Source organism: Panthera leo, chromosome D1 (genome assembly GCF_018350215.1).
Source record: "Panthera leo isolate Ple1 chromosome D1, P.leo_Ple1_pat1.1, whole genome shotgun sequence".
NCBI lineage: Eukaryota > Metazoa > Chordata > Mammalia > Carnivora > Felidae > Panthera > Panthera leo.
In genome coordinates, this window is record NC_056688.1 from 102,220,173 (window position 1) to 102,358,212 (window position 138,040).

A 138,040-nucleotide genomic window follows, 5' to 3' on the forward strand; every position below is an offset into this window, starting at 1 on the left:
TGATTAAAACTCCTGAGCCTGCACCCGGAACCCCCCTTCTCTGTGACTGCCCGTAACCAGCTGTGCATGGTTTAGTGCTGAGTCCTGAGGTCACAGACCAAGGTCTGAATTCCAGCTCTGCCATTTGCAAGCCGTGTGACCCCGGGCAGCTTGCTTCACTTCCGCACGTCAGAGTTTTCTCATCCATAACATGAAGACAGTAACATCATCCCTGTGACGGGGTCATCTGCAGATTAATAAGGCGTGGAATGCATTTAGCACCGGGACTGGCACATAGGAAGTACTCAACAGTTTGGTTTTCATTGATGAAACTAAGGCACAGACACGTGCAAAATGGTCATACGTGCCTACGTCTAAGATTTCCAGAAATTATGAAAATAAAAGTGTCAAGGCTAGAACCCAGATTCTAGCTTCTGACAAGACCGATAGGGGTCAGGAATTCACAAGTGCCCGTTGGGATTTTGCTTTCATGTCGTGGGAGAGGGGAAAGGCTGAGACTGGAAGGCCATCTGTGAAAATGCCAGAGCTAGGGTCTCCCTTCCAAATACAGTACGGAAAGGGGATTGAGTAACTTTACAGCAGAGACTAACACTGCCTCGGCCAACGGACAAGGATACAATGAACAAACACTAGGTCATGATGAGAGCGTGTATCTTCAAAAGGATGAGAATGATACTTTACCTCAACGTCCCAAAAACCTTAATCCCTGTCGAATCACAGGAAAAACATCAGACCCTCTCAAAACGAAGGACACGCTACAAGTTACCAGACCAGGACTCCTGGACACCATCAAGGTCACAAAAACAAGGAAAGTCTGAGAAACTGACAGTCTAGAGGAGTCTAAGGAGACATGACAACTAAATGTAAGGTGGTGTCCTAGATGGGATCCCGGAACAGAAAGGGGGACATTAGGCAAAAACAAAGGAATGTGAATAAAGTGTGGCTTTTCATAAACAATAATGTATACTATTGCTTTCATTGTTTGTAACAAATGGACCATACAAAGGTAAGCTATTAAAATTAGGATAAACTGGATGTGGATTTAGAGGAACTCTCTGTACCATTTTTGCAACTTGCCTGTAAATACAAATCTAAAATAGAAAGTATTCTTTTAAAAAAATGTCAGCAGTATATCTGGGTGGTGACATTCTAGGAAAATTTCTGAATTTTACATCTCTGTGTTTTCTAGGTGATCTACCATGAATGTTTTGCTTTTTTCCATCAGAAGAAGATTCGATAAACTTTGTTTAAAAAAAAAAATGAATGGGGGCCACTTGGGTGGTTCAGTCAGTTGAGTGTCCGACTTCGGTTCAGGTCACAATCTCACAGTTCATGAGTTCGAGCCCCATGTCGGGCTCTGTGCTGACAGCAGGGAGCCTGCTTCAGATCCTCTGTCTCCTCTCCCTCTGCTTCTCCCCAGCTTGCACACTCTCTCTCTCAAAAATAAATAAACATTAAAAATAAATAAATAAATGAATGGGGAGCCCTCTTGCACTACTGGTGGGAATGCAAACTGGTGTAGCCACTCTGGAAAACGGTATGAAGCCTCCTCAAAAAGTTAAAAATAGAACTACCCTATGATCCAGCAATTGTACTACTAGGTATTTACCCGAAGGATACAAAAATACAGATTCGTGCCCCGATAGCACAATCAAAGATAGCCAAACTATGGAAAGAAACCAAATGTCCATCAACTGATGAAGGGATAAAGATGTGGTGTGTGTACACACACTGGAATATTACTCAACCATCAGAAAGAATGAAATCCTGCCATTTGCAATGACATGGATGGAGCTAGAGTGTATTATGCTAAGCAAGTCAGTCAGAGAAAGACAAATATCATATGATTTCACTCATATGCGGAATTTAAGAAATAAAACAGATGAACATATGGGAGGGTGAGATAAGGGGGGGGAACAACCATAAGAGACTCTTAACGATAGAGAACTGAGTGTTGATGGAGGGAGGTGGGCAGGGAATGGGCTAGATGGGTGATGGGTACTTGTTATGATGAGCACCGGGTGTTTTAAGTGATGAATCACTGAATTCTACTCCTGAAACCAATATTGCACTGTATGTTAACCGACTAGAATTTAAATAAAAATTTGAAAAGAAAAAAAAAATGCACTACCCTAGGGTCGAGAAGTAACAACACCCCTGTGACCAGCACAGCTAGCACCCAGACCTTGGTTTCTAATACCCTTCACCAATACAAAGAACCAAGACTACTTAGAAAATGGTTGATTCTTTAACTGGAGCTGGAAATACACAGGAGGAGCCTGGAGCGTTTTACAGTGCCAACAAGTAAGGAAGTACTCAAAAAAAAACCATGATGATGAATGCACATCAAAGAAACACAGGGGCCAGGGCGCCTGGGTCGCTCAGTCAGCTAAGCATCCAACTCTTGACTTCAGCTCGGGTCATGTTCTCACGGTTCTCATGTGATGGAGCCCCACATCCGACTCTGTGCAGATAGCACAGAGCCTGCCAGGGATTCTCTCTCTCTTCCTTTCTTTCTGCCCTTCCCCTGCTCACACTCTTTCTCTTTCTCTCTCTCTCTCAAAATAAATAAACATTAAAAAAAAAAATTTAAAGGGCCGACTAAAACATCTCCCAATGGCCAAAGCTAGGATATTTGCACAATAAAATAAATACGTTGAATTATAATCCAAAGTATAAAATAAATATCCATGAAGAGGTGGAAAATAACTCCCTACCACTGAAGTGTGGGCTGCTCATAGGGAAAAAGAGTAACTATTACATGGGAGAAACCCAACAAACACTACCAGGTGATCAAGACTAACTTCAACAGGATTGTCAGGCTGATAATATACACATATTCTTGGCATGATGAGAATGGCACTTCGCCTCTGTAGCCTTCTCAAAAAACCATAACCTCAATCTAATCATGAGAAAAACATCACACACATCCTGACTGACATCCCACAGGACAGCTAACCAATATTCTTCAAAATGCCCAAGTCCTCAAAAAGAAGGAAAGTCTGAGAAACTGTTACTGCTGAAGGAGTACAAGGAGAGCTAACAACTCATTGCAGTGTGGTATCTTGATGGAGTCCTGGAACAGAAAGAAAGAGTATTAGGCAGGGGCGCCTGAGTGGCTCAGTCGGTTAAGTGTCTAACTCTTGATTTGGGCTCAGGTCATGATCTCAGTTTGTAGGTTCATGGTCGCGTCGGGCTCTGCACTGGTAGTTCAGAGCCTGCTTGGGATTCTCTCTCACTCTCTCTCTGCCCCTCCTCTGTTCTCACTCTCTCTCACAACAACAACAACAACAAACCTTAAAGAAAAAAATAGAGGACTCTCATTTTAAGAAAAGAAAGAAAAAGGGGCACCTGGGTGGCTCAGTCGGTTAAGCATCTGACTTTGACTTGGGTCATGATCTCAGTTTGTGAGTTCGAGCCCCGCATTGGGCTCTGTATTGACAGCTCAGAGCCTGGAACCTGCTTCGGATCCTGTGTCTCCCTCTCTCTCTCTGCCCCTCCCCCGCTCATACTCTGTCTCTCTCTCTCTCAAAAATAAACACTACAAATAATAAAAGAAAAAGAGGAAGAATATTAGACAAAAACTAAGAAAATATGAATAAAGTATGGAGTCAGTCCAGAGTGTCTAATGTCTAAATAGGAGTATTCCATAAAGAGAAAAGCGGGAAAATAAAAGGGAAGATATTATCAATAATTCAACAAAATTTCCCAGAAATGAAGGGCATGAATTCCCAAAACGAAAGTGGTCTCCAAAGTCCTGGCACAGTGAATGAAAATAGACTCGTACTTTAATTAATAATAATAATAATGTATCAATATTGATTCAGTCTTTGTGATGAATGCACCATATACTGTAAGATCTTACTATTAGAAGAAGCTGGGTGTGGGGGTATACATGGGAACTCCCCGTACTATCTTGACAACTTTTCTGTAAGACTAAAACTACTCTAAAATAAAAAGTTCACTGCAAAGTTCTTAAAAACTAAAATAAAACAGCTTTAAAATAAATAAATAAAAAGGAATGAATGGGTGTTTGGCCCTTTGGAGGCAGAGTGCGATATAAATAAAAGTATAATTAGAGCCGTTTCTTGGGCAGCGATTAAGACCCACTTTATCACTCTGCGCCCAGGAGGCTCTAGCCGCAAGGGCCTGGCGCTCTCCCCAGGGCAGGGTGTTGTGCCTCTGAAACCTGCCAGCACTTTTCCTGTCTGTGATCAATCAGCACTTTCTGGCAGAGGAAGGGAGGGAGCCAGAGCGGCTGCTGCAGAGGCCAAAGGGCTTGTCCCAGGTGAACCTATGCTTCTGGGCGAATCAGCCCCCAGGAAGTCCTGTCCACCAGCTTCAGCCTTCTCTGAGCCATCGGCAAGGGAGTTACTGCTCCATCAGAACTGGCCTGTCTCCAACCCTCTCAGGACAGGCAGTGACCTCGGCAGAGGGCTGGACCACATTTGGAAGGAGGAAGAGCTAAGTGGGCAGCAAAACCCTTCAGAAGACCACCGCCCAATACCCACCGCTATCACCCAGATCCCAAGGGCACTATGGGCAAAGGCCAGCTTGTTCTCAGGCTCAGTCCCATCCCAAACGCCAATTCCAGCTTCTGGATCATAGGGAAATGTGGGACACCTCCCTGGGCTCGGCTCCTGTTCAGTTTCCAAAGGCTTCCCCCCGTCATCTGGTATCCAATTCCATCCATCCATCTGGATGGGCTCTTGGTGAGGGTCCCGGAACCAAGGAAGAGGGGAGAGACGGTATTGAGACATTTCTACTTGTAATGGGATTGAGACAAGGTTCTCTGAGAAGGGACACCTCAGCTTTCTGTTATGTAGGAATAGGGTTGAAAAAGGTTTGAGTCCTTGGTAAACACACTGAGCTGTTGCCTTCAGCCTGAAAGGCTGTACACAGATTCTAGTAACTCTTCCAGAGCTTATTCAACTCTTCAGAAAATGCCTTCAGAGCCACCTTTGATCAAAATTGATCAGCTCTCTTGATTGCCCAAAGTATTCCCCAATCCAAGCCTCCAAGTGACTTTCAGCTGTTTCCAAAAGCCAAACCCAGGTTCAAAGACCTGTCCCCCTGAGGCCACTCCCAAAGAACCCCAGGCACAGTCTGGAAACTGGCAGCATCTCAAGAATGTTACTGCCCCTGTTGTGGTGTTTATCAGACACCTGCCCTTACGGTCAAAGCTTGCGTGGGCTGCCCTCTCTCCTGGCCTCCCAACAAAGGCCCTGAACTGTCCCCCGGACAGAGAGAGAGCGTGGGACACCCGCACCCACACACCAGATCTGGCTTGGCTTCCCTGGGAGCGGGCCCATCTCTTCTCCCGCCCAGCAGAGCCCGGGCACTGGGACAGCCCAGGCTCCATTTGTCCCACTAATGAGTCTTAAGTGTTTGGCTTGGGCTCCTGCCAGTCCTACTCCTACAGGGAAAAGAGAATGGGAGAGAACAAGACAAAGCTCATGCCAGCTCGGCTCTGCTGGGCCCTGGGAGGGCTGGCGCAGGGATTGTCCGGCATAGACCCACCCAGGGGTGCAGCCGGGCACCAATGTGAGGCCCCCTGCCTTTCTGTTCTTGTCTACTTCAGGGGTTTCTCGAAATGCAGATTCCTGGGCACAACCACTGGATTGGCAGCCTGGAGGTGGGCCCAGGAATGTGCATTTTAATAAGCACCCCAAGGAGATTGCGATGCGTGGTCAAGGTTAAGAACCACTGCTCTGGGAGGTCTACGATGGGAATTCCGGGCTGGTGTGTGAAACTGTGTACCCATGCATTTTTCTAGACAGTCCACAGCTTTGGTCAAATTCTCAAATTGGGTCAACAGCCCCCAGACACCTTAAAATAAAATAAAACAAAAAACTAAGGCGGTGAGTGGGATGATTTCTAAATTCAGGTGTAGCTCTGACCTCAGTGACTCAGTCCAGGCCCCATCAAGGCAAGCCTCTCCTCTCACCAAGCCACAGAGAAAGAGGCTGGCAAGTCTGGGGAACCCAGGATGACAGAGAACTAGGCCGAGGGACAGTAGGATGCCGGTGGCCAGGGCCCAGTGGACATTCTAGAATGCATGGTCTGAAAGGGCCCTTAGGGATCACAGAAGTCAAAGCCCTGGCAAGAAGGCCGAATCTCCACCAACGTCCAGTCCTCTCTGGCCACACAGCTGAACTACACTTCCCAGTATCCCCTGCAGTTAGCGGAGGCCGTGAGCTGAATTCTGGCCATTGGTCCTGTGGTCCTGTGGGAAGGGTCTCCCACAAGACCCTCCCCGCTCCACTGTGTGCCTCAGGGAACGCCGAGCCCCTATAGATAGCTGAGCCACAACAGCGAAGCAGCCTGGGCTCTAAATGACTATGGTGGCCCCCCGACCACCAGCCCACCCCAGGCTGTGCCATGAATGGAAAAGAACCCTTTGAGGGTTGAGTTACTGAGATTTGGGGGTTGCCTGAATCAGCAGTCAGCCTACTTGAAAGCAACCCGCCCTCCTCAGGGACACTGAGCCTACGAGCCAAGGGAAGCAAGCACCAGTATCATGGTGAGCTCCCGGTACAGGGCCGGGACCAGAACTTCCCAACTATGGCCTTGGATGGGGGACAGGGCACCATAACCACACACCACAAGCTGGGCAGCACCAATTCCCAAAAAACTTTATTGTTTCAAGTGGCAAAATGTTATTGGTCTCTGTGGGGCACCTGGCAGGACGGAGGGAGACCTGGGGTGGGGCTGGGGCAGGGCTCCGCCCATTACAAAAATCAAAGGCTTTTATAAAAAATGCTATAAATTGGTATCAAAAGAAAACCCAAGGGAGGCTGGAGGAGGAAGCAGAGAGGGAGGTGTGACGAGAGCAAGGCGGGAAGGGGGGACCAAAACCTTCAACCACTAATGCCTGAATCTGGTCAGTTGGGGAGGGGGGGGCGGTGTCAGGAAGGGGATACAAAGTGCATAAATGTGCCTCCCCAGACGCTCCTCAGAGGTGGAGGGGGACAGAGGCTGCAGCCTGGGGCATGGTGGGGCTCCAGTCATCTCCTCGCCGGGGACCCCACAGGAATGGGCACTGCCTGAGACTGCCAGATGGGAAGGACCTGCAAAGGGGGAGGGGGGAGAGGTCAGAGCGGGAGGGACGCAAGGGGCGGGCAGAGGGGCCTCTTCAGCCCTGGCTTCCTCTCCCCGCATCCATCCTGGCTCTCCCAGCTAATAGGCCCAGTTGTGAGGAGGGTCCCAGCTGGGGACTTTAAGCCTGGTGAGTGCCCCCAGGAGTCCCAGACCAGAAGGGTCCCAGACCAGAAGGGCTGGCTGACCCCACTCGGGCCAGCCGCTGGGAGGAGGAAAGACTGTCCTTGGGCCCAGGGAGGAAGGCAGGATGGGCACCCTCCTCCCAGTCCCTCCCAGGCCAGACAACACCCTGCTCTGTGGGCAAGATCTAGGGGAAGCCAAGAGGCCCACCAGGTCCTGGAGCTTGGCTCCAGCTGCCTGCTGCCAGCCTCACAGAGAAAGCCCTAGAACAAGGTACAGGGCCTCCTGAGCCATCCAGGGCAAGCCCTACTCACCCCCAGGTCCCAGACAGGCCCCAAGCCTAGGAACCCGCCCTCACCTCGATGACTTCTCAGACCTTCTTCTTCTTCAGCTTCAGGGCTTGTAACCAGTTGGGCGATGATCCTTCGGACCTAGATGTACAGGGCAAAGGTCACAGGCAAACCTCAGGAAAGGTGAGCAGAGGGAGGAGTGGTAGGGAGAGCAATCCTCCGGAAGAGGCAGGCTGAGGCCTCGCCGAGGAACCGGAACTCTCGTGCCAACTTAACAGTGAATTTAGGGCTTATCGACCCCTTCTAGAGCCTCAGCTTTCCTCTTCCATAAAGCAGGGTTTCCCTTTTCAGGCCAACCCAGTGAGGCCAGTCGAGGTCACCTACCCTGAGGATTTCTCTGGCTTGGGAGGTAACGCAAGGGGCTTCCCCAGCCCTGGGACCTTGCAGGACTTGGATCGCTGCACTGCGGACTCCTTCTGGCTCGGCTTGCTCTCCACAGGCTCCCCCTCTTCAGCTGAGCGGTTCCGGGGGCGCAGCTTGGCCTATGAGTTGAGCCCGAATGCAGAGACATCAGAGGAACAAGCAGGGGGATTCACGGAGGACAAGGCCTGCTCCCAAGCGGACGCAGTCCCCAGAAACGGGCACAGACCCCTCTGCAGTGCTTTCACCCAGATCGATGGGAAATCGTTTAAAGACAAGTTTCCAAGAAGGGAGCCGTGCCTTGCGCCGAGTAGGTCCTCGAGAAGATACTGCTACACTCGATTCAGACTCACTGGGCTGGACAAAGCCAGTGGTGATTTCTCACCCCTGTGCCTTTGCTCATTCTGTTCCCTCTGCCTAGAATACCTCCCCATCACCCCACCCTCCACAACCAGCTCCTATACATGCCTCAAAGCTCAAACACTTATGTGAGGCCTTCCCCAACATACCCTCTCATCCCACACAGTGTGGCCGCATGAAGTAACTCCTCTGTCTCTGAACAGGCCCAGCCCCTTATCTGTGCCTCCCCAGTCACACGTCTCCCTCTCCCTCTCCCTTCACCAGAGCTAATCAGAGCCAAGGCTTGTGTCTCCCACACCCCGGGAAGTTCTGGAACACGAATGCCCTGTGCTTCCTTCCACCACACTCAGCCCGCAGCACAGGGGCCAGCAGGGAGAGCAGGATGGCAGGAGGAACGGGAAGAAGGGGCCAGGGGAGGGATGGACGGACGGATGAACGACGGACAGAAGACAGGCTGGACGCAAGGTGGCTAGCTGGGCTGGACGTGCCGGCTGAATGATCAGATGGTACCTTCAGGGCTGACGGACTCAGGCCAGGAAAGAGGTTGACTTTCAGCCCTTTGGTGCCCAAGGACATGCGTGTCCGGCGGTTCTGTGGCTCCTCTGCCACCTCCTCGTCTGAAGACGGCACCCGAGAAGCTCGTGGCTCTACGAGGGCCCAGAGGGGGGACTCAGCACAGACAGCAAGCCCACAACACCCCTCCCTCGCACGGCTCCCGGACAGCGACACGGGCATCAGGAAACAAGACAAGGACCTACCCGTGGAGTCCTGGAACAGGCGTGCCTCCGAGTCTGCCGCCTCTGACAGGCCCAGGGTGCCCCCAGGCCGGATGGCCGGGGCCCGGTGCCCACGCTTACGCCCCAGGTTGGCACGGCTCCGGTACATGGCGCTGTCTAGGACCTCGGTGTCCTGCTCGGGACAAGGGCAACACCACTGGCACCGCTGTCCCATCCCCAAGACACCTCAGCAACAGCTGCCTATGAGCTGCTCCCCCCAGCGGCCTAGAGCCCCTGTTCACTTGATTCACCTGCTGCCCCCTTCCTGCCTCCCAGGCTGACAGCACTCAGGGCTCTGCTCGGCTCAGGCTCCAGGGACGAGGCTCCGGCTGCGTCACCCACCTGCCCCCCAACAGCCCAACCACTGCCCTGGGCTCAGCCTACACTGACCTCAATGAAGGAGAAGTCCTGACTGGGAGAACGGGGAGGAGGGCCTGGGGGGGGCCGCCGAGGGGGCCGCGTCGGGCCCTGCTCGCCCTGCCCGACCCCTGAAGGGCTCCAGGTGCCGTCCACCTCTTCTGTCTGGCTGGCTTCACCGTCAGGCTGCGGCCTCCAGGAAGGCAGAGGGTCCCCACCAGGCTCCAGGGGCTCCCCTTGGTCGGCACCTGCTGTGGCTCCTTCCTCCTCCCATGGGTCCCTGGGGCCTGAGGCTGCCGACTCCCTACGGGCTGCCGCCCTGGAGCTGCTGGCAGTCAGCATCCCCTCCAGCAGGCCCTGGGAGCCAGAGGGTGGGGAGCGGGCCGGGCACCTGCCAGGACTGCAAAAGAGACAGACCAGAGGCCAAGGTCACCCATGAGGTCACACCTCTCTCCCCCAAAGCTCACTTCACAGTATCTGTGCCCCCTACCCGCACCTCTCTTTCTCCCTCCTTTCCATGCTTTCCCAGCCTCCTCCCAGAAGGACACGGTCAGAGCCTTGTACAGCACAGCACAGAGGGGACAAGCTGGGCAGCCTGGCAGGGTCAAATCCCGGGTCTGCCACTTACTAAGGCTTTCTTTCTTTCTTTCCACCATTTTATTTTTTGAGAGTCGGAAAGAAACAGAGCACGTGCAGGGGAGGGGCAGAGAGAGAGGGAGACACAGGATCCGAAGCAGGCTCCAGGCTCTGAGCCGTCAGCACAGAGCCCGACGCGGGGCCGGAACCCAGGAACACAAGCCGAAGTTCACGACCCGAAGCCCGAATGAGCCACCCAGGTGCCCCACTGAGGCTTCAGATGAGTCCCTCCACCTACAAAAGTCTCGGGGTCCTCTACCTCTGTAGTCGCTGGGGCGTGAAATGGGAACCACAGCACAAAGTGCAGCACCTGGCACTTGGGTGGCAGCGTGCACCCATCAAACAAAGGCAGCCGTCGTTACTGCTGCCGCAGCTACTGTTCATGCTGTCAACGTGCCCCTCCTGGGGGCGCCTGCCTGGACAGCCAACTCTCCCTGGGATGAGCCAGGCACTGGCTGGTCTGGCTGTGCAACATCTTCAGCCCTCAGCCCCCACTTCCTCCCTTCCTGTGCCCCAGTCTCAAGGAACAGCCAGGGACTCCCAGAACACGCCGGGCCTTCCTGGACCGCTGTGTGTGTGCGTGGACAAGCCGTTCCTCTGCCCGGAGAGCTCCCCCACTGCCTCTCCACTCAGTCTCCCTGCAGTTCCTCTTCTGAAGCTGGCTCGCTCCCCTCCCCCACGCCTCTACCTTTCCTCAGCCCTGTGAGCCCCCCAAGCTCCCACCAGGTCTGTGACCAACTAGAGGACAAGAAGGGCCCCTCGTGGGCCCGGGGCTGGCCAGGAGGAGCAGGACAAGGCAGATGTTTGCCCAGTGATGAAGAGGCTGGGCCACCTTGCCTCTCAACTCGGCCTGTGCATCTTCTGCCTGCCACTCCTTCAAAACACAGCAGCACCAACACACGGGCACATCACACACGCTCACCGACTCGAGGAGCTGGTGTGTGGGCCAGCCGCCACCCCCTAAAATATGGACACACCCCACGCACACAATGCCCCTCCCTCAAGGTACATCTAGGGCCCAGCCCCCATAAGCACAGCCAAGCCACTCCCCAACATACACACACACACACACACACACACACACACACTGACACCACACACACACAGGGCGGGGGGCGGGCGTGGGAAAGGCTGGCAGGGGCAGTGCCTGGAAGCCAGGCCTCGGAGAGTTCCCCAAGGGGAGGGGAGTGGGGCAGGTGAGTCAGAAATGAGCCGGAAGAGGGGAGGGCAGGAGAGAGAACGTGTGTCAGTCTGTCTTTCCACAAGCTGCTGACAGATGGAAATTAAAGCGGTCTGGGCAGGAGGGAGGAGGCGGGGGTGGTGGCAGAACGGAGCAGCCCTGGACGGGGGCCAAAGCCAGCTCACCCTGCAGCTCCGAATCAGGGAGGCTGGAAGGGAGGGGGCAGCGGCGGCACCCCACCCAGCCTGAGGAGGCCCTGCCCAGAGCCCCTCCCTGGGGTGAGGCCGAGACAAGGCTGAGGGCAGGCCCTGAGTGAAGGGGATGTGAAACAGCGGATGGGTGGATGGAAAGATCCACATCCAGAGCAAGATCTGGCCCTAAGTCCCGTGGGCAGAGGGCAGGGGATGAGCTCAGTGGGTTCTGGGGGTGGCCACGAGGAGGGGAGGGTGGGAAGAGCACTGGGGAATGTGGTATGCCTCATCCCTGTGTAAACCCCCATCTCAGGAGAAGCTTTCCTGCCTCTGAGCACCCGGAACACCTATAACCTCAGCTCCTCCCTGGCAGGGAATCAGGAGAGAACGGTCAGGAGCCTGTGCTGAGCGCTTACACTGGCACATATCCGGGCTCATCCCCCACTACGCCCGCGGTTACCTGTCCACTCTGAGCCTCGGCATCTTCATCTGCAAAATGGGAAGATTAAAAGTGGCTACACAGGGACACCTGGCGGGGACTCAGTCCATTAAGCATCCGACTCTCGATCCTGGCTCAAGTCGTGATCTCTCAGTTTGCGAATTCGAGCCCTGAGTAGGGCTCTGCCCTGATAGCACAGAGCCTGCTTGGGATTCTCTCTCTCCCTCTCCCTCTGCCCCTCCCCTGCTCCTACTCTCTTTCCACCCCACCCCCACCCCCCATCTCTCAAAATAAATAAACTTAAAAAAAAAAACGTAGCTATACTTCACTGGGTCTGCAGGCAGTATGTTGGAAATGTGTGCTCAATTTTTTTTTTTTTTTATTTTTTTTCAACGTTTTTTATTTATTTTTGGGACAGAGAAAGACAGAGCATGAACGGGGGAGGGGCAGAGAGAGAGGGAGACACAGAATCGGAAACAGGCTCCAGGCTCCGAGCCATCAGCCCAGAGCCTGACGCGGGGCTCGAACTCACAGACCGCGAGATCGTGACCTGGCTGAAGTCGGACGCTTAACCGACTGCGCCACCCAGGCGCCCCGTGTGCTCAATTTTGACGAATTTTTACGATAATCATCCTTCTCAACACAGGCTCCTGGCCTGAGGACTTATCTCATTTTGCACCATCTATAACCCTCACCCCATCTGGACTTAGGGTCTCCTGACTGTTGCTCCAGGTGCAAACCCAGGGAATGGCATGTGGTAGATGTGCACAAAATCAGCTTTCCAGGGAGCGCGTGGGGAGCGAGGTCAGTTAAGCCTCTGACTTCGGCTCAGGTCATGATCTCTTGGTTCACGGGTTCCAGCCCCGCATCAGGCTCTGTGCTGACAGCTCAGAGCGTAGAGCCCGTTTTGGATTCTGTGTCTCCCTCTCTCTCTGTGTCCCTCCCCCTCTTGCTCTGTCTCTCTCTCCAAAATAAATAAAACATTAGGAAATTTATTTAAAAAATAATAAAAATAAATAAAAATTTAAAAAAAAATCAGCTTCCCAGTATTCAAGGCTCTAAGGCCCAAAATGAGGGAGGCTTAAGCCTGGAGCTAGAATGATGTGTCTAAATGGGCAGAAGCTGGCTTGGACCCGCGAGAGACAGGAAAAGTGCCCAGAGAGGACGACAAGGCTGGGGCCCGAGGGAATACAAGGGGGCCATAATCACCAGCTGTGAACCTTGTACGTGTCATGCTGCCTCCCTGGGCCTCAGTTTCCCCACCCATGAAGTGAGGGGGCTGGCCTCAATGATCTCTCAGGATCATCTCAGATTCTATGAAGACCCCAAAATGACAAAGAGGTCTCTGTACCACTTGGGGCCCCAGGGAGAGACAGCAGATGACCAGGAGGCCACAGAGAGGAGAGGACAGTGCATGAGCTCTTGGGGGACCTAAGAGAGCCACTCCCACCAGGAAATGGTGGCCCTACACACAGAGGAGAGGCCTGGGAGCTCCCCATGACCTCTCACCCCCATGCTGGTCTTGTCACAGCTGTGCTGGACAGGACCACCTGCCATCAGGGGTACCTTTTCCCCCCACAGAGATGATGACAAAAATGTCCCCAAGGGCCTCACTTTATGGACAGCTCAAATTTACAATCCAAATTTGCACATCAGATACAATTACAAGTAGCAAGCATTTTTTTTTTCAGTGTTCACCCACGTGTCAGGCAGGTTTCTATCACTTTACATGTGTCTTCAACTCTTAACCCTGAGAGTCTGCGGAGAAAAGCACTCCCAACGTACAGACAAGAAATGGGAGGCCCTGAGGAAGAGAAGGAACGTGTCCAAGGTCACAGAGGTGGTGGCAGAATCAGTACCCAAGCCTGGCACATGGTGCCAAACCCAGACTACTCGGAACTGTCCTCAAGGACTTCCCAGGGGAACCTCCAAAATTGCCTTCCAAGAGCAATTTTCCAGGGTGGAGAATTTCCCTAAGTCAGATGCCCGGAACACAAGTTCTTTGGATATTAGTCAAATAAGCTTGGGAAACCTTGCACTAGAGAAAGGCGAACAGGTTTCCTTGTGGCTGTGTTTTCATGTGCTACCACATGCCCATACACAAACACTCGAGGTCTCCGACAGGGCCACAGAGTGCACAGCATTCCCCAAACGTACAACACAGACAGAAAACCAGAGCGTCTTAAAGGTGTGATAGAGGCTAGGCTACCTGAGTGTTAAGGACTCCCTTCCTCCTCGGCTCCTACCTTCCTCTTCCCCAACCCAGATATTCCCGCTGTCCCCTTCTCAACAGCCACCCAACCGGAGGGGAAAGGTGGAGGGCTGTGGGTCCTGCTCCTTGGTAATCTGAGAGTCTTGAACATAACCACACCTGACAGCATTTACAATGTGCAAATCAGAAGGAAGCCCTGCTGTGCGGCCGTAAGCAGGTCACACCCAGTTGGAGATGATAAAAATCCCTTTCCACGTCTTAGGGCAGCTGTGAAGGTCAACGAAGTAAGATGTGCAGTTGATACTAAGCCCTGTAGAGTGGAGTCTCGGGAAAAGAAACCAGGAGCAACCACAGGGCGTAGGAATGGTAAGGTTTCCCGAAGCTAACCTTCGAAAGCCAGGCTCAGAGACGTCCAGGAACTCATCCTGGATCCCAGGGGCCTCCACACTCCCCACCCTGTACACCCACCCCTTCCTGCAGCCTTCATCACCAACCCATGCTCTGCCCACCTTTCTCTCTCTCTCTCTCCCTTCTCCTTAGCCACAACTAAACCTGTCCACACCCCATGATTCCCTCTGGACCCTTCCCTGTCCCCTCCACTACCACCAGCCCCTTCCACTTACAACACAGCCCCCACCTGACTGCCCAGTGAGAAGATCCAGCTTCTTCCGAAATGTAGAACTTTCTACTCGGTCAAGAGAATAAAACCAAATCTCAATAAACAGAAATGTTAAGGAAATAGACGCGATGGCTTTTTAGTACCCTTTCTAGGGGTGAAATCACCTCCACTGGTTTCAGAACGTAAAAATCCCTGAGACAGACTGCAGCTGGCTCGTCAACAACTACCAGTCTGTTCCTCTGGAAAGCTCCCTTTCAGGAACTCCATGCATGGAGGCCAAGATCATGGGGTCAGGAACCAGGTCCCTACGACCTTCAGGTTCTTAAATTGTCTGCTCTTCTGGGCCTTAAGACAGGGCAGGCAAGATGCCCCTAATCTCTGCAAGAAACAAGCGCCACTGTGCACTCCAGTCCTGCCCTGCAGTGGCCCAGGCCACGGGGACACGCAGAATCCTCCTTCCGACACCCATAAAAGCATCCGTATCCCCCGGCCTGGGAAAACCCGCGGCTTTGGGCCAAGAGGCCTGGGGAATAGGTGCTGTGCACAACCTGGGCACCAGAAGACAAGACACACCCCCTGTCTTCCAGGATAGTCGCGATACGAAGCACCGAGGAAGCCTAAAGCATGGGCAGCAAATGAACACCACCTCAGACATCACAATCATCATCAAAAAAAAAAAAAGAGAGAGAGAGAGAGAGAGAGAGAGAACTCACCTGTAGGTGTGTCACATTTCAATTCTTAAAAAATTTAAAACTTCACAGTCCAGACCATCTCCATTTTCCAAACCCTAAATGTCCTCAGGGGAAAGCGGTTTTTTCCCTCCTCAAAAAAACTTGCAGGGTTTCATACAGCGGCTGCACCTTCCCTCCCACACAGGGATGGGGCTCCCTTACCTGGTTCCAAAGCCAGGGGTTTCTCCCATCTCCATCCCGGGTTCTTCAGGGCAGTTCTCCAGGGAAAGGAGGGAGTGGTCTTCACCCTGGGTCTCTGGCCCACTGGTCCCGCCAGGTCCCAGCTCTCTGGCCTCCAGGCCCGGGGACGAGACACCATTGTCCCTCAGCCCCAGCTCTAGGCACTGGCTGACCTCTCCTACCCCGTGCTCCCTGGCTTCGCTTGGGGCCCCCGAGAGCTCTGCGTTCCGGAGTCCCAAGTCCTGGGTCCAGTCCATCCGGCCCACTCCGCACCCCCGTGAGTCCTGAGAACCTCCAGACTCTAGGTCACATGGCACCTCCAAATTCTTCAGGCCCAGACTGCTGCCCCAGTCTACCTGGCCCGCCCCAAGCTCTCTGGGGCTGCAGCCTGCCCCCGGGGCCATGCTCCTCAGCCCAAGGTCTGGGGTCCAGTCTGCCTGTCCCACCCCACGCTCCCTAGATTTAAGGAACTCTCCGGCCTCCACACCTGACCAGTCAGTCTGCCCCACGCCACTCTCTCTGGCCTGGCTGGGGCCCCCTACATCCCCGACACCAGCCAGATCCCTGCTCCTCAGGCTGACATCGGAAGTCCAGTCCTTCTCCCCAACCCCAATGCCCCTGGGCTCCTCGGATCCCCCAGCCTCCAAACGGCTGGCCAGGTCCACGTCTCTCAAGCCCAGCTCATCTGACCAGCCCATGTGTCCCACGGCTTCCTCCCTGGCCTCACTTGCGCCCCCAGAAACCACACAGCCGGACACCTCCAAGTTCCTGAGGCCCAGCTGGTCGGTCCAGTCCACAGGCCCGGTCGGGGTCTTCTCTGGAGGCACAAAGGGGCCACCTGCCATCTGGCCAGAAGGGCTCAGGCCAACACCTCCCGCCCGATCGTCACCGATGATGCCAAACTGATGGCCCCTCTCGGCAGCCTCCACGCAGAAGTCGCCTCGCCAGTCTCGCTGCCCCGGGCTGAAGGTAGCCTCCGGCTGGGGTACGACACCAAGGCTGAAGTCGCCCGCCCAGCCTCGCAGGCCCACCTCCCTGTCACTCCGGCCAGCATCGCTCGGGCTCTGGCCCCCTGCCTGCTGCGCCCCCTGCAGCCCTCCAGCATCCTGGCCAGCCCCGCCACCGTGCCAGCTGCCCTGGTCTCTCTGTCCCAGTGGCCCGTCCTGGGACTGAGGGGTGCTGGGGCTGAACAAGCCCCCTGATTCTCTCTCTTCGGGCAGGCTTGCATCCCTGCTGGTCTGGCCCGGGCCGTCCCTGCCACTCGGAACCTTCTTTTCAAACTCCTCATCCTGCTGTTGGGCTTCCTCAGGGCTGAAGCCAGCGCTCAGGGCTCTCATTCCGAAGCCTCTATCCTGGGGGCCAGGGGCTGTGGAGCTGCCGCAGCCACTATAGTCCCTCATCCAGGCGCTCTTCCCGAAATCCTGATCTGGCTGCTCTGCAGAATCTCTCTTCCCAAACTCCTCGTCCTGCCCGTCTGCCAGGTGGTCCTTCTTCCCCAATTTCTGGTTCTGCTCGTCTATATCCCGGCTGGCATAAGCACCCAGTGAATCTCTCTTCCCAAATTCCCAGTCTTGAAGGCTTACATCCCGACCGCAGTAAGTACCCAGCGAATCTCTCTTCCCAAACTCCTGGTCTTGGAGTTCTGCATCCCGGCTGGAGTAGGTGCCCTGGGAATCCCTCTTCCTGAACTCCCAGTCCTGAACATCTGCCTCCTGGCTCTGCTGAGTGCCAAGCTGGGCTGGCTTTCCAATCACCCAGTCCTGGGCCCCGGGCCCCCCTGGGGCAGACACTCCACTCCCATCCTGGCTGGAAGCCTCGATCTCCTCCTGGCCGATGCCACACCTGCTGGCCCAATCCCTGGAACTCGCTTCCCCAGCTCCTTGCCCACGCTTGCTGGTCCAGTCCCCCTCTCCAAGGCCTGCGTCCCCTCTAGGGCTTGCACCACCAAGGCCATAGTCCTGAGAAGTGTCTTGAGACCAGTGGGAAGGACTAAAACTGCTGGGAGAGGGGTCTGCTGTAATTCCAAATTCACTCTGCAGATCTTTCTGGGCCCAGCCAAGGAGTCCCTAGGAATCAGAAAAAGAGAGAGACACAAAGAAACAATGCTTAGAGTCAATCAGGGTGGGAGTCCAGAATGAGAATCAGCATTGCCTAGTCCAGAGAGCCCCACGTTAGCAAGAGAAACCCTGGGTTTAGATCCCAGCTGTGTGACCTTGACCAAATCACTTAACCACTCTGGGCCCCAGGGTCCTCACCCTTAAATGGGAAGAATTCCTACTGCCTGGGGTGGTTTGGGAGAATTAAGCAAGATCATTTTAAGCCAAATCTCAGCACAGTGGCTGGCATGCAAGGGGCACTCAATATGGACACTCAATCAATGATCCCATGGTCATGTTTACAGGCCCTTGGGTAACACTTGGCCAAGCGCCAAGAGAAAGGCTGCCAGCAGAGTGGTCTTCACAGGGGTGTGGAAGGAGTGACGTTTCCATGAAGGGTGGTCAAGACTCAAAGCCCCTCCACAACCTGCTTTCCAGGTGGAGAGTCTGACCCTGCCCCTGCCCCTACTCGCCCCTGTAAGTTCCCAGGCCTTTCTTCCCTAAGGAAAGCGCCCTTCTGCCTGGCTCCTCCCAGGAAGACCTCACAGCCCTCGCCTTGTCCCTGGAGGAGACAGGAGGGACAGGAGCTGCCACAGGCGGAAAAAGCTGGTCCAGGGCCCCCTGCACCACCCCCCCCCTCAACCCCATACTCCCTGACTCACTCCTTCAGGCGGGTCAGCCCTGGGCTCAGGGCTGCGGAGCCGGCCCGCCTCGTCCCGCAGCGCCGCGTTGGCTAAAAGCCTCTCCAAGATAGACATGCTGGGCTCCTGGTCCCCGAGCCGGGCCATGGCCCCTGCCCCCAGCCCGCCCTGGGCTGCTGGGTGCGGCTGAGCTGAGTGCAGGGACGGGACTGGGCCGCTCCCCTCGCCTGGACCTGTCCAACGACTCTGGCTCCCGCTTGCCCTGGCCCGGCTCCCTCCACAGCAGCTGCAGCTCTGGCAGCCCCGCCCAGAAGCCAGTTGAGTCACCCAGCGCTGGACAGACACACCTACCAGGAGCTAGCCCGGTCTTAACTCCTTCCTGCTCCTCCTTCTCTACCCCTCCACCCCCTGCCCCCAGAGGCCTCCCGGCTCCTCCTTCCTTCTAGCCCCGCCCCTACCAGCCCAGGCTGGCCTTGAAAACTACATTTCAAAAGCCACCTGGACCCCAGCCCTTAAATTCAGAGGCAGCCCGGTAGGAGAAAGGCCACTGGCCAGGGAGCTGGCGCTCTGATCAAGGCCCAGCCACCAACTTGCTGGGCAACCCTGCACAAGGCTCTGCCCTCTCTGGGCCCCGAGCTTCCTATCTGCAAGGCAAGTCTTGAGCTCAAGGGTAACAACGGTCATAAAGCCAACACTCAGTAAACACTCTCGATGAGCCAGGTGCTATTCTTAGTACTTTACAGGTATTACAACTTATTTAATCTTTGCCATCACACCGTGAGGGAGAGTTCATCATTGTTACCCCCATTTTACAGAGGCAGAATCCAAGGCACAGAAAAGTAACTTGTTCAAGGTCACATCTGGGCCAACCACAGAGAACGCAGGCAGTCTGGTTCCGGAGCCCAAGCTCTAAACAGCTGCACTGCGTTGCCTTCCTCGATACCGTTTGTAAGGAGGCACTTTGAACGCTCAGTATATGTCAAGCATTGCGCTCAGCACACTTCATATTCCCTGCGGTACCACCCTAAGAGGCAAATGTTCTTATGGCGAAAGGTTTCTGCAGCTTAGAGGTTAGGGTTAGCAAGACGACTCAGCCGGCGGAAGCTCGACTTGGATACGAACTCACTCTAAAGCCGAAGCATCAATCCCATACCCTCTGCTCTGTCAGCTCTGCCAGACTGCCCAGCCATGAGGAGCACATCCACAGGTGCCTTGCTCACGGCGGCATCCCGGGCTCTGGACACCGAAGCCCTTGCTTCCATCCCCTGAGGCCCCCACCCTCCCTGCGGCCCTGTCCTCACCTCGGAGCAGGCACTTGGGGCCTGCGTATCCTTCAGCTCAGACCCGGCTCCCCGCCTTGCACTGCCGGCACTAGGTGGTGGCGAGGCCAGGAGGTCATCCAGCCAGCGGGAGCTGCTTTCAGGGCCTGCGGGCTCGGGGGACGCACTACAGGGATCTTGAGCTTCTGTCCTGGGTTGGGTGGCCTCAGCCTGGGCCAAGGTCATGGCCTCCTCCTCAGCAGGCAACGCCTGCTGGGGGTCAGGGATGCCAGCAAAGAGGACGCAGGGCTGGTCGGGGGGTGCTGGCTGCTGCTGCCCCAGGACCGGCTCCAGGATGGGCAGAGCAGCCTCCCTGGTGGCCAGAGGGAGCAGGGACTCCTGTCCAGCCACGGGCTCCCGCTCCTCATATCTCTCCTCTGCCTGCAGCAAGGCCACTCCAGGTGGGCCCCCTGGTGTCAGTAAGGGCTTGAGGGGAACAACTGGGGACTGAGGTTGACTCTCGCCATCACCCTTCTGGGCTGGGGAGATGCCTGGATCATCCACCTGCACCCAGGAACCAGGAATTCCTGGCCCCTCTGGAGCCGACTGGGTCTCTCGCCCCTGCTGGGACACTCCTTTCTCTCTGCTGGATGCAGCCCAGTCACCAGCCTCAGCAGCCTCGGCGGCCTCGGTGGCTTCGGTGATGGGGGAGGGAGGTGGGGAGTCCAGCCGCCACACCCCAAGACCCGAAGGCCGAGTGGGGAAGGTCCATTCAAAGGACTGTGACAAGCTCCAGTTGGACTCTGTCCCACTCCCGAAGGGACGATCCAAGGCAGACTGGCTCCCCTGGGTTTGGGGCAGGGCAGCCAGCGAGCCCCCCAGCTTCTCCTGGTCTTGGCCAGGCGGCCGGAGCACACCCTCAGAAAATCGGCGCTGAGCCAGGCTGATGGGACGGAGATCTATGTCACCCTTGGCCGCCACATCCCCAGATGGAAACGTCCGAGGAAGATCCGGCAACTCACCCCCCTCAGTCAGGGGCTGGGCAGAGGTAGCCGGGGGCTGCCCCAGGCTGTGGTGCCCTGAGACCTTCTCAAGGGCCAGGCTGCCGGCTGCAGGGGGCTCTGCGGCTTCCACAGCAGGGAGCCCTAAGCTCGGGGTGCAGTCGGAGCTCTGACCCTCATCGGGCAGGGCTACAGTTGCGGCTGCTGGGGTCACAGGGGGGCAGGGAGAGGGCCCAGAAACTGCAGGACTCTGGGCTTCTGGAAGCTGAGAGTGGCGGGGAGAGCTCTCATCAAGTGAGTGATGTCTGGGAGACCCCTCAGCAGGTGAGTGAAGTCGGGAAGACTCTGGGGCTAGGCCTGAGACTTCAGTGGGGAGGCTTGGGCTGGCGGAGCCTCCATTCTCTGAGGCGGAGCCTGGACTCGAGGGGCCCCAGGGCTTGGAGACCTGCAAGAGAAAGGTCAAGAGCCATTACTCCCCTCCCACAGAGACCCCAGGTCAGCTGCTTCCTCACACTCTCAACTCCACAGACCAGAGGAGGAAACAGGAACTCAGAAGGCGGGCCTCTCAGGGCAGCTAAGGGAAGCCCCAAGAATTATTTTGGGGCATCTTATGCTTCTTAGGGTCTGCAGACCCCACCCCCAGGCCCTCTCCCCAGAAAATGCACACAGCCTCACTCATAGCATCTCCAGTGGTTCAGATCTTCCCTCCCCGCCAACTCCCAGAGCTCACCTAAGGATGTAAGAATCTGTGGTGCATCGGTCAAGAACCCCGGCTTGACAAACAGAGAAGGAAAATGGGGAATCTGCCATCTGGGCAGGCGGGGTGTTGCCTCGGAACAGGTCTGTAAGCCCAGGGTGGAGCCAGACCACCCACAGGAGCAGCTACAGGGGGCGCTGTGGCGCTCCCCACCCCGTTCTGTGTATGCACACGTCCCAGCGCTACCCAAGGAAGCAGGCAGGTCCTGCCTCGGGATCCAGGCAAAAGGCACCAAGGGACATGAAAGCACATGGCTTGGAGTCATCGGCACTGCCTCCTATGAGCCGTATGCCCTCCCATATGGTGGTGAGGTGGTATCTCCGAGCCTCCGCTTTCCCATCTGTACACTGGGGCTAATGGCAACAACATCCATCTCAAATAAATAAGATCTGTGCACAGGGCCTCTCGGGATAGGACTTATGGAAAAAATAGATGCTATGGGATAGGGGTCTGGGAGAGGAGGAAGGGGTAGAGCGCCTGGCATCCTGGCATTCCACTGCAACACTTGGCCTGTCCCCAGACAATGAAGGAAGCCTTGCTCCTTTTGACCTGTGCCCTCCCCAGGGGTCACGCTTCCCCTGCCACCCCCTCCAACGGGGCGGTTTCTCCCGCATCATCGCCCACTGGGTCTGGGAGAGAGAAGGTCCCACTTGCTTCTCAAGTCCCTTTCCTTTGCCCCCATCCTCCCTCCTCTCCATACAACTCCAGTGTTCAACCGCACGCCCTAAACTACACCACCCACCACCCCTCCTGTCTGAGCCCCTACAGAGCCCTCCAGCATCCTGGTTCTCCGTTCCTTGATCCCTTCTTGCATGGTCACTTTGTGAGCCACCTCTCCCAGGTCATACTCTACTCCTTGTCCTCACTGGTAACTGCAGCCCCTCTATAATCTCCACTCCAAGTGTCTGCTCCCCGCTCCCACCTCCTATGGGTCCCGCTACCTCTTTCCACCTCGCTGATCCTTCAAACGCCTCTGCCTCCAGGAAGCAGAGCCTACTAACCCTCCTCCTTCTCATGGTCCCTGTTCCCCTCCTGCCCTCACTTCTCGGTGGTGTTTAAGTCACTTCTTTCCACAATTCCCCCACCAACCTCCATGCAATGTTTCTACCCAGCTCTCCACCTCCCGGCAGCTGTACCTGGGGCTGGACGTGGCTGCAGATCAGGAAACAAGCCAGATGCCCGATCTCCCTACCGCCTGATCAGCTCTCAAACCTCCAGGACCTCAAACGAGCCCCGAGCCCCCGGCCGTCCCCTAATGCTTCCCCTCGCGTGCCCACATTCCCAGGGGATGCTTCTGCGTCTGGTGTTCTCAAACCCTAACACCACCTGCCGCCCTCATCAGCCACCAGCCCTCACACCCTACTGCCTGCGTGTGAGCCCAAGCACCATGCTCCCATCCTATGCTTGTGAGCGGTCCTGGCTCAGAGCTCTCTCTCTCTCCCCTGCATCATTGATTTTTCCTTCTCTACTGGCTCATTTCCACCAGCACACAAACTGCTCTTATGTCTTCTGTCTTAAAAAAAAAAAAAAAACACTCTTGACCTCACCTCTCTCTAAAGCTTACCACCAGGTTTCTTGAATGCGTTGCCTACATTCACTCTCTATCCATGGAGTTCCTCTTGTCTCGCTCTCTCCTGAACCCCCTCCAGACAGGCTTCTCCCTTCACCCGGCCAGCTAATGCTACCGTCAAGGTCACCAATGACCTCCCTGTAGCTGAATCCCATTCCCAGGGCTCATCTGCCTTGACCTGATAGCAGCATCTGACCGTGGGTCATGCCCTCCTCAAGCCCCAAAGGTGGCTGCTAGCTCTGTGTGGCCTCTAGCACCCCAACCTCCCCAGTCTCCTCCTGGTCTCCCCTGCTACACATGGGGCCTGGGCCCCCTGCCCTCCTGTGCCTCCCCAGCTCCTCTGGTGACCTTAATCCCCAGCTCCTCTGGTGACCTTAACCCCCCTGTTGACCTGCCCTTCTTAACTGCCACGTTGTACGCTGACAACTGTCCAGCTGTCCCCTCAATATTTCCACTGGGGTATTGAAGAGGCATCTCAAACTCAGCAAATCTAGAAACAAACTCCTCATATCCCCCCGATCCTGCTTTACCCTTCCAGGTGCCCACCTGAATGAACGGTAACCTCGCCACCCTTCCACTGCACAGGCCAAAGGCCCTGCCGTCATCTGTGACTCTGCACTGGCTCGCTCTCCTATCAAGCCACCTGCAAACCCTGCCTGCCTCACCTTTAAACCCTATCCAGAGTCGACCTCCAGGGTCCAGCCACCAGGCTTATGCCCCCACTGGTCCCCGCTGCCGCTCTTGGCTCCTTGCAACCAAGATGACGCTTCGCGACCAGGCCAACACCAGGTCGTTGGTCTCCTCCAAACCCCTCAGTGGCTTCTTCCCCTCACTCAAGGCCAAGTGTTTCCAGTGGCCTGTGAGGCTCCACACCATCCAACCCTGCACCCGACCCACCAGCTGTCAGACCTTGCTGGCAGGCAACTCCTCCTCTCTCACTGCAATCCAGGCATCCTGGCTTCCTTGCCAGGAAGGTACTAAGTCTCCTGTACTTAGTTCTTTCAGCCCAAAATGCTGTTCCCCAAACGCCCATGCAGCTCACTCCCTCACCTTCGCAGCAAGGCCTCTCTCATTGCCTTGGGCCCAGAGCTCCCTGCCTTGATGGGACTCCCGCACTTGTGACACACTGCAGTCTGCGGGTTCAAGGGATGCCTGTGCTTGTGTCTGCCTCCCTGCACTGGGTGAGCTCCCTGGGAGCAGGAGGCCGTGCTCTTTGCTCTCTGCTGTGTCCCTGGCACTCGACTCACGGTAAGTGCTCAGTAAGTATCTGTCGGATGGACGAGGGAATGTGGTCGGGTCTCCATCGAGGGGGAGACAGGACAACCCTTGGCCAGAAGGGCCCTATGAGCTAGAAGGGGTATCAGTTACTTGGGAGAGCAGGCTGACCATCCTCTGAGCACGCTGTGGGGAGCAGTGAGGAGGAAATAGGGAACACCCGCTTCTGACCCCCTTGTCCTCTAGGCTGCCTCCAGCCGCTCACCTCTCCTCAGGGGTCTTGCTCTGCTCTTCCTGGCACTCGTTGGGAGACACTGCTGGCCCCTCCTGGGACCATCCCCTAGAGAGGGTCCCACTGTCCTCATCTGAACCCCGAGAAGACAGCCCAACCAGGGAGAACACTGGAATCAGGCACTTCAGATCCTGCGTCAGCCCCTGGGTGCCAAACCTTCGTGAGCCGTGGCGTCCCCACACCTCACACGGGACCAGGAGGGCCCAGCAGCCAGAGTTCTCATAAGGACTAAGTTAGTCACCGCTCCTGGGACGTGCCTAACACGCCGCAGATACCTGATCAGGGCTGGTTGTTATAAATACTATAATTACTGCTTGTAACGAGTAGTTTCACAGCTTGAACCACACTTAACCACCTCGAGGACTGAAAACAGTGGCCTGGGAGTCAAGAAATCAGAGTCTCGGGGCCAGACCTGGGTGGGGCACGCCACCTCCTCCACAGGCCTCAGTTTCCCCATCTACACCACAAGGAGGTCACACAAATGATCTCAGAGATGACCCCTCCAGCTCTAAAATACTACGATTCTGATTCATAACAGGAGGCTAACTCACATCGGCAGGTGGGTCCAAGCTGGCTGGCTGAGCCAGGTCCCCGTTGAAGGCCAGGTCCAAAGGGGCATTCCTGTAAGGGAACAAGAAATGGAGGCAGAGAATAGAGCAGTCTGCCACTGATGACCAGGGGGAGACTGGATGGAGAGTCTGCCGAAGTGACTTCAATAGCCCCCAAAGTCAAACCCCCCAGGCATCTACTACTGAGCCCCACCTGGAATCACTGAGGACAGAGAAAGTGTCTCTCGTTTCCAGAGAGAAAGTGCCCCGGGAGACAGTGCCCATTCCCTACCTGCACATCAAGGGTTAAATGCCCCCCCACCCACTCCTCTAGGAGAAGCACCCTGCATGCCCAGGCCCCTCAGTGGTTCCCAAAAAGCTAACTTCTCCTTCCCCTAGCCCATAAGGGGTTAACGTTCTCCTCCAGCCAGGAAGAGTGCAGCTGGTCCCGGCTGCCCTGCCAATGCTTCTTGAAGGATTGCAGGGGGAGGAAGAGGGGGAAGAGTGATTTTCCAAAGTTGAAGTTGCTCCTCTTGAGTTCTGCTTAGAGCAAGGAAGGGGAGGAAGTCTGAGAGCAGACGGGCCTGGGCAGCGTGTGACCTCCTGGACGCCTGGGACGAAGAAGGATGAACTAGGGCCCCTGCCCTCCAGGCAAGTTCAGGTGAGAATGGGGCCAGGCTGGGGGGCAGGGTAGGGCAGGGGCCTTCAGCTTGGGACTCAGCCCAGACCACAGGAGCCCTGCCCTTCACAGCAGTAGGAAGGGGAGGGGAGCCTGTGCCCACCACTCCCAGGGGCACCTCCTGGCCAGCCCTCCTTGACACTGGCACCAACCCCAGACAACTGTAGCACGTCCCACAGTCTCCAACCTGGCCGTGACCTCTGTGCACGGACGCTGGCCGGCCTGGCATCGAGGCGTGCTCGTGTCATAGCTGTTCTATCAGACTCCTCCTTGTGGGCAGACTGCACCCTGCTGATCCTATCCTCGCCCTCTGCCCCCCCCCCCCAACACACACCAGCACCTGCACGCTGTCCCAACCTCAGTAGGAGCTAGCACTAAAGAGAACAAGCTTTGGAATCAAATAGACCTGAATTCAAATCCTAGCTCTGTCCCTTATTTGCTGAGGAACCACGGAAAGTCGTTTAGAACCTCAGTTTCTGCATCTCTAAAACAGGCCTAATATTCTCTCCATCAAATAGCGGTCAATCACATGAGGCAAATTCAACTCTCCGGATAAAAAGACCCAAAAATAAACTTCCATACAGTGCATTGAATTCCACCGTTAACATACATCAGCTCTGTAAAAGAACACAGCACTGACACCATCTACCAGGGGAGTGTTTTGTGACTTAGACCAGGGTCCGCCTGCACTCATAGCACACTGACCCCAAACTAACCTAACCGTGAAGGTCACAGTCCCAGATAAAGCCACCCCCTTGTCCTCCAGGATGCCTCCCTCCGCTCACCTCTCCTCAAGGGTCTTGCTCTGCTCTTCCTGGCACTCGCTGGGAGACTTTGCTGGCACCTCCTGGGAGCATCCCCTGGAGAGGGTCCAGCTGTCCTCATCCCTGGGACCGGTGGCCACACCATACGTCCTGGGGCCATATCTTGAGCTGCCATCATGGTTAAAGGTGAGGCGGGAGCCCCAGAGGCGATCAGGGCTGGCAGGGACCTCCTTCCGAGGCTGCTCCATCTTGGCCAGGATCTCTTCCACTGTGGTGGCTGCAAAGCGCTCTGAGGCCGGACGGAAGGGGGCAGGGGCCTTCCGCACGCCTCCTGGGGCAGCACATCGAGCTGGGGGTGTCAAAGGTGGCATCTCTTCTTTCCCGGCCTCCTCTTTCCCAGTCTCTCGAGTGGCTTCTCCTCCAGTAGAGGTCTCAGGCGTAGGCCTTGGTGCAAAGGGAAGGGGACGCTTGCTGCCACCATAGGGCTGGGGTCCTGCGAGCATGTTCATCTTCCGGGCAGAAGGCAGCTCAGCCAGGGGGCCCCGGGGGGGCCGAGGCCCAACAGGCACCAGCAGGCTGGGCTTGGCAGGCAGGGCTGGCTTGGCAGGCAGGGCCCGAGGTTTGGGCTTGACGGGGGGTTTGGCCCGAGGGTCACCTACCGAAAGGAAAGGATTGGTTGGGGGTCTGTCAGAAGATCCAGGAAGCAGAACTTCATCTCCCACCCTGTACAAACTCCGAAAGTTCACATCTTTCTAGGTACAGGGTAAATGTCACCTCTTCCATGAAGCCTTCCTTGATCATCCATACACATCTCAGAAGCACCTTCACCCATCTCCAAATTTCAAAAACATTACTCAATCTCCCTTACAAACTAAAGCTACTTAAGGGCCCAGCTGGCATGTAATTTCTCCTTATAGCCCCCTTTGCACCCTAGCACATGTTCTTATCAAACGAACACACTAATGAATGAACAAAAGAGCCAATAAATGGATGCCTGCCTGCCCACATCAAGCAGTCAGGCCACCATGTCCCCAGTCCTGTCCCTTCCTCTTACATGACACTGTACTGCTCCACCACCCATAGTAAACCTAGCTCAGCTTCTCCACTCTGGCTCCCTACTCCACCCCCCTCCCAGAGTACACGCCCAGGCCACCTTCCCACTGTCATCCGGTGTGTGATCAGGAATGAAACTTACTATTGACCTAAGCCAAACAGAAGTAAACCTGCTACAGGAAAAAAACAAGACCAGAAACCTACCTTCTACATAAGGCATTCCACTGCCAAATAAAAGACTTGGAATTACTCATGGCCATGGCCCTGCTAATAGAATCCTGTATCACCCACTCATTGGACCCAGCCCAAGAAAGGAGTCTAGACACAGAGCCAGGAGGTCTGGGTTCAAACCCCCCTAGGTGCACACCATTTCTCCTCTAGGCCTCAGTTTCCTCCTCTGCAGAACACATGGTTTAATCCGCACCACACCTCGAAGGGCAGTCTGCTCTCATGTGCTGGGGACCTAGGTTCTCAAACCTGGTCTGAAAGGGCTCGACGGGAGCGAACGACCTCGCAAACTCATCCTGCGTAGCCTCAGTGTGCCTCCCACTCTCGCTCCCCCGCCCCCTCCAAGACAGAGCAGGGGTTCCGCTGCTGCGCCCCCACCCTCCTCCGGGCCACCCTCCTCCGCCCAGCACCCATGGGTACCTGGCTCCGAGCCAGCAGACACCGGCTCCTCCTGCATTTCCCGGGGCGGTGGGGAAGCCATGGCTGCGCCTTCCCGGAGAGCCGACACTTTCATCACATGCGGCAGAACCTGCGTGAGAATTGGGGAGCCGAGGGGTGTGAGCGGGGTGGCCGGAGACCCAGGAAATGAGAGCAAGAGACTGAGAAGGCACAGGGGCTGCGAGCTGGCAGCAGGCTTGGCTGAGGGAAGCGTCCTTCCAGCAGGGGCAGAGTGTGGGACCGGAAGCGGGAACTTCAGAGGGGGCTGGGGGAGGTCAAGGGAGGTCCCCCGCAGGCAGCCGTATCCTCCACTCGTCCCAGACGGCTCTCTCAACTCCGGTCTCCTAACCCCGGAGTCCTGGAGCTTCAGGGACCCGCCCACTGCTCCCTCTGGCAAGCTCCCCAAGACACCCCACTTACCGTTGCCAAGGCACCCCTTGGGTCCGGCAGCCCTGCCTGAGGTATCCACTCAGGGCCGGAGCAAGAGGGCCGCGAAGTCTGAGGTCTCTCCGTGAATCACCTCATGGGAGACGGGAAAAACCCGCTCCTCCCCAACCTGGGGCTCCGCCCCACCGCCTGCCTCCCCCCCTTCCCGCTCACCCTGCCCCCCCCCCTCCTGCAGCTGGGAGTGGTTCCCTCTCCCCCCTCTTTCCCCTCCTCCTTCCACATCCCTGCCCCACGCCCGCCCGCCTGCCTCGGAGCTGTCTCATCCAAACACGGAAAAATAAGGAATAAAAAGTAAACATCTGGAATACATTTTTTTTTCTTTAATTTCTCAATCGCTTTGGCTTCAGCTTGGAATTTGATGAGGTAAAGCCAGGGCCTAGTCCTGTTGCCATAGCAATGGCCTCCCACTGGATTTCCAGAGCCTCGCCAAGAGGAAGGAGGAGCCGGCCCAGGCCTGGGCTGGGAGAATGGGACAGGACTTGAGAACATCCGGGGGGTGGGGTGGCTTGGGGGAGAAACTCCCTGGGGTTCCCCTCTGGGCAGTCAGGGCGGGATAACCAAGGCAGATGAAAAGGGGATATTGGGCATCACTCACCAGCCCAGGGTTGGCCTGAGGGGTATTGAGGGGGACAGAAGAAGAATTTTTAAACCAAGAGACACAGCCCTATGGCAGGGGCCAAATGATGCCCTTCCTCTAAGCCGGTAGCAGGAGCTTGGGGGTCTGATATACCAGGATTCAGACGCTGGGTGGGTCTACCACTCTCCAGCTGTGTGACCTGGGGCACACTGCTTCCTTCTCTAAGCCTGTTTCCCTCTGTAAAAACAGGAGTTAACGAGACAGGTGGGAAGCCCAGGTGAGAAGGTACATGCAAACTTAGCACAATGCCTAACCCGGAAAAAGTATCCAATAAAGGTCGGCCACTATCAGCATGATTCCATTGGGTATCACCAAGGAGGGAAGATCCTTGGTAACTACCTCCTCCTTTCCCCAGGCCACAAGCTGCCAGCATTCCAGACCATTCTTTCACTCCCTAGGGCCCCAGTCTGGTCACCTGCTCCTCAGACACTCCACTACCTCCTCAGTTCCCATTCTGACTCCTGGAGCACCATCCCACCCACAAGAACCCACCGCCACCACCACCGGGCTCCAGAGCCCCCTGCCTGTCTCATTCCAAAGGAAGGAAGAGGTTTCCTATCACCTGGTATGCACACAGCCCTGAGGACCACCCAACACTCTCCCACCTGCAAGGGGCACTGCCTTCCTCAGCACCCACTCCAGCTGGCCTGGGAAGGCAGCGCCAGATGCCAAGAAGGGACCTCTGTGGCCCAGCCTTTGCACAATTCACCCACCCCTCACATGTGACCCTGCCCCGGCTTGTTTCTAAGACAGGAGAGAACACGAAGAGCATAAAGAGAAACCCAGTACCATCCATCCTCGGTCAGCCAACTACAAGGGAGGGTTGCACACCAGGGGTGGATGAGAACCGTGCAGAGCCAGTCCCAATGTGCATGGGGGAGGGGCACACGGCAAGGAAAAAAAAAATTAAAAAAACACAAGATTGTTTCCTTGTCCTTGAACACTATTACAAGGGACATGGTGTGGGTGGTTAGAAATAGGGGCAAACTGACCAAGAAATGTAAAACCCTTTTACCTGGGGCCCTGATGGGCACCTCTACAGTATGAGGGGCTGCAGCAATGAAGTGGGGCCTTCGGCTTCCCCAAATGCGAGGGCCAGAGAAGCTCAGAGGCCCCGGCCAGGAAACCCAGGTGACCAAGGCCATAGCCAAAAGCTGAAGAATCACAGCGGCACTGAGCACTCCCGCCCCCAGCAGTCAGGGGATACTAGCTGACCCCCAGGAGCAAAGGCCGCCAGAGGGGCTAGAGAGAGAGGCTGGGCAGCTCCAGCCGGATGACAAGGGCCCAGACAGCCACCGGCGCAAGCGGGGTCGCCTCTAAAGACCCTGGGATCTCCGGCCGGATCCGGGACAGAGAGGTCGACAGGGACAGCACGTAAACTGCTGGAGGAGGGAGGGCCAACGAGAAGACGGAACAGCCCGGGGCGAGGGGCCGTCTGGAGGGGCCCAGTGGGGAGCTCTGGACACAGAGGGGACGCCGGCAGCCGAAGAGGAGGAGAAGCGGGTGGAGGAGGAGGAGGAGGAGAAGGAGGGGGCGGCGGCGGCAGAAGCGGAGGACCTGTGCGCTGGATATGAAGCAGCCGGCGAACAGACGAGGGACTGGGGACGCGGACCGGGTGGGGGCGGAATGGGGTGGCTGGGGGCGTGCCGAGGGAGCCGGGAGAGGGGGCGAGCACAGGCCCGGGGAGGGAGAGGCGGGGGTCCCTCCAGCAGCTCCGCCCGCCCCCGGCCCCGCCTCAAGCCCTCGCCCCCTCCCCCCTTTCTTCTAGCTCGGGCAGCACGAGCTCGAGACCGTGCACCCTCCGCCCCCGCGCACACGCGCCAGCTCCCCAGTGACCCCCGCTTCCCCTGCACCCCCGGCCCCTGCAAACTTTCCTGATGACCCCCCCCCCTTTACCTCAAACCCGAGGTCCCGGCAGGAAAGCGCCCACTCCTTCCATGCCTCTCCCCCGCCCCTATCCCGGACCCCGCCCCCTCCTTCGCCCTCCTGCCCGCCCCCGCGCACTCACGCGCTCCCCCGGGATCCGGCTCCGCTCGGCTCGGGCTCGACGCCCCGACGCCAGTCCCCGCCGCCGCCGCCGCCGCCGCCGCTGCCGCCGTCACCGCGGGACCAAGCCAGAGCGAGCCCCGGCGGGGCCCCGCCCCTAGCTCCGCCCAGGCCCACGCCCCCAGAGCGCCTCATGAATATCCATGAGCCGGTGGAAACCGGGAGTGGGAAGCCCGGGCAGAAAGCACCGGGCCGTAAGCACCGGGCCGTATGCAAATAGGCGCAGCCCCGGTACCCAATTATTTATGAGTCTTGCAAATAAGGGGCCTGCCCCAGGCTCAGACCCCGGAGAAACTGACGCAACTAGGCTGCTAGGAACACTCAGGCAAAATGCAACCGAGACGGCTGCCTAGAGAGGCTGCCTGGGGACGAACCACTGGGGCCCGGCGGCCGGCACTGATTGCAGCACCATAGAGTCACGGCGAGACAGAAGGGAACCGTTGGCGGACTGGAGAGGCTTCCTGTGGCAAACACCTGAGAACGTACCAACGTGGCCGCTCCACGTGTATCAGTTCGGAGGTAGAGCCGCGGTGAGGACGACTGCAAGCTCTATTTTCCTAGCGGGTCCTCGTTTATCTTCTGATTTGCCCCCTTCGAGGATGGAAGTTCCTCTCGACCTCAAAATCTGGTATACCCCTTGCCTCCCATAAGAACAAAAGCTTCACACATACTGCACAGCTTTCCTGCACCCCTACCCACACCCCCCTCAACACACACACACACACACACGCACACACACTCACGCACGCACCACTCTCCAGGCTCAGGTTTCCATTCTCCCCGCTGCAAGGGGGCCAGTCACTCCTGATTCCATTATCTAAAGCCCTGGAAGACCGTTGACTCCTAGGTGATTGAGGACTGCGCCAGAAGCTGCCTCCCCTCAGCTTGGCTAATGGAGTGAACTGTGAAAGTGACTTCCTAATCAGATCAGCTCTCATTTCTAGACTCTCAGGTGGCCCATCCCGGCAGAAGAGAGTGAAAACCAATGCTTGTCCAACCGGGAACAGAACAGGATGTACCTGGAGACTTGCTTCCCGGCTGGCCAGCAGAGCCCTGCCCAGTCACAACAGCACGGTAAACACCACCAAAAACAATGGGGACAATACAACAGGGCTAGAGAGGAGGCATAAGGACATGGTTTCCAAAGTCAGTTCCCTTTATTAAATGTTGAATTTTCACAGACCAGAAATACAAAATAAAAGTAGAAATAGACCCCAGTTAGGAGCTACAGGCCTGATCGCACATGACCCCTGCCGCAGCAACTTGAACAGGAGAAGCAGCGGCTACATCCCTAAGGTCGGGAGAGCAGGCCAAGTGTTTCACCCTGCACTGCCCTGCCCCCCACCCAGTCTCTCCCCAAATTATAAAGAGCCATCCTCGGAAAGCAGTAGAGGGAAAACACCTCCCCTGCTGCCCCAGTTGAAGTGCACATCCCACCAGAAGAGCTTGTCCAGATGGCACAAAATCCAAGGACTACATTTCATAGGAGGAACTGGTACCAAAACACGGGTGGAGAGACTGCAGGTGTGACAGGGCAACCTCCAGAAGAGAGAATTTCCCCCTGCTCTACTCATCAGATCCTGATGCTGAGTCTTCTGAGCTAGGGGGAGTACTGGCCAGCTCCTCCTCTTCAGAGTCCTGAAAATCAAAGGTCTCTTAAGGAGAAACGTTGCGTCCTGGTTGCCCTCCCGGGGAGCCACTTTTCAGTGATGGAAGGACCCCTAATTCCCTACTCCCTCTCCCTGAGCTGCAGCACTGGCCTTCGGACCTCCAATCTGCACTCCCTTCCCCCCTCATTACTCTCACAGACCTACCACAGCCCCTGGCCCCCAGCCAACCACCCCTCAGGGGCCCCTCATCCCAAACTCCTGCCTCACCTCGCTCCGCCTTCTCTTCTTTTTGCTCTTGTTCTCTCCAGAAGAGCTCTCATCACTGGACACAAACTCTTTGCTCTTAAAGCTCTCACTCAGCTGCCTTGACGACGACTTGGATGATGAACCCCTCGAGGGCGTTGATTTCTTTTCCACCTTCACCTTTACTTTCTTCTTCTTCTTTGACTTGTCCCTATAACAGCAAGAGGGAGAAGGGTCTGGGCCTTCAGGCTCACCCACCAAAGCCAATCCACCCTAACTTTTAACAGAACTTTTCTCACTCACGGCTGCACTGCTATCTCACTATGAACGCAAACAGCCAGCCAGGTCAGCCCCAAGAGCCCCAAGGGAGGGTGTCCTAAGCAAATAACCAGAAAAATCACAGGCCGGAGCCTGAAGCAGTTGCACTCACAGACTTATCTGGCATCTCTTGCTTTGTCTTTAAAAGTTCATGTGAATGATGTTCCGTTGTAATTTTTTGTTAATTCCCCCATACCTTTGAATAAAACTGACCCTCATGAAAAGGGCCCCCTTTATCCTGTGACTTCAGCAATTCCCTAGCAAACTGCCCATACTTGGGTAATTGCCTACCCAGACTTGAGGAGCACTGCCCTATTGCGGTCAGAGCATACCTATTATCTTCAGCACCCTGATTCTCAACCTAGACCTGCAAAAATAGATGTCAAAAAAGCAATCACTGGGCCATTTTGTTCCCAACACTCACCTCTTAGAAGACTCACCCCGGCCCCCTTCATATTCTTTCATGGCTTTTTCATATTCCCTCCTGGCATCCTCAGCCTTGCGATCCCACTCCTGTCTCTCACGCACACACACACACACACACACACACATACACACACACGAAGAAAAAAAAAAAAGAGAGAGAGAAGAATGAGGCCTCTTCCCTGACAAAGGCAAAATCTATACAGAAAAGTCTCACCAAAGGCCCATCCCTGCCCCCTCTATCTCTGCTACCGCTCACCTCTTTCTTCTCTTTGGACATTCCCTTCCAGATCTCGCCTGCCTTCTTGGAAAGATCTGTGATACTGATGCCGGGATGGTCTGACTTGATCTTCTCTCGGCTGGCGTTGAGCCACAGCATGTAGGCAGACATTGGCCTCTTGGGGGCATTGGGGTCTTTGCCCTTCTTCACCTACATAAGAACCCAAATGCCTTCAACCATCTTTTTCTCACAGACACCCCCATGTTCTCCGAAAGAAATTACTGACAACACCGACTTGGAGGAAAAACGGGGAGAAGGACTAAATAGGCATAGAGCTAAACTAAGGGCTCCCAATGACAGGAACCCTGTTTTCCTCCCCCCAGTACCCAGTGCCTAGCTCACCAGGGGCCCCTTGTCTGGGGCTGCTGGGACAGAAGAAGCCAGTCTCCTAATTCAGATCTCCCAGAAGCTAATTATCTCAAAGGCCAGAGAGAAAACTTTCCAAGAAGATACTCCTCAAGGCCATATTCATTGGCCACAAAAAGCAGCCCCAGGCCCACCTGACAGGCCCCACTGGTGGTGGACGGAAGGCAAAGGGAACGGCTTCCCCAACACCCTCCCAACCCAAGCGTGTACCTCCACAGGCTTCTTGCGGCTCTTGCGGTCCTTGGCCATCTTGGCCTTTTTAAGCTGCTTCCGTTTCTTCTCGTCCCGGTCACTGTCACCCTCATTACTGGAGGAGCTGGCAGAGGCGTTGCTGTCAAACCTGCCAGGGGGAGGGGGGGCTTAGACCCAGGAGTGAGGACAGCACCCCACAGCCTCAGGGCAAGAGGGAAATGAGTCTAAAGCTCCCTGCCCAGAAAAGGGGAGGCGGGACCACAGGACAGCCTCCACCATTGGTCTCCACCCTGCTTCCTCCTCTCCACTGAGGTGGCTTTGGGTCCCCTCCCCACACCGGCCCTGCCTCTTCACACCCAGCATGGCATCAGTCAACCAGTGAGACACCAAGTAACAAAGGCTTCAGCTGCTCTCCTTGGTCAAGGCCTAACCCACGACCTCCTCCACCCCCATACTCTTGGGGACAGACACTTGGTCTCATCTTGCCCAGAACATGCCCCAAGGCCTCTTCACTACCTCCTTTGAGCTACTTGTCTTAATCCACCCTAGAGTCTTTTGTGATGAAGGGACAATCATTATAGAAAAGGGAAAATTTTTTGTAAGTAAATATAATAAAATAAAATCTAGGGCCGCCCGGTGGGCTCAGTCGGGAGAGCATACGATTCTTGATTTCAGGGTTGTGAGTTCAAGCCCCACACTGGATGCAGAGATTACTTTAAAAGAAAAAGAAAAAAAACAGGAAAACTAACTTCAGTCCAAGTCCATCCATACCCATATAATTAGGTTCTTTAAAATACACAGGGAGGAGCACCTGGGTGGCTCAGTTGGTTAAGCTTCCAACTTCAGCTTGGGTCATGATCTCACAGTTCATGAGTTCAAGCCCGGTGTTGGGCTCTGTGCTGACAGCTCAGAGCCTGGAGCCTGCTTCAGATTCTGTGTCTCCCTCTCTCTCTGCCCCTCCCCTGCTCATGCCCTCTCTCTCAAAAATAAATAAAACATTTTAAGAAATAAAATAAAATACACAGATTCAGCAACCGACCCCAACACTCCCAGCTAGTGAGTGGGCAAGCACTGGCTCTCAGTGCCATTTTCTCCCCACTGCTTTTTTGGCTTTCCGACGTGCCTTGCACTTGCAAAGCCCTGGACGATTTTGAAAGCATTTCCGGGTGTTACCTCATTGGAGGTCACGTTCCCACCCTGGGTCAGTAGCTAATGCTGGGACACGAGAAATGTCCAGATATCTTCTGGTCCCTCAAGCTTACAGGCCTCCACCTCACCCCCGTGAATGGAACCAAAACTCACTCCTCTGCTACGTCTTCCTCCTCTTCACCTGGGTTGAATGACTCATCTGAAGAAGAACACGGGATGCATCAGCATCACCCCATACGGAGACCCCAGCCCCTACCCAGACACCCAGCTCTGGCCCCAGGCAAGAGTCTGACCGCCCCCAGCCCCAGCACCGCCGAGGCTAGCCCACTGGTACCCCCAGCCCCAGCACCGCCGAGGCTAGCCCACCGGTTTCTTCTCCTGAGTCATCACTGCTGTCGTTGGCATTCTCTTCCCGGATCTTGCCCTCCTCCTTCATCCGCTCCAAGTACGCATCATGCTGGTCCTCATCAGAGTCGGCATACTCGTCGTAGCTTGGGTTCATACCCTAGCCAGAGAAGAGAGGGGAGTGAGGGCCGGCTCACCCTGGTGCAGAAGCCCTGTACACTCAAAAGCACACCCCCATGCCTGTGAGTAAGACCAGCTCCCAGAAGACCCTGGGGCCGGACTGTCCACACACAGCCAACATGCAGGGCCGATGCCCGAGGACTTCCTGCCAACTGGGTTAGTCCCAGCCCCTCCCACTCCCGGCCCCGCTGGGGGCTCCTGAGGGGCTGCAGAGGCTGCTCTAAGGTCATGCTGAGGAAACCTGCACCAGGAGGGGGGAAGGGTCACACGCACCTCTTTTTTCTATAAGGGTAAGAAGAAAAGAGAGAGTGAAGAAGAAGCCAGGAGAATCCATCCCTGCCCACCCCCGACAGGAGAAGAGGGTCATCCTTTCCACACACACAGATACCTCTTTTAATCCTCGGTTCTTGATGTTGAGTTTTTTTGCGTTGACAAAATCAAACAGTTTCCCATACTCCTCCCTGTGTGGGGAGAGGCACCGTGTTACTAGATGGAGGGGCTGACGCAGGGGTGTACCATGTGCTGGTCTGACACCCATCGGCCAGGGCGGACTGTGGGGCCTGCAGCTGGCGAGCACGCTGCCCAACCTAATAGCCCACAGACCCCTGGGGGCAGCGGTGAGGGAGAGTCAGACACTAGTCTTCGAAGGAACCTGCAGTCTCAAGCATCTGGGAAAGAAAGGATGAGGAAGGGTGTGTACCTAGGCACCAGATATGCCCAGGGCAGGGGTAGAACGTCAGGGAAAGGGACGTTCTCATCTTTGTACTAGTCTGAATTTCGTACTTCACAGGGTTGTTATGAAGACTCAGCCTGAAGATGTTTGTAAGACGCTCAGCCCACAGTGAGCACTCAATAAACATTAGCTACTCTCTTCCCGGGCACAAAACTCATTCCGGGAAAGGGAGAGATAGCATTTCCATCATAGGGGGAGTGGAGAAGAAGGGCTAGTACCGGACACCTAATATGGGAAACAATCTAAGTACAGAAAGTGATAGGCTTTCCTCCAAGGAGGACCAAATCCCAGGGACGCAAAAGAAAAATTCTGCTCAAGGCTTGAAAAGTTGGGGAAGAGTCACAGGCCCAGAATGCCTAGGAAGTGACTGGCGGAAGCCCTCACCTCTCAATGCTACTGAAGGTGTACTGGGTGCCCTGCTTGGTCTCAATTTCAAAGTCAAAGGAGCGAGTGGTGGTGGTGCCGCGGGCGAAGTTGACAAAGGAGATCTCATCGAAGCGGATGTGCACGGGGGGCTTGTGGACGTAGATGAAGCCCCGCTCCAGGGGGTACAGCAGTCCTGAGCTCGCCTTGTAGGAGCAGGTGATGCACTGGGCCCCTGAATGCCTGGCGGAGGATGTGGGGAGCCCAGTCAGTGCCTACCTCAGCAGCAGGTGGCACAGAACCAAAGGCACCTCTCTCAGCAGCGACATGAGTATCCTCAGGCCCTCGCGTGAGGAAACCTCACTAGGCTGACCCCTAAGCAGACAGCTGACACCCATCATGGTCAGACCCAACCTGACCTCCAAGAGATTAGGTTCCCAGCACGGTGCCCCCTAGGCGGGCCAGAGCCCAGACCAGCACTCTCACCCTTGGAAGTTGCCTGGGACTGTAATCTTGCGGTTGACCAGGGCTTTCATGACCCGGCTGACCATCTCGTACAGGGATCCTGACATGTTCTTAGTGAGCCGCCCCTCAAAGCGCTTCTCCACCTCTTCCCTGCAAACAGAGGAATGCGAGGTCACAAGCACTGCTGCCTTCTAACAGCACGCCGGTCTCCTGCCAGGACAGCGGGGGACAAGAGTTCGGGGACACACTCACTCGTTCATGTTGAGAGTCAAGGAGATGTCCTCATCCTTGGAGAAGAGGAGGATCAGGAAGTGGTAACGGGTTTGGCCCTGCTTGATGGGGGGATCTAGGCTGATCTGGTAAGGAAGAGCCGACAAGGTTTAGCACCACGAGAACTGCTGACGAACCGAACACCGGCAAGATCCATCTACTAAAGACTCGGGCACAAACCAGGCCGATCCACCCCCAGGGGCTTCTGCTTACCACAAAGAACATCTGGCGCTGGTCCTTGTGGGGCAGCAGAAAGAGACGCAGCACGGTGGTATAGGGGATCTTGTAGTCGAAGGTCTTGCCGTGCAGGTGCAGAAAGGTGGGGTAGATCCGAATGTCATAACGGCCTCGGGGAGTCAGACACTGCAGCTCCCGGAAGATGCAGATGGCGTCTCCAGTGGCCTGGATCACATCCGCCTTGGACAGCACGTTCTGGGCAAAGGCCTGCAGAAGTGCACCCTGGTAGTCAGGCAGCGGCGACCTGCTCCCAGGCCGGCCAGGGCCTGCTCAGCACCATATGCTCCCAAGGCGAAGAGGGGAGGCCTCACCTCAACAGGGTCCACGCCATCCTCCTGGGTGGGAGGCACATAGAAGCGCACCTCCATGAGAGAGACCTCTGCGTCGTCGTTCTGGTGGAATTCTAGTGTCACCTCATTCTTGCCTGTGGTACACTGGGACACGTTGCTCAGGGGGATCTCGAAGACCGGCTGGTCGCCGATGTCAAAGGAAAGCAGCTGCCCTGAGGGGTAAGGGCTTATCAGCCACAAGCTCCTTCCCTCAAGGTGTGCAGAAACAGCCTTCCCACCAGACTGCTGACCTCCTGAGGGTAGGACCTGGGGCTGTTCTGTTCACACTGTCCCCCCAAGACGAGGCACAGTGCCTCATACCCCCTTCGTCCTTGATAAATATATGATGACCTATAGGGGCACCTGGGTGGCTCAGTCGGTTAAACGTCCAGCTCTTGACTTTGGCTCAGGTCATGATCTCACGGTTCGTGAGTTCGAGCCCTGAGTCGGGCTCTGTGCTGGCAGCACGGAGCCTGATGGGGATTCTTTCTCTCTCTGCCTCTGTCTCTGCCCCTCCCCTGCTCGCGCGCTCTTTGCCTCTCTCTCAAAATAATTAACAAACATTAAAAAAAATTTTTTTGAATATATGATTAATTACAAACTGACAAGAAACCATAAATAGTAGCAGAAAGGAGTAAAACAAGGTAAAGGCTGACATCCTTCATCGGACCTTCTCTTCCAAACCTTAGTCTTCCCAGGACTCACCACCAAACTTCACCGTTCCCCAGTTCCAGCCCTTCACACAGAGGTCCTTCTCCATAAGCTCAAGACGATAGTGAGTTTTGAAGAAATCTGAGAGTTTCTCAAACTCCTGTGGGTAGAGGGGAGAGAGCAATCCCTGTAAACCCCGGTGGCCTTAACACAAACTTAAGCATGCTGGGATTATCTGTGAGAAACTGCTTCAGTATCCTTTCTATCAGAAACCCAGGCTGTTGAAAGAAGTTGTTGCTGAGGACCAGACCCTCAGACTAGGGGAGGAGGAAAGTATATGAATAACATTTCTGGTTATAGGCCTCACAGTGCCCTCTGACTTTATAGAAGTACTGCTTTAACGAGAGAGAAAATAAAAAACGGAGTAAGACCTTTGACTCGAGCAGTTCAAAACGGAAAAAGAAAACTCAAACTAAAGCACTAAGACTCTGAATCTGGATAAAGGCAATGAGCAGAAACCACCAAAAATTTATAACGGTAGAAAAGCTTCTGGAGTCAAAGCACAAGACACCCAAAGCTGAACACTGCTTAACGGCCTCGAAGGCCCTGCTCAAAGAAGCCCCAACTCTTTCTAGATCAAAAACAAACAAGACGGCATAGTAAAAAGGGTTTATGGCCACAGAACATCTCACCGATTCTCGGAAGCCGTCATACTTGTAGACATGGCCGTTCTTTGTAAGCAGTTTCAGTCCGTGGCCCAGGGCAACACGGCGCCAGATGCCTTCTGTCAACTCCCCAGCCTGGATGTTGTCCACTTTGCCCGTCTTACTATTCTTGAAGATGATACCCTGGCGGCTCAACCTCAGCCGACCATCATTCTGTTGGAAAAACAGGCCCAAATGGAAGGGTACAACGCACAGGTGTACCAGGCTCAGACAGTCCCACCCAACACCTATCCTGGGCTGGCCAGGTACAGATGTGGGACCAATAGCTGCAGGGGCGAGAGTCAGAAAGAAGAGACAAATAACCAGGAAATCTGGATGCTAACACCAAACGCCGGCATCCAAAACCCTTGCGAGTCCTCGGTTTCAGCGCTCGGGACTGAGCGGGACAAGCGGTCCCTCTCAAGCTCAGATCCTGGGATTCCTATACAGTCGGTCTTTGAATTACGATGGCTCTGCTTAACAATTTTTCAACTTGATGGCAGTGTGAAAATGATACATGTCCAACAGAAACCGTTATGTGAATTTTGAATTTGTGTCTTCTCCCAAGCGAGCAGCATGTGGTACACGCTCTCATGATGCGGGGCAGTGGCAGCGAGGCATGGCTCCCCAGTCAGCCCCCACGATCACCAGCGTCCACAACCAACACACGCGCTCTGACTGACCGTGCTCTACCCATTGTTTCACTTTCACGACAGTATGCAATAAACCACGTGGGGTGTTCAAACTTTATTATAAGGTAGGCTCTATGTCTGAGGATTCTGTACAGCTGTACGCCCATGTAAACATTCTGAAACCCTGCGTAAGGTAGGTTAGACTAACCTAGGATGTTCATCAGGTTACACGTATTAAGTGTATTTTTGACTTAAAGGGTATTTTCACTTTACAGTGGGTTTGGAGGGACATAAGGGAAGTCGAGAAAGATCTATACACACTGCTTTCTGTTGGCAAAACACCGACTACGTTATATTCGGACTCCTTTTCCAAAGTAGCAACGTCAGCAAAGCAAGCTCTTGCAAATGGACAAAAAGTCTACTGTCCTTCCCTCTGTTGGCCTGTACTAAAAACCCAAGCTCTTCTTACCATGGAGCCTTTCACCTCCTGATAGATGTCGTTGAACTCCAGTGTTTCCGCCATACTGATGTGCCCCTGGTGGCCTCCACTGGGAGCTGGGCCCCAACTCCCGGCTGAGTGTGCAGATACTCAGCAGGCTGGGAATCTGAATTCAAGAGGGAGACGGAGAAACATCAAAGACGACACCTCACTCGACCCATGGACGGAGCCAGGTGGCAACCCCTGGCTGAGCCTGGGATGTCTCAGGATCTCCTCTGCCTGGGAACCCACAGGCAGGCCCTGCAGACTTCTCAAGGAGTCAGGCCCCGCAGGGGCTGGAGAACCCGGCCTGGAGGAGCGCTCACACCCGGGCCACAACCCGCTCCGGGCGCTCCGCCGGGAGCCATGGCAACGAGTAGTAGAACCCGGATCCTGCCCGGAGCTTGCACTTGGCCCGCGCCCGGACCCAGCTGCGAGCACAAGGTTTCTCTCCCAGCGCTCCCACCGCGCCACGGCCCGGGACCCACGGTTCCCCCTCCCCCTAAAATGGATTCGCCCGCTGCCCGTGGATTCGAACGCGGAACGGTCCATCTTGAGCGTCCCGCGGGGGAGCGGGGCCCGCGCCCTCCGGGGACACAGGGCCGGAGACCACCCACCTTCTCAAGATGCAGCCTCGCTACGGCCCAGGTGCGGGCGGTGGGCGCGCTGGGGGACGCGGGAGGGGGGGGCGGGGACAAGGGGGACTTGGGGGGGACGCTGGGGAAGCTTTTCCCGCGTGCGCGGCCCCGCGTCCCGCCACCGGAAGCCGTGCACGGACCATAGAGAGGACGAGCTGGCTAGAGAGACGTGAGTCCGGCCCGCCTACGAGGGTGTCGTATAGAGCGTCGGCCGCCCTGGAGGACCTGAGAGAAGGGGATCCGCGAGGAAGCAGCGCGGCGCGAACCTGACAAAAAGATGGGAGCGCTCGGGGCTCTTTCTTTAAAAATTACATCTCTCCAGTGGAGGACTAAGTTCTGGAGGGAAATTGCGTAGTTTTATCTTGTTAGACTTGCCACAGATTGCGTATGCCTGTCTGTCCCTCTGTCTTGCACAGGAGCAGTTTCTGTGGAGTAGAAAGGAGTCTCTGGGTACAAGAAGAAAAATATTTCGAGTTGCGGAGAGAGGTGACCCGCCCGGCTCCTGGTTGGCTCCTGGGTGTCGGTGTCACGGTGACTTGTACCGCTCTCCCCTGACGTCGGGGACTGGATGCTCTGAAAGGAGTTCACGGCGCCCAAAAATTTCACACCCCAGACTGCAGTATAGGGGTCGCCTGGAAGAGACTGGCACGTGGCAGTATCAAGTTCAAGTGCTCGTGTTAGATTCCCCTGAGAGGCGGCGCTGATTCGAAACCCTAGCAGCGTGGGATCTCGGAAGTCGCGTCCCCCCCCCCCCCCCAACCAATATAGTCGTAGGGCTCATCTGGTAAAATCAGAGGAGGCCTGGCCTCCTGGCAGAGATGTTTGAGTTTGACCACTACGACTTCCCTTTGCAGATGGGAAAACTGAGGCCCAAAGAGGATTTGCCCAGGGTCCCAAATCTCCTTACCCCGGTCCACTTCCCTTCTCTCTTAATCACGGTGACTCTACATCCGGAATGATTGGTAATATGTGTCCTGCACGAAGACGTTAGGACAGAATATTTAAATTCAAGACTTCCCCGCTAATCTGACTTAGTTATGCCAGTTTGCTAACTCAATCCTGGGATAAAAGACAGAATGCACTGTTGCTCCCTGAATTCATGACTTTAACCTCTGAGTAAAGGCCATTCCAGCACTATCTAGCGACATACATTCAGTAAATATATATTGAGCTCCAACTCAGTTCTAGGATTTGAGGAGACTAGGAAGCAAGATAGAAACAGCCCCAGCCTTCCAGGAGCATAATATGAAACAAAAGGTTCAGACAAATAAACTCACTGTAAAACAATGCAAAACAAAACACCCCAAGGTGATAAGGTCAGGCTGCAGATAGACTGTAGGCCACTGCCAGCTTGAGTTAGGAACGTGAACCATGTAACTCTTTACTCACTCCTCCCAGAAGGTCAAGAGGAATATTCAAGAGACCCTTCCCCCCTGACCCATGCTATTGGAGGCAACTCAAGAAAGGAGTAGATGGCTGCAAAACCGAGCGACTTTAGGAGGACACTCAAAAATGAAGGGGGCACTCAGCCCAGGAAAGGCTGCTGGATGCCTGGGGGATGGGATGTTTCAAGGGGCTTTAAGAAGAGCATGAAGCAGCTGGTGAGCTGGAATAAAGATGCGGCATAAGAGAACGGAACAGAAAGGGTAGACAGTGCAGATAAAACACGAGTCCCAGAGGGCCCTAGCCGGCTGCATCCCAGGCAATCAGGAGCCTGGGACTGGAGACCCCACCCCTGCCGTGACATCACAGGGGAGTGGGGTGGAGACGAACTAAAAGGGGGTCCCCCCTCCCTGGCCTTGGACTCTTGGCAGCCCAGAGTATCAAGAGCAGAGAGAGCCTGGGCACTGAGCTAGGGTTGCCTGACTTAAAGGAACAGGCTCCCCACCCGTTCCTCAAGCCCCCCCAAGCTGTCCCCTCCAGGCTTTGATCTCTGTCTCCCTGTCCTGAGGACCCCTCCCTCCTGAGGCCACCATTGGGTCCCTTCTCAGTGGCCCCTGAGTGCTCTCTCAGCATGAACTGCGTGTCTGATTTCTTCACCTACGAGACCACCAAGTCAGTGGTTGTGAAAAGCTGGACCATTGGGGTCATCAACCGAGCAGTCCAGCTTTTGATCATCTCCTACTTCGTGGGGTGAGTCCTGTGGGCCTTCGGGTCCTGGCAGGGGAGGGCTGCCTGGTGTCCCCTCGGTGTTGTTGCTGTCCAGCGGCCTGGGCTTCTCTGTTGGAGGAAGCAGTCTCTTCTATGGAGCCGTGTCCCATGGACTGGACTCGGCCACTCCCATCAGGAATCTGGTCCCCAGATGAGTTCTTTTCCCCAGTAAATCCTCGGGAATCAGAGGGTGGTTTCTAGGCACACACCCCAAGGAGTGAGTTCTTGCCTTGGTACCACGCCCTCCACCAGGAGAAGTCCCAGGTGACCATCTCGCTTCTCCCTTGTATCCTGCCCCCACCAGAGAACAGACCCCCCCACACACACATCTTCCCGTTCTCCTCAACCAGTGCTTTGGGGTCCTAAAAAGATGAGGGAGCACAGGAAAGGGGAAGGGAAGGTACTGAAATAGGGGAGACGTGCTGGTTTGATCCGGTTGATGGTGGGGTGGGAAGGAGGGAACTGAACCACTTTGGAATGAGGGATTCCCTTCCTGGCTTTGGGGAGATGGTGAAAAAATGGGGCAAGGGGAGAAGCCCTTGCTCCTAGAGGGTAGGACAAAGCAGGGGGTCTGCTCTTTGGTGAGGAGGAGAGACACAGGCACAAATAACACTCAAGGGAAGAGTTGCTCAGGGGAAAGGTGGCCATTTGAATATGATACAGGGGCCCTCCTCATGAATCCAGAAACACTCCCCTTTGTCAGAAAGCGAATGTTCTCTACTGCTACCTGACTTTGTACCATATAACCCATCCTGGGGGCTGCTTAAGAGCCAGTGGTCAGAAGACTCCCTCCCAGTGCCCACCTTTAAAGGCATGCGCTCCCCCCCCCCCGACACACACACACGCACACACATATATACACAAAGGGCCATGAAACAGACAATGGCTGGGGAGAAAACAGGTTCTGTCTTTCTTGTGGTCATTTGCGCACACCGATGGGGCACCAGAAATGACAGGCAGAAACCTCTCAAGTTTTCTTTCCTGGTGTGCCGGTCTCTAGTCTCATGGTGTTCCTTGAGACAATGCTGTTCCTTGAGACAATGGCTCTGCGTGTGAGAGACAGCTAGCCAGTGACACCTGTCATGAGTGAATTCAAGCAAGTGAAAGGGGACGTCCGGTGCATGTGTGAGCTGCAGCTGTGCGTGCATGGGCCTCCTTGCCTGAAAGGTCAGAGCAGGGTGTGAGTGTGTGCTCAGAAAAGCGGGCAGACGTGGCTTAAGGGATTTTTTTTGCTTTGCGTGCTTTGTGGGAGCCAGTAGGCTTCACTTATGTGCCTGTTTGGACCAGGCTATGCATCCAGTGCTCCTCTCCGGGATATGACAGAAGGGGTAGGATAAGCAGTGTTGAAGTTTACTTACAACTGGGAGGTTTTGTGAGATACAATGTTTGCCAACGTTCCATGTCCGCATCTCCAGAGTCTGGCTGGAAGTTGGTTCTTAACTGTTCCATGTTGACATGTATATACGATGCTGTGACTGTTTATAGCCACGAGACGAGACGGTATGGTGGTCCAGGTGGATCCCAAAGCTGCCTCAGCACATTCCTGGCTCTGTTGGCTCTGGCAGAAGGTCGATGGAGGGTAGACAGCGCCTCCTGGGCCAGTCTGCTCTGCTCTCCCCCTGCCCCTGTCTCTTCCTCATCGTGATACGATCTGATGCTCTGATCCTCAGTGCTGGAGCTCAGCCCGCAGGAACAAGCAGGAGAGGCTCTTCGGCATCTTGATATCCAGCCCCATCCATCTCCCAGCCTGACAGCTCCCCATGGAGCAGCTCTTTCCAGTTACATCCGTGCAGTCTGCAGCCCAGCCCCCTGGCCTGAGCCCCATCTCTGTGCACGTGAGCCCATGCACCATTAGGACTTCATGATCCATTGTCATTAATTTAGCAGAAATTTACTGAGCATTTCTTCATGCCAGGCATTGTGCACCAAGGACAGAAAAGTGGGCAAAAGCAGACAGGGCCCTCACCCTCATGGAGCTTACAGTGCAAGAGATGGGCATTAATCAAACTATCTCCAAGAACAAATGTAAAATTTCAACCAAGGCCCATGATTTGAAGAAGAGGCACACGGTGCTAAGAGAGCTGCCAGCATGGAGGTATTTGACCTGGTTGGGGAGCTAAGACAAGGTTTTCTGGAGGTGTGGTGCCCAAGGCAAGGTCTGAAGGACAAGTAAGAACAACCCAGGGTGGGGGAAAGGGAAGGAAGAGGATTCAAGGCAGAGAAACCCAGCTCTGCAAAGGGAAAGGGCCTGGCAAATGGGGAGAAGAAAAGAAGGTCTCTATGGCTGGAGCAGAAGGAGCAAAGGTGAGTGTGGCGTGAGATAGGGGTGGGATCACAGACCCAGCCAGACCTCAGACACCCTCAGAGCTTTCATTTGTACAGAAGGACAATGGATGGGAAGTGTGTGTGTGTGTGTGTGTGTGTGTGTGTGTGTGTGTGTGAGAGAGAGAGAGAGAGAGAGAGAGAGAGACAGACAGAGAGACAGAGAGACAGAGACGGAGGGAGGGAGGGAGGGAGGGAGAGGGGGAGAGAGAGAGGAGACAGACAAATGAGATCTGAATTGGGAAGATCATTCTGGCTCATATGCCAAGGGATTGGAGTGGGTAGGAATGGACACAGGATAATCCGTTAAGGGTAGTGCAGTCATACGGAGAGAGAGGAGGATGGCTTGGACACAGTAGAATTTGGAAGGATTTTTAATGCTGTGATAGTAACGTGTAACTAACACTTGAATCTCTGCCATATCATCCCTGCGAGGTAGACCAGATGCACAACCTTACTAGGACACGTGTAACATGAGCCAACCATTCCTCTTATGCATTTGCAGTAACACACCAGCTCATCGTCTGCACGTATGCTCTCACCCCTGCTCCAACCTCGGCTGCCTGTCTGGGGTTCACACCACTTCATCTCTGGTTTCTTTTACCCAGCCAGGTGCACAGAGAGGCCAAGACTTTCCTGGTGTTTCTCATGTGGCCTTCCTGGGCCCCGGTGGCAATCCCCTGTCTCCTCTGTGGGGTGGGACTTCCTAAGAGCCAGTCTCTCTTTGGGATCCTCTGGGGAGCTGAGGAGGAAATAGGAGATCCCTGGGGACTGAGTTTACAGAAGTGCTGGTGGTTCCATGTCTGGTTTGCAGGACCTCCTTGAAGGAAGTGCCTTCCTGCAAACTGACAGAGGGGCACCCCCCCCCTGCCCTTTGGTGCTTCATCATCAGAAGGACCTGTGGTGGCTGATGGTGCCTTGGACCCCTCACAGCCCTGCTCTCCCCGTCCCTCCCTCCCCCTGAGCAGCCCAATCCGTAGACTCACTATTTGCACAGCTGCCCCATTTGGTTCATAATATCCAGCCTCATTTTGAATCTTCTAAAGAAGCTCAATACATACAGCAGTTAAAAGGGGAGCTGCTCTCATTTAGAGAGAAGGGCCTGAAATTCCACCTTCTTGGCCCACCACCCCATCCTCCCCCCTGGATGCACCCTAGGCACCCCATGGGACACTAGGTGGCAAGTATGTGGGAAGACCTTCTGGAACCTCCCACGTTACAGGTGCAGAGAGAGGAGTGGTTTTCACTCTGGTCTCCCTCTCCCCTCTCCACACCCCATGAAGGGGAGGCCATGGAAGGAAGAGCCTCTGGTTAGAAGCCTCGCTCTGACACAACTATGAGTGGGGCTTGGACGGGTCACCTTATGTCTCTAAGTCTCAGGCCTCATATCTGGAAAATGGGTTTAGGAATGTCCGCCCCAGGGAGGTATGGCGAGGCGAGCTGCCATGTCAAGTGCCTTGCCTGAAATGGGAGAGTCAGTGATAGATGGCAGCTATGATCATTTCATGGACTCCCCAGCACACCTCCCCCTTCCCCCCCTCCGGCTCACACCTTCCTTAGAGACCCCTCTCCTCCTGACACACACACACCCCACGCCCACTCCCCGGCCTCCTCCCTGACTCCTTGGGGGTGGACAGAAGGGGCTGGGATGCTGCTCTGGCCTCCTTCCCACACATCCCACCTGCCAAGGAGCTGACACCCGCTTTCCGCTCTATAAATAATAAACCAGGAACACAAGAAAAAAATAAGTCAGAGTAGCAGAGTAAATGCCAAGAATCGAAGGCCCAGTCCTGCCCTATCTCCTCAGCCCTGGCCTCTGGAGACAGACTCAGTCCCTCTGTTCTGGAAATGAAGCATCCCCTTATTTTGAGCTGCCCTGATGACGTCCTTGGGCCCCAAGGGGCCACTGAAATTCTCCCACTTATTATTTAACTCAGAGAGAATTCTGATGTGGAGTCTCCTACCCACTGGGCACAAGAAGGAGCTTTAGAGGAGAAGGAGGAGGAAAGAAATTGGTTAATTACTCTTCCCAGCCCTAGGGGCCCTTCCTCCTGCGACTGTGCCAAGCCTAGAGTTGTTGCCCCGGTGACCGGGAGCCAGCAGCCCCAAGACCAGCCGTGCAGGGTGTGAGGTGTGAGGGTGTTCCGAGCAGTCTGTCCGGGTTGGAGCCCACCTCTCAGCTTGGCAAGTCAGTACACCTCTGTGCCTCTGGTTCCTTATGTGTGACCTAAGGGCCGCCTGGGTGGCTCAGTCGGTTGGGCTTCTGACTACGGCCCAGGTCGTGATCTCATGGTTCATGAGTTCGAGCCCCATATCGGGCTCTCTGCTGTCAGCACGGAGCCCGCTTCTGATCCTCTGTCCCCTTCTCTCTCAGCCCCTCCCCCACTCTTTCTCTCCCCCGAAAATAAACAAGCATAAAAAAATAATAATAATGACAAAAATGTCTCTCTGGGTTGTGGTAAGGACTCAGTGAACCCTTACCGCACGGAGCACTTAGTGGGCTGTGTTGGTTAGGTGATAATGATCTGAACCCCGCTTCTCATCAGCAGATGTTCCTGGGCTTTATGGACAGGGCAAGGGGTCTTAGGAAACCATGTCATTAGATCACCACTCAGAGATGTGGCTATTCCGTGGCCAGGCACACTGAGGTTCCAGAGGGCGTATTGTGACTGTGGCTTCTACTTGGGGCAGTGGTGAGCTCAGCTGGGAGCAGGGAGACCTGGGCCCTTGGCCTCACTCCCTCCGCTGGGCAGGGCCCCAGCCGTGAGCTGACAATACTCATTTGGATGTCAGATGGTGGATGAGATTTGTGTGTGAGATTTCCTTACGAGACCTTGATGAAACCCCTCCCCTTGCAAAAAAAAAAAAAAAAAAAAGAAAGTAAAGCATACAACACCACGGATGTCCATACAGGCAGGGTGTTCGTTCGAGCCCTGTACAAGCATATGAACAACTCCTAAGGCTGCATTAATCAGGATGTTGCCTGCTATAAGGCGGCAACAATAAAGCAGGTGACAGGTTGGGAGCCACCCGCCAGTGCTGGCTGTGACCCCACCCCCTCTGTCCCACTCAGGAGAGCATTTGGAATTCAGACCCGTGAGGGAAGCCCCATTATGGGGCTAACTCCCAGCCCTCTCACTGAAAACTGCACAAAGAGTCTCTTGCAAACGTCAGCCTGTGTTCACATAAACAGGACGGGTAGGTGCCCATCCTACAAGTGACTGTGACCCCCAGCATGACCCCGGAGCTGTTCCCCGCCATGGGGAATGCACAGGTCATCCAGTCCAATACCCCCTCTCAACTGAAAACATCTCCTTGAGTCTTCCCAGGCACGTGGAGCTCACCACCTCCCATAGCAGCCCATTCTTAGACAACCTTCTGGGGTTGGAAAACTCCCAGGCCTGAAATCCTAACTCCCTGCTTATAAAGTCCTCAGGTCAGCTTCCCAGCCTGACCCTTCCCCAGCTTTGTGCTTTCCACACTACACAGCCTCCAGTTCCTTCCTTCTGCTCATCCTCATCTGATGGGCCACCCCAACCTTGTGCCGTCCTCGGTTAGCATGAGAAAGTGACCCTAATCCAGCAATTCCCAAAGTGCATTCCCGGATTCCACGAGATGTCACCAGTATTTCTCCAAAACTAGGAGTGTGCAGCATTTTCCAAATGCGTGTGATGACCCTTCCTCATCTGTGTAATGGGGACAGTGACGGCATCTGCCTCCCCGTGTGCTGTCCGGAGCTAATAGGACTGGCTACAGGCTGGGAGTTTGCTATTGAGGCCAAGAGTGGCTCGCGCCTTGAGGGCTCTCGCAGGAGTGCAGAGGGAAGAGTGGCCTGCAGGCCCTTCTTGCTGCTGGGGAAGGCTGCGAGGGTCCAGGAGTCCGGGGAGAGAGGCGGAGGTGGAAGAGTGGGAGCCCGCCCTGATCCTGGCCCAAGTAATGGCTTGAAGCGGCAAGAAGAAGGCAGTACAGGTAAACTTCCACTGGGTGGCAGCACAGTCCAAGGAATGAGGTCAGCGGCCGCCGCCTGCTAACCCAACTCCTACCTGCCGGGTAGTGAGCTGCTCCTCCCCTCCTCCTCTAGCCTCATCTGGCGCTTGCACAGGTGGAGACTCTACCAAGTGTCCAGCTCCCAGATGCCTTCACTGACTTGTTTACCGCACACCTACTATGTGCCGGCACTTAGGCTCACCCATGAGCAAAGCCTGGGGTGCTCAGGGTCAGAGGTGTAGGATCCCCTGCCCCTCCCCTTTCCAGTCGCCTGCCAAAGAGGTGGCCTCTGAGTCAGCGGGAATGACGATGCGTTGGCAAAGGGACGATGTCGCCCTCAAGGGGGCGATGCTGCCCCCAAGGGGGTGAAAACCTATCCTTGAAATTTTTATGTGTAAAATACAAATATACATACTGTACATAAGCTGATATCTGTAGTATTAAAATTTCACGATGGGGGGGCGGGGGAGGGGAAAAAGTCTAAAAGTGGTCCTGAAGCAGTAAACAGGAAAGATGGAAAAACTCTAAGCCAACACAGGGTGAGGTCTCCCCTCCAGCACAGGCCTTCCCCCTGCCACAGGGCCAGACCCTGTGCTGTCTAATGTTGGGGAAGGAAGCCTCTCCTGGCCTCTGTCTGATGGGCCTAGACTCTCTTCTCTTGCTCTCCATCCCTGCTCTTCTGCCCAGGTGGGTGTTCTTACACGAGAAGGCTTACCAGGTGCGGGACACAGCCATTGAGTCCTCCGTCGTAACCAAGGTCAAGGGCTTTGGACGCTATGCCAACAGAGTCATGGACGTGTCTGATTATGTGACCCCACCCCAGGTACAGTCCCACTACCCCCAGGGCGCTATGTGGATGCCCAGATGCTGGGGCAAGGTAGGGAGAGTGCCGACGGGATCCCCCAACCAGGGTTTGTGGCATCGGTGATCAGAGAAGCCCTTCTCCTGCAGCTGGAGGATGAAGGGGTGGGGTGGGGTGCTTGGGCCTGCCCTCCAGAGTGCAGCACTAGGCATCAGGGAAGCAGGGTCCCCCTCAGGCTCTGCCACACTCATCCTGTGATCAGCACAACACGCAGAGGGAGGCAAGAGAGGACGGGTGGATGGTTAGACCTGACTTGGACCCACCTCTGCCCTCTATTAGCCCTGTGACCTTGGCTGAATCTCTTACCCCAAGTATGAGTTTCCTCATCTGTAGAGTGGGGATAACAGTGATACCCAGCTCCTGGATTGTCATTGGTGCATTTTTTTTTCTCTCCCTTCTCCTACCAAGGGTACCTCTGTCTTTGTCATCATCACCAAGATGATAGTTACTGAAAACCAGATGCAAGGATTCTGCCCAGAGGTGAGGGGAGGAAGAGAGGTTGGACGAAGCAGGTCAAGCAAGAAAACTTTGCGGGTGGGGAGCGGTGGCAGGGAGGGGCATGGGTGTGAGCAGAGGTCCGAATTCCGGCCTTGGAGCTGCGTCCTGGGACCTCCACCTCCAAAGGCCCCCAGTTATGGGGAAGCATTGGGAGCCAAGAGGCTCATCCAGGCCCAGCGCAGGGTCCTACACCCACCTGCAGCCCTGTCTCCCCACAGAGCGAGGAGAAGTACCGCTGTGTATCAGACAGCCAGTGTGGGCCTGAGCGCTTCCCGAGTGGGGGTGAGTGCACCCCTTCCCCTTGCCGCCCCCCCCACAACCCCAGAGTGTTAGTGGGACCCTGGAGGGCAGCACATCCCCCATGGGGGAGAGTCCACCCTAGGAGAGAGCATGGGAATTGGCCTGTTTCTTGGAATTCTGCCAGCATTTATAGATGCTCACGTGAGCCAGAGCCAGTGGGGGCTGCCCCCAGAGGAGTCCACAGCCCGGGGATGGTGGTGACAGAGAGGTGTGCCATGAGGGGGCAAGTGCCGTCAAGGAGGAACAGTGGGAGCTGGGGAAGGGAGAGAGATTGGCTCCAGGTAGGTGGCCCTACATGGCTTCCTAGAGGCGGTGACATTTTAGATGGGCCCTGAAGGATGGGAAGGAGTTGGCAGCATAGAAGGGTTTTGAGAAGAACATTCTAGACAGAAGGAACAACTGCAGCAAAGCCTCAGAGGCAAGGAAGAGCACACCGTGACCGGGGAGCAAGGAGACTCATCTCCCTCTGGCTTGGTCTAGGGCTCAGGAGGAGAGGAGGGAGAGAGCTCGGCAGGGCTCCTGTGCCATTGGTCCACCTCCCTGGCCCTCCCTGTGTCTCCCCTCCACCTGTGGGATCCCTGAGTGTGGGGGCGGGGGTCCCCTGATGAAAGGTGGGGTGGGGGTGAGGGAGTGGCAAAGACCCCCAGCACTCGTGGCTCCCCTTACAGGGATCCTCACCGGCCGCTGCGTGAACTATAGCTCTGTGCTCCGGACCTGTGAGATCCAGGGCTGGTGCCCCACCGAGGTGGACACGGTGGAAATGTGAGGACCCCACCCCAGCTCTCGGTTGACAAAGTGGGGAGCTCTGTCTGCACCCCTGCGCCTGCAGAGGGTGTCACAGGCACCCCCAGTGGTGTCCAGTCCAGGGCCGCGAAGTGGTCTCAGGATGGCACCTTCCCCCTGCCTCACCTGCCACCCTCCTCTCCCTCTGGCCCTCAGCCCCAGAGAGGCCAAGGCCAGGTGCCCGGTGGGAAACATCCAGCAGTAAAGGTGGTCCCTGGGCGAAAGCACCTTGTTTCCCCTGTCTCTTCCCAAGAAGCTAAGGCCCCCTTGTTCTCACCCACAGGCCTGTCATGATGGAAGCCGAGAACTTCACTATTTTCATCAAGAACAGCATCCGTTTCCCCCTCTTCAACTTTGAGAAGTGAGTCCCAACTCCCTCCCTAAAGCAGGAAGCAGTGCACCCCCCGCCCCAGCTCATTTTCAGAGGGGTGGAGAAGCCCATTGCGCGTGGTTCTCTCCATGGTGTCTCCCCATCTCCCTGGGGCTCCTGTTCCCAATCTCCCAGCTGGTTTTGACCACCAAGTAGTAGGGAGGCCTCTGGGGCCAGTCTCTGTGCCAGCCTCCCGCCTCGGGGCTCAGAACCCAGATGGGAGTTCTGCTCCAGGCAGGTGAGGGACAAGGTCAGCCTGGGCCTGGAACCCAGATCCCACCAACCTTCGGGGCCTGAGGGGCCCGTTCCCACCTCTTTCCTCCCACATCAAGCCCAAGTGGGTGTGTCCCTTCCCGCTAGCTAGTTAGGAGTTGGTTGACTCCTTCACTCGGCCGGTGCTCCGCGGGCATCGGGCGTGTGCAGCACGATGCCAGTTACCACGGAGGTGCCGAGAGAAATCAGGCGTGACTCCTGGCCCCTGGGAGCCCCAGCCTGGGTGCTGGGGGATGTTAGACATGGGCACACTCAACTCTGATGCAGAGAGAGGGGAGTCGGAGTTGCAGGGAGGATGCAGGAACAGAGGTGATGGAGCCTGCGAGTGTCCAAGATGTCAGGTCCCCGTCCCCCCTGCCTGGGCCGGGAGGGTCTCTGAGAAGGCTGTGTATGCCCATCTTCGTGTGAACCCTGGCCCTTGCTTCTCATCTCTCCTCCTCCCTCCCCAGGGGAAACCTCCTTCCCAACCTCACAGCCGCCGACATGAAGACGTGCCGTTTCCACCCTGAAAAGGCCCCCTTCTGCCCCATCTTGCGGGTGGGGGACGTGGTCAAGTTTGCAGGGCAGGATTTTGCCAAACTGGCCAGCACGGTGAGCGCCTAGAGGAGGACCCGGGGCCCTTTGGCAGGCGGAGGAGGGTGGAGGTCCCGGGAACCCGGGGCCGTGGCCAGGCAGCGCCACCTGGTGGAGGCATGCCAGGTCTGCAACTGGCTTCGTGCCTCAACGGGGTCTCCCACCCCTGTCCCGGGGGCCTTGCCTCCCTCACCCTTCCTGCCAAGCCTCAGTCTGCCATCCTCGCCTTCACACTCCACGTTAGAGCTCTGAAAAAGCCCACGTGGAGCCTTCCTGCTGCCAAAGGGACGGAAGACAAAAACGGGATTTATGGGCTCAAAGGTCCTCACCCCTGAGTGCAGCACTTTGTTTAGGAAGCAGCACGGGCGAACCACTTTCCCTCCACCTGGAGAATGGGAAGAATCACGTGTCTGTCTGTCATGACCCCCTGTCCCCAGGCCGTGGAGACAGCCCTGCCTCCTCACACCTGGCCCCCTTCCACAGGGCGGAGTCCTCGGCATTAAGATCGGCTGGGTGTGTGACCTTGACAGGGCCTGGGACCAGTGCATCCCCAAATACTCCTTCACCAGGCTCGACAGCGTTTCCGAGAAGAGCAGTGTCTCCCCAGGCTACAACTTCAGGTAATTTCGGGGCTCCTGGGACATCAGGAGGAGGAGGCAGGGGCCGTTCTAGAGTTCCGCCTCCAGCAGCAACGCATGTGGAGAAGAAAGGGGGCCACGTGGTTCCCCCCCCCACCCCCCCACCCCGGGCTTCAGCTCAACATCAGAGAAGGCTTTCTAAGTGCCGCCACCTGGCGATGGCACGGCCAGGTCAGCAGTGAGACCGCACGACCAAGGCCTCCCAGAGGGTGTGGTCTGTGATTCTGACCCCTTCTGAGCTCGGGCTCTGAAGCTGGAGTGTGCTTCAGGAACGCCCGGGCAGCCCTTGTCGGGCACCTGAGTTTTCTCAGGTTTCTCAATCCACAGAGCAAGGGCAACAGTGGTGCCAGGTTACAAGATGGAAAGAAGGTATTTCCGTTCTGTCCATCTTCATCTCGGTCCCAAAGAACAACCACGGTGGCCATTGGTTCTTTCTTGCCTTTCCAACCAAGGGCTCAAACCAGCCTTTAAGCACCATCTGGTCCATACTCCCAATGTCCTTGAGACATAAGGAACCTCTCCCTGACACCCACCACCACCACCATCACCTCCATTTTGAAGAGGGGGAAAGAGAAGAACCCAGAATTAACTATTTGGAACCAGCTGAAAGCCCCTGACGAAGCCCTTGACCTTCTCCCTACCTGATTTCCCCATCTGTGAAATGGCCGTAGTGCCATTATCTTGAGGATCCTAGTAAGCAAGGTGTGAAAAGTTTCAGCTCTCTGTTTTGTTTTTCCCTTAACTTTTGAAGATCCTGAGGTCTCTGGTAGGGCCTTGATTGCACACAACAGTGTCATACACTAAACGGGTTGACTAGGCAACGATCAGGGAAAATGGTACACGTAAGAATAGGTTTCAGTTACACGTCCGAAGAATGGTTACTCGAACTTTCTTTGTTATAGTGGTGTTTTCCAACATAATGGCATAGATAAGCAAAAAAGTAATCATTTCACCTTTTTCTTAACCTTTATTTGTAGTTTTAAAACTACGTCTAAAACTACATCCCATTACCCTTTATATTTAATAGTTTAAAATATATATGTATATTCTCTGGAAAGAAGAATTTTTTAAAATTGAAAGTGCTTTCATAATCAACTCCAAACTTTAAAAAACCATAGGAAACAACACATATTTTAAAGTAGGTTAAAAATACTGTTCGGCTCCCTGGCAGAAATTGGCATATTTATTCAGTGGGTACATCACACAGAAATCAATACAAAGGATATTTGTATGGTGGCTTAAAATAGCAACGTAATTAATAAAATTCTCAGGATCTAAAATGCAAAGTTTTCATCTTCATAACTTCCCCCTGGCCAGTGGGAACACTTCAGTTTTCCTAATAACTTACATGGCAGATGAGCCGGTGAAGGATGTGTGTATTATGAAGCCCCCAACTACTGGTGCCCTCCCCCCCCCCCCAGTTTTAGAACAAGTTGTTTCATTTAAAGAAGAAATGGTCTGGCATTCTGGATCTCCAGTTTATTGTGCTATGGCCGCCCTGCCACCCGCACCCCCTTCCCGCCAGGCACAGCAGGACACGAGGTAGAACTGGTCCTGAATCAGCTTAGATTGTATTTGGGCAGACAGATCCAGGATCTCCAAGAACCCTGTGAGCCTAACCTCTGCAGGGGCCTTCGGGGAGCTGTGTGAGAGGTGTGGACCCCAGGTAACTAACCGCCTCACCGAAGGCTCCTAGGCCAGAGTATGAAGGGGCAAAGCTGCTCAATTCAACCCCTGTAGTTTAGAAGAGTTTCCAAGGGGGCCCAAAGAATAGCTCTGGCGTGGGGGAATATCTGGGGACTGTGACAGACACAGGGCTCCGCCCAAGATCCCCCAAACCCCTCCCCCTGGGTGCCCACCCACTGCCCTCATGTTCCCTTCAAGCTACTGGCACCACATGGACCCCCAAGGCTAAGCTAAGCAAGCGCCCACATCGGGGGAGGCCACAGACCGCCCTCTGATAAGAGGCTAAGGGTCACAGCCCAATTCGGCACAGGCCACACTTGGGTGTCTGACACGGGAAAACTAAGAACCCACAAAGCTCCTCATTCCCCAGCACGATACGTTGTTTGGCACAATGCTCTGTGATGTAGGTGCCACCGTATCCCCACTTCACAGGTGAGAAAACAAAGGCTTGCAGCCTGAAATAAGTTTCCCAAGGCCACACAACCAGGAAGGGTGGGAGCCTGGACACAACCCTATTTTCTCAGCTGATTTCCATGCATCCACGAGAGCTACGGACATTCCTATGTGTTAACCCTCCGGAAAACATGCTTGTGTGCTTGACATTTTCATCCTCACTTAAACAAAGAATCTGAGGTCCACAGAGGCTAAAGGGACTAGGGGCTGCTGGAGGCACAATTCAGGGTCTGGCCTTTTGTCCCCCAAACAAATTCACCTGCTGCTCCGTCTCTAACACAGGCCAGATTTTTTTTTCAACGTCCTACAGTTGCCATTCGCTCTGGAGGGAATGGAATCATTCAGCCAAGAGTCAGCCTTGTTTTAATCTGCAAACTCAGACGAGAGGCAGCTAGAGATTCGCATTTCCATCACTAATTACTTCTGCAGCTCCTTTCCAAATTCCCTCCCCCTCCTTCTTGCCGCTCTTCTCCTGTAGGATCAGAGATTTAGAGAATGTATAGCCAATGAGGACCCCTGGGAGACCCCTAGACTGAGGTGGCCTTTTTACAGATGAGGCAGTGGAAATTTCAGAGGGGAAGTGACTTGCCCAAGGTTACAGGAACACCTTAAGGAGCCTGAGAGGTCATTTGTCCCATTTCCACTATCAGTCTCGCTGTAACACGGCCCCAGACGTGGGGCTGCCTCACAAGATGGCCTGTCCCTCATTGACAGCTCCAGTTATTGGAAAGGTGACCTCGTATTGAGCCAGAGTGTGTCTCCCTTCGACTTCTACCCCAAGTACGTGGTGCCGTCCATCTAAATTAATCTTTGTTTGTGTGATCTCCTGAGGTTGCCATCTGTCCCTACCTGAAACTTGGTGGAACGATTTTATTTTTACTCCTCTGTCTATTCTGTATGGCTGAACACTCCAGGAGCTTCTTTAATGTGGTATTTTTATGAAGCCTCTTTCCAAGTACATTGAGAGTTGCCATCGGTGGGTCCATCCGGATTCGTAGTGGACGAAGTACAGCATTTCCAAAAATAAGAACTGGCGAGAGTCACCGGTGTAGTGGTGTGCAGGTGACAGGCACCCCAGTGGCAGCGGTGTAGACAAGGGCCAGGTCCCTGCATCCCAGGTGGACCCTCGGTGCACCAGAGCAGGATTTTAACCAGAGTACTGGGAGCAGGCAGACCGTGTCGCATGTGAATGTGAGTATTGTGTAAGGTTTTGAGGGAGTGGGTGTGTTTGTTAGGGGATGAGTGTGAGTCTGCGGGTGAGTGTGCAAGTGCACTGTGTGCCTGAGTGTGCCCGTGAGAGTGTGTGTGTGTGTGTGTGTGTGTGTGTGTGAACACGCTGTCAGTGAATGTACATGAGTGCGCATGAGTATATGGGCAGAGATGGTTACAAAGACGGATTAAAAATACTATAGCAGTCAGGGTCCCAGCAGGAAACAGATGGCACATGCAAACTGGGTAATTTGAGGAGAGTTTAATAAAGGGACTGTTTCAAAGGTGTGGGCAGGGTGTAGGAAAACCGCAAAGGATAGCGCAGAGCCTGGGGCCAGTACCCGGACGCCGGTGACTGCCCGGGTCTGAAGGGGCGAGGGCAGGAAGCAGTGACTGACACCTGGGGACACCGCTGTCAGGACAGGAGTTGTGACCCCGCCAGGCTCCACCCGAAGCCAGAACCCAAACCACGGACTGAGGATGTCCGAGGCAGGAGTGTGGATCAGGGGTGTCCTTCATGGACACAGGGAGGTCTCTAACCCTCATACGCCCCTGAGGAGCCCATGGAGCAAATGCCCCATAAGATGCACGTGTTCATAGACAGGCATTTTCTTTAAAAAAAAAAAAAAAAAAGGAACACCTTATTTCCACAAATAAGATAGAAATGCATCCTCAGAGTAATACATCCAAGCGATATGTAGACACTCCCTTTCACTCCTCCAGTTTTGCTCCCCTTACAGGAAGTTAATGTGCTGGACAGTTTGCTGAGCTTCCCTCCAGTGCTTTTTCTCTGCGTTTCTGTGCAGAGAGATTCCAGGACTTTGAAGATCTTTAAAAAGCCCATCTCCAGACCTCAGAAGAAGAGCCCCCCAGAGTTAAGTTTGCAAAGCCTTTTCACACCTATTTTGTCAGGATTCACAGCTCACGCCCACCCCCCCCCACAGTAGACACTTGCCCCAGGTCACACAGCTTAAAGAAGAGGTGCATCAGGGCCCAAACCCAGGGACCTGATCTACAGCCAGTGCCCCTAGCACACCTGCCACCTTCAAATCGTTTGCAACAAGAAAGCAACCAGAAGAGAGACACCCAGCAGCGATGGCAGGGATGATGGGAGAGAAGCAAGGACATGCATTCAGCAGCGTCTGATTCGCGTTTCTCCCCCCACCCCCCCCCCCCCCCCCCCCCCGAGCGCTGCTAAGACAGCTTTGCGACTAAAAGGCAAGGCGGTTTTGGATTTCCTCTCTTGGTGTCTGGGACAAAAAACACTTGTTCAGCTGCGAGATGTTCCTCATGCGGTAGGTGTTTCTAGTGATCGCTTCGTGTTGGAAATGTACCCACGAAGCTCGGAAATCTGGCACCTGCTCTGTTTCCACGCCGAAACGTGCGGATCAGCAAGATCTTAGGCCAATCGACAGAGACAGAATCGAAAGTGTGCCCTTGGCTTTGATCATTCTTTCTGCAATCTGGATTTTTCTCCTTCCAAAAGCCATGTGTTAAAAGCAGCCATTTCCGTCATCTCCCCAGAGACACTCGAAGGCCCCTTCGACGGGGGTGTATTTTGCTTGAATTCTCCATGATCCATTTTCCTCTTCCCTTTGTTTAGCTGGAAGTGGAAGAGAGGCCACTGGAGCGATCCTGAATTTTTACAGCCTTGTATAACGTTCCTGTCTAGCCTGTCCACACAACAACCAACTTTATTGTAGAATATAATGGCTAACCCTCACTGAGTGCTTACCCAGTGAGCCAGGGACTTAGCAAGTGCTCTTTGTGGATTATCTCATCAACTCTGAAGAATTTTATAGCTGGAAACTGAATGCTCAGAGGTTTCATTATCTGCCCAAGGCCACACAGCAAATACTGCTGGACTGGATTTCAAATTCTGACAGCCTCCAGAGCCTGTGCTGGTAACCACAAGTATCCCGGTAGGACCGTATGGTTACCCCCATTTTACAGATGAGGAAACTGAGGCTACAAAGATTACTCCCGGAACAGACGGCTAGCCACCTGGCTCTCGGGTAGGTACTTCTTCCAACTGTGTGTCCGTTGATCTTTCCCTGCCTCATCAAAGATGAATTAATAGTAATATGTAAAAAGATCAAAACAAACCATTGTTTAAATGTCCGTCCCTGAAGCTGATTAGGCTCCGAGAATATGAGTAAGTAAGTATGGCTTGGGGTCTTCGCTAAGGGAAGGTGTCCCAGCTCCAAGGATGTTGCCCCCCCTCCCCATGCAGTGAGTCTGCCAGGAGATATTTTCCTATCAGTATAAAATCAACTGTAAAAGTGTATTTCAGCTGGCAAAACTGCTTCTCACCAGGCAAAAGCTTTGCTGGGAACACCACTTCCTTCACTTGGAAACTCACATTCCGGGCCCTAGTTTTCCCTTACAAGTCCAACCCGGATCCCGCAAGTTTGCTGCTATTTTTTCTGCGGCTGTGACAGTTACGTGTCCCTGCTTTAGGAAGGAATCTCCATCACTCCATGGGATCGTTTCTAAACAGATGTCTGAGAGCTTCCAAGGGATTTGTACATTGTGATAAAACCCTTCTCCATTCAGCAGACGGTTATTGACTGCCGACTGGTGCAAATGTCAGCCCAGCGTGGAGAAGCGTTTCTAAGAGCTGGAGCCACCCGAGGCTGGAACTGGGCTGCTTCTGAAGGCAGCGAGTTTCGCCTCTCTGGGGGGATCCCGGGAGCGGGCAGCGGTGGCCAGCCTCTTGTGGCTAACGAGGGGAGGGCTCTGAAAATCTCTTCCAATTCCAGATTATATCAGGCTTTGTGGCTCATACAAACGTGAACGAGACCAGTTCCTATGGTCAAGTGGAAATGATACAAACCTGAACCCAAATAACAAAATGTTTTATACGACAAATCTTTTGTGCCGGAGCGAGCCGAGAATAATGAAGGTGAAGCAGAGAGAGCCCCGGGGGGGGGGGGGTGGTTGAGGCAGGAGGCCTGCAGGCTGTGGTTGAGGCTCCCCCCCCCAGATGCTCAGTGTGATCTTCAGCAAGTCTCAGCCCCTCCGGGGGCCTCAGTTTCTTCTTCTGTGAAATGGGCTGTTCAAAGGTGATAAGGCTCTAGAAGTCTGAACCAGTGCCTGTGGGTGTCTGGGGAGAGGCTTTGGAAGGTCGGGCTGCTGAAGCGTGCACTATTATTTATGGACCTGTCTCATCGGAACGTACTTTCAACCCTGCCCAGCAGAAGCACATCTGACAAATGATTTATTACGGTAATTGATGTTTGTACTTACTCATTCTTTATCTATTGCTGCTCGCAGCATGAGGGATCACGTGCGCGCGCACACACACCCTCCCGACCCCGACAGCTGCAGCCCTGCCTGGCCACCCCCCAGGCTCCCTGCCCCTTCCGGGCGCAGTGGCCTCAGGCGTCCAGCTCCATTCTCTCCTTGCCGCCCCGGCTGCGCTCTCTCTCCCCAGCAGCTGTTTTCACAGGGCACCAGCTTAGCAAGTCCTTGCGCCACCCCGAGGCCACCACGAAGTCTCCTTTCTGGGCCCTGTCCCGGGGGGAGCGGCAAGGGGGGGGCATTCGAGCTCAGATCCCGTCTGTGCCCCCGGCAGGCCCAGGAGCAGGAACAGAGCGGCCGTTCTTCTCTCCAGCCCGATGATCACGGGATGATGTTCCCCGAAAGCCCTGTGCCTCACGCCCAGCAGCTCACAGAATCCTCCGTAACAAGCCCATAGCACCTGCCGGCAGCTCTGTTTCACATCTGGGGAGACTGAGACGCCCCCAGGTGAGGGGCTTCACCTCAGCTGATGAGGGCTAATTGGGAGCCGCGGTGCCAGCCCAGGACGGTGTCGTTTCAAAGCCCTTCCACCGACGGCCAGAGGACCGGGCGGCCGTGAGGTGTCGGGGAGGCAGGAAGTGTGGAAGCCTCGGGCCCAGCGCTCAGCAGGACGAAGCACTCCGCACATATGACGTCTCTGCTGTTGTCCCCGCTTCTCCTCCACAGGGGCTGGTTCCCACCGACAGCGCCTACTCTCCCACCCAGCCACCTGCCACATCTAAATGTTTTCTATTTGGGAGACAAACAGCCCGATGCTGCCACCTTCTAGCAGCTCCACCTAGAGAACGGGAGCTTTCCGAGAGGCCGAGTCAGGAGGGGGAAACCGGAGGCCGACGTGGCTAAACTGAGTCTGTGGGATGTCAGGAATCTGGGGAACCAGCGACAACTGCACTTGGTAGGCCCTTGGGCAACGGCGGAGCGTGGGGTCTGCCTCCGAGTCCTAACTGTCAACCACAGTCTGGGGCAGCAGGTGCTGAGGCAGAGACCCCGGGGCCGGGCGGAGGCAAGACAGGTAGCTCGTTACGGTTACAGCCTCCGCCCCACGCTGGCAAAGCAGCTCTGGAGAAAAGGGAGACACCGGATTCCCCGTGTCTGCCCATCTCTGCGGTGTAAATACGCCTCCCTTGTCAACTCGAAGCTACAAGCGTGAGGTCGCCGAGTGTGGACTTGGGAAGAGACGCACGCACGGGCCCACCCGTCTCTGTCCTCCAGTCCACCGAGCTCTGCGGCTTCTTCAGAGACACCGTGTCCTTTCCCGCGAGAGGGCTTGCGGTTCCCTCAGCTAGGACAGCTGCCTCCGCCTCTGGCCTGCTCACGTCTCACCTCTCCTTCCGGGTCGCAGCTTTAATGTCACTTCGCACAGAGCCTTCCTTGACTCTCCAGCCTAGCTCTTCACTCGATGAGCTCTTCGAATGGTGCTCTCTCCTTTTCAGCCCCGACGTCGGGCTTTAGCTACTTATGGGAATGTGTGGCTGTTAGTATTTCTCTCCCTGTGAGGAGAGCAGAGCTGGCCAAGGTATCAGCAGTGCCTAGCACAGTGTGCCAGTGCCTGGCAAAGGGTAGGTGTGCTCTAAATATCTGCTGGGCCCTAGTGGATGAATAGGAGTTTGCAAGGTGGGAAGGGAGGGGAGGGGAACAGCATGGGCAGAGGCAAGAAGTCCGTGTCTATGAGGTGTGCTCAGGAAGGCAGGCAGGTGGTGTGGCTGTTACTTCTGGTGCCTGGCACCGAGGGAGCATCTGCCAGTAGGTGAGGAAGGCGGACTGGGCCCGGCGGGGTGTTGGTGGCGTCGCTCTCGCCAGCCGCATTTCCCAGCCGAGAAAACCAAAGCTGGAGAGGTAGGAATCGGAGGATTTGGGAGAAATCAGGGCCGGGCACGGTGTAGCTCAGCCCATCCCCTTTACAGACAAGGAAGCTGGGCATCCCTCTCCCAACACTGCATGGCCGGCGTGTGCTTCCTGTTCTGCTCCCAGCCAGTGACTCTGGGTCATTGGCTCCGGGTCATTGGCTCTGGGTCGAGAGACCCACCTTCCCAACACAGAAGGTCCCCCGCTGGAGAACTGAAAGCAATTGGCCAGGATCTCACAGAAGTCAGGCAGCAAAAAGAACAGTCTAGAACGCTGGCTACGAGTGTGGGCTGTGGCACTGGACTGCCTGAGTTTGAATCCCAGGTTCGCTCACCGACTGGTGGTTTGGGGACCTTACACAAATTGCTCAACCTGTGTGATCCTGGTTCCTCATCTGTAAAATGGGAAGAGCAGCAGTGCACGATTCCACGGGGTTGAGTATTCAATGCGCTAGTAAGTGCCATTCACTTGGCACAGTGCCGGGCACGTAGTAAGCACTCAGCACATGCTGGCCGTTCTTCCCACTGGTAGGACTCTCTCCAGGATAGATATTGTTTCATGTATCATGATCCTAGGATATGAAAGGAAAGGGACAAGCTTTAGGTACTTTTCCGTCCTCCCCGTGGCTCTTTCTGTTCTCACCGCTCGGTTGAGGAAGAAAGCTCAGAGAGGTTTCCACTTGTCCAGGGTGGAAAAATTAGTCAAAGACCACAGAACCACGCCCAGACCTCCAAGACTCTTGGAGGGGAAAATCCTAGCCATGTGGCATCATTGGAATTTGCTCTCTCCCTGGCTACTCTTGAAAACCTCCCTAATTTTTTTTAATGTTTATTTATTTGGGGGTGGGGAGGGAGACGGGATCTGAAGCAGACTCAGCCCTGAGAGCAGAGAGCCCCATGTGGGGCTCGAACTCACCAACTGTGAGATCATGACCCGAGTCGAAGTCAGATGCTTAACTGACTGAGCCACCCAGGCGCCCCCAAAACTCCCCAATTTTAACTCACTCTCCGTTCTTTGGTAGGTAACTTCTCCTCCCTGAACCCCAGGTCTCTCAGCTGGAAAATTATGGATGTTTGTAACAGTCAGGGTAAATATTGCTAACTGCTGTAACAAACACCCCCTCAGCTCAGAGGCTTCACACAAATGTTTGTTTACTGCCCATGGCACAGTTCACACTGGGTCAGCGCAGTCGTTCGGGGAGCTGGGCTCCTGTCACCTCTTGAATCAGTCTCTCCTAGGGCCTGAGTTCACCCCTAGCTCCCCAGTGGCCGGCCATGAGGAAAGAGAGGATAAACAAGGTACGATGTTCCAACACACCTCAGCCCACATTTGGCAGACTTCACTTCCATTCACGTTCCATTGGCAAGAAGTAGCCAAGGCCCCCACCTTAGTTCAGTGCAAGAGGGCGGGCAATATGGTCCAGCCACGTGCCAAGAGAGAAGACACCCCAGACCCTGGTGCCACAGGGCTGGGCCAGATGCCGTGACGCTCACCGGCCACACTCGAGAGCAGAAGTCAGGACTCCTGGGCCCTTCCCTGCTTTTAGCCTGGGCCCTCCCTCCCTGAGCACCGTGCTTCCTCCCTCCTACCCAGGAAGAGAACCAGTCCCTGCCAACCCGCCTCCGAGGGTGGGTGGTTGGTGAGATAATGATCTTATCATACGTATTGCCTCTTGGAAGGCAGGTGCTGGAGAAAAACCAAGTCCGCTTTGGTTTTTCTCCCTGTTCCTTCACATTCCTTCCCCAGATAAATTTAGCCAGCCCTCGCTTTGAACGCAGTGCCCGGGATGCTGACTTTTTGTTCTCCGAGTCAATGTGAGAGCATTTTTCATGACGGTAGCCTCAGGCCGGGAATGCAGACTTCGGGAGCGCAGTGCCAGCCTCTGCCCTGCCCCAAACACCTGTGACCCACAGTCCCACCCCGGCCCGGTCCCCGTGGACAGCAGGTGCCTGAGCTCTCCAGGGATGTGAGCAGAACACAGAATACAGATGGGCTTTGAGATCTGGCTCCAGGTCTGCTTCTGTCCTTACTGGCCACCTAGAGCTCGGAGGCAGCACATTCAGGATTCAGGGCAGAGACTGGAATCCCGGCTCAGGCAGGTCACCTCCTCCTCTGTCTCCCCATCTACAAAATGGGTCCTCGCCCCTTCTTCATGAGATTAACTGCGTGAGATACTTGTCTTAAGAGATTTTCATATTTTATGGTATTCAGTTAACAGGAGTGGAGAAGGTGATGGTCTACACTTTTTCTCAGGCCAACCTGAAAGCCACAGTGAGGACTTCCTGGAGCCTCTGTCCATTCCAGATGCTTCTTTTCTGGACTTCTTTAAAATCTCCTGAGAGGCCTCCTTGGAGCACTGTATTCTTGGACCTCCTCGTCATCATAAGAGTGACTTCCCTTCTGGGGTCTATTTTGCATCCCCCCTCCTGCTGGTGCGGCCTGGTCCACTCCCTTCTGCCTGGTCTGTGAAGCCCTCCGCCGCCACCCAGACCATATCTTATTATATCTTGGAGGTGGGTCCAGCCCCTCCCCTCTGTCCCCATCCTCCAAGACTTTGCTTCTTAGGGTTAGGTCTTTGGGTTCCTCTCAGCCTCCTTCCTGGGGCCACTCCCATTTTTACTCTGGGTCTCTGTCTCCAGAAGATCATCCTGCCCTCCCCTGCCTCCCCTTTTGGCTGTAGAGTCCACAGGACACACGTTCCCAGGTCAGGCTCCCTGGGGAAGCTTCCCCTTACTGGCTAGGTTTCAGCCTTACTTTTCAGTCCGGGGCAACAGGTGCACCATGTGGGGACACACACACACACACACACACACACACACACACACACACTGGCCACACTGGCTGTTTCCCCATGGGAAACGTGGGTCCCAGACTCCTTCCAGACCCAGTTCACCCCTTCTTCCTCTGATGGCCTGTGGATGCCTCCCACGGCTGCACCCACCTGGAACCAGAGGGTACGGAGCTTGGCCGAGGCAGACTCTGCAGACCAGGCTCCCAGGCCCTGCAGAGAAGGGCAGAGTGTCCAACCCAGAGATGGCAACAAGTGTCGCGGCAGTGCCTGTCCCAAAGGACGGGTCTCCGTGTTTACCCCTGTCACTAACAGATCTGCAGGGGGGACATGAGCACCCCCTCTTCCTAGACATGAAAAGTGAAACCCTGAGGGCTGGGCCACATAAAAGGCCAAGCTGCCAACATGGAGTGGAGCTTCGGACCCCTTTCTGCCTAACTGCAAAATTCCTCACAGCCAGAGCAGACAGTGGCTGACATTTTATAAGTTTAGATGACTCTTCCCCAAGATGATCTTGTTCCCAAACCCGTGATCCCTCTGTTGTCTCAGCACTTGGCTGAGCATTTTACTCTCTCCGCTGTACAGATTCAAATGCAAACAGCCGTGGGAGGGGCGGCACAGCAGTCCGGGAAACCCCTTTGAGGAAGGAGTTTCTCAAGACTCCTCTTTCTGCTGGGAGAGGCCTGGGAACCTGTGGGGATCAGAAACACTGAAGGGGAGGGGTGCCGGGGTGGCTCAGTCTGCTGGGCTTCCCACTTGGGCTCAGGTCATGATCTCGTGGTTCATGGGTTCAAGCCCCGCGTCGGGCTCTGTGCTGACAGCTCAGAGCCTGGAGGCTGCTTTGGGTTCTGTGTCTCCCTCCCTCTCTGCCCCCTCCCCTGCTCATGCTCTCTCTCTCTCTCTCTCTCTCAAAAATAAAAATATTAAAAGATGAAAGAAGGAAAGAAACAAAAAAAGAAAGAAAGACAGAAGGAGAAAAAGAAACACTGATGGGGACACAGCCGCGGCACCACATCAGACCCGTGTCAGGCCCACACACCTATGGGGTTCTCTGAGCCCCTTCATCATCTCACTTGACCCTCACCGTTTTCCTGGGACACTGGCATCAGGAGCCCATTTTACTGCCGTGGGTTAAGAGATTACACTTTGCTGACACTAGGGTTTTGCCTAGCATGGGCAGGGCGTGGGGAGGGGGCCGGGGGCGGGGGGAGGATCGACCGGCTTTAAACAAATGCAGTTCACCTGCTTACTGACTGTGAAGCCACAGGCAGTCCCTTCACCTCCCGGGGCATCTTCACAGTGAGGTGCTCGGGGGCCCCCGTTTTGAAGGTGATCGTTCCTACCTGTCCCCAGCAAGGTTCCTGGCACCCAGCAGCCCGGGCAGAGAAGGTGTAGAGGATATAGTCCTGAACTTGGGCTACTTCACCCCCCTCAGAGCCTCGCTTGAGAAACAGAGCAGTCACGTCCCTACCCAGCAGGTCTGTGATGAGGGTAGAAGGAGACATGGTGTCTAAAAGGGCTTTTTAAAGCCTCTCTATAAATGCGAATGTATTTCTTCAGCAATAATAACAGCCAACATCGGCAAACATCTCCTGCCTGCATACTGTGTTCCAGGCACTCTTCTAGACCCCTGGGTGTGGGGTTCCATTCAATTCTCACAGCAGTCCTGGGAAGCAGGACTTCTATATTATGACCAATAATAATGGAGGAACTTGAGTCTCAGAGGGGTTAAGGAACTGGCCCCAGGTTGCATAGCCGATAAGTGGCAGAGCCAGGCTTTGAGCCCAAGGAGGCTGACAAGCCTATGGGAGGGGAGCATCTGCTGCGAGCTGGGCCCTGAGGTACCCAAACAAGTAAAACTGAAGACGCGTGGAGTCTAGCACAGCTCAGACTTTCATACACATCAGAATCATCTCTGGATATTATTTAAAAAGGCAGAGTCCCGGGCCCCACCCCCAGAGATGCTGATTCCACAGGTTTGGGGGAGGGCTGGGAATCTGCCTTTGTAACAAGCCCCGAAGATGACGTCTGTGCAGAGGGCCAGCTAACCACACAGGGAGGACGGTGGCAGGCGTCCAGCAAAACCATCGATAAGAGTCGCTCAGTAAGCACGGATTGTAGGCTCCGGGGGACTCTGAAGGTTCAGGTAGGAGTCCCCAGTGCGACCCACCTGCCGCCTCTGGCCTCCAGGTTCGCCAAGTACTACAAGCTGGAGAATGGCAGCGAATACCGCACACTCCTGAAGGCTTTTGGCATCCGCTTTGACGTGCTGGTGTACGGGAATGTGAGTCCTCGGGCTGGGGTGACGGCGGGGCACAGGGGAGGAAACCCAGACCGGTCTTGGGCCCCAAAGAGCCTCCTCTGGTGGGGGCGGGGCGGGGGGTGCCAAGGTCCTGCCACTGACCAGCTCTGAGAGCCTCAGCTAGTCACATCTGTAGTCTCTTCGCCTGGGCTGGGGCGTGAAGGGCTGGGGCCTGCTGGTCCACCAAGAACCCTCCGCCCATGGGCTCTCTCTGGCTGCGAGTCCACGTTCAGTCTCAGGCCTCAGGACCTCGTACCTGACCCTCTGCCCACTCTCCGGGATCTTTGTGCATGCAGGCTGGCAAGTTCAACATCATCCCCACCATCATCAGCTCTGTGGCAGCCTTCACCTCCGTGGGAGTGGTGAGTTTAGCCCCTCCAGGCTCAGACAGGAGGCCAGTCAAGGTGGGGCTCCAGCTAGGGGTGGGGGGGGGGGGGGGATGGTGGCCCAGGTAAGCCCTGCTTCTGCCTAGAATGTAAAGCCTGACCTCTTGCCAGATACTTCAGTCTGGCAAGGGGACTGTCCCCCACCCCCAGACTGGGTCAGTCCTGAGTGAACATGTCCAGTCACGGAGAGCTCATTACCTCCCCGTTTGCGGGAGGGACAGACTTGGTTCAGAGCTCCTGTTCCCCACCGTGAAGGTGAGGGAGGAGACTCCAGGGGTCCACAGACCTAAGGAACAGAGCCCTGCTCCCAGGGACTCCTACCCCCTCACCCTCCGCTTCTCCCATCAAGTCCTCTCCCTGCATTTTGGTCTGGGGTCACTGCCAGGAGCTGGAGATTCGGGTGATGAAGACATTCTGCCAAGCCCCTGGACATTTTTCCAAGTGGAAACATCAGTCAGGTGTCTTTGGAGGACTCCTCCCGGCCCCTGGCCTGCTGTCTGCCTGAGGGCAATCATGCCCACTGCTGCTTCCTGCCAGCCCGCTCCTCCCCTCGCAGGGCAGTCTCACTGAGTCCACCCTGCCTCTTCCTCCAGGGGACTGTCCTCTGTGACATCATCCTGCTGAACTTCCTCAAGGGGGCCGACCAGTACAAAGCCAAGAAGTTTGAGGAGGTGAGCTGGGGAGGGTGGGGGCAGGCGCATGAGAGGTGGAGGGACAGGGCAGAGAGTGGCACTAGGCCCCAGGGACTCTCAATCGCTCCCCCTTTTGGGGACTTCTTCAGGGGAGCTCATTGGGCCTCGGTGCAAGTTGGGGGTCCAGAAAAGAGGGATTTGGCCAAGAAAGGGCTCTGTGGAGACCCTTGGGGGCTCTGTGGGTCATCACTGCCAACACCCCCATCTACTCATTGCCCCTCTCCGTTTCTGGTTAGCTCAGGTTCCTGTCTGCCCTTGGGGTGCACGGAAAGACTGTTGGGATCACGCAGACTTGCTCGAGCTCCTGGATAAGGAGGCCGTGAGCCCCACCTGCTGTGTCTGCCAAGTGGGGTCCCCACAGGAGGACCTTCCCCGTAGTTAGAGCACGATAATGCCAGCCTTTCTATCTGCAGGTGGACGAGACGACGCTGAAGGTCACCGCCTCGGCCAACACAGTGTACCCCAGCGACCAGACCACCGAGGAGAAGCGGTCCACAGATTCGGGGGCCTACTCCATTGGCCACTAGGGCCCCTTCCGGGGCTCCATCTGCTCACCCTTGGGCTCCAGGCCTCCCACTAGGGCACCCACCTAGGCAAGGGGGGGAGGCAGAGAGGGGGGCCTTCGTTTCTACTGTTCACCCCAGGAAGCCACACTGGACCCAGGTGTCTGAGCCTCGCGGCGCTCTGGCAGACAGGTAGCCCTCCCTGCTAAGACCTCACTCTCCCCTTCACCCCTTGCCTCGCCCTTGTCTGCTTCCCTGGACCCCTAGGGCAGTAGCACCTGAGCTGCCCCCCTTCCCAAGAGTAGAGAGAACAACAGTGATAACGAGTGGCCACAAGGCACTACTAAGTGCCCGCCAGTGTCACGCACATTATCTCATTTAACCTGTAGAATAATCCTATGAGGTAGATATTAGTTTCCCTGTTTCGAAGATAAACTGAGGCTCAGAAAGACTGAGTCATTTGCCCAAGGCCACACAGCCAGGAAGCATGAGAGCTGGGATTTAAACCCACATCTAACCCCATCACCCACAACCCCACAAGGGAAGCGTGAACTCCCCGGGGGCATCTGTCCCCTCCCCGCCCCCCCCCCCAAGCTGCTTCAGCCTTCCCCACAGCTACCAGGGTCAGGTTCAGCTTAATAAAGAGTAAGCCCCATGCTTTCAACAGGAACTCGGGACCCATTTTAGGGGAGATCAGTTAGACAGGGATGTGGGGGTCTCTTTCTCTGCCTCGAGTGGATCCCCAATTCAGAGGGAAAGAGGAAGCATGACTGTCAGCGAAGTTTTCCATTGCTCTGTCCCCAACCAAGAGAGGACCATTCTCTTCTCTCTCTGGGACCCCCACATACTCACACGCATCGGGCCCCCTCACTCCAGGAGTGGAACTAGCCCCCCACCCCCTTAGGCTGGGGTGTGATTCCCAGACCCCAGGGCCCTTTTCTAGCTGGGTGGTGCTTCTTTGCAACACCAGTGAACAGGCTCCAGTGAGGCCCAGTGCCCCGTGAGCTGCTGGCCAGCCAGGCCACCCCCCACATGGCCCTAATCAGTGGTTAGTCTTCTACTGCTAGAAACCCTCTCATCCCACTCTCCCGTGTACAGATGAGCCAACTGAGGCCAGAGAGGGGAAATGACTTGTGTCACACAGTCAGTGACCAAGGGAGAACCCAGCTGTCTGGGCGCTGAGGGAAGGAAGCAAGAGCAAGGAGCCAGAGAGGTCGCTGGAGAAGCATCTGGTCCCCCCACACCTCCATCAGCCTAACACCCCCTCCCCCCCTCTGGGCTCACCTCCCGTGAGATGCCCGGGCATCTCCCCAGGGCAGAGTTCCGGAGCAGATTTAGGTCTTAAGGAAGCCTGAAGGATATACAATTTGGGGTATCTTTTTAAAATAATACTAAATTAGGTAACCGAAGGGGCTCCTGCAAGAGGGAGGCCCCAAAGTATCAGTTTCATTACCTCCCAGTAAAACCACGTCTGGAAAAACTGGAGCGGAGACATGACTCTGTGGTCTCAGCTGCAGTGAGCTTGCCTAGGGATGGAGGGCTCGCCCCTCTACAGAAGGCGCAGGGAGACAGGGAGGGGGCAGCTTTGGGGGTCACTTGGGAGGGACCAGTGTGGGAGCAGTGGGCACTCACAAAGGCCTGAATCCAGTGATTCCCCCCTCCCCCACCAGGGGAGAAGGCATCAGGCCCATCACCCCCCCACACACACCTCATCCTCAAGCTGGTGGGGTAACACCTCCCCGGGGGTGCCCTCCGGCGTTGGGCCGCGTCCAGAGATCTGACCAGCAGAGACGGCGGTGGAGGCAGCGGTTCTGGAGCCGGGAGACCCACAGGCATCCCCAGCAGGGCTCACGGGGGGCTCCCTGCAGAGCAGCCTGAAGCAAACTTGTCCTCCCTTTCCTCGGTGCGGCGCCGCCCCTGGGCCCACCCGCAAGCGTGTGAACTCGCAAGGGTGAGCCGGACGGGCAAGCCACCCTGCGCTAAGTCACGGCTTCGGTGTGCCAGGCCGAAGGCTGCTGTCTGTAGTGATAACGCTGCTGGCTGGGCTCTGCCGCATCGTGGCGAGAGATCCATCCACCCTGGAGGGGTCGCTGTGGCTGGTTACTAATCCTGCCGGATGGAGAAAGAAATCTGGGATCCGTGGAAGTTTGAACTGGAGCCCACGCTCCCTCCTAGCGGGTCCCTTGCGTCTTGAATGACTCCGCATAGAAGCTAACTGCCCAACGGGCCCAGGGCGCGACACATGTCCTCTACTGCAACCCTCATCGTACAGAAGGGGGGCTGAGGCTAGTAAGGAGGAGGGACTAGCTAGACTGGCAGAGCCAGGCCTCGAAGCCCGAGCGTTAGGACTCCAGGGTCTGCAAGGTTGACTTCCATGCCACAGCTGAGAAAACCCAGGAAATCTGTTGGCGCCTTCTATGTGTCAGGCTAAACTAGGCGTCTAAGCCGCAGGAACCAGAAAACCTCAAAACCTCATGATTTAATATAACCGAGTGGGTCAGACAGCCCCCTCCCTCCACCTGGTGGGTGTGCCCAGACACATGGGCGCCCAGGTCAAGAGCGGCAGGGAAGGGGGACCTGGAGGCTCATGGACCACCGAAAGGCCAGGCTCGGAAGAGGCTTATGTCACTTCCAACCACACTGCCTTGGCCAGACTCACTAGCATGACTAAGACCCCAACTTCACCGCAAGGAATACTGGGGAACAGCCTTCCTGGGTCCTCAGGAAGAGGAAACAGTGAAGACACCACCCTCTGCCTCATTATCCCCACTTTTAATGGCCTCTCTTCTCCACAACCCTCCCAGCCCATGGCCGCTGACAGTTACTCACCTCCTTCCCTTCTGTGTTCCTTCTCACAAAACCTTGTTTTCCGCAAGCCACCCATCAACCTCCCAGACGGATTAATAGATAACACTCTCAGGAGTTTCTTCTCCCGAGAGTATTTGCTTTTTCAATCAAGGACTTTTCAAGATGGAAAGGCCTTAAACATCCAAAGATATGAATATATAATTGTTGAAGTTAAGGCCCACTAACTGACAGTGTTGGACCTTTGAGGGGTAGCTTATCTACCCTATTGTGCCTCAAGCAAGCTTCAGTCTGCAAGGATCTGAGCTCCTCTCCATTCCCCTCCCTCTCTCTATCTCTCGTATTGCCTGGCAACATGTTGGGCAATTGGCATTGGCTACAGCTCATGCCCCATCAAGGAGAGAAGTGGAGGCTGATAAGAGGGAGCTTGCCATTCAGCCAAAATAGCGGACCCAGAGCTCCCTATGCAAAGCTTCCCTTGCTGACCATCCTTCCCACCACCCACAGCCAGATTCCACAGTTCTTTTAGAAGCTGAGCATCAAGAATTAGCTTGTTGAAGTATGCAAGGCAGGGATTTGGCTGGGGATCTGGCCCCCAGGCAGCCCCCTTTCTCTGCCCTTGGGAAGACCAACAATGCTGTGATTAGGAGCTTCCTACCTGATGTCCATCTAAGGCAGACGGGTACCTACAGGTAGTCCCTGGGTCCAGCATCGGTGACGTTCATCGCAATGCCCAGGCTCATTATCCGGTTGCCAGGGACCTGCTGATATTCAGGGGACCCACCTTCCGCTTTTCCACTTCTCCTGTGGTCCTCCATTCCTGTCCTATGCCATTAACTGCAGCACCTTCAGAACCAAAGCACATCTGAGAATACTGTGCTTTTGGTTCCTGAAGCTCTGCATCCCATCACGTGCCTAAACAGATACACACGGACACACACAAACGTAGACTTGTACACGGGTATGGCAGACATGCACATACATACACACTCACAAACATATGGGTCGAAGATGTACAAGTACCCACATACCCATGCATGCACAGAATCGGGCATGTAAGGGTGCAAAGCTATACAGAGATACACAGACATCCAGGCATATCCATAAATATACAGAGACGTTGAAAATATACCCACACTCCACACACAAATATACACCGACTCCTACAGATTTATGCATATATTTACAAATACAGATTCACGTATACACAGATAAAGACAGATATACAAAGACTGACTCATGTACACACCAAGATACATATACACACGTGTAGCTGGGCACTTACAAAAATACTTGTACATTCTCCCTGCACCCCATGTAGAGCTATACCCCAAGAAGCATATAAGTGGATCCTCTATCTATCTCCCTCAATCTCTCTCTCTCTGTCTCCATTCTCTCCTCTCTCTCTCTCTCTCTCTCTCTCTCTCTCTGTCTCTCTCCACCACACCCCTCCAACAACCCTGGGCTCTGTGCCCTCTTAATGCCCAGTCCCAGGTCGAGCTTCCTGCTTCTCAAGGCCAGATCCTTCCCGGAGCCCAGCGTCATGCCTGAAAATGCAACATGTTCTGGCTAGGTGTCCCCAGGGGCTGAGGAAGTGAGGTGAGGGAAAGAAGCTGGGCCCCCGGGCTGTGCAATCAGGATGGGAGCCGCGTGGCCACCAGACGCTCTAACTTTTGCCCCCAAGGCCCTCCTGGTGGAAGCAGCTCCCTCCTAAGAATGTGTTCCCTCTCCAGAGGTAAGCTGGGAATGGGGAGGAGGGAGAGGGAATTGCAGTGGGGGAGGGGACACACCTGGGAATAGAGAGGAGAACACATCTCAGAAGTTGGGGACTGTGAACTCACACACTGGTGGCTGGGAGAATACAAAGTAGGGGCCAGTATCTGAGGCCAGGAAGACCCGGGTCTAGAGGAGCAGGGGGCCTAGGTGAGACTTCCTCCCTCTCACGTGGTTACCCCTGTGGACTCTCACCACACCCCACGTACACCTCAATTCTTCAATGGGCGACATCGCCTCCACCTTGGAAAGCCACCCCCCTCCCACCCCACCCGGCTCCCCATCCCGGATCCAAACAAAGCAGGAGGGCCCGTCTCCCACCGCACCAATGAGGCCAACCCCCAGCGCCTGGGGGAGGGGGGAAGGGGGGGGGGGAATCCGGCCCCCGCCGAGAAGGGTGGTGGAAAGCCCACCGCCCAGTCAGGGCTCGGCCACCGGCCACCGCCACCCACCCCCACCGGCGCCCTGCCGCCCTTCCTCCTGGCCACCCCGCGCCCACCCGGGGCCCTCCAGCGTGGGCAATAAAGAGACGGAGTCAGGAGATGCTGTGGGAAGTCTGGGTTTATGGCCAGAAGAGGCTGGGGGACAGAGCTGGGGCGCGGGGGCCAGCGGGGGGGGAGGGGGGGTGTGAAGGGCGGGGGATCCGAGGCAGGGGCTCCGCAGCCACCGGCTCAGTAGGAGCAGACAAAGGGCAGACGCCTTTGGCATGAAGTGCGCCGCCAGTGCCCACCTAGCAACGGAGAGCACAGTGACGTCAGCCGCTCGTGGCCGTCCTCCCCTCCTCAGGCACCACATACGGGTCCGGATCCAGGTTCCCGCCGGGGTTATGATCTGGCCGCTGTGGTTCCCACGCGTCCCCACCAGCTAACGTGATTCTTCTCCCCCGGGGCGGGGAGAGTGCTGCTAACTGCTTTATTCCGTTTCATCTTCACCGTGACGCCAGCAGGTGGGTGCTACCCTCACCCCCATTTCACAGATCGGGAAGCTGAGGCTTAGTGGGGGTCATAACCTGCCTGGGTCTCAGAGCTGGAGGCGGATGGCTACCGTCTTACTCCGGCACATGCGGTCTCAGCCGTGGTGCCAGCTCCCTCACATCTGGCATCCGTGCTGTTCCGAGCTGGCGAATTATCTGTCAGCCAGCCCTCGTTCCCACATCTCTCTTTGGTCCCTCATCCATATCTTACATTCACATCTGCTACTCTCATCTGTCACATTAGTCACTCCGCCTATCAGAGCAAGGAAAGCAGTCCCCGGGCCCTGAGCCTAGCTCTGTCAGTGAGGGTGGAAAGCCTCCAGCTAGCTCCCAGACAGGGCTCCCCATCACCTGGGTTTGCTCTGAGGAATCCCTACATTCCGGCCCTTCTCACAGAGGACATGTCCCCCCAGCCGGGGGAAGGTGTGAGTTTGGGGAGGTGTGTTGGGGTAACTCAAAGGGACAGTATGTAAGAGTCTACCTCTCCACCCCCACCCCTTCCCCTTCCCCTTCCCCTTCCCGTGGCCCCAGTCCCCCTCACCTGGGGTGCACAGGGTCACACAGTTGCCGTGCCCTTGGAAAGGCTGCCCTGAGGCCCAGTATTGAAAATTCCAGCAGCTCCCATCGGTCCATCGAAACCTCCGGCACATGAACTAAAGTGATAGACTGGGTAAGAGTACAGATGTCCAGAGAGACAGACCCAGGGGTCCAGAAAATGCTGAGTATTCCTTTCTCCTCTCACTGCCCACCCAGCGGGGAGCCAGATACCCTAGAGACCCATCCTTGAGGGTTTGCAGGCCATGACAATGCAAGAGCAACCAGGACTCCCAACTGTCGCACAGAGCAGGCTTGTCAAGCCTTACTGTGCATACGAATCTCCCGGGAATCTTGTTAAAATGCCAATTCTGATCCAGGAGGTCTGGGGTAGGGCCCAAGATTGGGCATTTTTAACAAGCTACCTGGTTTGCTGACCCTCCTGGTCCACGGACCACACCTGAGCAGCGAGCATCATGGTACTCATTTATCCACGACCCCAGACCTGCCTTGAGAGAAGAAGGACCCCATTCTAGAGATAAAGAAACTGAGGCCCCGAGGAAGTCATTCAGCTAGTAAGTGACTAAGCCGAGCATGGAGCCTGTCTCCTGACTCCAGTGATGCGCTGGTAAATGTTCAACAGCCAGCTCTGGGGGAAGGTGAGAACACAGAGGGAGGGAGGAACCCCGATTTACAACAACTGCCAAGTTCTTTGGTGTATATATGTCCACTGGGGGCACGTTTCAGGCTACAAGCACGCAGTCACTGAGCAAGGAGCTGAGACCAGATGCCCACCATCATTGGTTCTCACTCCACTGCCTGCTGCCTCAAGGTCATCTCAGCTGCTGAGGTGAGGCTAGACGCCAGCAGAGGCTCCTTTGAGGCGATCAGAAAGAAGTTCCTGTCCCCCGAAGTTGGTGCCCCACTTACCCAGCCCCGGCTGATGGCTCCAATCCAGACCTCATTTTCGTTGAGTACTCTGGCTGAGCAGAGGATGCGATAATCTAAGTTGTAGCTGTGTATGGAGACGAGGTTGCCTCGGTAGCACCTCCTGCAGATACGCTGCAGAAAGAAGAAAACGGAGGGTAGAGAATTCGCTGGCTTTTCTCAAGTCTCTGGGTCTCCAGGACAGAGCCTCTCATCCCTTTTCAGGTCAGAAATCAGAGACCTGTCTGCCCCTCTCAATCCCATGTTTGGCTCCCTTTTGTGTTGTCAGGAACTTTTTGCAATGACTACGAATATTCAGAATAGTCATAGCTACCGTTTGTGGAGAGTTTTAGTGACCCCGAGACTATTCCCAATACTCCCCACATATTATCTCATTTAATCCCCACCACAACCCCAATGGGTTGGTACTGTCTATCTCCATTTTACAAATGAAGGTTCTGAAGCTCTGAAAGGTGGAGTGGCTCGCCCAGTAACACGGCCCATGAGAGTCAGAGCCAGGCTCGAACGCAGGCGTCTCTGATACCAAAACCTTCCTTCCAGATCAGTGGTTCTCAAAGTGCCGCCCCCCAGACAAACAATACCATCATTACCTGGGAATTTGTTATAAATGCAAACTCTCAAGCCCCTCCCTAGACTTGCTCACCCAGAAGTGTGCTTTAACAAGACCTCTAGGGGATTCTGACGCACACTAGGTTTTGAGAACCACTAATCTAAAAGGGAACAGAAGGTTGAATCGAGTCTCTTCTCCCCTCACCCCCACCCCAGTCCTCCACAGTAGCTTCCCTGCCACTTACCTGAGCACAATTAAATTTCTGGGCCTGCCGCACCAACAGGAAGTTGCAGGTTTTGCACCCAGGACTGCTCGGAATTCGAATTACGTCTTCTTCCTTGGGGCACTGAAAGTCCTTGTCTAGGGCAGCTAGGTCCGAATCCATGGCCTCCCCGTCCTCAGATGTGACCTGACAGCTGGAAGCCTTGGCCTCCTCTCCCTCTGACTGAATCATCTCATCAGTCAGAGCCAGGTCTTCTCCCTGCTCCCCTGAACCTTCCAGATTCTGACTCAGATCCACTTGTATCTCATGGCTGTCCGGACTGCAGGCAGAATTCTCTGGGAAGGAGAGGTAACCTGCTGTCAGTTCTGGGTCTCCTTTCTTCCAGGACCATGGACAATGCCAAAGGCCCTACTTGAACCTTCCTAGAGCCATCTGGAGCTAATCCTGGATCTCCTTGGTGTTGGGTGAGGAGAGAACATTTGGGTCATAAGCACAAATGGATGAGATGCTAACTTCTGGCTGGTACCGAGATGTGTATTGTGGGGGTGGGTGGAGGCACCTGTGAAAAGGCCTTCATCTTCACAGGTGGGTGGATTTTAAGTTGAGGAGATGGCTAATCAGAGATGGGCTGGGTCAACTGGAGAGGGGTGACTGTGGCCCTGGCCCCATGAGGCAAAAAAAAAAAAAAATACAGGAAATAGGAGAAAAGAGAAAGATTGGTAAGACAGGAAGGAGATGCTTACCCAGATGGAAAGCAGCAACTGTCCCCAGAAGGAGAAGGAGCAGGAGCAGTGGGCCTTTCATATCCACTCAGGTTTGGGATGGGGACACAACTCCAGCCTCCTTCCTTGTGGGTGTCCTGTGTGTCTGCACAGCTCTTGGCACTTAGAAGAGACAAAATTCTTGTTAACTGGCTGATTAAGGGACAAACTAGAGCATTCCTTCCCTTCCCCCAACCCCTGGGGAACAGACCCTGAGCTGGAGAATTAGGAAAAGGACATGGGGTGTCAGCTCAAGTACAAAAGTCCCTTTTTCTGAAAGTGCCATCACCGCTTCCCTGGAACGGCCCTTAGCTCAGACACTTGCCCCTGCAGGAATAAGCCTGCTCAGAGTCAGGGCCACTGTCATTCATGCTGGGGAATGAGGGGAGAGGATGGTGGCCTGAGGACAAGCTTCCGAGGTGCATGCCATATTGGGTCAAGTACTCACCTCCAGGAGTCTGAGGCTTCCACTCTCAGTGCTCCTAGCTGCTGGGACCCAGAGGCAGCTCTTATACTGGGCATCTGGGGAAGTGGGAAGAGGCCAGGATGATTGCTTCAGGCTGGGGTGGGGAGCAGTGGAGCTGATAAGACTAAGTCTTGCTCAGTCCTCTCACCGTTGAGCCCTGATGCCTGCTGGGACTCCAGAGACCTATCTCCCAAGGCCTGCTCCATATGTGGGCACCCAGATGCCCCAGTGTGTTCCAAAAGACCCCAGCTGACTACTGTCCAGGCATTATTACCACCCCTAAAGTGCCCCAGTCTGAACAATACCCCTTAATCCCAGGAGCAGCCTTCCTCTGGTGAATATCCCAGTTAATGAGGTAGGGAATCCCAGGAATCTGGGAGAGCATGTGGGGAAGAGGTGGTTGGCCAAGGGAGCCTCCGCCCTCCTGATCACTTATCTGGACCAGGTCCTTTAAATGCATCAGATCCATGAATCCTCACCTTCACCTTATATATGGTTATCCTTACTTCACAGATGTGAAAAATGAGATTCAGAGAGAGAAAGCAACTTGTCAGCGTTGCACACGTAACAGGAGAACTGGGATTTGCAAGTCTTTTTGGCTCAAAACCCTTCTCTGTCTCTCTGTCTCTCCATCTCTGTGTCTCTGTCTTTGTCGCTTTCTGTCTGTGTCTCTCCTCTTTCTTTCTTCCCCCCCCTTTCTCTCTCTCTTTCCATCTTTAATGTGTGAAAAAATTTATGCTCATTCTTTTATGCTGTGGATCTAGATCAAGGTTCTCAACCTTTGCTCTATCACTATATAGAGCCAAATCTTTGTTGTGGGGGCTGTCCTGTGCATCATAGTAAGTTTAACAGCATCCCTGGCTTCTACCTACTAGATGTCAGTAGCACCTTCCCCAGTCATGATGATCAAAAATGTCTCCCCATATTCCCAGATGTCCTCTGGGGAACTAACTTGCCCCAGTTGAGGTTCATTGATCTAGAACATGCCATGTTGTCCAATCTCAAGGCTCATCTTCCAACAAGGGGGCAGCAGTTGGAATGGAAAGTTTCATGCAGAGTCATTCAGACGCCCTGGGCCACCCTCCTCCCCATCCCCACTCCCCATCTCCCACCAGCTCTCTATCACCACTAGGGTCTCAACTAGGGGAAGTGAACAAGGCACTTGCCTCAGATGTGGAATTTAAGAGGGCACTAAAGAATTCAGTGGCCAAGAGAAACAATATTTTAATATAATCTTTTGTGAACATCAAAATAAATGCCAAAAAATCCATGAAGAACAAAATGTCAAATTTTTAATCAATCAAGCTCCAGCCAAATTCAGTGCAACACAGGGAAAGGCCAACAAGTGCTGAGCCCTGACTGGATATCACTGCCAAGAGCTAGAAGACTTGTCAAGGTGGGTGTCTCAACTCTGTGACATCCTAGCTGGGCCATGCATATTTGTTTCTTGGATTCCATTCCAGCCTTCCAGTACTCAAAGCACTAGGGACAGGTAACCCAGAAGGTGAAGAGGCCTGGGTCCTTCTCCCCCACTCCCTCAGGGTACCTACAAATGGAGAAGTATCTGAAAGCTCATTTCTGCACCCAATTGCAGAGTAACGGTCTTGGCCATTATCTCCCCGGCCCAACGGACTTGACTCTCAGCTTCTCTTCCTGTCTTGGAGGCTGGGGGATGGACCAATTCCAGGCCCCCAAAAACCTGGTCTCCGGATTTTGAGCTTGAGGCCTCCCTAGTAGGAGGGCTAGACCCTCTCTCCATTTTTCTTACTCATCCGGGGCCCAGGCCAGGGATATCATTTCATTTGTGTTTGGGATGACCACTAAAGTCAGCTAGTTCCATGAGCCAGCACCATGATAAGCTTTATGTGTGTCATTTAATTTGAACATCCATTTCATAGATGAGGAAACGGCATCTCAGAGAGCTTAAGACACAGCAAGTCAGAGACAGGCCTAAACCCAGGCCTTCCAGCCTCTTAGCCACCCCAAAGCTGCCTTCCTTCTGCCTCCTCTCACTGACCTCCCTTCTCTATGACTTACCCCTCTCCCTGTTGACCCTATTTTCTTTGCACACAAACCCTGGGCAAAGACATTCCATTGACTTCAATGACCTCCTTCCTCACTGACCACAGTGAAGCTTGTCTGATTTAAAACTGGAAATAATATTTTTGAAGGTCCACCACGGACCAAAGACTACGTTTCATTAAGGATTTTATATCTATGGTCCTACTTGATTAATTTTACAATCATCCTGCAAATTAGGTATTGCCTTCTCTAGTCTACGTATCTACTGCACGAGCTCAGAGAGGTTAAATTACTCGCCCAAATTCACACAACTATTAAGAAGTGGCCCTCATCTGTTTGACTCCCACATCCTCGCTTTCTTTGATATGCCCAACTGTGTTAGCCCCAGACAGTGTGGCCACCATTTTCATCATCCATGAGACTCCAATGTTCTGGCTTGCTGTTTGCATTTATATTCATAGGGATTTGAAACTCTGTCTCAAGATTCAGCCCAGCCCCACACTGCACAGAGGGTGGGTCTCTCTATCTTGAGGGGCAGTGTAGTGTGACGTGTCTTAGAATCATGAGTTAATGTCAGCTCCTCTGTGGCTTGGTCTTCTCATCCTCATGAGTGGAGGCTCATGACAGGACGCTACATCTAATAAGACCACCTCTAATAAAGCTCCCAGAACATTGCCTGGCACGTGGGGTTGGGAGGTGGCCCTTGTCAGGAAACCAGGACTAGAAATGTGACCCTAATCAACAAATAAGCACTGAGTGTTGATTGAGCTCCTGCCCTGTGCTTTGCATGGTGTAAGGAACTCCAGGGATTCTGTTGTAAGCAAGTTGGCTTTACAGAACTTAGTCAACATCCTGTTGGAGATGAGAAATGACACACAAACCCATATTTGGGGATGTAAGCCCTCTTATTTCATTAATTTTGCTTTTTAAAAAATGTTCCTTGTGGATATATAGCATGCATCCTATAAAGTATGCTGTATGGTGGGCAGCTCAGGGGATTTTTACAGTGAATGCACCCTCAGAACCATGCCCAGATCAAGAACAGAATGTTACCCGCTACCCAAATGCCTCCTTCATGGCTTCCTCTTGACATTAATCCCCCACAGGGGATCTCCGTAGGCTGGAAGGCCCACTTCTGCCACAACACACGGTTCCAGCAGACTTACGAAGAATAAGACAAAGTCCACTTATCACTTAGCATTGAACCTGGACCTAGTAAATGCTTAATAAATGGGAAATAGTGTTACTCTTTATTATTCATATTGGAATAAAGGGAAGCCGTGTCTTCCCACGGCAGAATACAGTCTGTGAGGGCAAAGAGTGAAAGTTCTTCTTCACTGGCATCCTCCCCAGCACCCAGCCCAAGGCTGAACCCGGAATAGCGTTCCAGAGTTCCACCATCTTTGAATTCAGCAGACTGTCATAGAACGGCAGCTACAATGGACCTCGGTTTGATTTCCATCTTTCTCAACCAACTGTGCAAACTTGAGCAAGTGGCTTCTCCAATCTGGGCCACACTCAAAAAACTAAAGCTCTTGATTCACCTCTAAGACTCTGGAGCCATCTGTAATTGTATGTGTTTGAGGAGTCCAGGAAGAAAGGGGCTTCAGGGCATTGACTCCTTACTTTCTGTTCACTTCCCTGACGGAGCGAGGATTCCTTCCCCACCTCTGATTGAGATTCCCTCCTGTCCACCTGGGCTGGAGTCCTATGGCCCCAAGATGAACCCAAGAGTAAGGGAGTGTGCCCTGCCTCTCCACTGTGCCCCATCCCTACATGACCATGTCCTGGAAGCGGCCACAGGATCCTAAGGGTAGAAAGAACATGCTGTGGAGCAGACAGCCGAATCGCAACATTGGCCACATTTAGATGGTCTGTCTTGGGCAAGTCTTTGAACAGGGCCATAACTTCTCTGAGCCTGGTTTTATAAAATGGGGTAATAATTACTTCCCATACAAGGTCATCTTCGTAAGGTGCTTGCCACAGTAAGGGGTACATTGTGGGTGTGTAATAGGCAGCAACAATTAGTAGAGATTGTGCTTCTGTTGTAAACAACCATATGTTCCAGAATGGGAGGAGGCTAGGTCTTGTATTCCCAGGCCTTATATAGAGTTGGACATATAGCATGTTGTCCTACATTGGGTTTCCCCAGAAACAGGCCCTGAGACAGGATTTGAGTGCACGTAGCTTATCTGGGAGGTGCAAGGACATTTGTAGGGAAAAGAGAATTCAGATGGACAAGAGACGGCAGTCAATAACATGTGTGCTACAAAGCCAGCTGCCTCAGTGGATAACGGGAAGTTAATCCCATTGGAAAACCCTGGGAGACAGTGCCCAGTACATGCCTTAGAATCAGTCCACTTGAAGGGCAAGGGATTAGGACACTCATACTCCCACTCCTATGAGTTACAGACTGTTCCCAGGGACATGTTAATTTCCCGGCACATTAAGGCAACCACACTCTTGGGCATGCGGATGCAGGCACAGGACATGGAGAGTCCACCTGGAATGGTTGAAGACACGGGGGTTCTGACAGCATCTGCTCTGCTGGGGCTAGGAATTGGGTGTTGTGTGAAAAGAGCTACTGGACCCATTCTTCTGTCTCCAGGGAGAGTCCACAGTCCCCAGCCCATACTCCAGCCTCCCTGAAAGTGATCACTTCTGGCTTCTTTTATGAGAGACAGTGGAGTGGGGAGGGGCCGTCATTGTAGGGCAGAAAGTTCCTTAGGTGGGGCTAAGCACAGAGGATCAAAGATCGAGGGGAAAAGTCAGTTTCAGGAAAGCAATTTTATTGTTGGGATCTGGAAGCAGAGGCAGCAGGCAGGGAGGGGAGGCAGCTATGGGGGCGGTGCTTTGGACTCCTGGCTGGGTCCAGCTCAGTAGGAACAGATGAAGGAGAGGCACCCGCAGCAATGAGATCGACACCAGTGGCCTCCTGTGAAGGCAGAACAGAAAGAGACCTTCAGCCTCTAGTGCCCCCTGACTCAGCCCCAGACAGGCCTTTCCTCCCCTCTGCTCCACGTCTCCATGGCCACGGAGTCTCAAGACCCAGAAGGCCCTGCCCAGCATCTCCTCCGGGAGGCCCTCCTACTCCCCTAGGCCCTCCCATCTGTCATCCCCACTCCCCCGGCACCTCAGGTACACATGAACACACATCCGCCACCACAGGCCCACAGCCCGGTATGTAAAGTTCCAGCAACTGCCCGTCAACCCTGTGAAAGGGTTTGCAGCAATCCTAGAGGAGGCAGGAGGAGAAGATGTGGGCGGGGGGGGTGGGGAGCTTGCCCTTGATCGCTGGACCATGACGGACACTGTCCTGGTCAACTGAAATGCTGATCTGCAGTGATCACCATCATCACATTCTATGCATCGCAGTGATACGCTCATCCTCTGGCCCCAGCGAGAGGTAAGCAGGAGTTTCAAGCCCATCACAGAGAGGAGGAACCAGGCTCACAGTCTCGCCCACATCCTACATGCAGACCGTGGCCCCAAACCTCCTTGCTCTGAATTCTTGGCCTTTCCCAGGACCTAGGCAGCCTCCTCGGTGTCCCACCCAAGTCGTCTATCTGTCCCCAGTTCTTTAGAGGATTGGAGGGGAAGCACAGACAGATCTGCAGCATTGTGAGGCACTGGCTGGGGTCAGGAGTGCACCCCACTTAGAGCTGGGACCCCGCTTACCCTGTCTACGACCTTGCCTCCGATCCAGACCTGGCGCTGGTTGAGCCCGCTGACTGAGCACTGGATCTCATCATTGAAGCTGAAGCTGAGGACAGAGGCGAGGTTGTCCTGGCAGCACCTCTGGCAAACTGACTGTAGCACAGGATAAAAGAGGAAGAGTGGAGTGCCCCCCACCCCGCCAAGGAATTCATGTCACCTTAGTCTTGGGTCTCTAAATCTCCAAAATTCATCTTCCTCACTTCCATGCTCTCCTCCACAGCCATCTGAAGGTTGGAGATCAAACTGCAGTTTCTGTTTCCACATGACCCTCACCTCTCACCCTGGCACCTCAGCAGGCCCCAGCCCCTGCTGACACCCCCAGGGTCTTCGATGAGGAAAATAATTAACGATGCAGAGGCTGCAGACATCTATCCCCATCCCCCACTCCAGGTCTCAGTCTCAGCTCCAGGCCACTCACCCGAGCTTGGTTCAATTTCCTGGTCTTCCTTACCGGCCAGAGGCGGGGGCAGGTCTTGCATCCAGGAATGCCCTCCAGTTTCACTGTGTCCTCTTCCTTAGGGCACTGAAAGCCCTTGTCCACCTCATCCAGGGCAGAGGCCAACTCTACAGCACCCTCCTCCTCAGGGGCATCTTCACCTCCAGACCACCCCTCCTCTTCCTCCAGCAGTGTCAGCTGCCCCATAGGGGCCTCCACGGCCTCATTTTCTGGTATCTCCCCAAGCCTAGGCAGGGTCTCACCTCCATAAAGCTCTCAGAGTTAGACATTACAGTCCCTGGCAGGGAGAAAGGCCAAGGGCCCCCTTCTTCACATCTACGCCTGCTCCTTCCCAGCACCATGGACAGCGCCCACCACGCCCCAGGCATCCGAGAGGGTTCAGTCCCGGAAAGAAAGGTACCTGGAACCAAATCAACACAAGGAGAACCCAACCTCCTATAAGAGGTCGTAGTGTTAAGAGTGAGGACTTAGATTCAGGCAGTTGTGGGTTTGGGTACTGGTGCCATCACCAGCTTGGGTACTGGTGCCACTACCAGCTTTATTTTCTTGTTTGTGATATGGGTACGCAATACTATGTACCTTGTGGGGATGCTCTGATGTTTAAAAGAGATAGTGCAGGGGCACCTGGGTGGCTCAGTCGGTTAAGCATCTGACTCTTGATTTCAGCTCAGGTCATGGTCTCACGGTTGGTGAGTTACAGCCCCACGTTGGGCTCTGTGCTGACAGCACAGAGCCTGCTTGGGGTCCTCTCTCTCCTTCTCTCTCTGCCCCTCCCCTGCTCGTGCTCTCTCTCTCTCTCTCTCTCTCACACACACACACACACACCCCTTGGGAGTGGGGTGGAGAAAGAAAAGGCATGACAGTAAGTCCCTGAGGCTCCAAGAAGCTGGGGCCTTTTCTGAATAGAAGTGAAAACCATGACAGGCAGCCGAGGCTGGCTCTCCTGTGGGGCTGCAAGTGAAAAAGGGAACATTACCAGTATTGGTTTATACTTAATGGGCCCCTCAGAGTCTGTGGAATGAGAGAGAACTGAGAATCAATGATTGCTGGCCTTCCCAGGAATGCACAGCACTTAGGTAGTGGGGTCTCTCCTCAAGGCTCTGGAAACCACACACACACACCCAGGTCCTCCAGGCTCTGCCTCCCCCAGCCAAGGAGAGCCTTCACATGCCTCAGGAGCATGAAAGGCAGGAATGAGAAGTCTCGCCCCTACTGACCCCTGAAAGACACCCACGGTCCCAGCCAGCCCTCAGAACCTCCCAGCCTGGGTCAGACACCTCCCCAGAGATTGAACATTTACCTGAAATCCACTCCACCATGACAGGGAAAGCGCTTACCTGCCCAGAAGTCTTCCTGGGTCCTGAGGAATTCACAAAGCTCAGGTTCTCCTTCGCTCCATCCCGCAACAACGCTTTACAGTGGGGTCTTGGAGGAAGTGCCCCAGAGAAAGGAGGATCTGCCCCAACTTGAGGGACATGGGAGGGCTGATAAAAACCATTTTCTCAGGGTGCATAGGTGGCTCAGTGGGTGGAGTATCTGACTTCAGTTGGTGAGTTTGAGCTCCACGTCGGGCTCTCTGCTGTCAGCACAGAGCCTGCTTCGGATCCTCTGTCCCCTTTCTCTGTCCCTCCCCTGCTTGCTCTCTCTCTCTCTCTCTCTCTCTCTCTCAAAAGTAAACATTAAAAAAAAGTTTCCTCACTTCCCTGGGGAGCCCAGTCATTGCTTCCAGATTTGTCTCCTGACACCCCTTTCAGGAACCTAAGGGCCATTCTGGGACTGCCCTGAACCAGTGGTTCCTCTCCCGGGCTGCACTTTAGAATCTCCCAGGGAGTCTTTCCAAAATACACAGCTCTCTGCTTCTCTAGTGGGAATGTAAACTGCCACACATATTTTGGAAACAAATCTGTCAATATCTATTAAGGTTAAAGGTGCACATAGCGCTTGATCAATTTCACTCTTTGGAGACTATCCTTTGGAAATAAAAGCACCTATAAGCAAGAACACTTTTACAAAGTTGTGTATCGCTTTACGGTGTGTAAAACGAAATTCTCCATGAAAACAAGGAGCTGACTGTCCTGTGGATGGATAGGTGGTGAACAGAAGGAAAAGGAACAGGGTGTTCCAGGCATGAGCAAACGTGTGGTGGTGACGTGACCTTGGCATAAGCACAGGACAGACAGTGTCTTTTCTTGCAAAACTAAAGTTAAGAGTGTACACATCGGAGGGGCGCCTGGGTGGGTGAGTTGGTTGAGCGTCTGACTCTTGATTTCGGCTCAGGTCATGATCTCACGGTTGGTGAGTTCGAGCCCCACATCGGAGTCTGCACTGACAGCGCGGAGCCCGCTTGGGAGTCTCTGTCTCCCTCTCTCTCCCCCCCACCCCCACTCTCAAAATAAGTAAATAAACTTTAAAATAAAACAGCACACACATTGGAAAGGGGTGGAGAAAACAAGGAAGAGTACATCCCATCCTGAGTCAAGGAATGGAGACAGCCTTCCCTGGCATCCACTGATTTAAGGGGACAGAATGCAGGAATCAAAGAAATGACTCCAAACCAGCCTGCACAAGAAGCAGAATGCAGCTCGTCTCCACCCCCAGCCCCCCTGCAGGGCCACTTTGCATGTTCCACGAAACTGTCACAGCCAGACAGTGACACGATAGAGCCATTTCTTGAAGGTCTGTTGCTGCTCAGGGACCCCAACCCCCAAGGGAAGGCTCTCCTTTAGGCCACACAATCCAGGGTCTGAAATCCACAGCTTAAAGACCCTAGAAATTCCATCCAGGGTCACCTCACAGCTGTGTGACCCTGGACCACGTTCCTTAACCTCTCTGTACTTCATTATCATTGTTTAAAAAGTGGGGATAATTATACAGACCTCCCTGGGTGATCAAAAGGAACAAATGAGATGACGTGTGTGAGCTGCCCAGCCCCCTGGCTGCCTTCGGGTTTTCAGAATTCCACTTCCCGTGGACCTTGGGAGAGGTCAGGCCTCTCATTCTTGACAAGAGAGTGCCAAATAGATTCTCAGCCTCTCTTGCAGCTAAGGCATGTGACTAGGCTCTCTCAAATGGGAGCATCCAGGCAAGACTTTGAATCTGGAGCTAGGGACCAAGAAGTGGGGGCCACGAAGTCCTCTCCCTGGCAGTGCAATGGTGACATCCAGTTCCTGGGGCAGAAGTGTCCACAGCGCTAGAGAAGGGATCCAGGGCCCAGGCCCCACACTGCTGGCCACAGGGTCTGAATCACAGCAGCAGCAGCAACTGGGCCCCCCCACACACACGCGCGCCCCTTCTGTGGCCTGGTTTTGGCTCCCTGGTTCTCTAGTCCTTCCTGCAATTTTACGAGCTACCTCGTTTCCTTTTAATAAATTCGTTTTCCTACTCAGATCCGCCAGGGAGAGGTTCATCTGCCTGGCGCTAAGAGCCCTGACTGATGCAGCATTTAGCACAGGAACTGGCATTTAGTTACTGCTCAATAAATGACAGCTTCTCGTGTTAATAGGCCTAGAAGTGATCAAGGTCTTGGGGACTGACCCACATTAATCAAACACTCAAGAGACTGATGTCTACATCTGGTGCCAATGACATACTTTAGGTTGACCTGTACCCACATAGGGCCCACTTAGGGCCTTCAGACCAGCACATTCCCTCCCTGCATCACAAGCTACAAATGTTGCTAAATTTGTGTCAATTTGTCACACAGCACAGAAGACTAATAAGATGTTACAGAGCTCCGAGGCCCATTCCTTCCCAGGACGAGGCCCATTCCTTCCCAGGACGAAGTTTATCGTAGGGGATTGGCACAGGGGAGTATCCGAAAGGAATGGTCTTGAGGACCTCCTGGAGAAGAATCCCGGGTCGGCAATCAGGAAATATAGACAGAGAAAGAGAGGAGCCAGAGGTCCCCCACCCCACCCCTCAGACCATAGCAGGCTGGGGAAGTCCCTTCTGGTCTCAAGCTCTGCCCTCAGAGGAGTGATGTCCCCCCCGCCCCAGAAGCTAGACCTCTGGGACTGACCAACTGCCTGATAACTGGGCTTGGCCAACACTCCTGTGGGGCAGATAAAAGGTGGTGAAAGGGCTAACATCATCCCAGGGCTGAGCAACCAGGAGATGGGGCCCCAGGCCATTGCTCTGTGAAATCGGCCTCAACAGCAGCTGCTGTGACACTTCCCTGTTTGGATGCCCTAGTGACTGACCTTGACCAAGAATGCAAGAGCTGAAAGTGACCTTGGAGATGACCCAGTCCAGTCTCCATGTCTCAGCCACGGAAAGCACCCCAGACGGGACTCAGAAGTCCCATTCCCAGATCCATTGTTCTTTCTGCTCTCACTGTGAGATTACCCTTGGTCCCCTCCAGGCACCTCCCCTCCCGGACACTGTGGACTCACAGCAGAGTGAACAACATTAAGCCTCCACAGTCCGTGCCTCCCCTGCCCACATGCCGCCTTCACAATCTCCCTGGTCCATCTATTTCTGTCCATGTCTGCTGCCACCTCTCCAGCCCAGGCCACCATGTTTGATGATGTACATCAGAACCTGCCATCCCCATGCTCCTCGTTCAGTGTCTTCCTTCTGCACTCACAACCAATCCAAACTCATTCCCACTGCCTACCCCTGGTAGTCTGGCTCTTGTCTGCTTGTCCAACCTCATTGGTATGAGTGACCCTTGTCATACTGGTTTTAGCTCCGTTGGCCAAGCTGAAGCCTTCATGCTGGCTCCTTCAATCAGATCTTGGCTCAAAGGTCACCTCCCCAGAGAAGCCTTCTCAAGAGCTCTTTCTAAAGAAATCTCCTCCTGGGATGCCTGGGTGGCTCAGTCAGTTGAGCATCTGACTTCAGGTCAGGTCATGATCTCACAGTTTATGGGTTCGAGCCCCACATCAGGCTCTGGGCCGACGGCTCGAAGCCTGGAGCCTGCTTTGGATTCTGTGTATCCTTCTCTCTCTGCCCCTCCCCTGCTTGCACTCTCTCTCAAAATAAATAAATAAACATTTAAAAATTAAAAATAAGGAAAACTTCTCCCTTCCCATTCTGATATCAAGTTACTTTGTTTCACATTGTTCCATTTATTTCCATTTGAGCATTTACCAAAATCATACATCTTACTTATTTATTGGTTTCTTGTTTATGGTCTGTCTCCCCCAGTAGGAAGTAAGAACAAGGACTTTGCCTTTCTCATTTACTAGAACTCTACCCAGATCATAGAAGGAGTTTTCCAATTATATGATGAGTTAATTAATCAACTTGAACTCTGCACCTGGAGAAAGTCCAGCTGAGTTTAGATCAAGGTATAAATCCATCAATGTTCTGAGCTCTACCTACCACAGACACAATCCTGAGCCAGGCTCTGTGTTCTGCAACATTCATTCGTTCGTTCATTCACTCATTCATTCATTCGCCTAAAATACTCATAGATAGTCTCTGGCTTGATATAGCTAAAACAGCAAGACAAAGAGAATGAACTTAGTAAAACAAGGAGGTTTTGCTTTAAATGGGCTTTCAAGGATTGAGGAGAGGAGAGGAGAGGAGAGGAGAGGAGAGGAGAGGCAGGGAAGAAGTGGGAGGCGCTTCCAGAGACCAAGCCATGGCGTGATGCTGCTGGAATTTGAGTCAGGATATGAACAATTTGGTGTTTCCTAGAGGTTAAGTCAAATCACCAGGGGCTTCTCTGCTCTGCCCTGAAGCCCAGGTCCTCCCACAAGCAGTGTAGATGGGGGGGGGGGGGGGGGGCTGGTTCTTCAACCCCCTCTTACTCCTCACACCACAGTGTGAGGCTTCTGCCCGCCCACTGCTCCACAGAAACTACTCTTGCCAAACTCCCCACCCAACTGCCAACGTTGCAAACCTCAGCCCTTCTTCAGTTCTTAGCAGACTTGACCTCTGCATTGCATGACACCCCCTCACGTCCTCCTTCTTAAAAACTGTCTTAGCAACCTTTGTAATCATCCTTGCTGGTGGGCTCCTTTTCCTCCTCCAGAAAGTTAAACATTGGCAATCACCTGGCTTTCTGGTGCCTTCTTTCCTAACACTGCACACTTACCATGGATTATCTCATCTACATCCCTGTCTCAAGCTACCAAGTACGTGCCGAGCACTCCAGCCCCAGCCCTGCTCATCAGGTCTGGCTGCCACTGCAGACTCACATATACGGCCACCTAATAAGTTCCCGACTTGAATGTCCCACAAGCATTGAGAATTCAACACACGCCAGGCTGAATTCACCCTTACACACACACCTGTTCCTCTCCTCGTGGCCACTTTCTCAGGAGGAAGCATCCCCTTTCACCCTAACCCCTACGCCAGGACCCTGGGGCCATCTCTTTCTTGAGCATCTCGTCAACCCCCGGAGCCACTCCTTTGCTGCTCTCCCAATCAACTGCTGGCCATCTTCCACTTGGATCATTTCAATGGCTCCCAAATTTCTTTCCCTGCCCCCAGCCTTACCACCTCTCCCCGCCTCTGATACATTGTCCAGAGGCCGCCAAAATAAGCTGTCTAAAACCCTGCTGTTTCCCGGTCACACACGATCTCTCTAGCCTCATGCTTTTGCATCCAAGAACGCCCTTTTCCTCCCTAACCACTGTGCTACCCCTCCTCTTTGTCTACCTTTCAACCAAGGATTGCCTCCTCCAGGAAGCCTGCCCTGATTCTCCAAGGGAGCAGTAGAAAGGAGCCTAATCGGGGCTCATCTCTCTCTATCCCAGCCCCACCCCATCTCCTTGCCATGGGCTACCCGCATGTGCTACATGCTCCCTGTCACGTAATGTTCCAAACAACCCGGTGAGGCAGGCACCACTGTCGTCCATAAATTACAGACCAAAAGCCTGAGGCTCAGAATGGGTACTTGTCGGGTAAGCGTCAAAACTGGGACTTGAATCCAGAGTCTGCACTCTGCCCTCCATACCTCAGCTTCCCATGGAGGTCAACTGCTAACACAAAGCGCTCCCCACTTGTTTCCCAACATGCAAGGCATGCACAGCAACCCTGTAAATTCATGCACGGGGCAGGTGACGCAACGAGAAGCAGGAAATGTGCTCCCTGGAACTGAAGAGACCCTGGCCCACCTCAGCAGGTTCCTTATCCCCCAGTCTCCGTTTGCTCATCCCTGAGTTAGAGATGCCACCCTCACGGGGTTTGGGGACGCCTAACAGGAAGGTGGTTATGGAAGAATCCAGGAAGTGCCCGGCCCCTGCTAGGTCCCCGACAAACACCAAGCCCCATCTTAGGAATAGAGAGAGCGCGTCTCGGAAAGGTGACGTGATGGTCCGAATTTCACGTAGCAGCAACCGATGGCACTTGAAAAAGAACTGACTCTTCCGCCTTCCGCGAGGAGAGGTGCCCCAGCATCTTTCACGTACTCATCACTGCATGGGACAAAGTCACAGCCCACCAGGAGGGGCCAAGTCCGGAGCACCTGGAGCCCTGAGCAGTCGCTGCGCTGTCCCCACCTGGGGGCTCAGAAGCGAGACAGAGATCACGATGGGAAGTTCAGTCAGTGGGAGATGCTGGGGGTGGGAGGCGGGTGCCTTCCCAGACACAGCAAGGGAGGGAGGTTTGTGTCCAGAGCGCCCACCCGGCAGGTGGACACTGAATGGCAAAGGCAGGCTGGCCATGGTCACTGATGTGTCTTGTGGACTTTCAGGTTTGCTGGTCCCAGCCCCAGGCCGGCCACACACACACCTCCTCAGCAGCCAGCTCCTGTCCATCAACTCTCCTTCCCTCCCCCGACATGACAGCCCCAGAAACACCCCACCCTTCTCCAAGGCCTTCTGGCTCAAGTCACCCTGCGGCTTCTGCAAGCAAGTCCCTGCGAGCGGGGACAGAATCTCAGAGTGGTGGAAGATTGAAACTGCCCTTTCCATCCTTCCTCCCTCCCCTTCTTCCTTTCTTCTTGCTCTCCCTGTGTTTGAGTGTGTGCGTATGTGCGTGTGTGCCTTTCTATCTCTGTCTTGTGTGTATGTCTCTGTCTGTCTGACTTTCCCTGTCTGTCTCTCTCTGTCTCTCCATATCTGTCTCTCTTTGTCTCTCTCTCCATCTGCCTGTCTCTCTCGCTCGCTCTCTCATATATATCCAGTGTTTCTTGAGCCTCTGTCCTATGCCAGGCAGGGCGCAAAGCCCTGGAGATACCGTGAGTCGTACAAGATACAGTTACTGCCCACATGGAGCTCTCAGCCAGTGGAAGACACACATTAATTTTTTTGTGACCGTATGTTACACTGCGGCTGTGACAGGCTCTGTGCAGCTGGGCGCCTGGTCCTCTGAAGCCCTGTCCCAGGTCATAGGCTGGAGAGGAAGGAAGGCAGAGCTGGACTGAGAGCTGACAGAGCTACCGTTAACTATGAAGATAACGATGGCTGGGTGGGACTTGTTCCAAAGAAAACTAAACCGTTTCACTTTTAAATAGTGTACTTGGCTTTTAACATGACTTTGCATTTATACTAAAAATTAGTAGCTGCTGCCTGGGTGGCTCAGTCGGTTGAGCGTCCGACTTCGGCTCAGGTCATGGTCTCATGGGTCGTGAGTTCGAGCCCCCACATCGGGCTCTCTGCAGAACCTGTTTTGGATCTCCTGTCCCCCCTCTTTCTGACTCTGCCCTGCTTGCGCTCTCCCCAAAATATATAAACATTAAAACAAATTAATAGCTGCTGTTGAGAAAGACCTACTGTGTGCTGAGGCCAAGGACTTTTAATCTGCAGCCTCACTGGTCCTCACTGCTCTCTGGGGTAGGCACCAGACCCCTGTTTCCGGTGAGGACACAGGCACCGTGAGGCTGTGGCTGATTCAGGGGAGCCCAGCCTGAGAGCAGGTGGGAAGGAGCTGTCTGTCTGGGCTCCCCCCTGGCCCCGAGCACCGCCCCTGGTGGTTCACATTCTTGGGCTCCCCGGTCCCCCTCACGGACTGCTGGAGAAACAAAGAGGAGCACAAAAGGTGAACATGAAGACTAATATTTTTCATTGACTTTGGCTTAAGATTTAAGGTGATTAGAAAGTCACTGTTTTGTCTTTGAAGTTTTCCCATTCTACACAATACAAGGGAATCTGTGTTGCTTTGTTAGGCAGAAACAAGCCGGGGCAGACGCTTGCAGGGTGTTTTCATCCCAAACCAAGGCAGTGACATGCAGACCCCACCGGGAATAAATTGTGGACACTCGTCATTCTGCCCTCCCCGCTCCCCACCCCCACCAGCAACCACAGGTGTTACTGATGACCCCCGAAGCCATCACCCCTGCAGCCAGCATGGCAACCTGCTGCATGCCAGGGGAGGGTTGCATTCATGAACTCACATAATCCTTACAACCCCAGGATGTATTCCTACTGTTATCCCATTTTTCAGATGAAGAAACAAAGGCTTCATGAGTCTAAGTCCCAGAGCTTGTGTGGGGAGAAGCTGGAAGCTGGTTGTGGACAGTCCAAACAGCGGAGCTCAAGCTGCCTTTGCTGTTTATTCCTTGTGCCCGCCCCCCAGTTCCCCCACAAGCCCCCCAGTACTTATCATCTCCGCCACAGGTGAGGAACTGAGGGTACCCGTGATTTAGGGCCTCTTCAAGGTCACAGGGCTGGCCAGTGCCTGGAAGGCCCAGAGCCTTTCCCATATGCCTCCTACATGAGTCCACCTGGGACCCGGGAGGGCCCCTGGACCCAGGAAACAGATCGCTGAGGGGCCCAAGAGCACATGTTTGGAGTTAGGGAAAACATCTAAGCCAGGGAGATGGGCTGGTGTCACTAAAAGCTTCCATCCTGGGTTTAATCACCCTGCGCAGCCAGCCCTGCAGTGACTCCTGGTGGCCAGTGCGACTCAGGCAGCAGCGTGTCCAGGAGCAACCAGACGTGTCCCTCCCCTTTGGAACTCCTCATCGCCCAACGAGGCCTGAAGCCTGTGCCTCGAAACCCAGATACAAGTGTCCTCCCACAGGTGTTTGAGGAAGGACTCTGTCTGTCCCCCGGTGTCCCGCCCAGTGCATTTGGGAATCATCTCTCCCTTGGGGGCTGGCAGGAAAAGGCGCTCCGGGAATAACCGCTGGGCTCACCGCTCCAAGCTTCGAACTCAGAAGAGAGGGTCCCCCGGCGGCCAACGCCTTTAGCTGGGGAAGAGTTGGCACCGGGTCAAGGGACAATGATTAATGGACGCGATCTCACTCCTTAGAAAGTCCCAAGGTGGCTCTTTTGGTTCTATTATCACCTACTTCTCCATCTGCTGACCTAGGCTGCTATCGTGGTTCACCATCATCTGGGACGCCCTTGCTCAGGCTGCAGAGGGGGACAGAAAGAGAGTGGGGTACAACATACCAAGATGTCCCCGAGGGGACACCCCAGAACAGGGTGGGGGGGGGGGGGTAACTAAGGTGGGGCTGACATTTTTGACAATTTTGATGGCAAAGAAGAGCTTATTTTAGTGATGGCACATACACAGTCTCATGCCGGGGAGAAAACATGCCGGCAGGTTAACCGTGGCCATTTCCGAGGGGTGCAATTAACAAGGATACCCCTTTCTCACGCCCTTTGTACTCTGACCGGTTTCACAACCACCGTACGTTTCCTACGTAAGAGCGAATGCAAAGAAAAGGCAACGTCTAAAATGCACGTGACCTTAGGAGTCAGGTCTGGATTGAAATACCCACGCCACAACGTGCCGCGTGCCCGTCTGAATGAGCTGGGACATGACTCGCCACGCGGAGCCTGACGTACCTGGTTCTTCATTTGTCAGATGGGGCCGATGGAAGGGGACTGACATGGTCACACTCTTCCTGAGGCCATGGGCCGTTCCTTACACAGCGGGAGTTCTCTGCCCCAGGCACACGCGACCTGACCTAAGGGTGGCGAGGACAGATCTGCCCCCGCCCCTCTCCCCCGAGGCTGGAGGCCAGACAGGTTGCACTGGGAGCCTGTCGCTGAGCAAAATCAAAACTTGTGAAACCCCTGAGTTGCTCACTTTGTTTGAAAGAGCCGTTGGGTCCGTGTGAGGAGGAAGTTGCAGGAAGAGGGCCCTCGTGACAGAAATAGGAGTCTGCGCCCATGGGCTGCTTCTCTTAGCTTACTCATCGTCCCCAGAAATCATCTCTACTCTCTCCGGAAAGAAGTGTTCTCTCCACTTCCTGGCCATCCAGATACTTTTTTTTTTTTTTTTTTTAAATAACAGCTCTATTGAGATATAATGCACATACCATGTAATTCGCCCGTTTAAAGTGTATAATTCAGGGGCACCCGGGTGGCTCAGTCAGCTGAGCGTCCGACTTCGGCCCAGGTCACGGTCTCACGGTTCGTGAGTTCGAGCCCAGCGTCGGGCTCTGTGCTGATAGCTTGGAGCCTGGAGCCCGCTTCCGATTCTGTGTCTCCCTCTCTCTCTGTCCCTTCCCAGCTCATGCTCGCACTCTGTCTCTGTCAAAAATAAGTAAACTTAAAAACAATTAAAAAAATAAAGTGTACAATTCAGTGGCATTTCGTATATTCTGAGGTGTATAATCATCACCGCTATCAATTTTAGAAAGCTGTCATCTCCCTAGAAAGAAAGCCTTCAGCCATTAGCAGTCACTACCTCTTGCCCCAGCCCTAGGCAATCACCAGTCCACTTCCTGCCTGTATAAATTTGCCTATTCTTGGACATGTCACATATGAATGGAGTCATGCTCTATTCAGTCTCCTGTGACTGACGTTTTCATTGCCACAATGTTTTCAAGGTTGCAGCATGCATTGGCTTCATTCTCTTTTATTGACAAGCAATATTCCATTGTATGCATATACCGCATTAAAAAAATTTTTTTAATGTTTATTTATTTTTGAGAGAGAGAGAGAGAGAGCAGGGGAGGGGCAGAGAGAGAGGGAGACACAGAATCCAAAGCAGGGTCCAGGCTCTGAGCGGTCAGCACAGAGCCCGACACGGGGCTTAAACTCTTGAACCGTGAACTCATGACCTGAGCCAAAGGCAGATGCTTAACTGACTGAGCCACCCAGGTGCCCCACATATGCCACATCGTATTTGTCCATTCACCAGTGACGGACACCAGGCATCCTTTCTGAATTTAATATATTACCATTAATGATAGCCGTGATCATGGAGCACCTGCCATACGCAAGGCATTTGACCTAATTTCTAATCCTTGCAACTGCTCAGGGAGATGGGCTATTTCGCCCATCCTACAGATAAAGAAACAGAGATGTAGGGGTGAAGTGGCCCATCCAAGGTCCCACTAGTGACACAGCAAGAATCAAAGATGGGCTGACCCAGGCCCCCAGTCCATGCTCTTCCCATTGTCCCATGCTGTCCCCACCCCCATGTGCTCTGCTCTCGCCTTCCAGTTGGCTGTGAGGCCAGAAAAAGAAAGAATCCTCTCATTCACCCTAACTGGGTGGCCAGCACGCATGAGTCAACGAGCCAGGTGACATCCAGAGGCCACCCCATGGGGGTCACTGCCCGGGTGATGAGACGTTGTCATGCAAGGAGACAGGTGCTGATCACCAGGAAGGGTACCGAGTGCTGGGAACTCATTGCTGCTAGATACCCCGAGCAAAGACTTTTAGAGGAGATGATGTTTTTAATATATTTTTTAATGTTTATTTATTTTTGAGAGAGAGACAGAGAGACAGAGAGACAGAGAGCGTGCAAGAAGGGGAGGGGCAGAGAGAGAGGGAGACACAGAATCCAAAGCAGGCTCCAGACTCTGAGCTGTCAGCACAGAGCCCGACGCGGGGCTCGAACTCACGAGCTGTGAGATCATAACCTGAGCCGAAGTCAGACGCCCAACTCACTGAGCCACCCAGGCACCCCCAGTGGAGAGGATATTTTGAGTAGAACCCGAGGGGACCAGGCAGATTGTCCAGGCAGCAGAGACAAGGCAAGCCTGTGCAGAGGAGCTGATGTGCTCCCAGGCCCAGAGACCAGGAAGCTTGGTCCACGGGGATGTGTTCTGTCCTCCTAAAGGTGGGAGGTGAAGAGTACGGGGAGAAGTCGGAATCACACTGGGGGAGCCTGCATGCCAGGCTGGAGTCCGAGCTGTGTCCTGTGGGCAGCAGGAAGCCACTGAAAGTTCTGAGCAAGATAACAAAGTAAAAGCCTTCCATTAGCTGTCTGTTTTCTCTGCTGTCTGTTTTCAGACCCAGGTTCCCAGGCCCCTGGAAATTCTCCTGCAGTTTCACAGAAGAGCTGGCTTCAGACTCTTGGGCATCTTCGTGCCTCCAGAATCTAGGACAGTGCCTGATGCACTGTAGCAGCTCAAAAAACAGTAGTTGAATGAATGAATGAATGAATGAACAAATCAGTCTGCCTGACAGCCTCTCCCCCTCACCATCCTCTCCTAGTGCCTCTGCTTGCGTGTTCCAAATTCTCCATCTCACCCACCTACTCTCTCTCCCTCCCAGCCCCTCACCTTCTCCCCCCTGGCTACCCCTCTCCTTTCTGGTCATGAGTAAATAAAGGAACAAAATGCTCATGTCCTCCTGCCGTGTGCTAGGCAGCAGCAATTACTTTACTTTTTATTCTTCTTTTTTTTTTTTTTTTTTTTTTTTTTTTTAGCAGCAATTACTTTAAATTCTCACAACAGCTCTCGGGGATAGAAATGATTAACTACACTTTGCAGGTGAGGAAATTGTGATTCACGGTGGTTACGGGACCTTCCCGGCGGCTGAGTGCCGGAACTGAGACTCACAGGGACCTTCTGATTCCATCTAGGGCTCTCGGCTGGGGGTGTGGAGTGTTGGGGGAGGGTGGGGAGGAAGAGGAGGCAAAGGAAGGAAGCATCAGGCCCATGCCCCAGGACCAGGAGAGTGGGTCCCGGTCTGAGGTTCCACCTCTGGGTCCAGCTGCTACACTGGGGATGCTGCACCCAGGTTCCTCTGCCCCACTCCCGCGGCCACTCCCCAGGCTGGAGCACCCCCCCGGGGGAAGCACAAGCAAGCACACACATGCACACACACGTGCACACACCAGCCCAAAGCCGTGAGACCCACACCAGTAGTTGCCTCAGGCAGAGAGATTTTATTTTTCTATAAGATTACTCCCCAGAGAAATGTTTTCTGTTATGCCCAACGTAAATAATAGAGGGAGCCCCCTCCAAGGGCCGGGCCCTGTCGCCAAGGTCACGACAACCGTACTCTTCACCTGGAAGCTTACCTGGCACAAAGGGCTCGACACACAGAGGCCTCACAGCCAAAGAGGTCCGAACAAGTAGGTGACAAACCTCCTCCCCATCACATCACCTCCCCTTAGACCGGGTGTCTACCAAGGTCATGTGCTTCCTGCTCCGAAACTAAGAACTTCCATGGGCCTTTGCTCTGGGTCCGTCTGACAGCAATCAGCGTGGCAACAGGGCCTCTTCTCTTGTTAATCTGGGTGTCAGCTGGCCGTGAAACGTCTTTTATTTTTTTAAAGAAACAGCAATGGCCAATTAATACCAATAGCCTGGGCAGGCAGAGCGCGCCTGGACACGGGGTCCTCCAAGGTGGGGAAAGATTAGCAAAGCGTCCTCAGCGTGAAAAGCAAGAGCTTCAGAGCTAGGCAGTCGCAGGGGACTTCCGTTCCCGCCGGCACTCCCAGTACACCATAAAGGGGTGGACAAATGTCAAGACAGTGGCCAGCACCAGCATCACGTTCACCTGGCGGGGAGAGAGGGGAGGGGTGAGGTCAGAACTCTGAGCAGCACCAACAAAGGAACAGCCTCGACTTTCTCCTGAGACACTACGGTGCCCGGGGTTGGGGGGGGTGGGGGTGGGGGTGGGGAAGACTTCTTTTTCCTCTCTGCCCGGAAGAGCAGAGTTGGGGAGGGATATCGTGCCCATTTCACAGATGAAGAAACAGAGGTCTTGAGAGCGCTCAACGACCTGCTCAAGGTCACACGGGAAGTTGGGGACAGTGGCTGGAACACACGTCTTCTGAATACGGTCAGGCTCGTCGGACGTCACAATCGAGGCATTCTCCTCAGTTCTGAAGTTCAGTCCCTTTTTTTTTTCTCCCAATGACTGACTTACGCTTCTGCTCTACTCTTTGCTACCCTTTTTTTTTTTTTAATTTTATTTATTTCTGAGACAGAGAGAGACAGAGCATGAGTGAGAGAGGGGCAGAGAGAGAGGGAGACACAGAATCAGAAGCAGGCTCCAGGCTCTGAGCTGTCAGCACAGAGCCCGATGCGGGGCTCGAACTCACGGACCGTGAGATCATGACGTGAGCTGAAGTCAGACGCTTAACGGACTGAGCCACCCAGGAGCCCCTTGCTACCCTTTTTTTAACGAGGCTAACAGAGGTGTGCGGTGGTCGGAATATGAAATTCAAAGTCAAACGATTTCTGCTCCTTGGGTTTGTGCTTCTGAATGTCTAAGTCACGGAACCCAAATCCCTGAACTGATGTCTTCAATCTGCAGAGAGGTGAACCACCACACCAGCAGGGCTGGGCCTATGAGTACCCCTCCAGTGTGGGGACGCAGGGGTGAGGGTACAGAGCTCCCAGCCCTCGGAATAACCGTGGAAGCCGATGCGTGTTGTAGTCCCAGGGCCGAGGCCAGGGCCCCGCAAGCAAGAGATGTCTTTCAAGTCGTCGGTTTTCATTTGAAATGTTGTGAGCATTTTACATTCTCTGCCAGAGTACGTCTGCTTGTTTCCACACACATGAAGACTACATTCTCCCCAAATCTCTTGGCAACCCCGCAGGTGAGTCTTGTAGTTTCAGGTACCCCTGCCTTGTGGCAGGGGTCCCCTGCTACCCCAGTTTGAGAAATAAGACCAAGGATGCCCCCATGTACAGAAACATTCCTAAAGGAACCATCTCAGCCAGATGTGGGGCGCCCCCTGCGGGGGCCCCGCTGAGGCACCCCAATCTAGATGTCCTTGCTGGCCTAAGGCCAGGGCCACGCCCCTCCCCACAGTACTCACGTAGAGAGGGTCGTTCTGAAGGGGGCCTTTGATGAAGGTGAAAATGGGGAACTGGAGCAGAGACACAATGGCTGACAAGGCCATCACCAGCCCAAAGAGCTTCCCGAAGTGCTCCGCAGGGAAACTGGGGAGAGAGACAAACAGGGTTCCGGTGAGCTCCAGAAGCCCTCTTTCCAAGGAGGGGCCTGGCCGTGGTGGGCCCGTGGCAGCCACTTCTCCCAAGTCCCCCAGTCCTAGGCCTGGCTTCACTCACCCACACCCAACACCCACACATCTCTTCCCCCCTCACCTTTGCTCAAACACAGAACATGGAGGAGGTATTGTGCGGGGCCCCGGGGAAACAGCAGGGACCCAGACACAGGCTGTGCCCACAGAGGTCTCAAGGAAAAGACAGACACATGAACAGGTCAGTATTTGCTAGGTGATGGGTGCACTCTCAGAGGAAGCAGGACCAGAGTGCCAAGGGCACAAAGAAGGAAGACACTCTCTTTCTGACTCTGGGACAGTTGAACCGGAAGCGGGCCTTGGAGGGTGTACAGGTAGATAAGAGAGGCAGAGAGGAGAGCTGATATGAAGGCTCCAGTTTGTGAATGTTCTATCCCTCCCACCAGCTTCTCCCGCTACCCCACCCTCTACACCTGCTCCCAGACCCTGCCTCCTTCACCGGACCAGCCCCAGGTCCATCCAGCACACTTCCCTTTGCGCCCGCAATCCCCGGTGGTGTTACGCACCCCAAGCCCACTTACGCGAGGGTGAGGAAGGCTGCGTTGCCCCCGTAGAGGAAGGAGCGGCTGATCACTTGCAGGATGAAAGTGACATACTGGAGGGGCAGGATGGGGACCGAGGCACAGAGGGCGAAGCCCAGGCACAGCAGAGACGTCAGAGCCAGAGAAGGCACCGCCGAGCGGAGGGCCACCGTCATGGCCGAGGACCCTGGTCCAAAGGAAAAAGAGGCTGCGCATGGAGGCGAGCACAGTGGAGGATGGGGAAGGGACACAAAGATGCGAGAGGAAGTCGAGCCACCGTCCCCGCCCCGCCAGCCGTCCGGGCAGAAACCTCTTCCTCCCACATGCTCATCTCCAATCCATCCCCCAGTTGCCATTCAAGTGCACCCACTGCTCTCTTCCCCCACTGACTCCACCTGGTCCGTGGGTCACGTGCTCTGGCCCCTCCAAGCCACAGCCATCTATTCCGTGTAGCTCTCGGGCGATGGCAACATCAGTGCCGCAGCCACAGGACGGATGGGCAGCAGCTGACGGGGCCAGAGGAGGCCGTGTCCCGGAGCCCCCTCGGGAGGGAGAGAGCTACGGGCCACAGCGTGCAGTGGGCGCCTTCACCCAAGAGAGGGCGAAACAAAATATAATGTGGGTGTGCGTTACAATATCCTGTAATCCTCTGCAACGGCACAATAATACTTCAGAGAATGCGGACTAGATATATATCTTCTGCATTTCTTTAAAAAGCCATAAAAATAATTACCTAAAGAAAGAGGGAATGAATGGGGGTCCAGGGAACAGGAAGGGAAACGAAACTTCTTCAAATATATTGTTTCACAGCTTGGAAAAATAGAATTGTTTGCTAGTAAATGACTAAAAATACAATTAGGCGTGCCTGGGTGGCTCAGTGGGTTAAGCCTGATTTCGGCTCAGGTCATGATCTCGCAGTTTGTGAGTTCAGGCCCCGTGTCAGGCTCTGGGCTGACAGCCCGGAGCCTGCTTGAGATTTTTTCTCCCCCTCTCTCTCTGCCCCTCCCCTGCTTGCACTCTCTCCCAAAATAAATCAACTTAAAAATAAATTAAATTAAATTAAAAGAATAGGACGAGGGGTGCCTGGGTGGCTTGGTCGGTTAAGCATCTGACTTCGGCTCGGGTCATGATCTCGCAGTCCGTGAGTTCGAGCCCCGCATCGGGCTCTGTGCTGACAGCTCAGAGCCTGGAGCCTGTTTCAGATTCTGTGTCTCCCTCTCTCTGACCCTCCCCCGTTCATGCTCTGTCTCTCTCTGTCTCAAAAATAAATAAACGCTAAAAAAAAAAAAAAAAAAAGAATAGGACGAAAACAAAGCAATCGCAAAAACTCAGAAACCAATGGACATGTATATATGTCAAGATGGTGACTCTTAAAACACAGTAATTTGACTGTACATCTCTTTGGGATATATCTTAAGGAGAAGGAAGGAAGGAAGGGAAGAAGGAAGGGCAACAGTACTCAGCAATCATTATTAATAGTACTGATATTGCGAAGCCAGGCATTATGTATAAGATATATTTCTAAAATACTATACATGTGTATATGTATACAGTGCACAGCATATAGAGAAAGTGTATGCAGTATACGTAAATAGCATTATTTAGGAACTACGATTTTCAGAGGAAGAGAAAAGAGACACATATAAAATCAAGAAAGTAAACTTTGTTTTTTGGGTTTTTTTTTTTTTAATGTTTACTCATTTATTTTGAGACAGAGACAGAGAGAGAGCACAAGAGGGCAAGCGGAGGAGAATCCCAAGGATTCTCCCAAGAATTTAGAAATTCTAATTTCTCCCAAGAAATTAGAAATCAGAACAGAGCCGGATGCAGGGTTCGATCTAACAAATGGTGAGATTGTGGCCTGAGCCGAAATCAAGAGTCAGACACTTAACCGACTGAGCCACCCAGGTGCCCCAAGAAAGTAAACTTGGAATTAAAATGTTACCTCTCTCCAAGGCCTCAAAGCACAGACAACCCAGGAGAACTGGAAGTTCTAGCATCCAGACTGCAGTCTTTAAATACCATTTCCCACTTAAAGGGACCCAGGACTACTTGGGGAAATGACTGCTTCAGGTCCGGGGCAGGAAACTTACCCCGGGACACGGATCTGAACATGTCGCTGTGTTAGGGAGTAAGACAGTCTCTAAACCCACTGGCGCTGTGTGAAAGGACACAGACTCTGACCTGGTGGTTCCCAGTGGCCAAAGAAGATGGACCGATTCGAGCATAAAGAAGAATCGTGACAGACATGGATGGAAACATGTCAAATATATTTAAATTGGTCTTTTTTTTTAATGTTTATTTGTTTTTGAGAGAGGGAGAGAGGCGGAGTAGGAGCAGGGGAGGGGCAGGGAGAGAGGCAGACAGAGAATCCCAAGCAGGCTCCGCAGTGTCAGCACAGAACCCGATGCGGGGCTCGAACTCAGGAGCTGTGAGATCATGACCGGAGCCAGAGTCGGACGCTTACCCGACTGAGCCACCCCGGCGCCCCTGTCAAATATATTTAAAATGAGACTTTAAAAGAGAAATGACGTTAAGAAATAAAGTAATGAATGAAACAACGGAGAAGTGACAGCTCATCACCTCTGGAGGTTGCTAGGGCACCAAGTCAGTACTCTGAAACTGGTAAACAGAGGAAAAGCCAAGCACTTATTTCAGGGTACAAAGCCACCAATGAGGGAAAGCGTTTCTTTCGGGAGGAACTCTAGCAAGTAAAAGCAGAAGGAAAGACAGAAATAGAAAATCTCCATTTTGCAACCCTAATAAGATAATGGATCCCGGCAGTGATCGCCAGGAGCGACTAAAATCATTAGCCAAAAGGCTGATGGGAAACTCGGTAATGGGTGCATCAGACTGGCAATGTCTGGACCCACTGATCAATCCTAACATCGTAAGAACAGACACAGCGAGTACCAGCGGCTGATAGGAACCAGAGGAAGCCCGAGGCTCCACCTCCGAAGCATGCTCCCAAAAAAATATTAAACTGCGTCTCCTCAAGCCTCCAATCTGCCTGTTTACAGGAAATACCCAATCAAAGAAACATTTTTAAATGATACCAAAGGATGCCAAATCCAATCTGGGGGAAATCTGACAGAGCAAATGACCCAGTTTCTTCAACAAATAAACAACAAGAAGAAACAAAAGGTGGGGGGAGGGGACGGGACATACAAATGTAAAAAGATACGGAAGGCTCATCAACCAAATACACAGCGCAGACCCTGTGTGCATCCTAATTTGAAGGAACCAACTGTAAAAAAAAAAAGGCATATCTGAGACAATTTGGGAAATCTGAACGGGACTGCATGTTAGATGGTATTAAGAAATTATTGGGTTTTGTACGTGACCATGACATGACGGTACCGTTTACATAAAAAGGGCCTTGTTTTTAGAGACCCAAACTGAAGTATTGACAGAGGAAAGGATCTGATGCCTGAGATCTATCTCAAAACACACCAGCAGGGGTAGGAGGCACAGTGCGGGGCAAGAGGGTACCTCAGCGGCCCCCTGTTCCTCTGGTCTCAGAATCCAAGGTCTCATCCATGCTCCTTGGCTCAGCACCGCCTGCCCCTTGTTACCTCCCCCCCTTCAGCACCTTCTCTATGCCCTGGGTCAGCCGGACATCCCCTCTGGGATTCCCCAGATTCCCCCACTATTTTGCTAGCTCCTACACCATCCTGACCTCAGCGTATTCCTGGGCTGCTCTCCCAGGGCCCTCCTCTTCCTCTCCTCACTTCTTGCTCATCCTTCAGGCCTCAGCTCAGAAGCCACTTCCTCCAGGAAGCCTTCCCTGACGTCATCCGCATCCTCACCCAGCACAGGCTTTGTGCCTGTGTGTCCCCATCACCCCCACCCCGGGAGCTGACTGCATGGATGGCAACGCCTGATCACCTGCCCTTCTCCATTCTCTACGCAGAGAACAGCTTGAGAACAAGGGCATCCCTGTCCCGTCCGCTGTGGAATCTAGAAGTATGGCTTGCACATAATTCACACTCCGTGACTAGTGGATGGATGAATACGGATGGATGCAAGCAGAGAAGGATTAAGAACAAAAGAGAAGGGGACTCTGGCGGCACATGAAGATTCCTCCTCTTCCGGGTTCTCCAGGCCTCACCTGTGCTTTTCGCTTCCTTCTGGTACTTCTGCTTAAGCCGGTCCATGAGCAGGCCATTCCAGGGGGCACACAGCACTCCGAAGAACTGAGTGATGGCGAAGGCGTTTGTGTAGGCGCTGACTGCAGAGGGCAGACAGGAGGTGGCTGGTAAGAAACTTCCAGCACTGCCTTACGGGAGAGGACTCTCCCCACCTGCCTTTGCCCTGCCTGTCCCTCCTCCCCACACCCCTGCCCAGACCTTCCTCCAGACCACATAGCCCCACCGAGCTCAGTACGCACCCCCACCCCGCCTCAAGGTTCCAAGTCCCCAGGAGGGACACAGAGGCGGGCTGCACCACCACCCCACCCCCAGCCCTGCCACATACCTAGCGCCCTGTCACCCTTGGCCAGGCTGGTGAGCAGAGAGTTGAGGGTGCCGATGAAGAGGTAATGCCACAGCTGTATCACAGACAGCCACACCAGGTGCCAGGCGAAGCGCTGAGAGAGAGCATAGCTCCAGAAAGAGCGGGGCTCCTGCTGCTTCCCTGGTCCCAGCGCCTCTGATGGAGAGGAAGGATCTGGGCATAAATTACAAGGTACGGGAGTGGGATGGGCAGGAGTGTAGGGGCCTCACAGGGCAGCCTAAGGAGTGAGCTCACCTTCTCTTGGCTTCCAGGCCTCATCTGGCATGTTCTCCGAGCTGCCAGTAAACAGCACGTCCCCACCCCTATACCTTTGTTATCCCGGCCCCACCACCGTGAATGACCCACCCACGTCCCCCCTCCGTCTGCTGAAACCCCATCTGTCTTTCGCAGCTCGGATCCAAAGACACTTCTTGCACCAACACTCTCCCAGCCAGGACGGGGAAGAGAAAGACAAGGAGAACAGAATGTTCGTTGGAGACGAGGTGAGGGTTAGTAGGCGGACAGCCACTGTCTCAGCAGCCCCTCGCGCCCCTTCCCGTGCTTTCAGTACCAGGATCCCAAGTCTGTTCTAGAAATCGTCCCCTGCCTGAGTCCTCGTGGTCCGGGTGGGGCTGTGAATGACGTGTCCTGTTCCTCACCCAGGGTTGACCAATTCGATCGCTCTCCCTGGCGAGGCCGACTGGCTGTGATTTTAGCCCGGGATCCCCAGGGGCATCCTGGTTCTCCTCTTCCCGGGGCCTGGCAAGTTCACGTTCCCCTTAATTTTGTGAGCTTTCCCAGAATCCTGTTCTTGCTTCTACCTTGTTGGCAGTGCTTTGGGATGTTTGTAACCGAAGCCCCAAAACAGAGGAAGGAAGGGAGGCGGCAAGGGGATGAGAGAGGTCGAAGGGGGAAGGGGGGGGTTGGGCGGGACATCTACAGGCAACGGGACAAAAACAAGGCAGACTCAGGGACTGAGGGGTGGGAGGAGGGGAAGGCAAATGACCTGGGGGTTGGGAGGACGTCTAATGAGACTAGGAGAGAGAAGAGGGGCAGAAAGAGAAAGCACAGAGGTCTACGCCCTTCCATGGACCCTCTTGTAAAAGGGAGGTGAGGTGGGGTGGAGAAGACCCCCCACATCCTCTTCTGGATGGACCGTTCCTTTTTTTTTTTTAATTTTTTTAATGTTTATTTATTTTTGAGAGAGAGAGAGACTGAGCATGAACGGGGAGGGGCAAAAAGAGAGGGAGACACAGAATCTGAAGCAAGATCCAGGCTCTGAGCCGTCAGCACAGAGGCTGACTCAGGAGTCGAACTCCCGAATCGTGAGATCATGACCTGAGCCGAAGTCAGACGCATAACTGACTGAGCCACCCAGGTGCTCCTGGACGGACCTTCTGTGACTCTGAGTCCCCGGGGCAGCTCTGGAGGCAGAGCACCAGGTCAGCCGCGGGGCTGAACCCGCAGGACTCACCCTCGTTTGCTGGAAGGGACTCCTTGGACTGCAGCTCCAGCTTTTCGGACTCTGCCGTTTTCTTCTCTTCCTCCCTGGCGTCGTTCCCAGAGCACAGGCTATGGACACAGAAGCCCCCAGCCCAACCCCAGGCCTGAGAGCTGAGCCTGAGATTCAGGCTGCAGGGACTCCCAAATTTCACTGCACAGGCCACAGCCCAGACCAGTCGCAGCAGAATGTCTGGGCACAGGAGCCAGACTTCCGTAACTTTTTTACATGTTTATTTTTTATTCATTTTTGAGAGAGAGCGCGAGTGGGGCAGGGGCAGACAGGGAGGGAGACAAAGTATCCTCAGCAGGCTCCCAGATGACAGCAGAGCCCAACACGGGGCTCGAACTCACGAACCGTGAGGTCATGACCTGAGCTGAAATCAAAAGTCGGCCGCTTAACCGACAGAGCCACCCAGGCGCCCCAGGCTTCCTTTATCAAACCATATCATTGTCATTATCATTATCATTATCAAACCTTTATCATTATCAAACCATAATATGATTCTATTATGCAGCAAAGTTTGGGAACCACTGGAAGTGTGGGTAAAGCAGGCGAGGCCTGGGTTCAAATCCCAGTTCTGCCTCCTCCCAGCTATGGAAACTTGGCTCAGACTTAGCCCTCCTGAGCCTCATTTTCTCACTTGGAAAGCGGAGATAAGGATATCTATCTGAGAGGATTATCATTCAGTGAAATCAGAGGGCACAAGGGGTGTGGCAAATAGTAAATGAGCACCAATGAATGCCCCTCCCCCCACTACCTGTGGTGCTAACTAGAAAAATGGTCACATTTCTGCACCTGCTCTGTTCTCTAACCTTTGCAATGGGACTTTGCAGCTCTGTTTCCGCAGCCCCTGTATCGGGGCTGGCCTTGTGACCTGCTTCCGCCAAGGGAATGCAACAAAAGTGATATTGGGCCAATTCCAAGAAACCCTGTGCACGTCTGCACTGTTTCTTGGAACCTCGGAACTAGTCTAATGGAGGATGAGAGCCACGTGACCCAGACATCTTTGTCACCTTGAATGACTGCCAGACAAACCCCATATGAGGGAGGCCATCTTCACTAGCCAGCCCCCAGCTAGCCCACCAGATGACCGGAGGCATAAGTGAGCCTGTCAACACCATCCAGGTCTGTCTCTGATTAGTAGAACTAGCCAGCGACCCACAGACTCATGAAAAATAAGAAATGCTTAATGTTACTGAGTTTTGGAATAGTTTGTTACACAGCAATAGCTAGCTGATACACCCCCAGTCTAGTCCTCCTGTCCTGTGACAGGAGGTCACATCTGTCCCACCCCTGGCTTCCTGCCGCAGGTCAGGTGAAAGGTTCTGGCCCACGATCACCAGATCACAGTCCTTACCCGTAGCTGTAGTTTGAGGGCACCGGATAGGGGATGTGCCCTCGGGGCATCAGGAGGAAAGTACGCCCGACATGCCAGGCACTGAAGACGGAAAGGAAGATGAAGGAGGCCTTGAGGCTGATGCCTTGTTCATAAAGGAGCTGCAGAAGGAGAAGGGGAAAAGTCAGCATAACACCCATATTCGTGGCAATCTTAGTTATAACATCCAAAAGGTCGAAGCAAACCATTTGCAGAGAAGTAGGTAAACGAGCTGTGGCACATACATACAACGGGACCTTATTCACCCTTAAAGAGGAGGGAGGTTCTGGCACGCATTACAACATGGGTGAACTTGAGAACGCTCTCCTACGTGAAATAAGCCAGGCACAAAGGATAAATACTGCATGATTCCACGTGCATGAGGTCCCTAGAGCAGTTCAATGCACAGAAACAGAAACCAGAAGGGCGGTGGCCTGGGGCTGGGGCAGGAGGGGGGGACAGGAAGTCAGTGTTTAACGGGTACAGAGTTTCTGTTTTACAAAGTTGAAAGGAGCCCTGGAGAGGGACGGTGGTCACGGTTGCACAACAGTGTGAACGACCTGAATGCCACTAAACTGAACACTTAAAAATGGTAAAGGTGGTAAATTTTATGTGATGTGTATTTTAGCCCCACAAAAAAAGTCAGTGTAAGAAGCACGGGCTGTTGGGGCGCCTGGGTGGCTCAGTCGCTTGGGCGTCCGACTTCAGCTCAGGTCACGATCTCGCGGTCCGTGAGTTCGAGCCCCGCGTCAGGCTCTGGGCCGATGGCTCGGAGCCTGGAGCCTGCTTCCAATTCTGTGTCTCCCTCTCTCTCTGCCCCTCCCCCGTTCATGCTCTGTCTCTCTCTCTCTGTCTCAAAAATAAATAAACGTTAAAAAAAAAAAAATTAAAAAAAAAAAAAAAGAAGTACGGGCTGGAGCCCCAGCCTGTCACAGGCTCTTGCCTTCCACCCTGAACGCTGATCAAAGACGCCTGACCCACACACAGGCTCACCCTCACCCCATGGCTCAACCAGCAGGGGAGCCATCACGTCACCCGTCACCACGGCCTTGCAGAGTCTCCTAAAATGGCTTCTCAGAGACCTGCCAGCCTACTGCTTTTTTATCTTATTTAACAGCAGCCAAGTCCTTTCTCTCAAACAAAACTTTACACAAAAATTCAACTTATGAAACACACCGGCAGGAAGAACCCAGTCATCCTCCCCCTCGTTCTCCTTGGTGACCAACATAATATCAAAGAGAACCCCTCAGTGTTCCTCAACACCCAGTTTGAAAACCGTTGATGTAGCCCAATGTCCTCCTTTCACAGGGGGTGGAAGTGAGGTCCAGAGAGGTGCAATGAACTGCTCTAGGTCAGAGGAAGCGGCAGCAAGGTCAGATCAAATGGAGAACTCAGCTCCTGCTCTGTCATTCTCTCTCCTTCCACCTCTAAGGAGGGAAGAGAGACAGGAAGGCACACCCAGGGGAAGGAGGGAGAACCAGGAAAGTGACTCTTATACCAGGGGTAGAGAGGCCTGGGTAAGTGCCCCTGGGGCTCAGTCTCTGGGTGCCCCTGCAAGCCAAGGCGCTCATGGGACTAAGCTAGTCTCATGTCTAGTAGTGACTCCCAGAGCTCCTCTTCTCTTTCCCAATGGCCCATGGGCTGTGCCAGCTGCCTCTGGCCTAACACAAAGCCTGGAGGGAAGTCCCAGGTTAGGCAGCTTCGAGCGTCAAAGACCCACACTCTTTCATTCCTTCCACTCAGTCATCCTTAGTGTCCTCCAGCTGGTTGCCTCATAATCACAGCATAGCTGCCACAGCTCCAGCTATCACATCCTGCCATCACAACATTCAAAGAGAAAAAGTGGGAAGGGGGGCCAAGGAGAAAGGCTTTCTGTCTGCTCCGCTCTCACCTTCCATCAGGGAGGGGAAATGTCCCCTAAACTCTTCCAGGACATACACCCTTCATCTCATTAACAAGGACTGGATAATATGACCACCTCTACCCATCACTAGCAAGGGGGACAGGGATTGCCACAACTGGCTTAGATCAATGAGGGTTCATCCTCTGGGTTGGCACCTCACTGCCCAGATAGAATTGTTAGTAAGGAAGAAGGTGGAGTGGCTGCTGGGTGAGCCACTGATAACACTGGGAACGGCCTCTCCCCTACCCCCTGAGCCCCCAAATCAGCCTGTAGGAGAGCTGGAGAGGCCTCTGTGTCTGCCCCCGCTGCTCCCACCAGCTACCTCTCACCTTTTTTGTCCAAATCAGAAGCTCACAGGTTCAAACACCCCACTCCAAAGGGCTCCCAGCCTCAGCCTAGCACCAGCCGGGGCACATCATAGCCTCTCCCCAAAACTCCTAGGTAGGCATAAAGAGCCTAATCACTACCAGGTGAAGCTCTAGCAGCAGACAGGTCCAGGCTCAAGTTCAAGAGTCACGTTTACTGGCTGCAGGAGGGTCGAAGGAAAGAAATCATGCCAAGTTCACAAGACAAGTGCCTGGCACGTGTAAGTGTTCCGTATATGTTGCTAACGGATATTTTTTACCTTAATGATGAGGAAGACAGCCGAGGAGGAGTCAAATGCTCCATTGTAGAGGGTGATGATGGTCGAGCGGTGTTTACCAAATAGGTTCCCAACCTAGAGAATACATGAATCACGTATTTGTCCGTGAAACAGTATTTCCTGTGCACCCAGCATGCACCAGGCCCTTACTCTACCCAGACCCATCTCCATCCCAGGAGCCGCTGCCCTGGCTTGAGCCAACCCCACAGGAGGTAGCCAATGCGGAACAGCGCTTGTCCCTCCCTCCACCCTCCCCAACCTCCCGCCAGGTGCCTGGCATTAGGGCAGGCTCACACCTGCAGGTTGGTGATCAGGAACAAGATTCCTCCGACAGTGAGCATGGGCATGGCCAGGAAGAGCAGGAAGGCCGAGTCTGGAACAGTCAAAGACAGAGGTGGGGGTCATGTCACAGTGCGACCCAAACATGGGGCCCCAGACTCTGGCTCCCACCTGCTCCAAATCCCCAACAATCCTGGGGTCAGGGCCCCAATGCCAGCCAGCCTTCTAGCATCCTCTGAGAATCTTAAGATGGTGGTCAGGGCTCCCCCAAATGTCCCTGCAGAGGGACCCTGTGGAGGTCTCCTGAGCCACTTCGTCCCCACAGAAGGTGGTCCTCGGTCTGTAGCAGAACTGCACGCCTACAGGCAGAGGCAAGACTCCAAGCGAAGCCACTGTTCCCTTCCCTCATTAAGCCACAACAGCCCCTCTCTTTATGGTTGATATTGCCAGGGAGAGAAGCCTGGATTCGGCCCCCAAGGCCAGCCTCTAATTTACTGCATGACTTTGAGCTGGATTCCGAATCTGTGACTCAGTCACCTTATCTGTTAAATGGGAATAACCGTCTTTGTTCTTCCTATCGCACGGGGTGCTGTGAAATCCGAGCACGAAATGGCCATGGACTGTGTTTCCCTGGTTCATTAAACTTGGAGCACTTCCCGTGTGCTTGGCCAGCACAACCAAGACACCAGGAAAGAGCACTTCCCCCTACAAGTCTTCGCAAGGCATCTCTCTCCAGCCTCAGTTTTCTCCTCTACACAATGGGGGAAGAGGAGAATGAACCCGACTGAAATTCCCAGACCGTGGAAATTTTCTATGTCCGTAAACCGGTAAAATTTGAAACAAAAACTTTTAACTACGATAGGGTTGTTGACTTTTGCCCTACTAAGTAAGGGTATTTTCAAAAAGAACTATCTTCCATACTATCCTTTTGTTTTAAAAAGAGAACACATGAGCCTGGGTGGCTCAGTCGGTTAAGTGTCCGACTTCAGCTCAGGTCGTGATCTCAAGGTCTGTGAGTTCGAGCCCCTCATCAGGCTCTCGGCTGACAGCTCAGAGCCTGGAGCCTGCTTCGGATTCTGTGTCTCCCTCTGCCCCTCCCCCACCTGCACTCTGTCTCTCTCTCTATCTCAAAAGTAAATAAACATTTAAAAAAATAATAAAATAAAAAGAGAACACATTAACACGGACAAGATGAAGGACGGAATCTTTCAAATAAATTCTTCTGTCTGAAGCAATCCCTCCATTGTCCTTATTTTTTTGCATTCTCAGTAGACTAGACTGGTTTCATAGACTGGCAATCACTCCCTCAAAGATTCTTTCAAGCTCCAAGTCTGTGGATCTCTGATAATTGTGGGGGTCAGTGTTTCCTACCCATCAGCTTCCCATCTACCAAGTGCCCCTGACCTTGTGTCCCTCCCACCCATCTGATAGCACTCACCTGCAGAGATGAAGGCTATGGTGAGGGTGGCACTGGTATAGAGAAATCTGAAACATACAATGGGAGATGGAAAATGATGTCAAGAAAAGACAGAGAAGATAGAGCCAAGGTCCTCCCACTTGGGGTCCCAACAGCCAATCCCTTGGAGAAAGGGATTAGGGCCTGGTCTACAAAGCAAAACTTAGAGTTCTAATTCCTCCTTGCTGTGTGATCTTGGGTAAGGCACTGCCCTTCTCTGGGCCTCTGGAGCCTTTTCTATATAAGGAAATGAGTGGACTCTTCTAGAAATTCTAGGGCACTGTGATTTCAGGACCCACAATCCCAAGGTTATGGGGATCTCTTAGCAGTTTGGGGGTCTTGCAAGGCATGGGGTAAGAGAAGCCATGCCTAAGTGTGATGTTTTGATTTACAATAGGAAATGCACATTTGGTCCTTGTCCCCAGTGCCTGACACAGGGCTCCTAAAACACCTGTAAATTCTTCAGTGATAAGAGCATGAAAAGCATCTCTGTTCTAATCAGGTGACTCCGGGTCGGCTCCTGGATGGCTCCGGGTGGGGGGCTGGTCACCAGAAAGACCAAGCCAGAATTAGAAACTTGGTATTTTTAGCCCTGCCCCCCACTTCTGCAAAAGGGGGAAAGGGTCTGGAAATGATGAATAGGGCTGGAAATGATTAATAATTGATCAAGCCTACGTGAGGAGACCTTCTGGGCTGGTATAGACAACCACAGGCTGAGGGGATGTCACAGCCCAGACTTCACCAGAACAAAAGTTCCCGTGCTCAGGACTGTCCCAGACCTCACCCTACATACCTATTCATCTGGCTGTTTATCTGTATCCTTTATCAAGTCCTTTAATAAACTGGTAAACATAAGTAAATGTTTCCTTGGGTTCTACGAGCTATTCTAGAAAATAATCCAGTCCCAGGGAAAGGCAGTCAAGGGAACGTCTGATTTGTAGCCAAGTGAGACCAAAGTTGCGGGTGAGTTGGGGACCTACCACCTGTGATCGGCATCTGAAGTTGGGGGGCAGACTCACAGGACCCAGCCCTTAAACTGGGGGATCTGAGGCTCCAGGTAGATGGTGTCAGAGCTGAGTTACATTGTAGGGCACCCGGCTGGTGTCACAGAATTGCATGGTTTGGGAAACCCCACACACGTGTGGTGACCGGACGTGTCAGGAGGACAGTGTTCTGTTGAAAGGCAAGGAGAAATGCAGGAGGCGATATGTAGGATTTTCCAATACAGTTGGTGTCAGTGAAGCGGGAGTTGCTAGAACGGCCCAGGCTCAAAGAAACATGTGCGTCCGGAAAGAGAAAGGACGAAAGCATGGGGGATGAAGAGCCCCTGGCTCCTGGGTGGCTCCCAGGTGGCCCCGTGGTGACCGGGGTGTGGAGCAGTGGCTGCAGTATAATCAGTCACTAAAGGGAAAAGTTACCAACCGAATTCAGAAATGGAGCCAACTCCTGGGGAGTGGGTTCACCAAAGTGCAAAGTAATAAGCAAAAGCTGAAACGTACAAGTTCTTGGTTACCGGGATCCGTGATAGCAAAGACGAAATTAAAAGAGAGCCGGCTCAGATCCTCATGCTAGACCGAGGTCAGATTTGGGGCACTCTGAGCTTCGGCCATTAGCCTCCAAGTCACCCCCAAGGGAAAAATTATGCAGGAGCAACAGAAAGTTCCTCTAAGACCTCTGGTCCCCAAGAAGGTAGTCCGTGTGGGAGGAGGCAAAGCCACGGACCTGGAAGGTGGCGGGGAGGAGTGGCATGGTGCAAAGGAGTTGCTACATTTTGTGGGTGGGTACCCTCAGCTTCCTGGGGATCCTTTACCGAAATGGGCTGGGTCAGTGACTGACCTGGGGGCTGTGTCCTGGGTTTTGCATGCAGCAGACTGGAAGTGCACGGGTCTGGGTTGATGCAGGACCCAGTAGCTTGTTATGGAACAATCCACACACACAGGAGGTTATTCCTGAGGGCACAGCCAGCCCGGTGGACTGGATAGAAACCACTGTAAGGTGGTGTCCCTCTACAAATGGAACAGTCCAGATGGGGCAGCTAATCCCCCTTGTGTGCAAGCTGTGCGGGAGTGGCTTGATGGTGACCTGTGCCCAGATCTCAGAGGTAAATGCTGTGGTGAAGGGGGCCCCTTTCACGTGGGCACCCCATAAAAACCTATTGCTCCAAAAGGACAAAAAACAGTTTGGAAAGGCTTACTGAATCGCTGGCTCAGCTTCCCCTCCTGGGTCTTATAGATGCTAATAAATATATCAGGCCAATTAACAGAAGAATGGGGAAAGGGGGAGGGGAGGATCAAGAGACTGGTCTTAGAAGAGTAGAAAATTTTTAACAGTTATTAAGGAATAAGGTGAAGAAACCAAATCCCGATGGGGGTGGAACAGAGAGGAAACAGAGGAGAGTCATGAGATCATCCCCGGAGGGTGGAAATCTTCAGAGGGTTATAGACATGTGCAATAAAGGAAATGGACATTTGATAAGGTTAAAAGGTGTTAATACAACACTGCCTAAGGCAGGGGGCAGGGAGCCAAAGGGACCCCTGATGGCTCCCAGCATTAAAGTGCCTGCACACAAGTCCATTCTATTCATCCCCATTTACAAAAATGTTAAAAGCCAGAAGACAGGGGCACCTGGGTGGCTCAGTCGGTTAAGCGTCCAACTTTGGCTCAGGTCACGATCTCACGGTTCGTGGGTTCCAGCCCCATGTCAGGGTCTGTGCTGATAGCTCAGAGCCTGGAGCCTGCTTCAGATTCTGTGTCTCCCTCTCTCTCTCTGCCCCTCCTCTGCTCTCTCTCTCTCTCTCTCTCAAAAATAAACATTAAGGGGCATAAAAACGCTATGAAAGTTGGGCTGTTTAAACAAGCGTTCTGTAAAGAAGTTGTGTCTACCTCACCTGATGTCTTATGAGAATGCATACTCTGCCTGCCCGGGAACCCTTCCCCTATCTGATGTGGGAAAGCAGCTGCTGACAAAGTCCTAAGGAGGCTCCGGGTAGGAAGAGAAGGGTTGATGGAAGAAAGGGTAAACGTTCATAGGAGACCCAGCACGTTGGGACAGGCTTTTTGAGAATGCTGGTCTCTCCTTTACCTGAACTGTATTATGGCGGTGGCCGCTGTGTGTGTCCAGGCAGGGACACGTCTAGCCCTGTAGACGGGAAGGCATGTGAATCTGCCCTTCATGTTAACGGAGCATGTTAAATGGGAGCCAGTGAGACTGCCTGAGCCCAGACGGTGTGGAAAAGAAGGTGGAATACTGGTAGAAGACAAATGCTCTGTGCCATGACCTTATGGGGAGCGTAAACTGGGACTCATGGCAAAAGTCTGTGGTTACCTCCCAGCAACAATGACTGGCATCTCAGACGAGGGAATTTCCGTTTGAGGGGCATCTATTGTCTTGCTCTCAGACATGAACTGAATCCACACAGATAACCGAAGTACATCAAATGATCTTAAAACAGGAAATACCCACAATGTCTAGCATGATGTCGGAGAAATGCTCTAATGGGGACAGCAATGCCCAGAAGAATTCCATACTAAAAATAGCAATGGTTAAACAGGATAGTGTTGCCTGGGGACGGCACGGAGGAGACACCACGGACAGGGAGCCTCTTTTCCCCTAAGGCGGACTCTGGAACCATGTGGGGAACAAATGGAGTCTACCGTCCCCTTGGATGGTGCCCTCTAAAGAACTCTCGATTAACCAACAAAGAGCGACTTGGCTGTGTTCCAAGATGAATGGACAGCATCCTATTTGGAAGGCCCCACTCTGATCCAAAAAGGTACAGACAGATCAGCTCAGGGGGCTCAATGAACTGCATGCTGCTGTCCTAGCAGAGAGGAAAGACATCTACAATGGAAAAGGCCCCGACCTTCGGGTTCTTACCGACCCACTGGCCTGGCCATAGGGTCACGTAGGAGGACACTGGAAACCTGGCCATACAGGGCACAGCCCTATGGAAATCCCTACGGCATCTGAGGGGTGCACTAAGATAAGAGAACAGGCTTTATGTGAAGGGGTTGTCTCTCTTTCACCCGACTGTCTTTTTTTTTTTAATTTTTTTTAATGTTTTTATTTATTTTTGAGACAGAGAGAGACAGAGCATGAATGGGGGAGGGGCAGAGAGAGAGGGAGACACAGAATCGGAAGTAGGCTCCAGGCTCTGAGCCATCAGCCCAGAGCACGAAGCGGGGCTCGAACTCACAGACCGCGAGATTGTGACCTGAGCTGAAGTTGGACGCTTAACCAACTGAGCCACCCAGGCGCCCCTCACCCGACTGTCTTAAGGGGGGTGGACTCTACGTCTGAACGGGGACCGTTTCCCCTAGCTAGCACAGTGGCTAGAGGAATTCTCCCTCCCTCACACAGTGGCCACAGGGCCAGGACTGCCACGACAAGGGCTGGACGCAGGGATGATTCCTAAGCAAGAAACTATGTTTTTCACCGTCATGTTAGAATTCCTAAGGGCCTGGTGGGGCAGACCTGCTGTCCCTCTATCTGCCAAATTTGGGACTGACGGTGAATGCCACCACACTTCCTGGTGGGAAAGACAGCCCGCTGGTTCTGTCCCTGTGTAACCTTGCCCTGTCTGAAAGGGGGTGGGGTGAGAGAGAGGTACTTGCTGGACGGGTGCTTCTGCCTGTGATCCAGATCCGCACGGTGGTGAAACCGAACACCCCTTCCAAGGGTGGAAGTGTTACGGTATGGACGGAGAAAGGGAAAGGTAGCCGTTAAGGGGATGAATAAGCGGGCTCTGTGGCGAGGGAAATCCAGTGTTACACGAACGCTTCGAAAGCAGCTCAGGGCAAGAGGGCATGTTGCCTTAGCTCAATGATACCAGACGCCTGAAAGGTAAAGGTATGTAATGCCGAGACCACGCCTGCTTTTGGAACCTGACAAGATCAAATGGAAGCCTGTGCATAAGTGGCCCTGGGAGACACTTTCAGATGCTGCAAAGAGGGCCTGGGTAGTTATTCATGACTGAATGTGTTTCGGATAATGTGCCGGTATCTTTTGACCTTTATGATCGTTTCTGCTACAAGGGACCCACGTTCAAAGACCAGGAGTGCACTGTGGCATTGTGGTTTATCATAAGAAATACATTATTTGGTCTTTGTCCCGGATCCCTGACACAGGGCTCCTAAAACCCTTGTAAACTCGATGACAAGGGCACTAGGAACATTTTTTCTTCCAATGGGGTGACTCCAGGAGGCTCCCGCACAGCTCCTAAATGGGCACTGGTCACTGGAAAGACTAAGCCATGATTGGAAGTTTGGGAGTCTTCAGCTGCCCTCACTCTACTTGTCTAGAGAGGGGAGGGGGCCTGGAAACGGTTAATACTTGATCAAGCCTACATGAAGAAACCTCCATAAAATCCCGTTAGGATGGGGCTCAGAGTGCTTCCGAACCTGTATCTTTCATCTGTATCCTTTATCTGATCCTTTAATAAACTGCTAGAACCTAAGTGTTTCCCTGAGTCCTGTGTGCTGTTCTAGCAAATAATCCAGCCCAGGAGGGAGAAGGTCATGGGAACCTCCGATTTGGGGCCAAGTCGGACCAAAGCTGGGGGTAACCTGAGGGGCCTGCTCCTTGCAATAGGCATGTGAAATGGGGGGCAGTCTTGTGGGACCCGGCCCTGAACCTGCAGGATCTGACGCTTTCGCCAGGTGGATAGCGTCAGAGCCGGCCTAAATGGTAGGACACCAGCTGACGTCACAGAATTGCTTCATGTGGGGGAAAAACCCCACATACTTGGTGACCTGATGTGTCCGAAGTAAGTGTTCTATGTGAAAGCAAAAGGGAAACGCAGGAAGGACAGAGTTTTTCTGAACATCCGAAGGCCAGAGGGGAGGGAGGGGACAAAGGAAAGGGTGGGAAGGAGACAGGGAGCCAAGGACCAAGACAGACTGAGATAAAGTCTTTCTATAGACAAAGTCTTATAGAGCAGGAACTGGCTTTATCAGGCAGCCCTGCAGTCCCTCCATCTGATGGCTCATTTCCCATGCATGTGCCAGGAGGCATCTGCTCTGGGTCCTATCAAGGCCTCACCAGGCCACTGCTTATCGCTGAAGTTGGCCAGCTGCAGTGCCACCCTGTACGGGTGAGGCGAGGTCCCTTACCCTCCATGAAACCCCCACCGTCTCCCCTCCAATCAGGGGGTCGGGCACTCCCACCACTGGGGATACCCTAACCCTAACCCTAACCTTACTAAGTGTCTGGGGAGTGACAGGGGTAGATGGTGAGGAGGATGACAATGAAGCCTGGGGGACCTGGATGTGAGGTCTTGTCGGACATATAGACAAGGATCCCTGGGGTGAAGGCAGAGTGACCATTTTAGGTTCCGTGATGTTAACCCAGGCACCAGGCCAGCCCTCACCGGAAGTGGGCCCGGGCTCCTGCTCAAGGTGAATTTACATTCACATGGAACGGAGGAAGAACAGGGCAGAGGAAAGGGTAGTAGGGGTGCAGGGAAGAGGGTGGATCCACAGAGTCCACATCCTGGGCTATTTCTGACAGCTGCCAGGACAGGGCCGGGCAGCGCGGCCCAATTGCCTGACCGGGTCTCCCTCCAAGCGAGGCCGCTCCTGGAAGAATTCCTCTCGCCTATGTCTGCCCAGGCCGGGCCTTTGGCACTTACATGGCTATGAGGCGAGCCACGGTGGTCTTGAACCTGTCAAAGATGTAGCCGGCAGGGAATGTCATGAAGTTGTTCATGAAGGATCCCAGGGTGAAGATAAGTGAGAACCTCTCATCCTGGGCTTTGCAGTCTGGAGGAGAGAAAGGGGAGATCTCAGGGAGTTGACATGTGACAGCCCCTAATTACCCCTTGGGGGCTGGTACTTCCCTCCCCAGGTACCTCTTAGACCAAGGTCAGGGAGCTGGTGGGGAGGCGCACACTCCTTTCTGCTCGGCACAGAGAGGCTGGCGGTGTGGGCAGGGGGTGGGGTCCCTCCTGCCCCTTCCTACTGCCTGGAAACCAGACTCTACCTCCCTAGGGACGTCCCTTACCAGGCTGCGCCGTGAAGTTGCCCGTGGCCCCGGCATCTGGTTCACACAGCTCGTCAAAGTAATGCTCTGCTTTGAAGACATACACCAGTGATGCCCAGCCGAAGAGGACGCCTGCAAAGCCGAGGCATTCCAGCAGCCCTGTCAGCAGGGTGGCCACTCGGAGACACAGACCCTGGCCTTGCATGGCCTGAGCTGAAGCCGGTCCCCAAATCTCACGGGGGGCCTCCCGCGCTGACCACAGGAGCTTCGAGGGCTGGCCTTCTGAGCACTTGGAAAATTCCTCTGGCAAGCCCTTCTGTTCAAGGAGGCTGTGGTTCTGGCTGTTTCGGGCCTGGGCAAAAAACCGGCAGTGGGAGACTGTCCGGATCCTGTAAAATAAAGCGGAGGCTGCTTGGCTCCGGGGGGGACTTGGGGGAAAGGTAGAGGTGGAAGGAGGGTTCCCCGGAGGGGTGGGGAGAGAGGCCAGCTGTTAGAAACAGCTGCAAAAAAGCCTCTCTGCCCCACATTGGCAGCACGTGGGGAAGGAGGAACTGAGCCCAGGTCTGGGGACCGTCCACAGAAATAGTAACAGCGGCAATTCCGGAGGGGGGTGGGGTGACACTTCGTATATGTCCTCACAAAGTCTCGAACAACCTGGCAAAGTTAGCGTTTTGTTTTCTTCAGTTTACTGACAAGGGAATAACAGGTCCAGGGGATGTTGTCAACTTGCCCAAGGTCATGTGGGCTAGTTAGTCACAGCACAAGCCAGTGGAAAGCCTAAAATATCGCACTCCAGCGGGACCTTCCCTGACCCGGGCTAGGACTCCTCCTGCCTCGCCGCGTGTCACCCTCTGCCGCGTGTCACCCTCTGCCCAAAGGGAGCCCCGGGGGACCCGCGACCCTTGCGCACCCGCACCCCCACCGGCACCCCCTCCGGCACCTGCACCTCCCTCCCAAGCTCCCCCGAGAAGGCGCCGCAGGGGTCCGCGGCCTCCGCTTCCCCCCCCCCCACCCCTTCCCCCCCCCCACCCCCGCCGCGTGGCCCCAGCGCCCTACCCGGCAGGCCGCCTCGCTGGGACTCCCCTGCCACCCCGCGCCCTTCGGCTTTTGGATTCGCGCCTCTCGCCGCCCCTCCCAGCCCCGCCCTCACCCCCACCCCCCACCCACGCCTTGCTCCAGTCCGGAAGGGCCCTGACCAGCGGGGGGCGGTGTCTGGGGAGGTCCACCCACCCCCACCCCCCCCCTCTGTCACTTCCTTTCTCCCTTGCTCACAGTTTTGGCCCTTGGATCTCCAGTCCGTTATCTCCCGCCAGCCCCAGCAGTGTGTGTTTTCCTCTCTCTATCCTCTTCAGCCGTCTGGCCTCTTTGCCCATCCGCCCTCCCCTAACCAAATTAGTTTCAAACTGTTGCTCGCGCAGGCAGACCCACGGAAAGGAGCACAAACACCCCGCGCACATGGAGGAGACAGCTACTGGCAGACACACGGACGCACACAGACCCCCTGTTCCAGGCCCTTTAGCTTGACCACTAGGGTGGGCACAGAACACATTTCCGCCCTTTTGCCCACCCGCTCAAACCTCTGTCCTGATCTCAGGCTCCCAGGGCTGCTGACAAATCCCCAGCACAGAGGCAGAGAGCCAAGGACCGGGGCTGAACTGTTTTCCAGAACCCATCTCACCCCACCCCCCACTCCCGTGGGGTGCCCTTGCCTTTTCACCCCCAAGGACCCCTTTGATTACTTCCTGCCTCACCCCCAGCCCAGGTTCTGAAAGATTGTACTCGCCAGACTGCATTATTAAGTATTCATTCATTGCTCCATTTTTTATTAATCAAAGACATATATAATTGCCCATTGGAGCTTGTGATCAGCATGAGAAAGGCAGCTGAGCCAGCTGTGGGGCTATCATTCCGGCCCAGAGCAAGAGGGCTGACAGCTTCCTTGACCTGTGTGGTCAAGTAAAATACAGTAAAAGCTGTATTTGCCGGGAGAGCATCTTGCGTATTCCATGCAGTCTGCAGACCCCCACGCCCAGCCTTCTGGATTCCCCCTGAGGCCAGGGACTCGAGCTATTCCAAGCCCACACTTCTTTTTGATGAGACAGAAATAAGAGATTAGAAGAGTGGACAGCCCGGACCAGAGAGTATTTTCCAGATCTCCACCAAAGCACGAAGAATAAAGAAAGTGTGCCCACCAAAGTGACTGCCTGCATGGGTCAGGGGCACTCACCCCAGGTCCTATACCCAGGTACTCACCACAGCGCCAGGGAAGCTCTTGGCTGCCCTACCTGGAAGGTAAGGACCACACTACCTTAATTACAATATTTGTCACCAAAGAAATATGAGATAAGTTTATGAAATCCTTGCAGGTATGGTAGGCCATCACCAGACTGCAGATGATCCTGGGTTCTCCAGTTTCCAGATCCGTAAACGGCCAGAGAAGCAGCTTTGAGGGGGACTTCGAAGGAATTTGACCAAGGTCGGGTCACCCTACAAAGTCTCAGTGTCTGCCCGACCCCCAAACCTGTGCTCTTAACCCTCCCAGTCTTAACATCGGATATTCGGACATTAGAGAAAACAAATCTTGTCTTAAAAAATTCATTGATGGAAACAACCATAAGGAAATCTAGCCACCTGGGGACAAACAGGCCTTAAGATGTCAGATTTTTCTATCTTACTGCAAGACACAAAGACACTGAAATTAATTCAAGCCCTCTCTCCTGCTCTGGCTTACATTTTGGTCTCCTGAGGACCTGGGGGGATCAGTGAGTGTGGGAATAGCAAGGGAGGAACAGAAAAAAGTCAAAGCAAAGAGAGAGATTTTAAAATGTAAATCTGCAGGAGCAGGTCCGAAAGGCCCAGCTCATGGGCTGTCTATGCATCCAGGACTGGAGCTCGGGACTTGGCACAGGTCACTGGGGCTTCGTCCTCCTTATCGTGTTATCTCGGGGCGGGGGGAGGGGCTCCCCGTGTCCCCACCCTACACTGCCTCAATGTCTGCAGGAGGCACTGCCTCTAGTCATGCGACAGACTTGCTGAAATTGTTGGGACAGAATATTAGAATGTTCTCTGAAGCGTTCCCATTTTATCTGGTTCGAGTTCCAGCAGCTAGCTGAGGCAGACGCCATTCCCATCACTTGCTGCCTCGCTCCGATGAGGATTGATGTGTAACATCAGAGAGAGGACTGATTATAACAAGGTCTGACGGGGCGCCCGACGTCTTCATTCCTTTGCTCTTTACTTCCTTCCTTCCCCTTCACCCTGCGTCTCTTTTTATTGATTGATTCCCTCAACCAATAGACAGGGTGCGCTAGGCTTCGTGGCCGGGCTGGGATTCAGAGAGAAGAGATTCAGCGCCTTCCCTCAAGGAACTCATTCTTTAGTTAGGGAGTCAGACCATGAAACCCAGGCAGAAGCCAGCCCAGCACATCCAAAGGCGTGGAGCCTTGACAGAGGGAGAACATTCAGGAACGAGCTAGAGCAGAGACTGGCCATGGTAGTGGCTCAAAGCCGGAGCGGCCAGCTAAGTGAAGGCATTTGGACTTGGGCCCATGTCAGTCACGTCCTATTGATCCTACCCCTTAATACACCTCCTATCCATCCTTGATCGCTGTCCTGCTCAGACGCTCATCATCTCTCACCCGGACGTTACCTCCTTCCAGACCCACACCGTTCCGCTGCAGCAGTTGATTTCCACGGTCCCCAGTTGGTGACACTACTTAACTGCTCAAAACCGCTCAGAGGCTAGAGTTCCAGTCAGCCGACTGGTGAGGGCCAGTCCAGGCCCTGGGACACCAGCCATGGGACATTACTGCATCGGAGGGAAGAGGAAAGCACCGAACTGGATCTCTTGCCTCCCGTACAAGTACCGGTGCTGGGGGGCTTTTCCCTCCCATGATCATGTCTGGATATCCAGGGTCCACCCTGCGGATGTTTTTGTCGCAAGGGGGTGTGTGTATTTAGATCGGGGAAGAATAGTTTGGCAAACAAGGCAGTTCGGATGAGCTGCACCAAGCCATCCTTGGGCACAAGCAAGTGGCCGGTCTTCAGCAGGGCCACCTTCCAGTGCAGGCCCCCCACCCCTAGCCCCCCAAACTCCCCCCCCCACCCCTTACCCTACCTCCACCCCAGCACTGAGCTCTTTCCTCAAACCTTCTCCAGATAACCTCAGCCAGGACCCGCCATCCACACCCTGTCATCACTTTCCGGGCAAGGTGAACCCACTCTTTCCTGCCCCTCGTCCCCTCCTAAGTTTTGATATGTGGAGACACCGTGAGCCATTCGTGAGCCATTCCTATAAAGGGCTTTGCTTTCTGATCGGCCAAAGGATCAAACAAAACAAAACACAAACTTCTTTGTCCTTTCAGGATCCGGTCTCCCGTAAATCAAAATGTTTGGTTTTCCCCGGCTGGAGTCTTGAATGAGCTTGTTTTGGAAGTCAAAAGATAAGCAAACATTTTCTCTTTCATTGCAACTGAGGAGAAGATGCGAATCATCTTGAGGCAATACCAAAACAAAACCAAATTCCCACACTGATGATTGGGCCACTTAGTGATCTTACTGATTCCTCTGAGTTCAGTTTCCTCGTGTATGAAATTGGAAGCAGGCTGTTGGACGGATTCAAGATAACGTAAGGACATCACCCAACTCGTACACTAGCTAGCAAATAGCAGCTAGGGGCACCTGGCTGGCTCGGTTGGACGAGCACACGATGCTTGATTTCAAGGTCATGAGTTCGAGCCCCACGTTGGGTGTAGAGACCACTTAAAATAAACAAATAAAACGTGATGAATAGCCGCTATTGTTGTCACCAAAAATGATTTAATTACTGAAGAGCAAAGAGGAAATCATGAAATCATTTTGAGGAGGATTGCAAAGTGCTCCTAACCTAAAAGAGAAATAAATAAGGAAGAAAAAAAAAAACCCAAAATACTGTATAATGGGTGAGTTTGGCCATTTGTCCCAGAAGCCCTACCCCAGAGAACCGATCTCTAGGCAGCGTCCAGATAAATGCACATCAGTGTCAGCCGGGTGTCCTGCCCCGCTTGGCCGGGCTTGTCCAAGCAGGGGCTTGGTTGATTACACTCTGAGCTGCAGGAAGGAAGTCTATTCAGTGAATCAAAGTAAACAGGGAGGGGAAGGAGTCTTACTGGTGACCCTTCAGGGTAGCTCCCACTGCCTTCAGAACAGCTCCGACAAGGGTGGGGAGCCTCTTGGATGAAGCCCTGAATGAAGACGAGTCCTCCTTGCTCTGGGAAGACCTTTCTGTAACCGAGGGTGAATCCTAAAGCCACCCAAGAGGCACCCGGGAGAGGGGGCTGCCCCAGCCTGTCAGGTCAGCCCCTCATCCCTGGTGGATGCTGGAGTCAGAAGCCATTGCCACCAGATCAGCCTCCCTTCCACCATGCAGAGAACAGGGAGCTTCTGAGCCAGTCCCTGTGATAGAAACGGGAGCCCCGGGCCCCACTGCACTCAGCCCTGAAAGCCTCCGGATGCTCCACTCAGCTCTAATTCCACGCTCATGAAGCAATCGTATATTGGTAACTCGACTTTGGTATAGACTTTGGTAGAAACAGAGTGCCGTGGGTGCACTGACAACCTCTGCATCTCCGAGGCTGAGGACCGGGCTGGGGGATGCTGTTGATACCAAGGGCTGCCCCCCTCCCCCGAGAAGAGTAAATATCAATAGTACCCAATGTTCACTGAGCACTGACTACCTATGAGGCACTATTCTAAGTGCCTCGTACTTATTCTCTCATTGAATCTCCTAACAACCCTATGAGAGCAGGCGTTGTGATTAGCATCCATTATCTGGGCCAACTGAGGCCCTGAGGGATTAAGCCATTCCCCCAACTTCACATCCGGAGTAAGTGGCAGGGCTGGGATAGAAATCAGAGCCCCGTGCTCTTAACCAGTATCCCACCCAGCCTCCCTGAGGGGGCTCCCCCAAGCTCTAGACAGAGCATGAGCTCTGGAATTGGGCTGCATTGAGTATCAACTATTAGTCATAGGAATGGGGGTGGGAACCTCGTTCAGAAGGCATCGTTGATTGAAACAAGAGAGAAGCATCGCTTTCCACTCTGCCACGGGCCTGTGTCTCCCAGCCCTACTCACCCAAACACCCCCACAGGCACGCTCACGAAAGCAACAGGATTTTCCGGATGTCCAGCTCCCCCATGAAAGAAGGAACAAGAAAGAGCTGGGGCCAATGGAACGCTCTATACTTTTGTTGTGGGGAAAGGCAAAGAGAAGCAGAGAGAATCTGGAACCGTTTCCTTGGTGCTACGGGGGTAGGGTGCAGGGATATCAGAAATTCACTGGGAGAAGCGAGGGGAAGGGAATTGGAGATAAGTGGGATCTCCACTTGGCAGGAGAGCACATGTATGATGGACTCACCCTTCCTCCCTGCACTGGCTAGAATCAAACCCGAGGGGAGACTAGAAAAGGCCCCTCAGGATCTGTAGACAGAACAGGCTGCCTCCTGACGCCGCCCTCCCCCTCTCCACACAGAGGAGGGCAGCAAAGGCCTAGAGGGTGCGCATGCCCTGGGAGTCTCTGCTTGGAAGCTGAAATGGCCTGACAGTGACTCAGAAACCACGGATGTTCTTGAGGCTGATGGGTTCTTATAGATTGTACAGGCAGCTCCCTTCGTGGGCTGCGAAACCACAGGATGGGCCGTGACCACTCTCAAGGAAGGAGCCTTACACGGCAAAGAGCACTCTGAATCTTAAAGCAAACACAGACTCCACTCCCTCCGAGACCAAAGCACCTCTGGGGATACAACAGGCCCCAACGGGGACCCTTGTCCTAGAATTCTCCTCAATGAAAACATCATTTGGGGTAGTAATACAGGCAACAGCAATGACAGCCTTTTACCAAGTGTTGCTTGAGGGCCAGGCATTGTGTTCAGAGCTATATGTGTTATATATACAATTATTTCATCCTTAAAGCCACCCCAGAAGGTAGCTGCTCTCATTTTGCCCCCTTTCGAAATAAGGAATCTGAGGCCTAAGGGAGATAAAGTAACTTGGCCACATCGCACGGCCAATAAGTGGGAGAGATAGACATTCAACTCAGGTCGGCGGTCTCCAGGGCCTGTGTTTTTAACTACATTTTTATGCTATAGTGTCCTTTGTCCTGTGCCAATGTCCTCCTCCTCCAGGAAGCCCTCCTTGATGCCCCCTTCCTCTACACAAAAGTCCTCTCTCCATCCTCTTGGGTCTCGCAGCATATCTTTTTATACCATTATTTGGACATCTCCCTTATACTACTTTGTAGTATTTGCCTCCCAGACTCTCCATGGGAGTTTGGCCATTGTGATGAGGTGTGGGGGAAACGACCTACACTAAACAAACTCATACGAGACTGATTGATAAACCTGGAAGGCGGTTTATTAATTTACACTGAGAAATGAAACCAGCCGGCAGACGGGAATCCTGAGGTTGACTGGTCAGCACAATCTCTTTCAGGAAGGATAGACTTTTGGGAAAGGAAATCAATACCAGAAGGTTCTTTGTTCAGTACAAAGTCAGAGTGAAGGGAGTTGACGGACTGACACTTAGGTAAAGCCTGACACACACCTATAAAGCCTCCTACCTGCCAAGGAGTCCGAATCCAAGGCAGGGATCCCTATGGGTGTCCTCTTCTCTGGATAGTGCTGGATTGTTCTGGATCCCAGGAAGATCCTGCCTTTCTGGCTGCCTGTACCATGACTGTGCCTAGCCTTTTTGTTAGCTTGTTTGTTTAGATTATTTCTGCATACCTGATAGAACTGAGAGGGAATTTACCATTGAGACCCAGTGAAGAAGAAGAATCAATACTGTGCTGCCCTTTGCAGAGCCTTGACTTCCACGTGGCCATTTCATCTCTGCGCTGCTTTGCAACAGAGGGATGGCAGATGGCAAAAAAAAAACCATGGAAGCCAGACTGCCTAGGTCTGAATCCCGGAGAGTCGGTTTCCCCATCTCTCTGTTGCAGATAATAATAGCACCCTCCTCATCATTTGTCGGGAGAGTGCAACGAGTTAGTACACATAAAGTGCTTAGAACAGTGTCTGGCATCTGGTAAGCACTCAATACTTGTTAGTGATGATTAATAATTCATTTTATAGATGGAAAAACTGAAGCCCAGAGAGATAAAAAGTCAACTAAGATCATGCAGCCAGTAAGTGGCGAAGCGATCATTCAAAAGCAAACTGGCTTCCTTCAGGTGCCAAGGGTTTCTCCCAAACCCGGTTTCTTAGCCTTCACCCTTCATGGCAATCCCAAGAGGAGCTTGTTTAAAAATGCAGATTCAGGGGCGCCTGGGTGGCTCAGTTGGTTAGGCGTCCAACTTCAGCTCAGGTCATGATCTTATACTCCGTGAGTTCAAGCCCCGCGTTGGGCTCTGTGCTGACAGCTCGGAGCCTGGAGCCTGCTTTGGATTCTGTTGACTCCTTCTCTCTCTGCCCCTCCGCCTCTCACTCTGTCTCTCTTTCAAAAATAAATAAACATCAAAAAAATTTTTTTAATAAATAAATAAATAAAAATAAAAATGCACATTCACCACCCACCAGAAAGGGTAACCTTTAAAAGGATGAAACCATCGAGGTCTGGCGAGGACTCAGGACAACCAGAGGGAGTTAGGTAGGCACCGTCACTTGAGAAAGGTATTTGGCAGTTTCAAATGGAGCGAGAAAACACCTGGCTGGTGTCAGCCAGGGTCAACCAGGGGAGAGAACCACTCTTGGTGAGGTGCTCGGGAATTCAGCCCTACTCACTGTGGGAGCTGGTTAAGCACTCTTGGGAAACTCTGGTCTTTGCTTCTCAAGTTGGAGCTTCGATGCCACAGGTCAGACAGCCAGGAACAGAAGGCGGATCTGGGGGAGATCAAGGAACAGGCTGGACCCCATAAGCTCTAACCGGAACCACCCCCTCCCCCCCACCAAAGGATGAATTTCTGAATCCCAGAAACCCCGTGTCAGTTTTGGCTGTGTCTGTCACCGACGATGTGGGTATTTTGCAGAAGCCAGTGTTTCGCCACCAGCTAAACACAGACACACGTGGCTCAGGAGGAGGAACCAGCTGCTTGTTCCTGTCAGCAAGGGGTGTCAGCGGAGCAGCCACAACATGTGTGAGCTACAGAAGGGCTGCTGATTCCCTTCCACTTTCCAAATCCCCTCAAGAATCCCCCCCTCGTGGCCCCACCCCAACCAGAAACATAAGGAAGAGAATCCTGTGTTAGCCACCACACCTACCCTACGATCAGGCAATTCCACTCTAGATATTTACCCAAGAGAAACAAGTGCATATGTTCACCAAAAGACATGTGCAAGAATGTTCATAGCAGCTTTATTCATAATAGCCAGAAGCTGGAAACGGCTCAAATGCCCATCGATAGGAATACGGCTAAACAAATTGTCCTATACTCACACAATGGAATACCGCTTTGCAATAAAAGGAACAAAAAAGTATTGGTACACACAACATAGATTAATTTTGCTGCCATGATGTTGAGCAGAAGAAGCCAGACACAAAAGCATGTATGATGTACAATTCTTTTTGCGTTAAGTTCAAGGACAGGCAAAACCAACTAGCAGTGACAAAAATCACAGTGGCTGATCACTGCCGGGGACAGGTGGGTTAATCACTTCGCCACTTGATGGAATCTTGGGGGCCCCTGGGAGTGTTCTCTGTCTTGATCTCGGTAGCAGCTGTACAGTTCTAGCCACATGTCAAAATCCACTGGGTTATACACTTAAGGCGTGTGCCCTTTACTGAATGTATGCTGTGCCTTCGTTTCAATTGGAATGCAGATTCCTGGCCCTGCCCCCAGAGATACCTACCAGCTCTGATGCCCTTGAGGGACCACCGTAGGGGAAAACGGCCCTGTGTGTGCCTCATTTCTTCAGTTTGCTCCCCACTCTGTATAGACAGTCATCTTTGAATTCATCTGAAAACCAGCCTTTTCGAGGAGAGAGAACATCCGATTTTAATCCTACTTCTCTGGGATTTGGAAAAGCAATTTCAGTTCAAAAAGCATCCCCCCCACACACACCCCCGCCCAAGGTGTGGGACTTAATCAAACAAAGCTCCTTCCTAGAAAGGACATCAGGAAGGTGTGCTAACAGTCTCTGAAAGTCGAATTGCTCTTGGTTTTAAGATGCCAGGTAGGTTTCACGGACCATTCCTTTGGGGACTTCTAGGAATGGAAGCTACTGTGTTTTCACAACACTTTCCCATATCCTGAACACTGCTCAGCCGCCCTCTCCTGGCAGGATCGAGCCCAGGACAGCTGCCTCTATCTTCAGAGGCTGAATCATTTAGGGACCGGAGGTCCCCGCTCCATGACAGGGAGGCACCCTCCCTGGGGAAGCTCTTGAAGGTCATGAGAGTCCCGGACACGATGGCCTGAGCTTCCGCACAGCTCAAAATGACGCTAATTCCCTTTCCTCCTGTTTGAAACCCAGCCGTACCTGTGGAGCAGGTGACGCCGATGTGCGTTCAAGTGCCTGTGTCCCCTCCGAGCCTCCGTTTCCATCCTTCACTGGTGCACGTGGGCTGTGCGATGCTGCATCCTGATGGAGGAAAGGCAAGAGACAGAACAGTCCCAAGTATTCACACAGTTCCCCGCAATTGGCCAAACAAAGCCAAATTCCTCAAGCCCTCCCTGAACACCTGCGTACCACCACGGCCTCTCCCCTGGCCCCCGCCCTCCAGCTGGAAAGGATGCAGAGTCTTCTGGGAAGGGTTTGGTTTCAGGGTCCCCAGTGAGAAGCCGATACCTCCCAGAGGCTGCTCATCAGTGCCAAGCGGATAGGTATCTGGGCTCGGGGGAAGTGACACCAAAGAGGTGCCATTGACAAATCAAGTGAATAGGCTCCAGCCCAGCACCCGAGCAAGTGAGAGAGGCAGCAGTAGCACAGAGACGCCCAGATTCCACTAGGCAGTCAGAGGCCTGAGGCTTCTGGAAGAGCAGATACAGGCTGAGTGTCCCTTCTGTGCGCTGTCACCCTGCCACCAGGTGACAAGTCAGCTGCTGAACCTCCCTTCCATCTACCAAAGCCAGGCAGCCAGGGCAGCCAGAGAGCAGCCTGCTACACTGTGACTTGAGCTACTTGAAGCTGGCCTGCCTCACCCTGCCACTTGCTGATGGGCCCAGTCCCCCCACCTCCTAACCCACCCCCCCACGTTCCCCCCCACCCCCCACCACCTCCCCAGCCATATTAACAATGCAAAGGAGAGGCCCCAAGTGGACTCTGGAAACAAAGAGGTCCAAAGCAAGTCTTGGGATTGGAGGAACACTGACCAATCAGGCTCCAAGAAGCAGGGCTGGCAGATTGATCCAGAAAGGGCAGCAGGAACGAACTGATACCTGCTGAGCTCTGTGCATGGCTCGGTTTATACCTGGTCATGCTGATGGATTCCGTGTGTGGAGGGTCTGGATATCTCAGGGCTCAGGGGTGATACATATAATCACCTATGCACCTATAGTTCCCTGGCTTGGGGACCAGAAGGGCCCAGAGCTGGAGTTACGCCAATCAAAAATGAGCCCTGGGACTGAGGCTGCCTCACGCCTGCAGAAAGTGCCCAGGGAAGCTGGAACCTGACCCTGGGGCAAGACTGGGGGTGCCTGAGACCAGTCCTGGGAGCACTGGCTTAACTGGCTTGGAGAAAGACGCATAGTCTGGACTATTTGGGGACCTAGTCCTGAGTCATTTGTCCGGATTCCTCAAGAGAGGAGATTCCAGGAAAATGGCAAGAACAAAACTGCCTGAGGACTTCCACTAAAGAGCTTCAGTATCACTGCGAAGAGAGCTGTTCCCCTCTCAGCTCTGACAGGAGATCTGCCCCCCTGGGAAGGGGCCATGAGCATCAGCAGGAGGCTGGAGAGCAAGCAACAACGGGCATGAGACAGGACAACCACTCAGCGGGACATCTGGGAGGCGTTGGCCCCCAACAAGTCTACAGGATTGAGGCCTGGGCGTCAAAGGTCACTGTGATCTCTGCCCAAGCCTGTGTTGGCCATCCCTGGTCCACAAGCCTCCCTCCAGCTGTGACACACTCTCCCTGCGTGACTATGAATGAGCGCCTTCTCCTCTGAGCCCCCTCCTCAACCAGAAAAGAGGACGGAAATTGCACGGAGCTTTCTCCCAGAACAGCAGATCTGGAAGCCCTTGCTCTGAATCTGCATGGCACCGTCCCCCACCCCCGTGCCCTCCATCATCAACATGGTGGGCAGCAGGCCCAAGAACGCTGGCACTGAGTGAGGGCCTCTGGCTGGGGATGGCTTTGGTGCTGAGATGCTGGGGTGTGTGGAGGGCCAAAAGGTGGCCCAGTCAGGGAGAGAACTGCATGCACCCCTCAGGCAGGCTGCCTGGGCTCCGACACCTCATGGCTGTCTGTCCCTCACAGGGAGGACCCGCCACTCTCCATTTACTAAAGTGATCTGAAACTTTGAACAGGCCACACAGCTCCCGGGCCTGGCTCCGCCTCACGGAGCCCTCTGTGCCACCTGGCTCCCGCAGGAAGCCCCCTGCTTTATCCTTTACTGCCTCATCCCCATCCAACTCCTACTCATCCTTCAGAGCTTTGCTCAAATACAACTTCCTGAAGAGCATGGTCACGGAGCCCCAGGGCGGACGCACTGTGGCCAGTACTCTTTCGTAGAATCGATCTTTGCTGGTAATTACACATTTGGGTTTGGGGTGACCTGATTCCTGAGTCCTCCCCCTGCCCTTCAGGTGCATAAACACTCACCAGCACACAACGGAGGTGGCCAGTTTCTGTCATTCAACAACTATTCATTGAGCGATTGCTGGGGGCCAGGGCTACAGAGGTATCGTGGGTACAAAGTCAAGTGGGTACAAAGTCAACCACCCTGCTCTGGTGGAGCTTACGTTCTAGTAAAAAGAGACAGCCAATAAGCTGTCTATTTATTATAATAAATATAAAAATATAATAAATATCTATTTATTATAGAAACCTAATAAATAGATAACTTACATAGCACGTTGGCAGGTTATGAGTGCTTTGGGAAAGAGGAAAAGTAGAGCAGATGTGGGGGTGTGGGTGGAAGCATGAGGTGCCAGACTAGGTGGGGAGAGCTCATTGGAAAGGGGGGCACAGGCGAAACCTTGAAGGAAGCAAGGACTTGGCAGAAGGCCGCTGGTCACCGTCACATCTCCAGGCTGAGGCCCCGTACTTGGCACCCAGTAGTCATTTGAGAAGTTACTGAACAGAAGAATAGACGTGTGACTGGATGGACGGTCTCTGTGTAGCTATGTTTAATGTCCAGCCAAGTCACTGTTACCTGGACCTAGGGGACCAGCATGGTCATTATGGTTGGCCCCTCCCCCAAACATCTCTTTCCTCCGCCCACTGCGCAGCAGTCACGTGACTCGGCTCACCTGCTGGGCTGCCCTGATGAGTCCAAGGTCGTTAAGGTGGTATCACGTTCCTCACCCAGGAGACTGATTGGGGATCCTGATTTCAGTCCATCAGTGTATATTACCCTCCGGATGATGATTAGAGGGGATTGACCTAAGATACCCCAGGGAGAAGGGAAAGACTTTTAGCCCATGACTGGCGGAGGCCTGCTTTCTCCTGGATATGGATAAGGAGTTATGTGCTAGCAAATTTGGGTTGAGTTTTCCAAAAACTGAACAAATATGGGCCCTTCCTTCCACTTCCACATGTGCTGCCTTGATCCCTCACCAGGAAGCTTTTCCCAATTTGCCAAGGTCGTGGAGGGGTCTCCACACTGTCCTGTCCTCTCTCTGTGTACCACCCAGCATCGGCTCCTTGATTCTCACCACCACCCTGTGAAACACGTATTATCCCCATCTTAGAAGCAAGGAGATACAGTCCTACAGAAGTGAAGAAACTTGAGTTCGGTGAAGCTACTGAAATATACCTTGACCAAAAAGCTGCCTCTGAAGCCATGACCAGCTGCCGGTCACAGAAGGGAGAGGACAGAGGTTCCCGAGGTCCTGCACGTGCTGTGGAAGAGGCCAGGGGTCCAGCCGTCTCGGGTCTCTCACCTGGACCCACCAATGCTGGTCCCCTCCACTTGCAGCCTGGCTATCTCTCATTCCTTAGGTGGGTCTTGCCTCAGGCAAGAAATTCCTCTTTTTTTAATTTTAAATTTTAAATTATTAAAGAGATAATATATGCCCCGGGTTTTCAGAAACAAACAGCACAAAAGGTTACGTAGTAAAAAGTAAGTCTGCCATGATCCAGGGCAGGGTGGCTGTGGTGGGCACGTAGCAGGGGGACACGTCTATTACTCACATCCACAGACCCCTCCAATGACCCTGAGAGGCGAGCACGGGCTCCTGGCTGGACAGACACCGCTGCAAACCCAGCACTTCCCTCTCAAGGACTCTCAAGCAGACTCCTTCCAAGATAAAATTCTGGGCAGCTTCTGTTACTTGTTTTGTTTATGTCCTTCCAGAGATAGCCGGTGCATGCATCAGTATGTGTGTGTGTAATTACATATATTTCATCCCGCAGGGTTTGAAACAGGTGATAATACACCACCGCATTGTTCTGCACCTTGCTGTAACTTCGAATCTCTGCTTTTGTTCCTTATAAGAACATAGAAACTTCCTTCATTCGTTTCTTCTTTTCTTTTTCTTTTTCTTTTTCTTTTTCTTTTTCTTTTTCTTTTTCTTTTTCTTTTTCTTTTTAAAGTAGGCTCCATGCCCAAAGTAGGGCTTGAACTCTCAACCCTGAGATCAAGAGTCCCATGCTCTACCGACTGAGCTGGCCAGGTGGCCCTTCATGCTTTTTGATGACTGTATATGGATGTACTAAAATGTATGTAGCCAATCCCTTTTGATGAATTTAGGTTATGTGTGTTACATCAGATGCTACCACAAACAAGGCAGCATTGACTATCAATCTACAGATGCCTTTGTGTTCATTTTAAGAATTACCGAAGGATAATGTCCTAAAGAGTCAATTTTGGGGTCAAAAAGGATATTCGTTTTCAACATAATAGCTGCTGTCAAACTGTCTTGCAAAGTGGTCAAATAATACTCCCTCCCATAACGAATGAATACCTCTTGCCCCTACCGTGGAAAGACAAGAAATTCATGGGCCCACTATGCAGGGCATGGAGGAGGGAGCATCGGCCTGTCACATTACCCTCGTCATTAATAAGATCAAGGACCAGAATGGTAAAAGGAAGGACTTTGGGGTCAAACAGTACAAGACTTGAGTCTGGGCCCTGTTACTTACCTGCTATGTGCCTCAAGTAAATGTCTTAACCTGTGGACCACAGCTTCCCAACATGTAAAGTAGAAATTCAAAATCATATGCATTTCACAGGGTCATTATAAAGAGCCAGTAATAAAGTGGTAGTTATGCAAGGTAAATTAGTTCTGGAGATCTGTACAACACAGTGCCTAGAGATAATAATACTTCGCTGCACCCTTAAAAATTCGTTAAGAAGGTAAATCTCATGTGAAATGCCCTTACCACAATAAAAGAAAAAGAACTGTTTGGGGCGCCTCCCGGGCTCAGTCAGTTGAGCATTTCAGCTCAGGTCATGATCTCATGGTTCGTGAGTTCGAGCCCCACATTGGGCTCTCTACTGTCAGCGCAGAGCCTGCTTTGGATCCTCTGTTCCCCTCTCTGTTCCTCCCCCATTTGTGGTTTTTTTTTTTCTCTCTCTCTCTCTCCCTCAAAAATAAAGACTTCAAAAATATACTTAAAAAAAAAAAAAGAATTCGCTAATGGATATATTTTGACCCCAAGATGGGAAAAAAAGAGCCAACAGAGATTATGTATACATAAAGCTTCTAGTATAGTGCCTGGCACACAGTGGGAGCTTAATATCTGAGAATTAATTTTTGTAGTCGGCAGCCTTCTGAATCTGAGTGTCCTCTTTGTCCGTTAATGGCTTTGATCTGGATTTGGCTCAAGCAAGCCCTGGGGAAGCACTGAGCACAGGAGCAGGGAGGGGGCACAGGGTGGCTCTCAGGGCCCCAGGCTGGGAGGGGCTGGTGGACTCCAGAGAGGTGATCTGGCTGGGACCGGTTCAGGCCATGGGAATGATGGTAGCCGATAGGGCAGATGGTGTGGAGGAAGTAAAATGGAACGGGAAGTCGAGTTAGACTGTGGCATAAGATAGTTCAGTTTTTCCTAAAGGGGGTTGTGTGTACAAGATGATCTTTAGTGATTTTTATATACTATTAATTTCTTTAAAATTTTTTATTGTACACTGAAAAATATAACCAACACATTTAACAGATGATTCCAAGGGGCTCTTACTTAGGATAATGCTAGAGTAGGCGTTTGAATGTTTAAAAAGTGAGTTGATTTAAATTTAAAGATTCAGTAAATCATAGTACATGATGTGTGAGCCACAGTTATCCCCCAAAGCATGATGGTAATACATTAATGACTGAAGTTCTTTAAACACTGATGCACAAAGCCAGCGATGGAATTTAGTACAAGTTCTGGAAGCAGACAGCATGAAGATCAAGCCCAGCTCTGCAATTTACCCTGTGGGCACGTGGATCTCAGATTCCTGATCTGTAGAATGGGCATAATATTAGTTTTTGTTCACAGGGTTGTCATGCAGATTGAATGAAATCACATACGTGACTCACCTCCCTGTCCGGAATGGAGTAAGCCCCTAACAAACACGATCGCTATAATTATTAGAGTGAGTCTAGGCTAAAGAGTTTTGATTTTATTACCAATAATTGTGGTTTTGTTCGTATAGCATTCTGTTGTGAAAATAATATTTCTATTTTTCACATTTATTTTTGAGAAAGAGAGAGCATGAGTGGGGGTGGGGCAGAGAGAGAGAGGGAGACAGAGGCTCTGAAGCTCCAGGCTCGGCTGTCAGTGCAAAGCTAGACGTGGGGCTCAAACTCACAAACTGTGAGATCATGACCTGAGCCCAAGTCAGACCCTCAACCGACTGAGCCACTCAGGCCCCCCTGAAAATAATACTGCAACATTAACATAGAAGATTCTTTTTTAGTGTTTATTTATTCACTTTTGAGAGAGAGTGTGTTGAGGCAGGGGAGAGGGGGAGGGGCAGAGAGAGAGAATCCCAAGCAGGCTCCACACCATCAGCTCAGAGCCCGACTCAGAGCTTGAACCCAGGAACCGCTGAGATCACGACCTGAATCTAAACCAAGAATCAGATACTTAACCCACTAGTCCACCCAGGCGCCCCGACAAAGAAGATTCTTAAACAAAAAGGAAAAGCACTCATTCTCCCAACCTTAAATAATTTTCAATTTTGCATATTCTCTTCCAGACTTTGTCAACATGAATACTTACTGTTCATAACTGCAATCACAGTGTTCATGCAAATTTCATATCCTGCCTTTTCTCAACAAACATGATGTTATAAACATTTTCCATGCTTCTGCATATTCTTTATAATTATCTGTTTGTGGCTGCCTAATATTGCATTGACTGGATGAGCCTTGGTTTTCTTAACCATCTCGCTGCCTGGAAAAATGTAGAAGGATAATGCCAGTGGCATTCCATGACCTTTTTTCATCTACTGAATTATGTTCTTAAGATCAATTCCCCGAAGTGAGATTAATGGGTCAAAAGGTAATAATGTTTTTGAGGCTCCTGTTACATTTTACTAGATTGTTTTGCAGAGTTTTGCATGCTGCTTCCAGAGATGTAGGAACACAGACTTCATCCAACGTTGCCAGCGCTGGGTGATGGTGTTTATGAATTCTGCTAATTTAATAAGTAGGAAACGCTATCCTGAGACTGCCTTCATTTCCATCTCTTTGATCACAAAC

The 138,040-nt window shown here is 53.6% G+C and overlaps 6 protein-coding genes and 2 long non-coding RNA genes across 14 annotated transcripts; 2 read left to right on the plus strand and 6 right to left on the minus strand.

Annotated features, from left to right (window-relative positions):
- Window positions 1–6,619: 6,619 nt before the first annotated feature.
- Window positions 6,620–31,318, minus strand: TNKS1BP1 (tankyrase 1 binding protein 1). Of its 4 annotated transcripts, none has more exons than XM_042905433.1 (12): window positions 31,246–31,318; window positions 28,136–28,244; window positions 26,456–27,089; window positions 24,995–25,064; window positions 19,651–21,054; window positions 15,595–17,678; window positions 9,458–9,824; window positions 9,050–9,200; window positions 8,802–8,938; window positions 7,896–8,053; window positions 7,580–7,652; window positions 6,620–7,070 (listed from the first exon to the last, which is right to left on the minus strand). In XM_042905433.1, the coding sequence occupies exons 2-11, from the start codon at window positions 28,227–28,229 to the stop codon at window positions 7,592–7,594; spliced, it is 5,160 nt and encodes a 1,719-aa protein (XP_042761367.1). In that variant the 5' UTR covers window positions 28,230–28,244; window positions 31,246–31,318; the 3' UTR covers window positions 6,620–7,070; window positions 7,580–7,591. The 4 variants fall into 4 exon arrangements, with proteins under 4 accessions (XP_042761367.1, XP_042761368.1, XP_042761366.1 ...); XM_042905434.1 differs by lacking the exon at window positions 31,246–31,318 and adding an exon at window positions 31,134–31,202; XM_042905432.1 differs by lacking the exon at window positions 31,246–31,318 and adding an exon at window positions 28,574–28,714.
- A 1,100-nt stretch (window positions 31,319–32,418) lies between these two features.
- Window positions 32,419–41,966, minus strand: SSRP1 (structure specific recognition protein 1). 2 transcript variants are annotated; one of them, XM_042906322.1, is made up of 17 exons: window positions 41,869–41,966; window positions 41,243–41,378; window positions 40,130–40,315; window positions 39,492–39,597; window positions 38,769–38,959; window positions 38,434–38,664; window positions 38,203–38,306; window positions 37,972–38,100; window positions 37,507–37,728; window positions 36,778–36,850; window positions 36,231–36,369; window positions 36,018–36,063; window positions 34,734–34,863; window positions 34,137–34,307; window positions 33,879–33,967; window positions 33,161–33,347; window positions 32,419–32,921 (listed from the first exon to the last, which is right to left on the minus strand). In XM_042906322.1, exons 2-17 carry the CDS (start codon window positions 41,294–41,296, stop codon window positions 32,850–32,852), a joined length of 2,130 nt encoding a protein of 709 aa, XP_042762256.1. In that variant the 5' UTR covers window positions 41,297–41,378; window positions 41,869–41,966; the 3' UTR covers window positions 32,419–32,849. The 2 variants fall into 2 exon arrangements, with proteins under 2 accessions (XP_042762256.1, XP_042762255.1); XM_042906321.1 differs by lacking the exon at window positions 41,869–41,966 and having other exon boundaries at window positions 41,243–41,678.
- Window positions 41,967–43,241: 1,275 nt separating this feature from the next.
- P2RX3 (purinergic receptor P2X 3) lies at window positions 43,242–70,247 on the plus strand. Its single transcript, XM_042906775.1, has 12 exons — window positions 43,242–44,022; window positions 51,037–51,172; window positions 51,620–51,691; window positions 51,928–51,991; window positions 52,678–52,771; window positions 53,076–53,153; window positions 53,885–54,026; window positions 54,492–54,628; window positions 68,121–68,214; window positions 68,529–68,594; window positions 69,212–69,289; window positions 69,724–70,247. The coding sequence occupies exons 1-12, from the start codon at window positions 43,904–43,906 to the stop codon at window positions 69,835–69,837; spliced, it is 1,194 nt and encodes a 397-aa protein (XP_042762709.1). The 5' UTR covers window positions 43,242–43,903; the 3' UTR covers window positions 69,838–70,247.
- A 4,815-nt stretch (window positions 70,248–75,062) lies between these two features.
- PRG3 (proteoglycan 3, pro eosinophil major basic protein 2) lies at window positions 75,063–78,423 on the minus strand. Its single transcript, XM_042906708.1, has 5 exons — window positions 78,363–78,423; window positions 77,641–77,954; window positions 76,829–76,960; window positions 75,906–76,017; window positions 75,063–75,121 (listed from the first exon to the last, which is right to left on the minus strand). The coding sequence occupies exons 1-5, from the start codon at window positions 78,421–78,423 to the stop codon at window positions 75,063–75,065; spliced, it is 678 nt and encodes a 225-aa protein (XP_042762642.1).
- On the plus strand, window positions 75,139–82,418 carry LOC122200934. Its single transcript, XR_006194002.1, has 4 exons — window positions 75,139–75,337; window positions 75,896–76,034; window positions 78,005–78,083; window positions 82,222–82,418. It is a non-coding gene; the product is annotated as an uncharacterized LOC122200934 (long non-coding RNA).
- A 1,218-nt stretch (window positions 82,419–83,636) lies between these two features.
- LOC122200935 lies at window positions 83,637–84,080 on the minus strand. Its single transcript, XR_006194003.1, has 2 exons — window positions 84,002–84,080; window positions 83,637–83,803 (listed from the first exon to the last, which is right to left on the minus strand). It is a non-coding gene; the product is annotated as an uncharacterized LOC122200935 (long non-coding RNA).
- Window positions 84,081–84,546: 466 nt separating this feature from the next.
- LOC122200933 (bone marrow proteoglycan-like) lies at window positions 84,547–85,709 on the minus strand. The gene is made up of 2 exons (XM_042906709.1): window positions 85,037–85,709; window positions 84,547–84,809 (listed from the first exon to the last, which is right to left on the minus strand). Exons 1-2 carry the CDS (start codon window positions 85,226–85,228, stop codon window positions 84,744–84,746), a joined length of 258 nt encoding a protein of 85 aa, XP_042762643.1. The 5' UTR covers window positions 85,229–85,709; the 3' UTR covers window positions 84,547–84,743.
- A 12,756-nt stretch (window positions 85,710–98,465) lies between these two features.
- On the minus strand, window positions 98,466–123,989 carry SLC43A3 (solute carrier family 43 member 3). Of its 3 annotated transcripts, none has more exons than XM_042905358.1 (13): window positions 123,929–123,989; window positions 120,301–120,668; window positions 119,930–120,059; window positions 113,283–113,329; window positions 111,862–111,938; window positions 111,548–111,640; window positions 109,002–109,141; window positions 107,615–107,712; window positions 106,123–106,314; window positions 105,758–105,877; window positions 101,647–101,833; window positions 100,901–101,024; window positions 98,466–99,630 (listed from the first exon to the last, which is right to left on the minus strand). In XM_042905358.1, exons 2-13 carry the CDS (start codon window positions 120,482–120,484, stop codon window positions 99,529–99,531), a joined length of 1,494 nt encoding a protein of 497 aa, XP_042761292.1. In that variant the 5' UTR covers window positions 120,485–120,668; window positions 123,929–123,989; the 3' UTR covers window positions 98,466–99,528. The 3 variants fall into 3 exon arrangements, with proteins under 3 accessions (XP_042761292.1, XP_042761293.1, XP_042761291.1); XM_042905359.1 differs by lacking the exon at window positions 123,929–123,989 and adding an exon at window positions 121,336–121,391; XM_042905357.1 differs by lacking the exon at window positions 123,929–123,989 and having other exon boundaries at window positions 106,123–106,296.
- Between the last annotated feature and the right edge of the window lie 14,051 nt (window positions 123,990–138,040).

What these genes read in the sequence shown, in the direction of transcription:
- PRG3 (XM_042906708.1), bottom strand. Translation starts at nt 78,423, where the DNA reads ATGAAAGGCCCACTGCTCCTGCTCCTTCTCCTTCTGGGGACAGTTGCT. An exon ending in AGAAATTTAATTGTGCTCAG is followed by an intron (nt 76,961 to 77,640) that starts GTAAGTGGCAGG and finishes TTCTTTCTGCAG; the next exon opens with CGTATCTGCAGGAGGTGCTA. An exon ending in TGTGACCCTGTGCACCCCAG is followed by an intron (nt 75,122 to 75,905) that starts GTGAGGGGGACT and finishes CTCCGTTGCTAG; the next exon opens with GTGGGCACTGGCGGCGCACT.
- SSRP1 (XM_042906322.1), bottom strand. Translation starts at nt 41,296, where the DNA reads ATGGCGGAAACACTGGAGTTCAACGACATCTATCAGGAGGTGAAAGGC. An exon ending in GGGAACGGTGAAGTTTGGTG is followed by an intron (nt 38,960 to 39,491) that starts GTGAGTCCTGGG and finishes CTTACCCCTCAG; the next exon opens with GGCAGCTGCTTTCCTTTGAC. An exon ending in TTGACTCTCAACATGAACGA is followed by an intron (nt 38,101 to 38,202) that starts GTGAGTGTGTCC and finishes CTCTGTTTGCAG; the next exon opens with GGAAGAGGTGGAGAAGCGCT.
- TNKS1BP1 (XM_042905433.1), bottom strand. Translation starts at nt 28,229, where the DNA reads ATGAAAGTGTCGGCTCTCCGGGAAGGCGCAGCCATGGCTTCCCCACCG. An exon ending in GCTTGGACCCACCTGCCGAT is followed by an intron (nt 21,055 to 24,994) that starts GTGAGTTAGCCT and finishes TTTCTCTTGCAG; the next exon opens with GTCTCCAAGCCCTGGGGCCC. An exon ending in TGAGTCCGTCAGCCCTGAAG is followed by an intron (nt 8,054 to 8,801) that starts GTACCATCTGAT and finishes CTCAACTCATAG; the next exon opens with GCCAAGCTGCGCCCCCGGAA.
- P2RX3 (XM_042906775.1), top strand. Translation starts at nt 43,904, where the DNA reads ATGAACTGCGTGTCTGATTTCTTCACCTACGAGACCACCAAGTCAGTG. An exon ending in TGAGCGCTTCCCGAGTGGGG is followed by an intron (nt 51,992 to 52,677) that starts GTGAGTGCACCC and finishes CTCCCCTTACAG; the next exon opens with GGATCCTCACCGGCCGCTGC. An exon ending in AAGCCAAGAAGTTTGAGGAG is followed by an intron (nt 69,290 to 69,723) that starts GTGAGCTGGGGA and finishes TTCTATCTGCAG; the next exon opens with GTGGACGAGACGACGCTGAA.
- LOC122200933 (XM_042906709.1), bottom strand. Translation starts at nt 85,228, where the DNA reads ATGGGGCAGCTGACACTGCTGGAGGAAGAGGAGGGGTGGTCTGGAGGT. An exon ending in CCTGCCCCCGCCTCTGGCCG is followed by an intron (nt 84,810 to 85,036) that starts GTAAGGAAGACC and finishes TCCAACCTTCAG; the next exon opens with ATGGCTGTGGAGGAGAGCAT.
- SLC43A3 (XM_042905358.1), bottom strand. Translation starts at nt 120,484, where the DNA reads ATGCAAGGCCAGGGTCTGTGTCTCCGAGTGGCCACCCTGCTGACAGGG. An exon ending in CAACTTCACGGCGCAGCCTG is followed by an intron (nt 120,060 to 120,300) that starts GTAAGGGACGTC and finishes TCTCTCCTCCAG; the next exon opens with ACTGCAAAGCCCAGGATGAG. An exon ending in GTCCCTTCCAGCAAACGAGG is followed by an intron (nt 106,315 to 107,614) that starts GTGAGTCCTGCG and finishes ATTTATGCCCAG; the next exon opens with ATCCTTCCTCTCCATCAGAG.